At 36.7% G+C, this 136,309-nt stretch overlaps 1 protein-coding gene across 6 annotated transcripts; it reads left to right on the forward strand.

Annotated features, from left to right (window-relative positions):
- Nucleotides 1-5,328: 5,328 nt before the first annotated feature.
- Nucleotides 5,329-117,714, forward strand: AGO3 (argonaute RISC catalytic component 3). 6 transcript variants are annotated; one of them, XM_058553668.1, is made up of 20 exons: nucleotides 5,329-5,395; nucleotides 5,869-6,079; nucleotides 26,991-27,162; nucleotides 41,830-41,950; nucleotides 45,688-45,896; nucleotides 46,743-46,879; nucleotides 72,074-72,208; nucleotides 76,413-76,500; nucleotides 76,628-76,775; nucleotides 77,203-77,322; nucleotides 79,550-79,672; nucleotides 80,002-80,135; nucleotides 84,173-84,357; nucleotides 96,044-96,203; nucleotides 97,505-97,595; nucleotides 100,783-100,977; nucleotides 101,313-101,447; nucleotides 104,280-104,381; nucleotides 112,799-112,998; nucleotides 113,577-117,714. In XM_058553668.1, the coding sequence occupies exons 2-20, from the start codon at nucleotides 6,061-6,063 to the stop codon at nucleotides 113,683-113,685; spliced, it is 2,583 nt and encodes an 860-aa protein (XP_058409651.1). In that variant the 5' UTR covers nucleotides 5,329-5,395; nucleotides 5,869-6,060; the 3' UTR covers nucleotides 113,686-117,714. The 6 variants fall into 6 exon arrangements, with proteins under 6 accessions (XP_058409651.1, XP_058409653.1, XP_058409652.1 ...); XM_058553669.1 differs by lacking the exons at nucleotides 5,329-5,395; nucleotides 5,869-6,079 and adding an exon at nucleotides 35,308-35,372 and having other exon boundaries at nucleotides 27,097-27,162; XM_058553670.1 differs by lacking the exons at nucleotides 5,329-5,395; nucleotides 26,991-27,162 and having other exon boundaries at nucleotides 5,715-6,079.
- Nucleotides 117,715-136,309: the final 18,595 nt, after the last annotated feature.

Below are 136,309 nucleotides of genomic sequence, written 5' to 3' on the forward strand. Positions count from 1 at the left end.
CGGAGAAGCGGTGCATCGGTGCGCGCCCGGGATCCAAACCCAGGCTGCCAGTATCGGAGCGCGCGCTCTTAACCGCTAAGCAACGGGCCGGCCCAAGACCTTGTATATTTTTGACTGATTTAATAAGGTGGGAGAAGAATCGAGAGAGTGAAATAGGATCCAAGAAGGGCGTGATTAACAGCATGAACTGCAGCGAGAAGAAGGTATTTTTTTCTATTTAGTTTACCATCCTCCTCCCATCTTCTCTGGGATCTTATAACTATATGGTCATTCTCCAGTATTTCTTGAAAATAATCATTGGAAAAACCTAATTTAAATAAGGCTAGGACTAGGACTTCCATGTCGTTCACCACAATCACCACCACCACCTCCACCTCCCTCCTGTCCTCAGGAGATACTTGTAAAAGAATAAAATAAACAAACCTAATTTTGTTCCTAACTAGTGTCATAAATGGTGTTCCAGTGCACTCAATAGCACTTAGCAGCTTGCTCTATTTATTTTCATGACTTGTTTTCCCCAGAGCCTGTGAACTCCGAGGAGTGGAAACTACATTCTATTCATTTTTTTCATCTCAGGGCCATAGCATATATATCAAGGGGTCAATATTTGTGAATAGAATTGAAATGAGCTAGAAATATGTGGTTCATGAAAACAGAGTAGGGGGAATCAAGAAGTGATATTGAGTGCACAGGATGGACTCAGCATTCCTGAATCTTCAGGTAAGCAGAAATTTAACTAGATTACCATCATTTCTCACTCTCACTCCAACTTGGAGGCTCTGTGGTTTTGTCCCGTAAGCTGATGGTACAGTTGTCAAGCATGTAAGTTCTGGCATTCCTCCCTGGTACTGCTAGAGCTTGTTATTTCTGTGTACTGCTGAGGAGATGGCTCAGAGAAGGATTCTGGCGTAGAGCCCAGTGAGAAATTTTCAGTGGCAGCTAGTGTGTACATAAGTGCCTAGCATTCCTCTGGAGGCCAAGTGTTGTGACTTTTCAGATTGCAGAACTAACTTATGGCTACCACCTGCCAGATTCCCTTGGGAGCAAGCCAGCCAGACCCATGCTCCTTTTCAGCAGCAAGAGTTAATGAGGTTGGTTGAACTTGAAGAGCAAATTGGAACATGAAGGAGATTTTTCCCAGTCGAAATAAGACTTAAAATAAATTTATGACCCTTAATGAAGCAGAAATAAAGTATTTAGCAGAGGGAGTGGGAGGATGCTCATTATGGCGTATTTTTGCCATAAATTTTAGAAACTTTTTTTTTTTTTTTTTTGATACGGAAGATCAGCCCTGAGCTAACATCCATACCAATCCTCCTCTTTTTGCTGAGGAAGACTGGCCCTGGGCTAACATCCGTGCCCATCTTCTTCCACTTTATATGGGACGCCGCCACAGCATAGCCTGACAAGCGGTGCGTCAGTGCTTGCCCAGGATCCAAACCCCGGGCCGCCAGCAGCAGAGTGCGAGCACTTAACCACTATGCCACGGAGCCGGCACCTAGAAATTATTGATGTTAAAAGGTTTCAGGATTTGGCTGTTGGTTGCTACTCAAGAGAAAAAGATGGTGAGAGCCCAAGGCCTGATTTCTCTGGTCCTGGAGCTCAAGGTTTTGAGTTAAGGCTTGTCCTAGTACCCCTGGACATCCCTTTAGTATTGGTTGAGCAGCCTTCCCTTTGTCTTGTCAATTCGCAACATATACTGTAGCACATTCTTGTCTAGCAAGTGCCTTGGTGCAGAGAGAGGCTGGGTATTTGTTGGGTTATCTCTTGGCTTAGCAGACCCCAGAATCTCATGGCAGTTATGGTTTGGTGGCTCAAGGAAAGGGTTATAGTGCAAAGAGAAGACTGCTTTCAAGTTCTGAGCCTGGGCCACCCCCAAGCTGCTGTCTGTACTGCTGAATGGAGAGTAGCATTGAATTGGAAAATTAGCTCTCCCTTTTTGTTTCTGGCTTTCAGGACATTTATTCCTCTGGCTATAGGCTGAGGAAATCTGGCAAGCTTAGAAGATGCACAGAGCATGACAGAAGCATAGATGCTTTAAAGCATCCATGTCAAGAAGGAGGAGCTGGAAAAGTGGACTTGCTGGAGATGAGGTGCATTTAGAAGTTCTCCACTTAAGCACCACGACTGCTTTCCCCAGGACACGATATCAAGGTTTTTTAGGCCACTGTGGCTTACCCTGCAGGAACACACTGTCCTCTTGGCAGTGTTTTTTGGGGATAAAGAGGTCTTGAGGGACCTTTCTAGGGAGCCCTCCATACCTCTTCCCCTCCTTCTTAAGGCAAGGAACTTTCCTCTTAAAAGAGGCAATGGGAGCTCCCAGCCAAGTTTTTGGAAAAGGCCTGTGTGTTGTTAATGGAAGTGAACTGGAAAAGGAGGAGGAAGTTGGGTACTTTGAACTTTTGTACTACATGTTTTGTACAGTATCTATTATTTAATTGCATCTTCACAGCGTTCACGTGACGTAGTTTATCAGTTACCTTCAACTGTATATAACAAAACTCCAATTAAATTGGGTTAAATAAGGAAACTATCACTTGACAAGAAGTCCTGATTTAATATGGCTCCAAGGTTGGTTAAGTCACTGGCTCAATGATAATACCGACAAACCAGGTTGTTGCAGTCTTTCTGCTCTGCCATCCTCTGTGTTGGTTTATCTTCATGCTAGTTCACCTCAGGGTCCCAAGATGACTACTGTAATTCCAGGAAGGAAATGCTGACAGAAGGTGTCTAGCCGAAGAGGGACTAATTTTTCCCAGTGTCTCATTTTAAAGTGAGGAAATCCCTAGAAGCACCAGCAGATCTGGCCTCACGTCTCACTTGCTAGAAATGGATCATCTTTCCACTCCTATTCTGTCTTTGGCAAAGCAAATTAGATTGTCCATCATGCGTGGCTTAGATTAATTAGGAGTTACTCTGTGAGTCATGTGGATTAGAAAGACGAGTCATTTCTGCTAGGCAAGAAAGAAGGGGATAAGGGCTGTTGGCTAGGCATCCAGCAGTGTCTGCTCTGTGTAGGTACTCTGGTTTTTACAGATGAGGAATGTGAGGCTCAGAGAGAGTGACTTTCCTAGAATCACAGATGGTAGCAGAGGGCCTTCTGTCTGAGCTCTGTCCCTAGAGGCAGTATGTTTTATAATGTGTCTGCTGCAGTGCAAAGTAACTTTCTTTCTGCTGTGTAAAAACTGCTGGTCTAGAAGAGGTTTGAATTCGTGTCAAGTTGACTAACTTGAGCCCATGTGAGAGGAGAGGATTCTATCTAGAAGCTCTCCTCATCCAGTGATGATGTTTATCTAGCACAGGAAGCCTAGGAATGCCACTTTCAGAGGGCACTGATTTCCTTGTTCCTGAGATTTCTGTACTATTTCTGTAGGTCTCCCTTCTGAGAGCAACTAGTGCCACAAAGGATGAGGGTAGAGTTTTAGCCTGCTTCCTGAGCCCCGTTTTTGAAGCCCACTCATTTATTCATCCATCCATCTGTCCCACAAATATTTATTGAATGCTGCTATGTGCGGCACTGTTCTAGGCACTGGTGCTATGACAGTTAACAAGATACACAAAGACCCTGCTCTATGCCCCTTAAGAGCAGATTCATTTGGGAATGAGGTTATCGAAAAATACAGGAGTTTGTGTGGTCAGGGGAGAGCCTCATACAACTTCGCTTTTGGCAGAATTATTTAAACTTTTTTGCCTTTTCACTTTCTGATATTACAATTCATGAACCTTCCACATGGGCTAACTCTAAAGAGGCGGCGTCCCTGGGTTGCAGAAATAGATGGGAAGGCATCATTGACATTTATTAAATTGGCCCGAATTAGAGGGTCCAAATCCTGCTTCATCAATGTCAACAAAGAAGCCAGTGGCCTACCTCCAGGGTTTATCACCATCACCATTGGGAGAAGCCAAAGAAGCCTGCAATCATTTCGGGAACCAGTTTCAGATTCAGGGAGGGTTGACAGTGTGATAAACCCTTCACAAGAGTTGATATTTAACCTTGTCAGATGCTGCTACTGACTTGGATTGTGTACAGTCAGGGATTGAAAATAACTAAGATAGAGTGTTTCATCTGGTGACATTTAATTTCAAATATTAAAATTGGGGAGGGCAGTTTCATTCAAAGGGGTAGAGGTGGGAAGGAAAAAGGCAGAATCGGAGTCAGATGTGGGTTTGAATGCCATCCATTTATTAAGCTTTTACTGTATGGTAGGTGCATGTAAGAAGTGCTTTAAAATGGTAACTATAGTAAATACTTTTTTAATTCATTAACATTTAGGGGGGGTTTTCTCTGTGCTTAATGTATATTTCCTAACCTTGCAACAATTGTATAAGATATCTGTTATTCTCTCCGTTTTTCTGAGGAGGAAACTGAAGCCCACAGGTCAAGTGACTGATCCAAAGTCCCACAGAGATTGGGGGGAACCGAAGATGGGATGTTTTTTCTCCTTTTCCTCTTTGTCCCAAGCTTTAAAAAGAGAATCTATTTTGACTTTTCAGAAGTCTAAACAAAATTACTGATACTTAGGGGCATAGGGAAAATTCATGAATCATTCTTCTGCCTGAAAAAAGTAGTATCACCTTTCATTAAGGCAACAAATATTAAGGATTTACTATTTGCCAATTAGTATAATGGCCCTGGCAATCTTATAAAGCTTACATTCTAGTGGGGGAGGGGGCACACAAACTATTAAAACGAATTACAAATTGGGAAAAGGGTTATTAAGGAAATACTGTAATAGAATAAGGGGTGCCCCCACACCGTAGATGGGTGGCTGGGAAAAGGTCTCTCAGAGATAAGTCTGACGTTGGGGTATAAGAAGCGGCGGCGAAGGAAGGGGAGAAGGTGAGGGTAGAGAGAAAAGGAGAGGGTTACTGGCCAAGGGAACCAAAGGCAAGAGAGGCTCCAGGTCGGAAAGAGAAGCGCTTTGCCTGTTGGGGAAATTAAAAGCAGACCAGTATAGCTGTAGCATAGCGTTGAGGGAGTCTTGCTTGAGGAGAAAGGCTGGGGCCCCGTTGCGCCGTGTTTTGGCCCTGGAAAGGAGTTGTGGGTCTTCTCAGTGTGACGAGGCGCTATTCAGGACTTTTAAATATGGAAATTATTCGACCTGATATTTGTATAATGTTCTGTTCCTTCATCTTTACCCAAATTATATTGCACATTTTTTCCCTAAAAAAAAAAAAAGTCAGAGCGACCCTACGGACTTGGAGTGATCAACAGTGGCGGTCACTTGACCGCCTGCTGAGGAGGAGGCGCGTGGGACCGCCCAAACTGGGCGTGGCGGGAGGGGCTCGGGGAGGAGGGTGGCCCTGCCCAAGACGTGCTGGGCCTGGAGGCCCTCTCAGCTGCAGGTCTGGGTCCTGGACCTCAGCAGCCTCGCTCCAGCGGGCTCCTCCCCAGGTAAGCTATGCCGCCTTCTGCGACGTCGCCTCAGGCAGGCACTGCCGTGCACCAGGGTGGCGCGAGGGGTCCTGCCTCTTCGGGTTGTCTCCGGCCGGCACGGCCCAGCGGAGAACCGCTGGAGGGCCGGCCCTGCCCCGCTCCGCCCAGCTCCCCAGCCTCCGGCCGCGCGTGCCCCAGGCTCCGCCCAGGCTCGGCGCCGGCTCCCCGACACCTCCCCTGAGTCTCCGCTCCGGCCGCGCCCGCACCGACGTCGCGCCAGCCCGGCTTGGGGCGGAGACGCGAGGCTTAGATGTCGGGAAAGCCGGGGCAGCGGAACTGACGCCAGCGGACTTCCGGGGGCGGCCCCCGGGGAGGTCGGCGGCGGCGCCGCAGTCGTGGAGGGGCAGTGGGAGCGTAAGCGGCCCTGGGCGACGCAAGTTCCGCACGGGGCTCCCCTTCCTCGCCTCACGCGTCTCCTTCTTCTCGTATAGTCCTGTGCTGCTTCCCGACGGTGGCTCTTCCTGACGAGAGCCTTCGGAGTGCGGTTGCTGAGGAGAAGCCGTCGCTACCCCGCCTCGGGGTTGAGTGAGGGTGCCTGTCGCGCCGCGTCGCCCCCTGCGCCGCCTCCTTGCCCCCAGTGGCGGACGCCCTTCTCACTCGAAGCACTCCCCCCAGCTCCATGAATGGAAATCGGCTCCGCAGGTGAGTCAGAGCTGCTGGCCCGGTCGCTGGGGGTGTCCCCAGAGGCCCGTCGCTCCCTCCACCCTGGCCCAGGTGCGCGAGGTGAGCGCCGTCCGAGCGGCTTTCCCTCTCCGCCCCCGCCCGGCCCCGCCGCCGCCGCCCCGCAGCCCCGCCGCAGTTCCCCGGGGCCCCTGAGTAGGCGAAGCTGCGGGAGGGGACATTGCTTAAAGGATTGAAGTGTGGGGTTCTCTGGGGGGTATTAGCCTTTCGGGAGTCTAGAACGCTTTGCCATCGCTTTTGTTATTCCCGTTGAAGATGTAGCGGTGTGCGTGTCCTTTAACCGGGTTGTGTGTCCCATAGAGGCGCTGGGCGACCAGCCCTCTCCCTTGCCCCTTAAGCTAGTTGTGGAGATACGTTGAGATAACGGAGGAGACTTAAGTTTGAAATAGGTATTAGAGCAACGTCAAATGCAAGATGGCATTTCTTCCGTCCCCGAGTTCTCTCCTGATGTTTGTGGCAGCATGGTATATAGTTCCTGAGGATCTTGGAAATGTCATATCAGCCTGGATCACTGCTTGTGTGAGGAGGTGGATCTTAAAATTGCTGACAGTATATTTTTTTTCATTCCCTGTTCTCTAAAGAAGCAGTTGTCATGTTCCTGGAAATTAAGAAAATTGCTTTCTCTGCTTGGGAAAAACGGCAGTCTTGAGAAAAATTGCAACATGGGCAGTACTTACCTTAAAAAAAGAAAGAGCACTCTTTTATGGTTCTAAAGTAATTAATTGAGGGACGTAAAGTAAGTGTTACATAACGGTTTGCTTTCCAAATCGTCATGCTTTGTATGTTAAATTTGAAAGTATGCTTCATCTAGACAGTCACAAACTTATAAATTAATTTTCAGAATATTGGGGGGGGTGTCTTGTTACTAATGGTATCACAAGTCCCTGAATTTCACATCTGGTTTTGCCAATTTGGGAGGTACCTAAATATGAGATAAGAAAAACTTACATAAAAGAAACCAGTGACATAATGATGATAAAGAATTTGTTGATTGGGTTAAGGAGTATAATTGTTAAGTAGATACGGAAAGCACTCAGAAATTGTAGAGATGGGATGGGGAGAAGAGTTTATTACAAGTTTTATTATATGGAATTTTCTTTAATCAGTTTATACCATTTCTCTTTCGCATTCTCCATTTTTACCTTCATTTCTTTGTAGAAGAGAAAGCTTGTCTAGGTTGTGAAGAGTTTTAGATTCTCATTTTTTATCATTGATTTGTGTATTTCTGAAACTGTGTCCTGCCTTTGTTTTTCAATTTTCTACTATACTATTTAGGAAACGTGATGATTCGGGTCTATAGGTGATTTTTACATAACTGTCCTGTTGTCAAGCCCGGAAAACAAAACATGAAAGTTAAACACTTTATTAATCATCCTAAAACTTTTAAAGGTATTTCAAAAAAATTTTTTTAAGTTTTGTTTCTTTTTCTCCTTTGGGTTTTTCATATGAAATTATGCCCAGATATATGGACAGCATCTTAGAAAATACTTCTGAAGTCAAACCACCTAGCCAACTGGCCCACCTAGCCAAGTATGATTCAGTAAATGCTCCTGTGAGTTCTTGAGCTACAGATAAGTTTTATCTCTTCTTTTTGCATGTACCATTGCTGAAATATATACCCACTTAATTGTCTTCACATATGGGGAGGTATAGTTAGAGTTATCAACCATATGCTTGGGCATCTTGAAACGCAAAATTTATTCTTCAGTGCAGTTTATACATGATTGACTGTAATGTGATGATAAAGATAAGTATAATTTGGCTCAAGATCATCATCATCGAAAACAAAATTTCCATTCTACCTGATACTTACATGTAATTGTTATGCTGCACATGAAATTGAAGGCATAATTGGGAAAAATGTGCAACTAAGTTTTAAATCAAGAATTTGACAGATACATATTTTGGTTTAAAAAATTTTAGATGTAAATGGTCTCTAATAGTGTTGGATCTTACTCCTCCAATTCTGTTCTAAGTTTTTCTTTTCTGTGGAGATTCTTAAGAATCATCTTGTAACAGGGTATTTTAAATTCTAGTTGTTAGGTGGATACATAGAAAACAAATTTATTTACATTAGAAGACTTCGAATACAATTACTTTATAATTGTTTCTTGGTGAGTCATTCCTCACTAAAAATTAATATTTATTCTTTCCTTTTGCATGAAATATTTTAAGTGATTTTTAAGGGTGTCCTGTACAATCTACTGATTTAGTATTGTGTGAACTTTGATGTAACCAAAAAAGCTGGCACAATTGGTTTTTAAATAATAATAATCAGTAGTTTAGCATCTGTGCCTATGACTACTTAGGGGAACTTCTGATGAAACCCTATTTGTTAGCTGGACTAAGAGTATATGTTGTTTTAGTTCCAAAGAAAGTGGGAATAGAGAAAGCAGAAGTATTCATTGAGATATCACTTCTCCTGAGTAGCTGTTTTTTAGGATTGTACTATTCTAGTCTGTATTTTTGGGTAAAGTCAGACTACTGTTTAGGGCAAAACGAATTGTACTACTTACCAATGGAAGAAAAACATTTACTTTCACCTTAAATTAATGATATGCAAATTGATTTGACACGTTTGGTAGTTGTCTTATATAACCTTGCAAAAGTGAATAGACTGTTTCTTAGTTATACTCTTAAATTTGTGCTTGAATATAGTTATTTTAAGGCTCTGCATTTCTTTTTTTTTTTTTTTTGTGAGGAGATCAGCCTTGTGCTAACACCTGCCAATCCTCCTCTTTTTTTTTTTTTTTTTGGTGAGGAGATCAGCCCTGAGCTAACATCCACCAATCCTCCTCTTTTTTTTTGCTGAGGAAGACGGCCCTGGGCTAACATCCGTGCCCATCTTCCTCCACAATCCTCCTCTTTTTTTGCTGAGGAAGACTGGCCCTGGGCTAACATCCGTGCCCATCTTCCTCCACTTTGTATGGGACACCACCACTGCATGGCTTGCCAAGCGGTGTGTCAGTGCTCGCCCGGGATCCAAACCGGGGAACCCCGGGCCGCCGCAGCAGATCGAGAGCACTTAACCGCTTGCGCCACTGGGCTGGCCCTCTGCATTTCTTTAATAATAAAAATTAAGAGAAGTCATATAAGAACAAGTTCCAAAGAAACAAAAATTGCATGTATGGAAGGTCGATTTGAATGAAGTGTGGATAAAAGTGGGTTCAAAATACTAAAATATATAATGCCATTAGTTTCTCAGTTTAGTATTTAATTAATTAATTTTTTGTGTGTGAGGAAGATCAGCCCTGAGCTAACATCCATGCTAATCCTCCTCTTTTTGCTGAGGAAGACTGGCTCTTAGCTAACATCTATTGCCAATCCTCCTCCTTTTTTTTCCCCAAAGCCCCAGTAGATAGTTGTATGTCATAGTTGCACATCCTTCTTGTTGCTGTATGTGGGACACGGCCTCAGCATGGCCGGAGAAGCGGTGCGTAGGTGCACGCCCTGGATCCGAACCCGGGCCGCCAGTATCGGAGCTCGCATCGGAGCGCGCGCTCCTAACCGCTAAGCCATGGGGCCGGCCCACTCAGTTTAGTGTTTAAAATAAACAGTCTTCTTTAATCATTTTGAGAAGAGTTTTTATTTTTATGTAAATTTTCTCACTTGTAAATTTTTGTCTTGAAGAAAAATATGTCAAAATGCTGCTCTGTCTGGAGGGCATGAATTTTGAACATGGTTTTTCTACTTGGTTGTCACTTAAATTTTAGTTTGTGGTGCTCTGGAGTGGCCATTATAACTTTTTTCCTAGTATTTGCTACTTTTGACTGGCAGTGGGACTTATGAAAGTGTGCCAAGATTATTTTGATTTTTGTTTTAGAATTTAATTTCTCTGACGGTGATGGATCACTCTGAGGGAAAACTGAAAAGGAGGCAAGAAAACTTCTTTCTTCTAAACAAAGACTTTTTAAACCAAATTTCAAATTAATAAATCTATTAATTTAAAAAATTTTAGGGAATTAAGTAATTTAGGAAAGCAGTTATAATAAATGAAATGATTTCTAGATGCTACTTCCTTTTGCTCTTTTGGAGAATTTTATGTAGTAAGTTGGTAATTGAGGATTAATTTCTATTTCCCAATGAGAACATTGTATTTGTTTGGTTCTATAAGCCTGGTCTGATAGTAGTATGCAAAGAGGCCTGGGGCCCTGTAAAGGGGACATTTCCTGGAAGAGTTCTCTGTTGTATATGGAGAAACCCTAGCTCAGAGAAGAATTCTTGCCAAATTGTCATAAGCTATTGGAGTCTAGTTGAATACTATGTTGCTTTATATCACAACCATCTTTTTTCTCAGTAGTTTCCGTAGTCTTGAAATACTGGCGAGTCCACCTGAAAGATGAATTAAATATTTTGTTAGTCTAACAAAACATTTTCTCTTATGATACTTAAAACTAGGATCTTAAGTAATTTATGAGTTTTTTTCTTAATGGATAGGCAGGAAAAGGCAAGTGATAGTTCTGTTACCAGGAAGGTAAAACTAAAAAGATAATTTATTTAAAAATAGTATCCTTTCCAAACCTGTTTAGTTTCAGTTTGTTGAGATGAACAGCATTCACCAGACATTCCTACTTCTAATTCAGTTGTCTGGGATATTCAATAGACCCTCATTCTTGGCTCATTAACAAAACAGATGTGAGAAAGAATATTGTGTGGTTTTTCAACCATAATGGTTATGCTGTTAGGATACATGAACAGCCTTTTTATATTTGGAGTTTCTGTAGTTTTCTGCCATTATCTATGTTAATATTAATGACTTTCTTTGGCTAGCCACTGCTTAAAAAAAAAAGACTATTGACATTTAGCAAAACCTTGTCCCACAGCTGATGCTTTCTCTTATATCTTAAATGTGGGCTTTTTGTGGTTTGGTTACCATAAAAAATCGTATGCATTAGTCTTGAATGTCAGTTTAATGAAATAATCTGGAAGAATTCTTTGTTTTACTTCAGCCAGTTTTTTCCTACATTGTTTTTAAATTGTCAAATTTTTGGGAAATTAGAAGATATCTATAGAATATAGACATGGTATATTTTTATATTTTTCATTTGTGGAAGAAATTTTGCAAGAAAATGTTCTCAAGTGTAGGCTTACATAATACTATTTTTGAGTCATTACCAATACTTGATACTTTAACTGATTTCCAAATCTTCTAACAACAGAATTTCATTAGTGTATCTCTGAATTTTAAAAAAGGTTCAAGAATAGATTGCAAAAATGGGCTTATACCTTAGTAATGAAGTCTTTTTTTTTTTTTTTAGAAACTTCTGGCTTCTAAATTAGGACTCCATCTCTATCTGTATATTTAACATAAAAATGGCATTACTCAAAAATTTTCTAAAATTTTTACTTGGGTGCTCAGAGTTTTTCCAAAGCTATCCGACTTTTAATTGCAAAATAAATCTCAAGGCATTTCCATAGTGCAGGGGCTACTTGAGTAAAGTCTCCTTTTGTTTTCAAAGGGGAAAATGACTTTTAAAAAGTTGTTCCCCATGCTGCCTTCTGAGAAATTTAACCCTCAATAAGCTGAATGTTCTATAAAAATGATTATTTAGCTGTAGTGCATATAGTAAATGTAATATAATAATAAGTACAGTGTGTTTGTGCAGGTTCGTTGAATGAATAGATAGAATTAATAGGTGGGAGGTTATTAAAATCTCATGCTCATATTTACTAGCCTTGTGGGGTTGACTAGTAAACAGAGGCATTTTATTATGTTAAATTTTGAGGTCAACATAATATATATATTTTTTTCTGATTATAAAAATGCATGTTTATTATTTTAAGAAAGCAAACAATATAGGAAAATATAAAAAACAAAGTGAAAATAATATGATCCCATCCTCCAGATAAAACCATTGTTAGTTTTTTCTTGTATGTCTTCCCAGACATCCATCATCTGTCTGTTTATCCATCCCTCATCCATTAATTGTTTTTAACCTGCTTTTTCTATTCAGTAATGTATCATGGACTTTTTTTATATTAATACTTACATCTATATAGCAAGGTAGTACTTTTTACTGAGTACATAGCTTTTAATTTTATATATTAATTAATCAGTCTCATTGATGGTGGTTTAGATTTTTTCCATTTTTTTTTAAATTATGAATAAAACTTTGATAAGTATCCTAGTACATATGTCTTTGTATACTGGTCCAGTGATTGCCTTAAGATAAATTCCTATAAGTAGAATTGTTGAAACGAAGTATTCCATGAATATTCAAGAAAAAGTTCCCAGTGAAAATCCTTATGTGGTAATAAGCTGTAGTATACGCTGTAGTTGATTCTGATTTATTTACTGTTTATTTTTCATCAGTTACAAATGCCGTAGGCTGTTATTTAGCTTTGGACTCGCAACTAGTACATTAAATTATTAAGTCAGTGGGGGCCGGCCCGGTGGCGCAAGCGGTTAAGTGCGCGCGCTCCGCTGCGGCAGCCCGGGGTTCGCTGGTTCGGATCCCGGGCGTGCGCCGACGCACTGCTTGGTAAGCCATGCTGTGGCGGCGTCCCATATAAAGTGGAGGAAGATAGGCACAGATGTTAGCCCAGGGCCGTCTTCTTCAGCAAAAAAAGAGGAGGATTGGCGGATGTTAGCTCAGGGCTGATCTCCTCACAAAAAAAAAAAATTATTAACTCAGTGAACAGTAGGCACACACATATGCTTTGAAAATATATGGTTTTATGTCTGAAGTATAATGTGGTTAGTTGATATTAGCCAGTACTTACTATATTACCAAAAGAAAAGTTTGAGATGGAGAGAAATTCTAGATAGTGCCTTGTATTTCTATGTAATTAAGTTTTCCATTCTAATGGGTAATATATGTATTTGTTAAATAACTAAAATATGCTTCACTGGAAGTATAATTTGTTATATTGACAGAATTGTTTCTTCCATTAATTTCCATTAAAATATTTTTTGGATACTTAAACTTGATGATGATGATTTTGTAGTTAATAATGGTAGAGTTCTGTTCCATTGCTTATTTATGAAACAGAATCTTGAGTTTTGCCAGTTTGTATAAAAAGCACCAAGCAAAATAATGATAATGGAGGAAAAAATGGCAGTGTGATGTAGTGTAAAAAGCATGGGTTTTGGAGACAAATCCTGGCTCTCCAATTAACCGTGACTTGATAATGATGTCATTGTAGGTTCATCAATTGTGACAAGTGTACCACTCTGGTATAGGGATGTTGATAGTGGGAGAGGCTGTGTATATGATAATAGGCAGGAGGCATATGGGTAATCTCTACCTTCTCAGTTTTGCCCTGAACCTAAAACTGCTCTAAAAAATAAAGTCTATTAAAAAAAATTAACTGTCATTTTGGGCAGTGCATTTAATCTTTCTTAACCTTAATTTCCTTATCTGTGCAATGAGATGATAAAAAGAGATTAAGTATGCAAAGGAAATGGTACTTCCTCTCTTCCTATTTTTTTAAGGCATTTTATTATGGAGAATTGAGGATGTACACAGGTAGAAAGAATTGTATAATAAGGTCCCTGTACCCATCACCCAAACCCAACAATTATCAGCGTATGTCCAATTGTGTCCCTTCTACTTTCGCTTCCCCTGTATTTTTTGAAGCATATTCTAGACATAATACTATTTCATTCATAAATATCTACTAAGTATCTATAAAAGACATGGACTATTTAAATAAGCCGCGGTAACATTATCACACCCTTTTTTGGTTGTCGTGTCTCAGAATAAAATCCAAAGGCCTCATCATGGCTTACAAATCCTGTATGATCTGATCTCCCATTATCTCTCTGACCTCATCTCCTATGATTCTCTCTGTTGCTTATTCTGTTGCAGGCATAGCAGTCTCTTTGCTATTCATCAAACACCAAGCAAACTTCTGCTTTTTCCTTTATACTTCATTTTTCCTCTGCCTGGAATTCTCTTCCAGATAGCCACATGACTTGTTCTCTCACTTCCTTCTGTTTTCTGCCTACTTGTCAGCCTTTCAGAGAGGCTTTCTTTAACCAATCTATCTAAAATGGGTAACTACCTACTGTTTCTCCTCTCCCCAACACACACACTTTCTATCCCCTTAACCTATTTTATTTTTCTTTATAGCACATATTATTACCTGACTGGCAAAAAAAGAAATACAACATAATCTGCCCCCTCCACCCCATAAAAGCTTCATGAGGACCAGGTCTTTATTATTATTATTAAATTATTGTTCACCTGAGCCTGAACAGTGCTTGGCACTTAGAGACCGTCAATAAATATTTGTTGAACAAATTAAGAAATCAATGAATAAATGACTTAATGAACGATAGACATTCATCAGTTGTTAGTTTGTTGTATAGTGTACTGGTTAAAAATGCAGGCTCTGAAATCAGAGCGCCTATTTGCAAATCCTTGCTTTGCCACTTTCTAGCAGTGAACATGTTTTTTAATCTCCCTGTGCTTCAGTTTCCTCAGCATAATATAGTACCTGCCTCAAAAGTAATGTTGTAAGAAATCATCTAATGTATATCAGATATTTAATACTCATTACGTGTTAGCTATTATTGTTGTTAATGTTACTTTCCTGAAATATTAAGATGGGATATTGCCCAACGTATTATGAACTACTTAAGCAAGATAACTGTGACTTACTAATTAATCTATGTATCTATAAAAACTTGAACATAATAATTGTTCAGTAAATAGAGTAGATAAATGACATTTTATGTTTTTGATTTTTTAAAAATTGTCTATGGGGGCAATGAGTTTCATAAGAAAATAGGGGATATAGAGCATAAAATATTCGGTTTTTTTGTTTTGGGGGCTTTTTTTTGGTGAGGAAGATTAGCCCTGAGCTAACATCTGTTGCCAATCCTCCTCTTTTTGCTGAGGAAGTTTGGCCCTGGGCTAACATCCGTGTCCATCTTCCTCTACTTTATACGTGGGACCCCTGCCTCAGCGTGGTTTGATAAGCAGTGCATAGGACCTTGCCCGGGATCTGAACCCACAAACCCCGGGCCGCCGAAGCGGAGCGCATGAAGCCAACCACTATGACACCACCAGGCTGGCCCCCGTAAAATATTGTTTTTAAGCCAATCGTGATAGTATTCACATGAAAATAAAACAGCAGGCGGTCATTTTTTAACACATAAAAGGTTTTTTTAAATTGTAATGCCTAATACTAGAGAGGGTAGGAGAGAGAAATCTGGTGATAGTAAAGTGTTCACATGCCAGGTTGGCAATAAGTATCAGAAGTCAGAAACTGGGCCGGCTCTGTGGCTTAGCGGTTAAGTGCGCGAACTCTGCTGCTGGCGGCCCGGGTTCGGATCCCGGGCGCGCACCGACGCACTGCTTCTACGGCCATGCTGAGGCCGCGTCCCACATACAGCAACTAGAAGGATGTGCAACTATGACATACAACTATCTACTGGGGGGGCCTCTGGGGGAAAAAAAAAAGGAGGAGGATTGGCAATGGATGTTAGCTCAGGGCCGGTCTTCCTCAGCAAAAAGAGGAGGATTAGCAAGGATGGTAGCTCAGGGCTGATCTTCCTCACAAAAAAAAAAAAAAAAAGTCAGAAACATGTTTCTGTTCCTACCCTTTGACCTGGCAGGTCTACTTCTGAAATTTGTCTGAAGGGAAAAATTCTGTATGCCAGTTTCCCTCTCTGCCTCCCCCAAATAGAACAGTAGGTGCTTGATGCAGGGAGATGCACTTAACATGCGCTTATTGTGTGACATGTTATAGATGCTTATTAATATTTATTGAACAGTTACCTTTTTTTATGACTTATGTGTCAGGCATATCTAGAATGTATAGGTGGTTTTAATCTCATTTTTAAAATAAGATAACTGAACCAACCTCACCTTAATAAAGGTCATATATGACAAGCCCACAGCTAATATCATACTCAGTAGTGAAAAGCTGAAAGCTTTTCCTCTAAGGTCAGGAACAAGATAAGGGTGCCACCTCTTGCCACCTTTATTCAACATAGTACTTGAAGTCCTAGCCAGAGCAGTTAGGCAAGAAAAAGAAATAAAAGGCATACAAATCAGAAAGGAAGAAGTAAAACTGTCACTATTTGCAAATGACATGGTATTATATATAGAAAACCCTAAAGACTCTACCAAAAAACTGTTGAAACTAATAAATTCAGTCAAGTTGCAGGATACAAAATCAATATACAAAAATCTGTTGCGTTTCTGTTCACTAACAATGAACTATCAGAAAGAGAAGAAAATAATCCCATTTATGATAGCATCAAAAACAGTAAAGTACTTAGGAATAAATTTAACCAAGGAGGTGAAAGATCTATACATTGAAAACTAGACAACGTTGATGAAAGAAATTGAGGAAGACACAAATAAATGGAAAGATATTCCGTGCTCATGGATTGGAAGAGTGAATGTTGTTAAAATGTCCATACTACCCAAAGTGATCTACAGATTCAACGCAATCCCTATCAAAATTCCGATGGCATTTTTCACAGAAATAGAAGAGCTTTGTAATACAGTTTGAAATCAGGGAGCGTGATGCCTCCAGCTTTGCTCTTGCTCAAGATTACGTTGGCTGTTCTGGGTGTTTTGGGGTTCCATACCAATTTTAGGATTGTTCTATTTCTGTGCTTGTTATGATTTCAGTCTTCTTAAATTTATTAAGACTTGTTTTGTGGCCTAACATATGATTTATTCTGGAGAATGTTCCATGTGTACTTGAAAAGAATGTGTATTCTGTTGCCTTTGGGTGGAATAGTCTGTATATATCTGTTAAGTCCATCTGATCTAACATGTCTTTTAAGGCTGATGTTTCCGTACTGATTTTCTGTCTGGATGATCTATCCATTGATGAAAATGGGGTATTAAAGTCCCTACTATTATTGTATTGGTGTCTGTTTCTCCCTTTAGATCTGTTAACATTTGCTTTATATATCTAGGTGCTCCTATATTGGGTGCATAAGTATTTACAAATGTTATATCTTCTTGTTGGATTCGCCTCTTTATCATTATGTAATGCCCTTCTTTTGTCTCTTATTACAGTCTTTGTTTTAAAGTCTATTTTGTCTGATATAAGTATAGCTACCCTAGCTTTCTTTTGGTTTTCATTTGTATGGAATATCTTTTTCCAACTCTTCACTTGCAGTCTGCGTGTGTCCTTATCACTGAAGTGAGTCTCTTGTAGGCAGCATGTAGATGGGTCTTGTTTTTTAATCTATTCAGCCACTCTCTGTCTTTTGATTAGAGAAATTAGTCCATTTATGTTGAAAATTATCGTTGATATGTATGTACTTATTGCCATTTGGTTAACTGTTTTCTGGCTGTTTTGTAGTTCCTCTGTTCCTTTTTTCTTCTCCTGCTCTCTTCCTTTGTGATTTGATGATTTTCTTCAGCGGTATGCTTAGATTCCTTTCTCTTTCTCTTTTGTGTATGTACTATAGTTTTTTGCTTTGTGATTACCATGAGGCTTCATGACCTTCTCTTTAACACCAGCAGCACATCCCCTGGTTGACACTCAGCAGGCTTTAAAACACTTGTGTATTTCATTTCTGATATTCTATCAATTGCGTTGGAGTGTAACTTGAAACTTTTCTCCACACATTGTCTTGCTTTTTTTTTTTAAAAAAAAGTGCTAGTTGAGTTTTGGGGACATAGTGTAAATGTTTGCTATATAAAAATAATTTGAGAAACATTATATTGAGAGATATTTTAACATATTCTAAGAGGTTTAGATCTTAAAAATCAAGATGTATTTTACAGGGAAAAATTAGGTTCTGTGGGGTATGCCTGTAATTATCAGGCCAAAATGGAAGGGAAATGAAAACCCAAAGACGTAAAGAACATAGAAGCCAATTTTTCCCTGAAGACATTTGCTGATCCTGGAAACTTTAAATTTTGATGCCTGGAGATAAGGGGAACAGAAATCAAAGTCAGGGACTACACATGCTGGAGAGTGTATAGGAGACCTTCCCTGCCATTAACTGGGACCCTGAAATGCTATACTCAAGGTGAGAGTAATCTTGAAGTGGATAACCCTCACAGGAAGCCTAAAATCTTAAATTTGTTTTAAGTTGCACTGGACTGGTAGTACTCCTAGGCACCTGACAAAAACAAATGCAGATCTTTCCTTGAGGAACATTTCTTTATCCTAGGTCTTAAATTATTTTCCAAGTATGATGACCACACAATCTCATAACCAGATATACATACTAACAAGATACCGTGAGCGAGAAAGAGAACAGACAGTAAAAACAAAATCACAGACTTCAGATATTGAAGATATCAGATGCAAACTATAAAACAAATATTTCTTGGGGCCAGCCCAGTGGCATAGCGGTTAAGTTCACGTGCTCCACTTTGGCAGCCTGGGGTTCAGGGATTCGGATCCTGGGCGCGGGCCTACGCACTGCTTATCAGACCATGCTGTGGCGGGCATCCTGCATATAAAGTGGAGGAAGGTGGGCACGGATGTTAGCCCAGGGCTGGTCTTCCTCAGCAAGAGGAGGAGGGTCGGCAACAGATGTTAGCTCAGGGCTGATCTTCGTCACCAAAAAAAACCAAACAAGCCCAAACATTTATTAAGAAGTGTATTTAAAGGGCTCTAGTAGTAACTGGACTGGATATAAAATCCATGTATACAACCTATTGAGGGCAAATTTTAGAGGTCTTTGAAAAAGAAAAAATAAATAAATAACAGAAGAAGCCTCCCTGAAATATTGATCTCAACTGAAAATTGAACGTGTATTATATTCCAAGCAAACCTATTGAAAAGAGAACCACACAAGGACATATTTATGGATTCTCAAGTCTCAAATATATAAAGAATGCATACAGAAAAAGTAATGCACATATACCAAATGCTAGAAGACAGTGTCTATGGAAATTTGAAGATAAAACTGTTGAATATATGGGTTCAGTGTCAATCCACGTTGTGTATGAAGGGTGACAGACATTCTTAAACGTATAAGGACTTAGAAAATATATCCCCCAGCTGCCTTTCTGTATAACACTACTTAAAGACATGCATTAGAGTAATGAAACATGAATTTGAAACCTCAAGAAGAGAGACTTTCAGAGTTGGAAAGCATGGGTGGTGAGCAAAGAAACCATATAAACTTAAATACATTAATTTGTTATCCAGTTGCTTTTCCTATAAAGAGATGATATCTTCTCTAAAATTTTCTAAATGATGAATGTTTTGGTTATCTGTTACTGCATTAGTGGATTAAAACAACAGCAGCAGTTTATCATTTCTCTAGATTTGGTGGCTGGAAGCTCAGCTGGTATTATCAGCTGAAGGTGGGAGGGAGGAGGGAAGAGAAGCTCTGGGGAGTCTGGGCTCTTCTCCACTTGGGCCTTTCCATGTCGTAGGTTGGGCTTCCTCACAGCGTGGAGGCTGGGTTCCAAGAAGTAGCATTCCAAAAGGCAAAGGCAGAAGCTTCAGATCTCTTAAAGCCCAGTCTCAGAAGGTATACAGCATAGCTTCCTCTGCATTCTGTTGAAACCCCAGGTCAGCCCACATGCAAGGGGAGAGGAAAAACTCCACCTCTTGATGGAAGGAGTAGTCAAGATATATAGCTGTCTTTCATCACCACATGAGATATTCAGCTACTGATTAAGATCTCTTTCCAAGAATGTAGCGTGGAAAGGGATGGTAGAATGGGCTGAATAAAACTCTTATGTTCCATTAAGTAGATACCTTGTTCCATTAACAAGGTAAACTTTATCTTGAATTTTTAAAAAATAGGTTATAACAGCATATGATTCAAAATTCAAAAAGATATAAAGAGATTCACAGGTGTTTCTGCTATAATGTGATATGTGCAATCCTGACAAGCCTGAATTACTAGGGGCGGAGGGATACAGTCGAAACCTACCAGTCAAAACCTACTCAACTTTGTAACTAGAGTATAATAAAAACAGTAAAAATTTTAATAAAAATATCAGCACGGTTAAATAGACATGTTAAATTCATAATGATTGGAAAACAGTCTGGCAGTTCCTCAAAAGGGTAAACATGACCCAGCAATTCCATTCCTAGGAATCTACTCAAGAGAAAAGAAAACTTATGTCCACACAAGGGCATGATGTGAGTGTTCATAGCAGCATTATTTATAATAGCCGAAAAGTAGAAACAACCTAAATGTCCATCAAATGGTGAATGGATAAATAAACTGTGGATTCAACCAGCTGTGGGTCAGAAGGCCTATCATAGTTGCATCTGTACTGAACATGTACATACTTGTTTTTTCTTGTCATTATTCCCTAAACAATACAATATAACAAGTATTTACATAGCATTTACATTGTATTAGGTATTATAAGTAATCTAGAGATGATTTAAACTATACAGGAAGATGTACATAAGTTACATGCAAATACTACGCCATTTTATATAAGGGACTTGAACATCCACGGATTTTGATGTCCTTGGGCGGTCTTGGAACCAATCCCCCATGGATACAGAGGGACGACTGTATGTTCAAACAATGGAATATTGTTGGGGAATAAAAAGGAATGGAGTACTGATACATGCTACAACATGAGTGAACCTTATAAACATTATGTTAAGTGAAAGAAGTTAGTTATAAAAGGACTGCATATCGTATGATTCAATTTATATGAAATGTCCAGAATAGGCAAATCTGTAGAGATAGAAAGTAGATTAGTGGTAGCCATTGGCTGGGGATGATGGGGGAATGAGGAGTTGATGGTTGAGGGGTCCAAGATTTCTTTTTGGGGTGATGAAGATGTTCTAAAATTGATTGTGATGGTGGTTGCACAATTCTGTGAATATAATAAAAGCCATTGAATTGTATACTTTAAATGGGTGAATTATATGGTGTGAATAATACCTCAAGAAAGCTGTCAAATGGGCCAGCCCCTGTGGCCTAGTGGTTAAATTCGGTGTGCTCTGCTTCGGCAGCCTGGGTTTGGTTCCCGGGCGCAGACCTACACCACTCGTCTGTCAGTGGCCATGCTGTGGCAGTGGCTCACATACAAAAAGAGGAAGATTGGCAGTGGATGTTAGCTCAGGGCGAATCTTCCTCAGCAAAAAAAAAAAAAAAAAGCTATTAAAAAAATACATTGCTGCTGCCAGCCCGGTGGCATAGTGGTTAAGTTCACACACTCCTCTTCAGCAGCCCAGGGTTCACGGGTTCAGATTTCAGGCACGGACCTACGCACTGCTCATCAAGCCATGCTGTGGCAGCATCCCATATACAAAATAGAGGAAGATGGGCACAGATGTTAGCTCAGGGCTAATCTTTCTCAGCGAAAAGGAGGATTGGCCATGGATGTTAGCTCAGAGCCAGTCTTCCTCACACACACACACACACACAAAATTGCTAAAAGAAAAAAAAAAGTCCTAATAAATAAGGACTACTATAAGCTTAGGACTTTACATTAAAATGTTTTGAAAAGATGATAGTAGCCTGATAAAATGGGATGTAAGGAAGGTTTGAGACTGCTAAATTACTGAGATAAAGGCAAAAAATACCAAGTGTGGAGGAAATCACACAAAAGCTATTTTAAGTCAGAGCATGTGGCCAAACTGAGCCAAAGAGAAGACGATAGAGGTGAATGGGTATCATGGACAATACTGTATTCCTCTGCAGATTGTTGCATTCAGTTGTGTTCGTATACTTTGTATTCAACTGCTGTTACTTGGTGAGGCAAAGCATTCATAGGTTGAAGAAAATCACATGTGGGGCCCGGCCCCGTAGCTTAGCGGTCAAGTGTGCATGCTCCGCTGCTGGCGGCTGGGGTTGGGATCACCGGCGCGCGTTGACGCACCGCTTCTCTCGCCATGCTGAGGCCCCTTCCCACATACAGCAACTAGAAGGATGTGCAGCTATGACATACAACTATCTACTGGGGCTTTGAGGGGAAAATAAATAAATAAAATCTTTAAAAAAAAAAAAGAAAATCACAAGTGGACCAAAGTAACCTCTCTGTTAAACTGACATAATTTCCCTATTACAATTGCATATGAGGTTATTTGTATTACAGAAACACATATTGTATCACAATAAACTATACAGGGAGAAAAATCAATCTTTCCTTCTTTGTTAGGCCCCCAGCCATCTAGTTCCCCTCTGTGAAGGCAATCATTGCTCCCACTGTATTGGTGTCCTACAAGATATTCTAATAATGTATGTATGTATAATATGAATGTATATTCTATTTCTTCCTACAAATGAACACATTGTATAATGTATACAGTATCCTGTACTGTTTTTTTCATATGACCTATATATTGATACTAAAGAGCTTCTTTATTCTTTTTAATTTTAATACATATTATTTCATTGTATGGTTGTAACGTTAATTCTCATTGGGCATTGATTTATTGTGCATTACTGTTCTGGACACTATAGATCAGCGAAGAAAGCAGACAAAACTCCCAGCCCTCATTGAGCTTTCATTCCATTTTCTTTTATTACTCCCAACAATGCTGCACAAATGTGCAAATGTCATTTTACACATGTGGAAGAATTTGTGTAGATAAATCCTTAGAAATGGAATTACTAGGTCTAAGTACAAATGCGTTTTTAAAAATTAATAGGTTTTTTTTTTTTTAGTAATTTTTGAGTTTATAGAAAAATTAAGTGGAAAGTACAGAGAGTTCCCATATACTTCCTTACTCCCCTTCCCCCTTAGTTTCCCCTATTATTGCATTAGTGTGGTATGTTTTATTACAATGAATGAGTCAATATTGGTACATTATTATAAACTAAAGTCCATGGTTTACATTAGGGTTAACTCTTTTTTTTTTTTTTTTTTTTTTTTTACATTCTGTGGGTTTTGAAAAATGTGTAGTGACATGTATCCACCATCACAGTATCATACAGAATAGAATTAAAATCTTCTGTGCTCTGCCTATTCATCCCTCCCTCCTTTCCACCCTCTGAACTCCTGGAAACCATGGATGTCTTTACTGTCTCCTTAGTTCTGTCTTTTCTCCCAAATTGTCAGATAGTTGGAATCATACAGTATGTAGCCTTTTCAGATTGGCTTATTTTACTTAGCAGTATGTATTTAAGGTTCTCCATATTTTTTCATGCTTGATAGTTCATTTCTTTTTAGAGATGAGTAATATTCTGTTGTCTGGATGTACCACAGTTTATTTATCCATTCACCTACAGAAGGACATCTTGTTTGCTTCCAAGTTTTGGCAATTATGAATAAAGCTACTATAAACATTCATGTGCAGATTTTTGTGTGGACGTAAGTTTTTGATTCACTTGAGTAAACATCCAGGAGCTTAATTTCTGGATTGTATGGTAAGAGTGTGTTTAGTTTTATAAAGAAACCACTAAACTGTCTTCCTAAGTGGCTGTACCACTTTGCAGTCCCACTAGCAATGAATGAGAGTTCCTATTTCTTCATATACTTGTCAGCATTTGTTGTTGTCATTGTTTTCGATTTTAGCGTTCTAATACGTGTGGGGAGGTATCTCATTGTTTTAGTTTGCAATGCCCCAATGACATATGATGTTGAGCATCTTGTACGCTTATTTGCCTTCTGTATATCTTCTTTACTGAGATAGCTGTTTAGATCATTTGTCTATTTTTAATTGTTGAGTTTTAAGAGATCTTTGTATATTTTAGATACTAGTCCTTTATCAGATATGTGTTTTGCAAATATTTTCTCTCAGTCTGTGTAGCTTGTATTTTCATTCTCTTTTGCAGAATAGAGTTTTTAATTTTAACGAAAACTTACCAATATTTTATCTCATGGATTGTGCTTTTGGTGTCTTATCTAAGAAGTCAGTGCCAAACTCAAGGTCACGAAATTTTCAACTATGTTATCTTCTCGGAGTTTTATAGTTTTGCATTTTACAATTAGGTTTATGAGCCATTTTGAGTTAATTTTTGAAAAAGGTATAAAGTCTGTCTAGATTTCTTTTTTTTTTTAATGTGGATATCCACTTGTTTTGAAAAGACTGTCCTTTTTGCATTTAATTGCCTTGCTCCTTTGTCAAATATCAGTTGACTGTGTTTGTGTGGGTCAATTTTGAGGCTACCTATTCTGTTGTGTTGATCTATTTGTTTATTTGACCACTACCACACTGTCTTGATTATTGTAGCCTTATAATAAGTCTTGAATTATAGACCAACAATGAACAATTAGAATTTGAAATTAAAAGCACAATACCATTTAGATTAGCACGAAGCAAACAAATCCAATTTAGTTATATATCTAACAAAATATATACAAGAACTATATGAGGAAAACTACAAAACTCTGATGAAAGAAATCAAAGAAAATCTAAATAAATGTAAAGGTATTTCATGTACATGTATAGAGAGACTCAGTATTGTCAAGATGATGTCAGTTCTTTCCAACTTGATTTATATATTTATTTAGCACAATCCCAATCAACATCCCAGCAAGTTATTTTGTGGATATTGACAAACTGATCCTAAAGTTTATATGGAAAAACAGAATACCCAGAATAGCTACACAATATTGAAGAAAAAAAAAGTCAGGACTGACGCTGTCTGCAAGACTTCCTATAAAACTATAATAATCAAGGCAGTGTGTTTTTGGCAAAAGCATAGACAAATATATAGATGGAACAAATTAGAGAGCCCGGGAGGGCGGGTTCCAATCCTAGTTCTGCTACTTACTAGCTATGACATTTTAGTCAAATCATTTCAGTTTTCCTCATCTATAAAATCATTATAAGGTTTGTATGAAGAATTAGTGAGATAGTGCATGTGAAGCATTTGTTAGCACATTGCCCAGGACATGATAAGAGCTTCATAAATTTTAGCTATTGTACATTTTCTAATTTGATCCTGACAAGATTCGTAAGAAAGAGGCAGATCAGGTATTATTCCCATTTTATAGATTAGGAAATAGAGTTTCAGGGCTATTAATATTTGACAAAGGTCAAATGGTTAGATAAATGGCAGCACCAGAACTATGATCTAGTTTAGAATTTCTCAATATTACTTATCTCAGTCTCGGATAGCAGGAAAAATTATGCCCTCAGAATAGATTTTTAAAGTGGCTGACAACAAAATTTAAAAATAAATGATGCAGGCAGTATTTATGAGCGTACTTGCATCCACGGTGAAAAAAAAAGTTGTTGTTAACCCAACTTTTAATTCCTGATATAAACTCATCTTCATCATTACACATTGTCCTTTTAATATATTGCCAGATATAATTTGTTAACATTTTGTTTAGGACTTTTACATGTATGTTCATGAATGATTTTGTCCTATGATTTTCCTTTTTCCTAATGTTCTTGGCAGGTTTTAGAATCAGTTTTTCTGGCATCATAAGTTGAATTGGGGTATGTTTACTTTTTTCATATTCTCTGGAAGAGTTTGTATAAGATTGGGTTTTTTTTCCTTTAAATGTTTGGTATAATTCTTTAGTGAAGCCATCTGGATCTGGAATCATTTAGTGTGTGTGGAAATATTTTAAACTGTGGATTTAATTTTTTCAAGGAGTTACTGGACTTTTCAGATATTTTAAATGTAAGTTCATTAGATACTAGTTATTAATTTATTAACTGAATTTATTGTTTGAACTTTAACAAAGCTACAACATTTTGAGCTTTAAAAACTTAATGCTAGAAGATATCACTTGGGGGTTTTTTTTTTAACTGTGATACAATATACATAACATTAAATTTACCATCTTAGTAATTTTTAATTTACCATCTTAGTAATTTTTAAGTGTACTGTTTGGTAGTAGTAAAGTACATTCACATTGCTATGCAACTAATCTCCTAAACTGTTTTCATCTTGCAAACTAAAACTATACGCATTAAGCAAAAATTCCCCCTTCTCTTCCTCTAGACCTTGGCAACCACCCTTCTACTTTGTCGCTATGCGTTTGACTACTCTAGGTGTTAATAAGTGGAATCATACAGTGTCTTTTTGTGACTAGTCAGTTTCACTTAGCATAACGTCCACAAGATGCATCTATGTTGTAGCATATGTCAGAATTTCCTTCCTTTTTGATATTCCATTTTATGTAAGTACCACATTTTGTTTATACATTCATCCATCAGTAGATGCTTAGGTTCCTTCCAGATGCTTAGGTTCCTTCCACCTTTTGGCTGTTGTAAATAATGCTGCTCTGAGCATAGGTGTACAATTCTCTCTTCAACACCTGCTTTCAGTTCTTTTGGGTATGTACCCAGAAGTAGAATTGCTGGATCCTACGGTAATTCTATTTTTAATGTTTTGAGGAACCACAATACTGTTTTCCAAAGCGGCTGCACCATTTTACATTTCTACCAACAGAGGACTTTATAAATTTTATATATTTTTATGTGTCAGTAAGCTGTATTTCTCTAGAAATTTGTCTGTTTCGTCGAACTTTCAAATTTATTGATACAGTGTTTGTAATGTCTTCAGTATCCGTAGTGATATCATTTTTTTCACTAATATTGGTTGTTTAAGCCTTTTTTCTCCTGTTTTAAAAATCGATGTTGCCTGGAGTTTATCGATTTTAATTATCTTTTCAAATAATTGATTTTGTGCTTTGTTGCTCCTTTTCATTGTATATTGTTTTTTATTTTGTTATTTGCTGTTATCCTTATTATCTCCTATTTTCTTTAAGTTTACTTTGCTGTTGGTCTCACACTCTTTATCTCTGTGTGTGCTTGCTCATGCTCACCTGGGTTTATGTGATTGTTTTCCCTGCTTTCTACTCCTTCCAAAACAATTTTCCAGAAGTACTCAGTTTTTTTTGTTTGTGTGTGCATTTGTTTTAATGAGGAGAGTAAGTTGGGATGAAAGAAGTTGAATTGTTAGAAATGATGTCATCTTTCAGCACTAGGCTTCAACTGTTATCAGCTGTACTTAAAATTCTAACATACTCTGGTTGACAAGGTTATCAAATGCAGCTTGTAACAGTGTTACTCTTTTTTTTTTTTTTTTTTTTCTCCTCCCTGGCAGGACCCGTTGGGGCCCAGCCCCTACTAATGGTGCCCAGAAGACCTGGCTATGGCACCATGGGCAAACCTATTAAATTGCTGGCTAACTGTTTTCAAGTTGAAATCCCAAAGATTGATGTCTACCTCTATGAGGTAGATATTAAACCAGACAAGTGTCCTAGGAGAGTGAACAGGTAAGAATTGTGCAGTCGTGGAGATCTTTTCCTGTTGGTATTTGCCTTTGCTTTAGTAATTATGTTTATCTTGTATATCTGAATAACAATGATAATGTCTAACAGTTCCACCAAGAACACATGGTAATTTGTTTTGAAATTGTACTCCAGAGGTGTGATGGTGGGAAAAATCTACAAACAATCTTGAAACTTTTCCATTATAACATGAGTTCATGTTTTCTCTGTGCTAATAGAAAAGGTCCAAATCATTTTTATATGCTCTTGAAATGAGACTGAGCATCTTTTCCCTTGCTGTTACGTATTATATCTGTGCTGTATATCTATATATATATTTATATTGCTACTGCCTTGGTTTCAGACCCTTATTTGTTATCTAGACTATTGTGATGATCTTCTAATTGGTCTCCCCTAACATCTTTCTCTCTCTCCATTCTAGTTAATTATTCACACTTCTGACATAGTTAGCCTTTTAAATAAAAAAAATATGATTACATCACTCCCCTACTTTAAAATTTACTCAGCTCCCTGTTGCTTACAGAATAACATCCCAAATTTAGTGCAGCATACCCTTCTTAGTTTGGCTCTAACCTATATCCTTTTCCATATTCTGCAGCTCTTACCTGGAATGCCCTCTCTGCCCTTGTCTATTTGGCAAACTTCTATTATTTTTCAAGACAAACCTTTTGAACTCCATAGTCAGATGGTAGTTCATTCTTCTATGACCTTGTAATACTTGGTGTACGCTTTTGTTGTAGTATTTTTAGTGCATTGTAATTATTTGTTACTCCCGTCTTCTCTCAGTATAACCTCTTCATGAAAAGGAATATTCTTTATCATCTTTGTAGCCTTGATCTTAGCTCAATGATTGGCACATAATAAGTACTCAGTAGAGTGAATGAAGTGCTTATAAAAGTAAAATGGGGTGAGTGTGATAGTGGGGGACAGGTGAGAGAACTAGACATTGTAGAGAGCTTTGTATGCCTAGATGTGGATTTTCAGTGCCCTACCCTTCTCTGCCAGGATCTGTAGAGTAGTCTTTGTCTTAGTCTCCTTCGTTTCTCTTTTGTCTGTCTTTCTGTTAGCCACCATCCTCTTACAGGGACATAACTCTCTCAGGCTGCACTCTTAATTTCTTTTTTTCTTGGTTCTTAAAACTGGGGTGTAGTAAATTTGAGTAAAGGATAATCCTGACCCTTCTGGTAGATGTTTATATTTTAAAAAGGCATTTATTAATCTAAGTAAATCTCTTAACTGATAGAATGTCTAAAGCAGATATTACTGAGCTGAATTCCTTACTACTGCCTTTCCACCTTGCCCTGCCTAAGATTCTCACCCCTAACTTTAGCAGTATGTAGCTGAGGATTGTTATAGGTTATTTATTGAATAGGAGAATTATATGACTAAAATGTTGGGAAAACAAAAATCACTTGAAGATAAAATAAGTTGAAATTGAGGGTGTGGTGTGAGATGGAGGCTTGGGGCTTAGAGGAATGTCAATTGAGGATTTTTTTAGTATTTCAGATGAGATATGAGGAACTGGGGCAGTGGCAGTAATATTAGGTAAAAAAGAACAAAATTGTTTATTAGATTTGTTTCCTCGCCCACCTAACTTTTGTGTTGGTAGGGGGTAAGGGAGTAATTGTGTATTATATGTGTGTATATGAAGTTGTGTAGCATAGAGGTTCACATGTAGGTGCTCAACATGTTGGTGAAGTTTAAGAGGAAAATATATGTAATAAATTAGTGTGGTACATTCTGATTTTAACTTATGATCCTGTTGACATCTCTAATTATATTTCATCTTTAGGTTGTTTTGTCTTATTATATTATTTGCCACTAGGAGTAAAGGATCTGTAATTTAGATGTTTCCAAATGGAAATTTTTTATCATGTACCTTTTATTTGAGTTTTGATAGGAGCTAAAGGACTTCTTTAGGACTCTGAAAATGGCATAAGTCAACTTTATACTTTGTTAATAATATTGACTTGATTTTATGTCAACATCGGCAAAACTTATTCCCTTTATTTTCCTCAAAAGACTAGCTTTTGTCTTCACATTTTGCAATATTTCTACATAACTAGTCAGTTAAAAATTGTTGGGGCTTCTGAAGTTGGTTCAGTTCCTACATTTCAACAACTGGAATTCTAAAAGTTAGAAGAAACTAGATAGAACTTTCTAATTCCTTTTCAGTATTAGCTAAACAGTTATGGGCCAAAATGCAGCAGTATTTAAATCAACACATATGAAGTTTCTCTTGTCCATATGCCACGTGCTCAAATATTTGGCACTATGGTATTAATCATAATAGTAAAATGATGTATCATGCCAAGCAAGTTTCCACTTGAGTCAGAGGAGTTTTCCTGGACAAAATATCCAGGAAATGCTTGGGAATCATTTTGTGAGTCAACTTCTCTACTTCAGACCTGCTGTCCGTTTTTTTTTTTTTTTTTTTTGTCCTTTTGTTATTCTTTTGGGGTGTATGTGTGTATTTTTTTCCTATTTAATGATTTTGATTGAAAATGATCATTTGGTAAAAGAGCAAGTTTGTTAAGCAGATTTCATTTATTTATTTATTGTGAGGAAGATCAGCCCTGAGCTAACATCCATGCTAATCCTCCTCTTTTTGCTGAGGAAGACCGGCTCTGAGCTAACGTCTATTGCCAATCCTTCTCCTTTTTTTCCCCCAAAGCCCCAGTACATAGTTGTATGTCATAGTTGCACATCCTTCTAGTTGCTGTATGTGGGACACAGCCTCAGCGTGGCCGGAGAAGCGGTGCGTCGGTGCGTACCCAGGATCCGAACCCGGGCCACCAGTAGTGGAGCACACGCACTTAACTGCTAAGCCATGGGGCCAGCCCTGTTAAGCAGATTTCAAATGTTTCTAGTTTTGTTTTGTTTTTTTACAAATGAATGGTCTCAAAATCAAATATTTTTAGAAATATTATGATGTAAGTATAAATTCTGTAATTTGAAATTTTATGCTAGTTTGCCTAACTGCTAAATATATGTGGGGATAAACCTTGAGTAGACTATTATATATTTATTAAAAATCATTAAATAGTGAAATAGATGGGAAAAAATTGTATATACAGCATGCCTGTAACTGCAAGATCTATTTTAAACATGAATAAAGATTTGAGGGAATCTTGAAGTAGTTGGTAGTAGATTGTGGTTGAATTTTTTTTTAGTTCAATTTTCTTTTATAAATTAAACATCTTATAATCATTTACTACTATGATTACTATTACTATTCTAATATGATTGATAGCATAGTGCCAATATTTGCATATTGCATATGGATATAATGTAATTCTGATGATTGAATTTTAGAAGGAAAAAATAAATTTATATTGATACCATTTTGGCTTTTAAATGGAAATCTTAGACCAGAGTGTTTGAAGGAACTCCCTTTCTGCTGTTATTAGGAATATTGTTGGCATAGTGTTATAATTGGGTAGTCCACCAGGAGAGGAACATACTTTTTTTAAATAACAACTTTATTGATGTAAAATTCACATTCTATACAATTTACTCCTTTAAAGTGTACAATTCAGTGTTATTCAGTATGTTCACAGAGATGGTGTATAGCCATCACCACAATCTAATTTTAGAACGTTTCGTCTTCCCAAAAAGAAATCCCATACTCAGTAGCAGTCATTCCCCATTGCTTCCCTCTCCACAGCCCCTAACCATGAATCTACTTTCTGTCTCTGTAGATTTGCCTTTTCTCGATGTTTCATATAAATTGAATTATACAACATGTGGCCTTTCAAGTGATCGACCTCTTTCACTTCACATAATGTTTTCAAGATTCATCCATGTTGTAACATGTCTCGGTACTTCATTCCTTTTTATTACTGAATAATATTCCATTGTCTGGATATTTTGTTTATCTAGTCATCAGTTGATGGATATGTGAGTTATTTGCACTTTTTGGCTCTTATGAATAATACCACTGTGAACATTCGTGTACCGGGTTTTGTGTGGACGTGTGTTTCCATTTCTCTTGGGTGCATACCTAAGAGTGGAATCATGTGGTAACTCTGTGTTTATCCTTTTGAAGAACTGCCAGACTCTTCCAAGGTGGCTGCATCATTTCACATTCCCACGAGCAGTGTACGGTGATTCCAGTTTCTCCACATCCTCACCAACATTTGTTATCTGTCTTTTATTATAGCCATCCTAGTGTGTTAAGTAGTATCTCATTTTAATTTGCATTTCCCTGACAGCTGATGATGTTGAGCATCTTTTTGTGTACTTGGCCATTTGTATATTTTTGGACAAATGTCTATTGAGGTCCTTTGGCCATTTTTAAATTGGGTCATTTGTCTTTTCATTATTGAGTTGTAGGAGTTCTTTATAGCTTCTAGCTAAAAGTCCCTTATCAGAGGACTTGATCAGATATAATGATTTGCAAAGATTTTCTGCATGTTACCTTCTCACTTTCTTGATGGTGTCCTTTGAAGCACAAACATTTTTTATTTTGATGAAGTCCATTTAATTTTTTCTTTTACTATTTGTTCTTTTGGTGTCATATCTATAGAGGGGTATACTTCTGATTAAAATGATTTAGAGGACATACTCCAGAAAATACTACTGGTGAAAATCAAATGGTATAGTTTTGAGAGTTTAGCTATCTTGGGGAAACTGTACCATACAAAATATGTCAGTTAATAAGCAAGTTTTATTTTCCTTGTTAGTTAATCATTTGGAAGCTAGGACAGCCAGCAGATGGTGATTATTTCAAATCTCAAAATTCTTTTAAAGTAGCAGCTAAATAAATTGCTCAGTAGAAATCAGTCATCTGGCTAATATTCCCACAATATGTTTGAAATTCAAAGTTACTTTTATAAATAAATCTATAGCTAAACATCAGGGACTAGTAGGTAGGATTTATTCCTAACATCTATCCATTTGTGTAGATTTAAATTATAATAACAACTGTATAGTATTTCATTGTATGGATGTGCCTTGATTTTTTTACTTTTAGTTTGCTCTAGTTTCTTTCTTAGACTGAGTTAAATCAATTTAAACCAATTATCTGAGTTTACCATATGGTTGTACCAAGGTAGAATGCTGTTGGTACTAGTTTAAAGATATATGGACCCTGACTGGAATTATAATTCTAAATTCTGGAGAAACTTTTAAAACTTAAAGATCATTTTCGGATCTTCTCTGTTTTCATTAACTATTTAATTTATTGTGTCTCTGTTTTGTGTCAGGCACTGTGTAGGTTCTGGAGATACTAAGATAAGAAAGACATGATCCGTGCCAAGGATTTCATAGTCTGTATGGAGTGACAAATTCTGTGAGATGTTCATTACATGCTGTGATGAAAGAGTAATGATTCCTGCTTTGGGTAGAGAGGAAGATGCGGGGTCCATGACATGGTATCTGAGCTGAATGGTTGCACAGTGGACCGGGGGAAAGAATAATCCGTATAGAGAGAGCATGAGCAAAGGTATAACATGTTTGTGTAACAGAAGTACACCACTATCAATAGAGTAGCTAGAGTCTGAAAAGTTAGCCAAGGGGTAGATTATGAAGGATCTTAAATCCATGCTAAGGCTTTTCGTGAATTCAGAAACAGTAGAGAGCCATTGGAGGCTTTTGAGCAGTGAGGAACATCTGTATTTAAAAGTGTAACTAATGGCAGTGTGGAGAATGAATTAGAAAAGAGAAAGATGAGAGTCCTGGAGAACATTTTGAAGGCTGTTGCTGTAGTCTTGATCACTGGCCTTCAAACTTTTGGTCACACATTCCCATTAGTTAAAATATATTTGACCATGCACTCCACAATAAATAGATAAATATATATATATGTACTCACATTTAAAATTTTTTAATTTATAGACATGTACTACTATTCTAACATATTGCGTAACTATAGAAAAATTAAAGGTGGGAAACAATATTTTGAAATAAACTTTTTAAGAATATATTTAATAATTTGAAATTTTGAGATTAATGTGCCAAAAACTTGATCGAATGTGTGTCACACGCTTGAACTGAAATAAGTTGCAACATGCTGAAATGAATGAATCACAGTTCCACTGTTAACTCATATATGTTACAGAACTCTCATTATTCTCTTAGGATTCATGGTATACCATGTGTTACACCTGACCATCTGACATGGATTAAGTGAGGGCACCAGTGTCAATCAATATTCATGAATATTAGTAAATCCTAATTTTTAATTGTTAGGTGAAAATTAAATATAAATACTTTTTTTCTCATATACCAACATACCCCCTAGTACCTCTGGTACCTACTTTTCTAGATTAGAGGTAATGTGTTCTAAGACTTAAGTAACAGCAGTGGCAGAAGTGATGAACGGAGGGCTTAGATAGAAGATTTAGAAGAAAAATGAACAATTTAGGTGTGTAGGGAAAGAGAAGAGATAATAATGGCTTCATAGTTTCTAGCTTGTGTAATGGTGATGGCTTTAACAGAAATAACAGATGGGGAAAGGACCAAGTTTTTTATTTTCTGTTTTGGATATTTGCAAGTTGAATTGTATAAGAAACGTCAAAATGGAGTTCAATAGATTATTGGAAATAAGTGCCTAGAGCTCAGGAAATAAGTCAAGATGGAGATTGAGATTTGAGATATGTCAGCATATAGGTGACAGTTAAAAGCTAGAGAAAGTGTGTAGAGTCAAGACAAGAGGACTGAAGATACATCTTGGGGGATACTATTGTTTCAGGGGTGTTGGTGAAGAGGCTTAGAGATTAGAAAGGTAGGAGAACCAGGACAAAGTAGAAGCTGTTTCAGAGAAGGTAAGGCAAGGATTATGGTTTCCTTAATCACGGGATCACAGTAGCAAATGCTAAAAGAAGCCGGGAGTGTAAAGGCTGAAAAGAGACCATGTCTCTTAAGAAGTCAGTGGTGGCGGGCTGCCCCAGTGGCGCAAGCGGTTAAGTGTGTTCGCTCCGCTATGGCGGCCCCGGGGGTCGCCGGTTCAGATCCCGGGTGTGCACCGATGCACCGTTTGGCAAGCCATGCTGTGGCAGCGTCCCATATAAAGTGGAGGAAGATGGGCACGGATGTTAGCACAGGGCTTATCGTCCTCATAAAAAAACAAAACAAAAGTCAGTGGTGGCCTGAGGGAGAAGTGTTGTAGAGGAGAGTTCTTAGCGTAAGCCAGATTGAGTTAAAAATTCATTTCTTTGGGCCAGCCCGGTGATGTAGCAGTTAAGTTCGTGCACTCTGCTTTGGTGGCCTGGAGTTCACAGGTTCGGACCCTGGGCACAGACCTGCGCACGGCTTATCAATCCATGCTGTGGCGGCGTCCTATATAAAGTAGCGAAAGATGGGCACAGACGTTAGCCCAGGGCCGATCTTCCTCAGCAAAAAAAGAGGAGGATTGGCAACAGATGTCAGCTCAGGGCTAATCTTCCTCAAAAAAAAAAAAATTCACTTCTCAATCTAAAGTAATCTATCACTTATTTGTGAATTCTAGAAATATTTACTCCACTAGATTAGCTGGTGTGGTTATATAAAATTATGGAAAAATTCATACCCATGTGAAATGACTGTGAAGATAGTTTATAGTAAAATGCTCTGGTGTACTACAGATTTTATATTACAAAGTATTAAAAATTTGATCTAAAGTATAACCCTTTTCTTCCCTGCTCTGTGTCTTTTAAACTTTATTTTCATGCAAAAGTATTCATTGGTTACCTTCTCTGCTACTTACTACAGAGTTATGAAGATAAATTAGAAGTTGGAAGAATACAAGCTGTTTTAGTTGTGTTTTATAAACTTCTTGGTGATTTTAGCATCTTGTTATACCTTAGCAATCTTCCTTCTTTCTGTTTGTACTATAGTGACAGATGAATTTATTTTAGCTGTGAATAGTAAACTGATATGAAAAGTCACTTTTTGGGGAAAATATTATTTCATTTCTTCTCCTATAGACTAGAATAATATTTCCCATTCTACCTTTTGGGAGCAGAGAGTTAAGAGGTACCTAAAAATGAGATGAAGATGGGTCTCTGTGAGCTTTATAGTAACAATTGACAGAAAAATAATTTCTCCTCCTTTTTACATTAAAGTTTCCCTCTCCTACCATTTTTCTGCTATATGAGTCAGATGGTAAAGTGGAACTTACTGAAACCAATATTAAATTTTACTTTACAGTCTGTGCACCAGAGCATGATGGAGTCAAAAGACTTGGTACCAGAATGTAGAAAGTGGTGGTTGAGGTAAGAGTGGGAAGGTAGGCTGTAGCCCTTTGTAAGACCTAATGTACTCAAATAGGTCCCATTTTTGTAGTAATCGCCAGATATTCTGAAGAATTTTTAACTTCTATCCTGAGGTTCTACAAAAGTGCATCATATTATACTCTACAAGAATTCTTCCCTCCTCAGACTACAGTTATTAGTAAAAGGAAGGCACTAAAGATTGGTTAGAAGTTCTTATCCCTATTTACTCAAATTTTCTTTCCCAAATTGCTTTCCTAAGTACTGCTTTAGAAGTTAAAATATTTTATGTATTTTGGTTGTCATGGTTTTACCCTGTATCATAAGCTAAGAAGCTGGCTTAACAGTATACACTTAAATATTTTGCTAAAATTTCTATATTTGAACAAAAGATCAAAGGATCCCTCCCACTGTTATCATAAAAGGCTAGTGCAGCACAACTACAATACAGAGAAAATTCAGTTCACAGTTTCTATTAATTACCAGAATTCATTCTTTGTGTTAATTTATTATATTTGATGCCACTGCATCGTGATGTATCTGTTTGTTGTTTGGAAGACTACAATACTTCAATATAATTCTTGAAGTATATTTTTGAGATAATTATGCTTAAATTTTTATATAAAAATAGTATCATACATATTTATTTTTTTCCCCCAAAGTACTTTCACTGATATACCATTTGGTCCCTGTAACAGCCCTGAGATTTTTATCCCATTGTTATTGATAAAAGAACTAAAGTCAGAGAGGCCAAGTAACTTTCATAACAACTTAGTGGCAAAATAGGACTAAAAACTCATCTACTGATTTCTTCTCCAATACTTATGTTTCAACATATTTTAAAGGTTTTGCAAATTGGCAGTTTCCCAACCAAACCTTCTTCCTAATACAGTGAGCACCATTGCTGCTATAGCTGACTAGATAAATTACTATTTTGGAGAGTTTTTTCTCTTATTTCCACATGCCTGCCTGATGAACATTCTAATAAACTGCCCTTTGCCACAGTATCTTTTGAGATAAGAAATGAAAATTTGCAGTTCCTGGATTTGTCATTTTGTTAACTTGGCATACTAAAGTTTCATTAAAATTCTCAATATATCAATTAATTGCATCATATTAGTGAGAGGTTAAAGTGAAGAGAGATGATAATAAATGATAGTCCTCAGAAAAGCTGATTCCCTTTGAAGCATAGGTTTTAGCAGTTATGAACTTAAAAGTAGTTTAATGTTGGGGCCAGCCCAGTGGCGTATTGATTAAGTTAGCACGCTCTGCTTCGGTGGCCCGGGGTTGTGGGTTCAAATCCCAGGTGTGGACCTACACACCGCTCATCAAGCCATGCTGTGGTGGCATCCCACATAAAAAGTAGAGGAGGATTGGCACAGATGGTAGCTCAGGACCAATCATCCTCACCAAAAAAAAAAAGTAGTTTAATGTTAAAATTGCCCGCTGTATATAAAATTCTAACCCCATTCTGTTAAGGCTCTGAAGCCTTAAGTTCAAATCAATGTTTAAGGTAATTATTCATAAAGGAGTTTTTATATCTGATGCCATGATAAAATCTGCAGTGTTTCATTATTTGGTATTCTCTTCATTAGATTTTACTGATAGAGGGGATTGCAGAGATTATTCGTATCAGTCTTTTGGTTGGTATCTTCCCTGACGTAACTGCTCTTTCAACTAGCAAGGATGAATTTAGGTACTTTGCAAGATAGTGTAATCTACTTGCGAATAACTCTGGTGGTTAGAAAATGTGGGATATTTTTGTTTCAGAATCTAGCTCCTTTATATTTTTCCATCTATTTGTCCTAGTTCTATCCTCCCATGCAAGATAGATTTTCTACTCAGTTTTTCGCTTGATGGTCCATCAGAATAGGCAAAGACTTCTATAATTTCCTTTGAGTCTTTCCTATTCCAGACTAAAGGTCGTTATTGTGATTTATCTTTACACATATTACATGAGTTTCTATCAGGATTACCTTCTACTGATTATGTTTCATTTTTAGGGTCTTAAATTTTTCCAGGTTGAAAGAGTACTCCAGAATGTGAAATGACCTGTGTAATATATGACAGGATGGTTACCTGCCTTATAATGGGTACTTAGATATATGCAACCTGAGTTCTTTAATTTTGAGGAAGCTACATCACACTTTTATTATTTTATTTATTTATGTTTTTTTGTGAGGAAGATTAGCCCTAAGCTAACATCTGATGCCAATCCTCCTCTTTTTGCTGAAGAAGATTGGCCCTGGGCTAACATCCGTGCCCATCTTCCTCTACTTTATATGGGATGCCGCCAAGCATGGCTTGACAAGAGGTGCGTCAGTGTGCGCCCAGGATGCGAACCCGCGAACCCCTGGCTGCCACAGTGGACCGCTTGCACTTAACCGCTACGCCACCGGGCCGGCCCCTGCTACATCCCACTTTTAGCTCATTCTGGACTTACAGTCACCTTAAAGCCCCTTTCCACAAGAGCAGTGGGTCAATTCAGATTCTCTAATTTGTTTTTATTGCAGCTGAACTTTTCAAACATAAGCGTTTAGATTTATTGCCCTTATTATGTTTTATCTTCCTTGAGTTCATTGTTGTAGTTTGTCAGCTTTTAACACACTAATTTGTTTTTAGCATACTAGCCATGTCTCCCAAGTATGTATTATTTGAGGATTTCTTAACCAACAGATATTTTTTGATTAGTTACTATATGTAATATGTAGGGCACTAGATATGTTTCTTTTGCTTATGGTAGTGATAGGTTTTTTTTGGAGGGGGAAGGACTTGAAAAGTTTTTTCTGAATAAAAATTTCCATGAATGTCCAAGTTAACTTAGAAAAAGAAAAGGAACTCGCCCTGCCCCACATTACAACATAATATAACACTCTAGGGGCTGGCCTGGTGGTGTAGTGGTTAAGTTCATGTGCTCCGCTTTGGCAGCCCGGGGTTCCCAGGTTCAGATTCTGGGCATGGACATAGCACCACTTATCAAGCCATGCTGTGGCAGGCATCCCACATATAAAGTAGAGGAACATGGGCACGGATGTTAGCCCAGGGCCAATCTTCCTCAGCAAAAAGAGGAGGATTGGCAACGGATGTGAGCTCGGGGCTGATCTTCCTCACCGGAAAAAAAAAAAAAAAACACTCTAGTAATCATGAAAACATATGATACTGGTCTAAGAACAGACAAATAGACCACTGAGACAATATAGAGAACTCAGAGCCAGATCCATTTGTATGTGAGAACTTAATAAGATAAAAATAGCATTATAAATTGGTTGGTTAAGTATAGACTATTTAGTAGATGGTGTGGGAAAACTGGCTCACTATATGGAGAAGAGTAAAATCGAGTCCCTACATAGCACTGTTTATAAAGAAGGACCTCAGAGGGATTAATGACCAAAATAATATGTAAAATAAATATAGGTAATAATAATTAATAATAATAAAGATAAGTAAATAATAATATATAATAAATAGAATAATATAGAAAAAACTATGAAGTTAATAAAACATAATACATCTTTGTGACTTAGTATTAGGAAAGTATTTCTTAAAACCTCAAAAGCATGAAACCGTAGGTGAAAAATGATTGATTTGATGATACAATATTAAAGATTTCAGTTCAGCAAATAAATGGACATTGTTTACAGGCAGATAACATTTTGGGGGAAGATATTTGCAATAATTAAACCTGTTAATGAATTAGTATCTAGAATATCAAAGAAACTCCTTCAATTCAATAAGAAGACTGGGACCCCAATAGAAAAATGAGCAAAAGAAGCAGGGAATTCACAAAAGAAGAAACACAGACACATGAAGGGGTACTCAAATTCGTTAGTAATAAGAGAAATCTAAATTAAAACAAGCTTTTAGTTTTACCCACTAGGCTAGCAAAAATTAGAAAGTGAAGCTAGATAATGCCAAATCTTGTCTGGGGTGTAGGGAAATAGGAACCTCTGGGAGTGTAGATTAGTGCAGCCATTCTGGAGAGCAATTTGGCAGTTCTTTGTCATTTAGTTGATAAAATTCACTAGGACTTAACAGTTCTCTTCCTGGATATATAACCAGAAATTAATTCTCACATAGGTTTATAAGGGAACATAGAAGGAGATATTGCATTGCAGCATTGTTTTGGGTGGCTGGCAGTTAAAGATATTCTGAGTCTGTGTTGCTGAGGGAGTGGATAGACAACATGTAGAGTACTTTGCATCAGGAACAGTGAACTAAGTGTTCCACAGCAACGTGAATAGATGTTAAAAACCTAGTACAGAGGGTAAAGGTAGGAATATATACAAACAGAAGGATGCTCATCAAACACATTAGAAGAAATAACTTATTGGTAAGGGGAATGGGGATAGAAAATGAATATGAAAGGAAAGAAATCAACTAGTTAGAAGAGGGGTCTTATACAGATGAATGATGATAATGTGCCATGAGCCTGAGGAGTGTGATTAACTTAACCTTTTGTACCTGGGAAATAAAAGTGGGGTCTGGGGACTCATTTGGCAATCATACTCATTTGGTATGTAAGTTGAGTTGGAGAAGAAAAAATTAAAGGCATAAAGAACAAGAAACTTAAAATAATCCAGGTAGTAAGACATGAAGTTTTAATTTAGAATGGTGGTAATTGGGAATGGAAAGTAAGGGACTGATATAAGAAATACTGCAGAGAGGTGAAGTCAACAACTAATTGGATGAAGAGATGAGCCAGGTTTTGAATCTGGGTAAATGGGAAGATGGAGGCTCCAATAATTCAAGAGGAGTAGTAAACAGGAGGATAACCAGATTTGACCTGGGGGAAATATGTTGAATTCAGCTTTAGATATATTCCACTGGAGGTTCTGGCAGTTCATTGAGGTAGATTATCCACTGTTCGAACATTGATTAAGAATATACTGTGTGCTAGCCATCAAAGCAGAACATTTTTTATCCCTAAGATGTTTTGGCCCTACTATTTTAATCTCCTCCACCATTTTGATCCTTAGGGTGGTTTGATTGGGTTACCAGGATGTAGTAAGCTTAAAATTACCCCAATCTGCTATTGAGAAAAAAGTGACAAAATACTCAAAACATCCTGACAAATGAGATCTGAGAAACTGGAATTGATGATAATGGTCACAAAAGAAAACTTAAAATGGCAGAAAATCTTTGAAATTTGTTTGGTACCCAAAAACTGATCAGTGAATCAAATCTTTGTTGTAAAATTTACTCTAGGAAAGACTTGATCTTGATTTAAATAGTTTCAGCAAAATAAAATTGAAAAGGGGGAACAATAGAAACTTTGAGCATGTAGAAAATTGCTCTGGGTATCAAGTCAGCTTAATTATTTTGTTCCAGAAAAAGCTTTTTTTCTCTCCTTTCCCTCCCATCTACCCTCTTGACTGGGCAAGAATTGAATCTTTTTTTTTTTCATTCTTTTAAATGTATTGTCAGTTATTTCAGTACTGTGTGAGTATACCCTCATCATAGTATCTTTCCACTGCTTTTACGAATAATGTATATACAAAAATAAATATTTATTTGTGGATATTTGGTATTATTTTCTCTATAGACTGTATTTTTTTTTTTTTTTTTTTGGTGAGGAGGACCAGCCCTAAGCTAACATCCGATGCCAATCCTCCTCTTTTTTTTTTTTTTTTTTTTGCTGAGGAAGACTGGCCCTGGGCTAACATCCATGCCCATCTTCCTCTACTTTATATGGGACACCGCCACAGCATGGCTCAACAAGCGGTGCGTCGATGCGCACCCAGGATCTGAACCGGAGAACCCTGGGCCGCCGCAGTGGAGCACGCGCACTTAACCACCTGCGCCACTGGGCCGGCCCCTGTAGACTGTAATTTTTAAAAATGTATAAGTCCTGAGTATCTTTCCATGTAAGTATATAGGATAAAAATGTTTGCTGGGTAAAAATGAACGTTTCAAAATATCCTTACTGGCTAGATACTGTTGTAAAGATAGGGTGAGGAGGTAGAAGGATGGTGGAGTACAAGGTATAGGTGTGTTTATTGCTCTCAAGAATCTCAGAATCTAGTAGAAGTGAAGTATGTAATAATTACAATGGAGTAAGTATTCTAATAGATAAATGTACTAGGTGCTGTTTGAGCATAGAGGAAAGAGCATCAAACTCGGATAAAGAGAGGCAAATGTGTCAGATGGTACTTAGAGATGGTGAATGGGATTTTGGATTAGTTTCTAAGGATAATATTTTGCAGGTCAACTGTGGTCGAGAATGATTAAGTAATTCACTGGATTCATTCTTCTCTGTCCTTTGTGAAATTCGTATCATCCTTTGCCAGAAATCAGTCTTTCTGGTATCCTAAGCCATGGTTCTGAAAGCAAAATCTTTATCATGTATGATTGTCTTACAGAATTTTGACAGCTTCAAATAGTGTAAGAAATTACTTTAGTTAAAATTTTTGTATTTCATCATGCAGAGGATTATGTGAATGTATTTTTTTCCCTTTTTTAGGGAAGTTGTTGACTCAATGGTTCAGCATTTTAAAGTAACTATATTTGGGGACCGAAGACCAGTTTATGATGGAAAAAGAAGTCTTTACACAGCCAATCCACTTCCTGTGGCAACTACTGGGGTAAGATATGTATTCCTTTATTGGAAAGCTATACGTTTGCAATGTCTCCTTTTAAATGAATTTATTACCATTTTATTTTATTACAGTTCATATTATATGTAAGTGTGCATTATTTATCTTTTTAAACTTTTTATTTTGAAATAACTTCCAATGTAGAGAAAAGTTGTAAAAGTCATGCAGAGAACTCACGTATACCCTTTACCTAGATTCACCAGCAGTCTTAACATTTGCCACATAGGTTTTATCATTCTCTTTCTTTCTCTCTTTATATCTCTAGATACAGATGTATATAGTGATACACATGCTTATTTTTTCTTGAACCATTCGGGAGCAGGTTGCATACATAATGTCCTTTAATGTGTATTTTCTAAGAAGGACAAAAACCATAGTACAGTCATCAACTTCACTAAATTTTACATTGATATAATACTTTTGTCTCATCAACAACCCATATTCCAATTTTGTCATTTGTTCCAGTAATGTCCTTTAGCATTTTTCCCCATTAGTACAGAATTCAGTCCAGGTTTGTGATCATATTTAGATATGATGTCTTTTTAGTCTTCTTTGTTTTGGAACAATTCTCCAGCCTTTTTTTTTTTTTTTCCTTTTATGACATTAACATGGTTGAAGATTACAGACAAGTTATTTTGTAGAATGTCCCTCAGTCTGGGTTTGTCTGGTACTTCCTCTTAATTAGATTCTGATTAAGCATTTTTGGCAGGAATATTACAGAAGTGTTCTTTCCTTATCAGTACATCATATCAGGAGGCACATAATATGTGTTTGTTCCGTTAATGGTGATGTTAACTTTGATCACTTGGTTAAGTTGGTATCTGCCAGGTTTCTCTTGTCAAGTTATTCTTTTTCTCTTGGATCTTATAGAGAGAGAATTTTTTTTTTAATTGTGGTAAAATACACATAAGATAAAATCTACCATCTGAGTCATTTTTCAGGTGCAGTTCAGTTGCATGAGATGCAGTCACAACCATCACCACCATCAATCTGTAATTTTTTTCATCTTGTAAGCTGAAACTCTATACCCATTAAACACTAATTCCCCCTTCTCCCCTCCCCTCAAACCCTGGCAACCACCATTCTATTTTCTGTCTTTATGAATTTGGCTACTCTCAGTACCTCTTATAAGTGGAATCATACAGTATTTGTCTTTTTGTGACTGGCTTATTTCACTTAGCATAATGTCCTCCAGGTTCATCCATGTTGTCAGGTATCAGACTTTCTTCCCTTTTTAAAGCTGAATAATATTCCATTGTGTGTGTATACCACATTTTGTTTATCCATTCATTTGTTGATGGATGCCTTTTGGCTATTGCAAATAATGCTGCCATGAACATGGGTGTACAAATATCTGTTCTCATCCCTGTTTTCAATTCTTTTGTGTATATACCCAGAAGTGGAGTTGCTGGATCATATAAATGGTAATTCTATTTTTAATGTTTTGAGAAACTACCATACTGTTTTCCACAGCGACTGTACTGTTTTACATTCCCACCAACAGTGCACAAGGGTTCCAATGTCTCCAGACCCTCACCTACACTTGTTGTTTTCTGGGTTTGTTGATAGTAGCCATCCTAATCTGTGTGAGGTGATATCTCATTGTGGTTTTGATATGTATTTCCCTAATGATTAATAATGTTGAGCATCTTTTCGTGTGCTTATGGGCCATTTGTATATCTTCTTTGAAGAAATGTGTATTCAAGTCCTTTGCCCATTTTTTAAATTGGGTTTTTGGGTTTTCTTGTTGAGTTTTAGAAATTCTTTATATATTCTTATCAGATATATGATCTGTGAATATTTTCTCACATTCTGTAGGTTGCGTTTTCACTCTGTTGATTGTATCCTTTGATGTACAGAAGTTTTAATTTTTGATATAGGAGATACTTTTAAGGATCCTGTTTCTCATTAGACCATTTTTAGTAATTGACAATTCGTGCTTGGAAGGATTATTACTATGTAGTAGTGGTGATTTTCTAATTCTGTCATTCCTTCTACATTTATTAGTTGGTATTCTAGTGTAAGGGAGAGCATTTTCTTCTGCCCTATTTATCTGTCTTTATTTATTTGACTGCCCAAATTGTCCTAGATTTGGCCAGTGGGAGCCCCTTTAAGCTGATTCCTGTGTCCTTTAGACATGACACACTTCTTTTTTGGGGGATGGAGCGCTTCCTTACTTTCTGGCACAAGATATTCATCTTATATTTTCTCTGCTGCAGTCCTGCAACTGGCCATTTCTCAAAGGGGCACTGGTTTCTTTTAGTTGGGGAATGCAATTTAGAAACCAAAATTTGGGTACTGGATGTGCTCATTGCTACTGGGGTTATATGTACTTCTAAGCCTTTTCTTTCTTTTTTTTTTTTTTTAATTAATTAATTTATTTATTTTTTCCCCCAAAGCCCCAGCAGATAGTTGTATGTCATAGTTGCACATCCTTCCAGCTGCTGCATGTGGGACGCGGCCTCAGCATGGCCAGAGAAGCGGTACGTCGGTGCGCACCCGGGATCTGAACCCCCGGCCGCCAGTAGCGGAGCGCGTGCACTTAACCGCTAAGCCACCGGGCCGGCCACTTCTAAGCCTTTTCAGTGGATGGAGTTAGGAAGGATAAATAAGTAAATAAAGAAACAAAACACAATAAATAATAAATATTACATGTCATATAGTAAACCTAACATATGTATCCTGCCAGTACCACTAACTGTATGCAATATACAATATGTGTATTGGAAATCATGAGTTCAGATTGATTCTTCCAGGTCCAATCTGTCCCCACAGGATTCTTCCTTTACTCCCTACTTTGCACATTTGTATCTTCCTTCTTTAAATGCCTGGCTCACCAAAACATCACCCACTTTTACTCATTTTTTTCAGTCCTACAGTACATATAAAATAGTTTCTGAATTACTACACCATACCACTATAGAAAACAAACCTACTAATAAGAGTTTAAGGTTTTATTTTGTAAGCAGTTCTTCCCCATCCACCCCTCCTCCACACTCCAACTGAGAATGTAGTCAGCATACTGTGTTAGAGTTACTTGCATTAGTGTTTTCTTTCTTTTTTCCTTCTGTCAGTGTGGTTATGTTATTTATTGGAAATGCGTTTGATTTCATTTGATTTTGTTTATATTCAGTTTTAGTTTTTCCCTCCATCCTTGTTGTTTTTGATTTTTTAATATATAGAACTTTATTTAACATGCTTCCAAAAGTCAAAACTATACTGAAAAATATACTCAGAATTGTTAATCCCCCCTTTATTTCTTTCAATCCGTTCTTTTCCATCCTTTGAAAATAACCACTTTCTTTGTTTCTAGTTCATGCTTCCTGTGTTTCTTTTTGTAAAAAGCAAATATATGAATATTTTCCCATTTTCTCCTTGTTTCTCACACAAAAGATGGTATACTATTTGTAATCTTCTGTACTTTGCTTTTTTCACTTAACAGTATAGCTTGGAAATTATTCCATTGCAGTTCCAAGAGATTTTCCACATTCTTTTTTTATAGCTGCCTAAATGTTTGGGCATTTAGGTAGTTTCCAGTATATTGCAATGACAAATAATGCTGGCATAAATAACTGTTATTTAAATTTTAGTCTATTGATTTGACGTTGAGATTGGTTTTTTTATACTTGCCTTGTGTTTTCTTAAATATTTTTATAAGTAAAACTTAAAAATAATTGTATTTATCTTTTTCAACTTTTATTAGTTGACTCTTCTCCCATCAACAGGTAGATTTAGATGTTACTTTACCTGGGGAAGGTGGAAAAGATCGGCCTTTCAAGGTGTCAATCAAATTTGTGTCTCGGGTGAGTTGGCACCTACTACATGAAGTACTGACAGGACGGACCTTGCCTGAGCCACTGGAATTAGACAAGCCAATCAGCACTAATCCTGTCCATGCCGTTGATGTGGTGCTACGACATCTGCCCTCCATGAAGTGGGTACTTCTGGCTTTTTTCCCTCTTTATATTTTAAGTGTGAAGGCTTTCCTCCCAAGAGTGAGTTGTGCAGGCCTCCTTTGGTTAGCCTTCAGATGTACATTTTGATTATTTCAGTTGAAGAATAGCATACATACAAGTTCATTGATAGAAGTAAGTTACAGAAAATTCTCTAACTTTTGAAAGTAAATGCACATCATTAGCTTAGCTATTTTAATGTATATTTTTTAGAAAAATGTCTAACCCTTTCTCTTAGGGGCTATCAATCTTGAGTAATGATATATTTTCAGATATATTCCTGTAGTTAAATCACCTTGTTTAAAGGTAATTTCATTGTTTATACAATAGTATCAAATTGTGTTGAAATTGATACTCTTTTAATCACACTAGCACCTCACATATGTATGTGTGTATCTGTGGTATATCTGTGTGTATATATATAGGATTGGTGTGTTTTAATATTATGTCTTGCAAACACATTTATAGAAACTGTGTTTTGATCAATAATTATTTACTCTTTAGCATTTTCTAGGGTTGAAACTGTTAACTTTTTAAAATCCTTTTGAGAAAGTATTTTAAATAAAATTTATTTTTATTCAAACTAACATTAGTTTTAAGAATAGAGAATTTCATTGAGTGATGCAGATGTTTTTGGGGTTTTTTTTTCCCCATTCAGAATGACTGCTTTTGGCTTTCACAAATTTAGAAAATGTGTAGTTTCGTATATTCATGATGATAACCATCATTATAATAAATTAAGTTTATGTTCTAGAGTCACCTGTTCTGCAAATTTAAATGCTTACATGGGAAGGAAAGGATTGAACATGCCGTTTTAATTTTTGTAGATATACGCCTGTGGGGCGTTCGTTTTTCTCAGCTCCAGAAGGATATGACCACCCTCTGGGAGGGGGCAGGGAAGTATGGTTTGGATTCCATCAATCGGTTCGGCCTGCCATGTGGAAAATGATGCTTAATATTGATGGTAAGGGAACTAAAACCATATTCTGTATTGGTTAGTTGATTTCTATATGGCCTGTGTGTGTGTGTATAAATATATACATATGTACATTTTATATATAATAGTATGTGCTGGTGTCTTGAAGTAATATTTGGACATACATTAAGACAACTGGAAAAATCTTTATGTTTTTATTATATTTCATTTTGAAAGCCTTTACACAGAACTTGCCCTGGAATGCTATTAAACGTGAAGTGAGCACATGCAAGCAGATATAAAAGCCTTGACATGATCATCTGAGCAGTCTTCTGTTATAACTCACTTTTGTTCTTTTAACTCTAAGTCAGTATTTCATTATGAAATACATGTTTGAAAGGAAGAGAAGTCTGTTGATCGTGGTGACCCCAGGCATTATGCCTACTGCTGATGCTTAATGTGGTGCTAATTGCATTCTCAATTTTAGGTGTTTTCTTATGGATATTTTTGAGCATATATAAAAGTAGAGAGAATAACATGATAAATTGCCACAGCCGTTATCCAAATTGTGAGGATTTTTCTACCTTTGCTTAAACTATCTACATTTCTTTCTCTACTATAGTATTTTTAGACCAAATCGCAGACAGCGTGTTATTTTTTCCCTACTACTTCAGTATATACCTCTAAAAATACAGATGTTTTCTTACACAGTCACAGTGCCATTATCATATGCAAGAAAATTTAAAATAGTCATTTATTTGTAGCCTCTATCCGTAATCAGATTTCCCTGATTGTCTCAAATATGTCTTTTTATAGTTAGTTGATTCTCATCAGGATCTAAACAAGATCCACACATCACATTTGGCTATTATGCCTTTTTTAAATGTAGTAGTCCCATTTCCTTCCCTCTTGTTTTGTTTTTTCCTGTTTTTATGCCATTGATTTGTTGCAGAAACTCTGTCACTTGTCCTGTAGAATATCCAAAAATCTGGATTTGTCTTTTGTTTTCTTGTGATGTCATTACCTTATTCTTCTATCCCCTGTATTTCCTGAAAATGAAAATTGGCCCTAGAAGCTTGTCTCAATTCTGGTTTAAAATACTTCATAAGTGCTTCATATTGTGTCATATTAGGAGGCATACAGTATCTAGTGGCCTCAATTTTAGTGATACTAAGATTGATCAATAGGTTCAGAGATCAATAGGCCTGATCTCTCCATTGTAAATTTTGCAATCCACCTTTCAAGTACTAATATCCCATTCATTGATCATTGTTACCTGAATCATTATTTCACTAGGGATTACTAACTGGTATTTTTTTCTAATTCTGTTATTCCTTTTGCATTAGATAGAATTCTTATGTTGAAAAACTACAATGTCCTGTTGATAATTCATTAGTCTTTGATAGTTTTCTTGCATTCTGGCACAGCAGGATGTTCCAGGCTTATCTTCTGTTTCCTACCCTGTACCTGGAATCAGCCTTCCTCCAAGGATCCTTGGATCTTTCCTGATCAATACATAGTTTCCTCATTATTTTCAGCTGCATGTACCATTGTGAGGATATGTCATTGAGGGGATATATTTCAATAGTCCCCTTTAGATATATACTAGGGCTGTTTTTAATTATTTGCCATTTCAGAACATCATTTCATATGTATGTAGACGTATCTTTAAGATAGATTCCAGGAGGTGAGAATGATGGGTCAAGGGCAAATGTATTTGTAATTTTGATCGATATTGCCCAGTTGCCCTCCATAGAGGTTGTAAACATTTTGCATCAGTGAATGAGACTACTTGTTTCCTTATACCTTTGCCTCTAGAGGTATCAAACTCTAGGTTTTTGTCCATAGAATTTGTAAGAAATAGTTCCCTTATGCACTTTTATTTTGCATTTGACTGTCTTTTCACGTATGTAAGGGCCACCTTATTTCTTTTCTTAGTAACTGTTAATGTCCTTTGCCCTTTTTTTTTCTGTTAGATTTTTGGTTTTCTCTTTTACTGAGAGAGCTTTCTTTCTTTTTTTTTTTTTTTTTTGTGAGGAAGACCAGCCCTGAGCTAACATCCATGCTAATCCTCCTCTTTTTGCTGAGGAAGACCAGCTCTGAGCTAACATCTATTGCCAATCCTCCTCCTTTTTTTTTCCCCCCCAGAGCCCCAGTAGATAGTTGTATGTCATAGTTGCACATCCTTCTAGTTGCTGTATGTGGGACATGGCCTCAGCATGGCCGGAGAAGCGGTGCGTCGGTGTGCGCCCAGGATCTGAACCCGGGCCGCCAGTAGCGGAGCACGTGCACTTAACCACTAAGCCATGGGGCCAGCCCGAGAACTTTCTAAATTAAAGAGATGAGTCCTTTGTCTGTGATATGAATTGCAGATATTGTCCCTAGGTTGTTGTCTTTTGATGTTTGGTATGGTCTTGGGTTTTTTTTTTTTTGTTTTTTGCGTCTGTGTATGAGGAAGATCAGCCCTGAGCTAACATCTGATGCCAATCCTCCTCTTTTTTTGCTGAGGAAGATTGGCCCTGGGCTAACATCTGTGCCCATCTTCGTCTACTTTATATGGGATGCCGCCACAGCATGGCTTGACAAGCAGTGCCTCGGTGCACGCCCAACATCTGAACCTGCAAACCCTGGCCCGCAGAAGTGGAGTACGTGCACTTAACCGCTGGGGCACCAGGCCAGCCACTTGTTTTTGTTTTTGTTTTTTGCCATGTAGAAGTTTTTCTCTTTGTTGGTGTGTGTGTGTGTGTGTAGATACACATACATGACGAACACTTATATGTATTGGTCAGTCGTTTCTTTTATGGCTTTTAATATCTAATTGGGGCTAGTCTCATTTTTCTCTTCAGGATTATCTAGGCCATTCTCATTTATTTTACCATAAAGCCTTTAGAAACACCGTCTCTAGATCTGCTGGGCGGTGGGGGGGGGGGGTGCGGGGCAGGAGAATGGGCTGTTATTGAGATCTCATTATGTTTTTTTTTTTTAATAATTTTATTTATTTATTCCCCCAAAGCCCCAGTAGATAGTTGTATGTCATAGTTGCACATTCTTCTAGTTGCTGCATGTGGGATGCAGCCCCAGCATGGCGGGAGAAGCAGTGCGTTGGTGCGCGCCCGGGATCCGAACCCCGGCCGCCAGCAGCAGAGCACGCGCACTTAACCGCTAAGCCACGGGGCCGGCCCTAGATCTCATTATGTTTATAAATTAAGTTAGGACAAATTGGCATCTTAACGATATTGAGGGGCCGGCCCCGTGGCATAGCGGTCAAGTGCTCACGCTCCGCTGCTGGTGGCCACCGTTCGGATCCCGGGCACGCACCGATGCACCACATGTCAGGCCGTGTTGTGGCGGCATCCCATATAAAGTGCAGGAAGATGGGCACAGATGTTAGCCCAGGGCCAGTCTTCCTCAGCAAAAAAAAGAGGAGGATTGGCGTCGGATGTTAGCTCGGAGCTGGTGTTCCTCACACACACACAAAAAAGATATTGAGTCTTTCTGTCCCAGAAAAGACTTCCCATTTGTGCAAGACTACTTTTATTTCCTTCAGGAGTGTTGTAGAGTTTTCCTTGATAAAATTTACACATTTCTGTTGTTATTCCTGGATATTTTCTCTCTTTTTTTTGATATTAAATAGGTTTATAGATTCTAATTGGTTATTGTTTATGCACATGAAGGCTTTTGATTTCTGTATACTTACTTTTTTCTCTCTGACTTTTTGAATTCCATTTTTGTTTATAATAGTTTTTCAAGTGATTTTCTGGGAGTTTCTAGGTTATAATCGTTTCATCTACAGGTAGTGATAGCTTTATCCTTTGAATTTTTATACTCTAATTTTTTTCTTATCCGATTATATTGACTAACTAAACAGGACAGTGTTAAACATTAGTGATTAGTGGGCATCTTCTTTTTATTCTTTACTTCAGAAGGAATGCTTCCAGTGTTTCTGCATTAAATATGGTGCATACATATACGTATGTATATGTATAAGAGCATCTGTTGATTCCTGTTTTAGTAAGTACTTTTAATCAAGAATGGATGTGAATTTTGTAAGATGTCTTTTTAGCATCTATGGAGCTGATAATGTGATATTTCTCTTCTTTTTAACAAACATTGGACCAGACTTGTATTTCTGGATTCTTTTAACGTGATACTGGATTCTGGATTCTATTAATACTTTACCTTTTTAATCAAAATTCAAAAGTAACACTGATCTGATCTATGGTTTTCTCTTTTCTGGGGCAGTCGTTTTCAAGTTTTGGTATTAATATACTTCATAAAGAATTTGGAAGTTTTCCATTTTCTAAAATGGACAACAGTTTTTAAATAATATTGAAATTATCAGTTCTTTTAAAATTTGGTAGAATTCTCCCATAAAATCTTGTAACCTGGTGTGTTTTGGTGGGTAACTCTTTTAAGACTTCTTCCATTTATTTTGTGAAAATTGGTCTGTTTAGGCTTTCTGAGTTCAGTTTTGGTAGGTTATATCTTACTAGAAAATCATTTATTTTATCTATGTTTAATTTATTTGTCTAGAGTTTTACAAAATAGTTTCTTATTTTTGAAATTTTGTCTATTCTCTGGTTTACTTCCATTTCTTATTTTGTGTATTTGTGCTTTGTCCTTTTTACTCTTGATTAGGAGAGGTAGTAGTTTAATCAACTGATTTTTTTTCTCAGCAAAAGAGCTTTTGAAATTTTTTTTAGTTCTCTGGCTTTCTGTTTTCTAACTCCTTAGTTTCTGCTTTTAGCTGTATAAGTTTTTTCCTCTACTTCAGTTAATTTCATTGTTTTTCTGACTTTTGGAGCTATATTAGTAACTCATTTACTTTCATTTTTTATTATTGATGAAGGTATTTAAAACAATGAATTTTCGGGCCGGCCCTGTGGCTTAGCGGTTGGGTGCTCGCGCTCCGCTGCTGGCGGCCCGGGTTCGGATCCCGGGCATGCACCGACGCACCGCTTCTCCAGCCATGCTGAGGCCGCGACCCACATACAGCAACTAGAAGGATGTGCATCTATGACATACAACTATCTCCTGGGGCTTTGGGGGAAAAATAAATAAATAAATAAAATTATAAAAAAAAAAAAATGAATTTTCTTCTGATCACTGTTTTAGCTATATTCCAAAGCTTCTCATATGTAATATTTTTATTATATTATTTTCTAGAAACACCACAAATTTCATTTGTATTTCTCCTATTATCCAAATGTTGTTTGAGAGACTTTAAGTTTTCAGAGTGAAGACCTTTTTATGTTCTGATTTTGTTACAAATTTCTAGTTTTAATGTGTTCTTAGAGAATGTGGCTTGTATTTCTACTTGTAGAATTTGTTAAGGTATTTTTTTGTAGCCTAATATACAGTTAGTTTTTGTGAAAGTTCAATAGCTATTTGAAAATAAGGTATATTGAGTTATTAAGGTAGAGTTAAATGAATATCCATTAGGACTACCATTTTGATTATGTTGTTTAGATCATTTATTTTCTTGTTTACTTTTGTTTACTTGTTCTCTCAGACTGGGAAAAATAAATTTAAATTTCCTATTATTATTGTGTTTCTATTTCTCCTTATATCTCCTATAAGTTCTGCTTTCTTAATGTTCCTGCTATGTTATTGGGAGTGTATATATATAGATACACACCTCTCCATTTTCTTCATTGTGAACTGTACCCTTTACAATGATAAACTGACTTTCTTTTTATACTTTTGGGCCAAAAGTCTACATTGTCTAATAAAAGGATTACAATCCATGTTTTTGTGAACTTTATCCTATCCATTAATTTTTCCTTTCCTTTAAATATTTTTATACTTTCTGAATCACATTTACATCTCAGCAACAGCATAGAATGGTCTTGCTTTGTGGGTCAGTCAAAAGCTTTTTTTTTTTGTCAGTGGATGAGTTGGGCCAGATAGATAGGAAGGACATACATGTTTGGTCTTAGTGGTGTCAAATTATGTTATCTTTTCTGATTATATATGTTTTTGAAACTTAAATGGTCTGTTTTCTGTGCTTTTTAAATGATGGTTCTGGTAATAGGAGGGTTTTTTTCCCCACTAGTGGTTACCTTTATACTTAGACGTTCATATAATACTCGTCTTTATCTCTTTTTTATAGCAGTGTTTTTTATTTTTCTTAATGAGTAACAATAGTATTAGCTTTATTCTCTATCTTCCCCTCTTTCATCCCTCTCCTTTACTAATTTTAGCCAATATAGCATTATTTTATTGTTCTTTATAATTTTGCTTAAAGTTTTACTACTTACCTTTCAACTTTGACTCCAGTCTGTTACTGTAAGGTGCAATCAGTGAGCTTATTCTATTCTTTGTTTACTATGCCTATCATTCATTTATTTATATGTATTATTATTCCTACATTGTTAGAGCATGTCACAGTTACACTCCATTCTGTCACCTCTAGGTCCATTTGTCTTAATCTTAAATCTACAATTAAATGTGTTGGTGCTAATTACCAGTCTTTTTGCTGAAATTTTTCCTGTTATCTCCTGGTTGCAGTTTCTCCTCAAGTTGTTTCTTCAAGAAGGTCTCATAAGAATAAAAGCTGAGTTTTTGCATATTGAAAACCATTGTCTGTAGCCTTATTCCTGAAGGACTGTTGGGCTAGACAAAATTATCAACTCCAGTTTTCTTGAGTATCTTATAGATATTTTTTCACTGTCTTCTGACATTGAATGTTCAGTAGAGAAGTATGATAGAAGCTTGATTTCCTTTTCCCTGGAAGGCACCTGCTTTTTTTTGTCTGATTGCAGAAAGTATTTTTTACAATTATTTTTACTAGATTTTTTTCTCAGTGTTGAACATTTTGGGTCAGTTTTATGTAAAACATGAGATTTCCTTTGAAAGTGTAGCTTTGAGTCTTTTTTTAAAATCTATCATTTAAATTTCTTTAAAAATTTTTCTATCCTGTTTGCTTCTTACTGTGCCTTTTGTGGTGTAATTTTTACCATGTGCTCATTGTAGTTTAGTCTTCGTTTTTTGAATTTTTAAAAATCTTTTTCTTCCATTTCTTTCATGAGTTCTGCCATGCTTGTTTTACTTTCTCCTGTTGACTGGCTGTCTCTTCCTGGAGTTCTTAAATTTCTGCTCTGAGATCTTTCTTCATAGCTGCATTAAGAGTTTTTCAATTTGTGTTAAAAAGTAGTGTTATGATTTTCATCTGCTTTATGATGATATTTTCTTTTGAGTTTTCTTTGTCAGGAATGTTGTGCTACTTTTTTACATTGTTTAATGGTATCTTTTTATGGATACGTATCACTTTTTTGTTATTCATATTTAAATGAGGTGAGATGAGTTTTCCCAAATTAGAAGAGGTGGGATAGGACATTAGAAGCAAGGTAGTTTTCCAGATTTCTCTCCTCAAGGCCTCTGCCCTCTGTTGTTCTGATGGATTCTTTCTTTCTTCAGAATGTAGCCACGTCTCCTTTGCCTTTCAGTAACTTACATGTTTAAGGGGTGTGAACTAGCAGCCCTGAGTTCCACCAGGTCCTAACTAGTTTCTGCTACTAAGAGATATAGCTGCTGCCTTTTAAAGTGCCTACTCAAATGTTAACAATTAGAGAATTTGTATAAAGGGTATATAGGAGTTCTTTGTACTATTCTTTTAACTTTTCTGTAAGTTTGAAATTATCGAAGAAAAGTGCATGCCTTAGTTTTAGAAAGGTAGTCCTACCTGAGATCTATCACTTCTAGACCACCTTCCGCTCACTCTCATGACACTTTCTACACCTCCTTTCTCTAATTCCTTCTGAGATTCCCCCATTCAATCTCAGTTCTAACATTGCAGTTCCCACTTAGGATAGGACCCTCTCTTTCTGGGAGTGAAAGTTTGCTATTCCCCCGCTAGTCTCCTTTCCTACTTCATGTCCTTCTCCCTTGTATAGGTTCTACTACTACCAAGTACTTTGGGCCATATTTACGTATAATTTGGCACTTTCAGGTTTTTATTATCTCCTAGGTTCACTTAAGATGTAGGGTTTTTTTTCTTTTCCTTTTTAAATATTCTCTTTGTTGCTCTGTATTGAGTTCTAGGAGGAAAGTAGGAAAATTCAGAAATAAATTGCTACTATTTTCCTACTGGAACTTAACGTCCAGTTTTGGATGTTATTAAGAAATAATTTCTAAATAACCCATTGGTCAAAGAAATCACAAAGAAAATTTTAAATATTTTGAACTGAAGAGTAATGAAAATAGTACATATCAGAACTGGTGTGATTAGCTAAAGCAATGCTTATAGAGAATTTTAAACCTTAAATACCTATTAGAAAAGAAGAACAGCATCAGTGACCTACACATTCATCTCAACAAATTAGAAAAATAACATAAAATTAAATACAAAGAAAAATAGAAAGAAATAAGAGTTAAAAACAGAAACTAATGAAATAGAAAAAAATTTACCTCTATCATGTAGATAGGAAGACTTCAAAGGTTTTTAAGAAGGATAGTGACATGATCATATTTGTTTTCCAGAAAGAGACCTCTGGCAGCAGTGTGGAGAATAGATAGAGGAGAAAAAACTAATCTGAGAAACCAGTTAGGAGGCTTTTTCAATCACTAGTTCAGGTAAGAGATGGTATGGTCTAATGTGGGATGGAGAGGAAAGGAACATATTATGAAGATTAAGTTGAAAAAATAGGTTTAAAAACCATGTCCAGAAAAAATTTTGGGTATAGTTTCTGGCACATGGAACTGATTGGAAACAAATAGACCAGAAGGTTTACTAGGTGTTTGAAGGAATTGTTTTTGGAAATAAACTACAAACCTGGTGTATTAGGTTCAACCAGGGAAGCAGAACCAGCAGGAGATAGATAAAGAGAGAGATTTGACTTACCCAGTTTGTAGGGGCTAGTGAGACAAATCTCAAATCCTTAGGATAGGCTGTCAGGAAGGGCAGGCTAGAACTCATGGGCAGTAGCTAAAGCTACTGTCCATAGGTAGAATTTCTTCTCTCTTTATCCTGGGGAAGCCTCAGCCCTGCTTTTAAGGCCTTTCAACTGACTGAATGAGGCCCACCCAGATTATCCAGGGTAATCTCCTTTACTTAAAGTCAATTGATTATAGACTTTAATTATATCTATAAAATACCTTCACAGCAACACACAGATTAGTGTTTGAATAACTGGGAACTAGTTGCCTAGCCAAGTTGACACATTAAAAACAAAAACAAAAACAGAACCCCATACCTGTCCTACACAATTCTCTGATTATTCAGTCTTTGAAACAACGTTCAGCTTAATTGACTGTGCTATATTATAAAAAACTAGCTTCCAAGAGGAGCATACTCGCCAACATACATTCATAATAGTGACTCATTCATGCCAAGTATGAATGGTAATGCTGTCAACTGAATATGGGAGGTAGATCTGCTGTTGCTGATTAGTTGGCAGTATACACCATGTATAAATAGATCAAATGTTAATGTGTCTGAAGCTTGGGGATTCTATGGAACGTGTGGATAGAGACATCCAGTATGTAGTTGGAAATAACAGGTATGAAAATCTGTAGTGGTTGGAGCTAAAAGCAAAAGTTTTGGGACTCCTCAGTATGTAAATCCATGTTGAAACTGTAGAAATGGAAAAACTTCTTTTGGACTAGTATTTAGATTGAAAACAGGAGTGAGAAGGATAAAGCCATGGGAAATACTAGCATTTAAGGAAGCATACTAACATTAAGGAAGAAGAACCAGTGAGCAATTAATGATTATCACAAGGAGTATGAGCCAAAAAATGGTGTCAAGGAAACCAAGGGAGGAAACATATTCAAAGAGTAGATGATTTCACAGTTAAGCAGTGGGAGCTTTACTCTGCTATGTAGTCACTTGTGTTTGCTAACTTCTGTTCTTCTTACAGGTTTCAGTCTACATGTTACTCCCTTGAGAAGCAGTATTTGACACCCTTCTCCCCCCAAATCCAGCCATCCCCCAAGTCCGAGTTAGATATTTCTCTTATGTATTCCCAAAGCACAGTGTACTTCCCCTGTAATCGCATGTGTCACCCTGAATTATAAGTGTTTATTGTTCTATGTCTCCTATTAGAATGAAAGCTCCATGAAGCTAAGGACTGTCCATCTTATTCACCAGTGTAAATATCCTCCATGCCTAGCACAACTGTTGATCATATAAAGCAAAGAATTAATAAATAAAACCGAGAGCATAGAGATGGAGCATCCAAATGAGCCTGGAAAGTTAGAAAAATATTTGTAGAAGTAAGTGATGTCTTAGTTGAGCTTTAACAACTATGACGAGATCAAGAGTTTGAATTGAAAAGGAAGTACACAAGGAATAAAAGATTTCTGAGAGATCTCTAAAATATAAAGCTTTATTGAAAAACCTAAGAGAAAAATCTAAATCAATGAAATATATTAAGCTCATTTAGAAGACTCGATTTGATAAGATGTCAGTTCTTCCAAAATTCATATGTAAATGCAATTTTAAGTAAAATCCCAATGGGATATATCATGAAACTTGATAAGTCAAGATTTATATGGAAAAATAAATGACCAAGAAAAACCAATATAATTTTAGAGAAGAATAAAGAAGGAGGAATTTCCCTCCTTATTTTAAAGCTATAACAATTATACCACATTGCTTTAAGTGCAGCACAAGACACAGTAATGAAGCAAAATACAGAGCCTAGAAGTAAGCCGTGTGTGTATATGGAACCTTTGTAAATGTCAAGGTAGCATTTCAGATAACCAAGGAAAGAATAGAGTATTTAATAAGTGGTGTTTATACAGTTGTTAACTATATGAAAAAATAATTAGACTCATCTTACATCATACCCAAAATTTATTTCTAGGTGGATTATAGTCGTAAATTTAAAGAGCAAAGTTTTGAAATTTTTAGAAAAAAATAAGAGAATAATATTTCTACTGTTGAACAAAATATAAAATGTATAAATCATAAAAGCAAATACTGATAAATTTGGCTACATCAAACTTTAAAATTTGTGTATTATAAAAGACACCATAAGCAAAGTTAAAATGCTAGGAGAATATTTGCAGCACATATAACCAAGAAATTTACAAAATATAAAGACAGATCAATAAAAAAACAGGTAACTCACAAAAGAGGAAACCCAAATGGCCAGTAAACACATGAAAATCCCAGTCTCAAATTTATTAGTAATCAAGAAAAGGCAAGTGAGGGGCCGGCCTGGTGGCATAGAGGCTAAGTTCCTGCACTCCGCTTTGGCCGCCCGGGGTTCTCAGGTTCAGATCCCGGGCACAGACTGACACACCGCTTGTCAAGCCATGCAGTGGCAGCATCCCATATAAAGTAGAGGAAGATGGGCACGGGTGTTATCCCAGGGCCAGTCTTCCTCAGCAAAAAGAGGAGGATTGGCATTGGATGTTAGTTCAGGGACAGTCTTCCTCAGGCAAAAAGGGGAAGATTGGTACAGATGTTAGCTCAGGGTCAATCTTCCTCACCAAAAAGAAGAAAAACAAGGAAAAAAACAGAAGAAGGTGATATCAAATGTTGGTGAGGATAAACTAAAAGGAACTGACACGCACTGTTGGCAGAAGTATGATTTGATACAACTACTTTGGAGAGCAGTTTTCAATATCTAGAAAAGATGAAGTAAAGATGAAATTGCACATATCTTAAAACTCATAATGGACCATAGAGATAACTTGCATATGAGCCTGAGGCATTATTTGTAATAGCGGAAAGTTGGAAACAGCCTAATTCCTATCAATAGCAGAATGAATATAACATTCTGAATGAGTACATAAATTGTTATATAATACTGCAGTGTACTATGTAACAGTTAAATGGATGAACCAGATCTACATGTATCAACATGGATTATTATTGAAAGCAGTGTTGGGGGAAGGGGAAATCAAATAGCAAAAGAATATGTTATTATTTATGTTAAAACAGAATAAGAATATATACTAGATACATACAGATGCAGTAAAATTATCAAAACATATGGGCCAAATACACACCAATTTCAGGATAGTGGTTCCGTTTAGGAAGAAAGAAGGAAGAGGAATGGAATAGGTTGGTTGGGGTAGGCAGAAGAGATAAGAGCTAAAAGGCTGCATGTTTCAAGAAAAATATGAGAGTATGTTTATTTGTGTGAACAAAGTGTAGAGATAACTTATGATGCCGTTGTGAAGCAAAGAAATCAGAAGATTAATAGGATATTTTTTAAAAAGGTCTGTGGTATCTTAATGAAATGAAAATAAAGCCTAAAAGTTTTTATGGGTTTATTTTTAAATTGTCAATAATATGTAATGCTGCTGTGAAAAATGAGTGAAAATATTGCACTGACCACCTTACTTTTATTTTGTTTTTTGTTTCTGTGTGATTTTGATTTTGCAACCCTTGCACTTGGTATATTGCACTGAACAAAACAGCCCTTATTGAACTTGAAATCTACTGGAGAAGACTGGTATTGAGTAATATAATGAGTACTACAAAGTACTGAGTGCAATGGGGGCATATAATAGAGGGATCTGTTGTAGTCTCATGTTTGAGGAACATTTCTTTGAGGACGTGACAGATGGGAGTCAGGTGAAATTGGTGGTGGAGATAAACATGGAAGACTACTCTTAAGAAAGAAAGCAATTGAATTCTAATTGTGTGACTTAATCTTGTCTTCAAAATGATTGTTTTCATGGTATTTAATATCCTAACTTGCAACTATGTAATTAAATTTACTGAATTTTACCAATCTAAGACTTAAAAAAATTTTTTTCACATTCCATCGTCTCTGAAATTGGGAGATGTCTTAGAGTTGATGGTTTGTCATAGTTTAATTGGCAAGTTTCTTTTTTTAGGATACATAAAATATTGATATACCTTACCATCATTGGCATCTTAGATTCAATGAAATGTAGAATATTTATTTTTTTAATATAGCCTGCTTTAGGCTAAACTCATTTGCAATTTGCATTTTATTATTGTAATTCATGCGTTTTAAGAGCATCACAGTGAATCTAGTGTTTTATTAGTTGTATCTCCCTTAAGATATTTTTATTTACCACTTATATACCGGGTAGAATGCTAAAAGTTTTACGTTAATATCTCATATAGACGCCACCACAGTTATATGAGTTAGGTGTTGTCCCCAACTGAAGTTTAGAGAGAGAAAATCTCTTTAAAGTGACTTGCTATCTCTAAAGGTCACATCGTTTATATTTTATATTTAAGGCTCAAGGTGACATAGTTTATATTTAAATGATAGACGTCAACTGTTCTGACTACAAAGCTTATGCGCTTATTATTCAATAGCTTTATAGTGTATCCCTTAAGCAAGATTTCTGGCAGACAAATCTCAGACCCAGGACATCTGAGTTGAGAAATGTTGTTTTATTTTTATTTACTTCCTTGTGCTTTTCTGTAAAAAGTAGTTAAAAAAAAAGTACAAAAGTAGCGTTCTATAAAACATTCATTATCTGTTTTGTTCCTAGAAGAAGGTAATCAGAATATATAAATGGTTGTAGAATTTAGTAATTGTAATTTATTCTGCTTAAGAGTCAAAAGTTCACACTGAATATGCTTCCTTTGCAAGGAAAACAAATTTCTAGTAAGTAATTTATTAATCACAGTCTTAGTGTTGCTTGCTTCCTATGTTTGTCTTGAGTTCAGGTATAAGATCTCTAGGGTTAAGAAATAATTTGATTTTTATAATATTCCAATTAGTCATCTCAGACGTGGATCAAAGCAGAACATTTCTTTAGGGTGAAATGAGAGTCTGATTTTAGGCAGCAGGGCAGGAACTTTATCAACACGTGGTCAAGCCAGGCCAAGTAAAGATTTCTGTAATAGGCTTACAGTCTATCCTCACATTAGAAAAACAGTATAATGGCAACAGGAATCTCAATGACAGTCTTCATCAAATCTGTTTTTTTTTTTTTTTTTTTTTTTTTTCCTCCAAAGCCCCAGTAGATAGTTGTATGTCATAGCTGCACATCCTTCTAGTTGCTGTATGTGGGACGCAGCCTCAGCATGGCTGGACAAGCAGTGCGTCAGTGCGCCCCCAGGATCCGAACCCGGGCCGCCAGCAGCGAAGCGCATGCACTTAACCACTAAGCCACGGGTCCGGCCCATCAAATCTGTCTCTTAATTCACACTGTTTCAGTCTTATTGAATATGCCCTTCATATTTGCTGCACAGCTGTCCTCTTGGGATCACACTTCACTATCTCTCTGGGGAATTTTGTCTTTCTCCTATATTGATCTCCTGTTTCCTGTATTCCACCCCCCTCTTTTTTTCATGTTCAGAAGTTTCATGAGAAAAGGGTACAACAAGAGGCAAAATTTTTTGATAGCTTACACATTGGAAAATGTATCAGCAAACCTAAATGATAGTTTAGCTGGGTTTCTATGTTGGAAAAAATTTTTCTTCTTAAATTTGAGAGCAGTGCTCCATTTTTTAAATAGACCTAGTGAGGTTTAATTTACATACCGTGAAATTCACCCATTTTAAGTATATATTCGTTGTCTTTTTATCTCCCTTGCTTTGCTTTACTTTCTGGAAAATTTCTTCAACAACTTCTTTCAACACTCGAGTCACTTTTTCATTTCTGCTGTTACATTTTTTATTTCCTGAATGTTATTTTATTACAACATACTATTCCTGTTTCACAGATAAGTATCCTCTCTTAGCTCACTGAGAATAATTTATTTTGGAGTTTTCTTTTTCGTGCACATGCTCGTGCTTCTTCCAAATTCCTTTTTGTTTGTTTTGATCTGTCTTCCATTTTGGAGGCTTTGCTCAAATATATAGTATTCTTGATTATTTACTCATGATTCAGTGGGAGTCTAAAACACTGACTAAAAGCTTTGAATGCATTAGTGGGGCCTGTTGACTTTGAGCTTCATTATATGGTGATTTCAATGGGCTGATGTTGGGGAACCTACAATGTTAGTATCCTTACATCTCTCCTCTTGGCTAGTCAGGTTACCCAAAGATGAGTCTTCCAAACTGCCTGAAGGGTAACAGTCCGATTGCCTACATTCTGGAAGCCAAGTTGGGGATTCTGGCTTGCGGAATGTCTGCATTCAGCATTTAAAATTTATAGTCATTTAATCTCTTGTTTTTGGTGTAGTCCTGTGCCCTCCTCAACTGTGGCTGACTTCCTCCCTAATTAAGAGCAACAGCTTTCCTCATTATTTTTCTGCACCACTCCCATCCGATCACCAGTTTTAGAGGTACCTAGCACTGGTGCTTCTCGTGCTTTTTGAGGATTCCGTAGTGTAATGTGGTTGATTCTTATCTTTCCCAACATAGCTGGCTTGAGATTTCATTTTCTTGAATCTACTATGTCAGTTACAACTTGTCCAGTTGCTTTTCATCTTCTAAAATGATGCATTTCCTGTTTTCTGTTCTCCCCTCCTAGGTTTATGTCGTTGTTTTTTTTTTTTTTTAATTCCTCACTGTAGTTATCATGGAGTTTGGGGATGGAATATGAAATGAGCTGCTTGTGGTTAATCTGCCATCTTAACCCGGGATCTGTTCTTAAAAGGCAGCGGCTTTGTCTGGTTCATCTCTAAATTCCAATCCATAAAGGAGTCCTGATTTAGTAGGTACTTAATAAATGTTTAAATGGATGATTAAGTCTTTTTACCTCTGTAAAACTCAATTGGTAACAAGTTTGTGCTGGAGGCCTAGTTTCTTGCCACATGGACCTCTCAATGGAGCTAGTTAAGTGTCCTCACGACATTGTGGCTGGCTTCCTCTGGAGCAGGTAATCCATGACCGAGCAAGGCAAAAGCTGTAATGACATTAGGGCCTAGCATTGAAAGTTACCCCACGTCTGCCATTTTCATAATATCCTATTACTTACACAGATCAGATATATTCAGTGTAGGAGAGATTTACACAAAGGTGTGAATCCCAGGAGGAAGACTTATTAGGGACCATCTTGGAGGCTGGCTACCACACGAAGTTTCTGTCTTAAGCTAGACAAAGAACAAATTAAACACCAAGTAAGTAGAAGGTAAGAAATAATAAAGATCACAGCAAAAACTAATTGAATAGAAAGCAGTACAGAAAATGAATGAAGCCAAAAGTTGGTTCTTTTTAAAAGATTAATAAAATTAATAAACTCCTAGCAAGACTAATCAAGAAAAATAGAAAAAACAGATTACTAGCACCAAGAATAAAAGGGGATATCACTAAAGATCCTTCAGAATTGAAAGATTAAGAAGGGAATGTTATGAAAACTCGATACCGATTAATTTGATAACTTAAATGAAACACAGCTTTACAAAAATTGACTCAGAGAAATCTGAATAGCATTGTGTCTGTTAAGGAAATTGAATTCATAATCTTTTCTAACAAAAATAACTCCAGTCCCAAATGATTTCACTGGTGAATTTTATCTAACATTTAAGGAAAAAATAAGACCAATCTTTCACAAATTCAGAAAACATAAGAGGAGGAAAGGCTTTTCACCTCAGTTTCTTGAGGCTAGTCTATATCTGATACTGTCACCTGACAAAAGCAATATAATCCTCTCAGCAGACAGAGGAATCATTTAACACGTTTTAACATTCTCATGATTAAAAATTAAACCAGTAAAAGGAAACTTCTTCAGCCTGATCAAAGCATCTAGAAAAACCTACAGGCATCACCGTACCAAATGGTGAGAAGACTGAATGTTTTTGCCCTAAGATCAAGAAAAAGGCAAGGGTACTTGCTCTCACTGTTTCCGTTCAACATTGTGCTGGAGGTCCAAGCCAGTGCAGTGAGGCAAGAAAAATAAAGGCATAATATTGTAAAGGAAGAAATAAAACTATCTTTCTTTGCAGAGGACATAGTTGTCTATATAAGAAAATCCTAAGGAATCTACCCAAAAATCCTACCAGAATTAATAGATAAATTTAGCAAGGTCCTAAGAGACTAGTTGCATATACAAAAATCAATACTGGCAATATAACAAGAAATAACACCAGCATTCAACAATTGGAAAAATAGTATGTACTATTTATAATATCAAAAAATGTAATATTTAGGAATAGATTTAAAGAGAGATGTGCAAGGCCTCTACACTGAAAGCTACAAAGCATTCCTGAGAAAGATAAGGAAGATATAAATAAGTGGAGAGAGACCATGATCACGGACCAGAAAACTCAAATTGTTAAGATGTCCATTCTCCCCAAATTGATCTGTAGATTCAACACAATCCCAAAATTTCATCAGGCTTTTTGAAAAATATATCTTGACAATTTATTCTAAGTATGATTTATTTATTAAATTTATTCTAACATGATTCTAAGTTTATATTGAAATGCAAAGAACCTAGAATAGCCAAAACCATTTTGAAGAACAACAGAGTTAGGAGATTTATACTACCTGATTTCAAGATGTGCTATATAAAGCCACAGTAATCAAAACAGTTTGATATTGGGATAAAGATGGACATGTAAATCAAGTTATAGAATAGCTACAGATATTACACTTGATCTTAGCCAAAAGTCTGAGACTCTTGTAGACTAGCTACAAAAATAGACGCACTCAAGTGGTGGATTGATTTTCGACAAAGGGGCCAACGTAAGTCAATGGGGAAAGGACAGTCTTCTCAATAAATTACGCTAGAACAAGTGGATATTTGTATGAAAAAATTAAGCATTAACCTCTCTTTCACAACATACTCAAAAATTAATTCAAAGTGTGTTAACAGGCCGAAACATAAAAGATAAAACTGGAAAATTTCCAAGAAAACAGGAAAAGTATTCATGTCCGTGGAATAGGCAAAAATTTCTTAATATATTGGAAACCTCATCTAAATGAAAAGGCAAGCTACTGCTGGGAGAAAATATTTGCAAAACATAGTATCTGAGCAAAAGACTTGTGTCCAGAATATATGGAAAATTTGCACAACTCAGACAATTTTAAAAAGTGGTCAAAAGCAGACACTTCACAGAAGAAGATATGTGAATGGCCAATAAGGTAAACATCATTGGTCCTTCAGGAAATGCGAATAAGAACCACAATGAGATAGTGCTTCACACCCACTAGATTGGCTAAGTTAAAAAACTGGCAATACCAACAGTTGACAAGAATGTGGAGCAACTGGAAATGGTAGAAGTGTAAAATTGTACAACCACTTTGAAAAATATTTTGGCAGATTCTTTTAAAGTTAAACATTCTCTTGCCATATAACCCACCAATTTTATTCCTAAGTATTTTCCCAAGAGAAATGAAAAAATAGGTCCATACAAACATGTTCATAATAACTAGAAACTGGAAACAACCCAAATGTCCAACAGCAGGTAAATGGAGAAATAAATTGTGATCTAATCATAGAAAGAAATACTACTCAGGAACTAAAAAGAACTAACTACTAATTTATACAGTGGTATGGATGAATCTCAACTAAGATGTGCAAAAGAAGCCAGACACAAAATGGTATATACAGTATAATTCCTTCTATATGAAATTCTAGAACCAGTTAATCTATTATGAAAGGAATCAGATAAGTGGTTGCCTGGGGCAGATGTGGGAGGAACTGATTATATAAGGTTAGGAAAGTACTTTCTAAGGTGATGGAAATGTTCTATCTTAATTGGAGTGGTAATAGCATAGATGTATACATTTGTCAAAATCATTGAACTTCGTATTTTAAATGTATTTTATTATATGTAAGTTATACCTCAAAATTTTTTTTTTTAATGAGATAACTACTACACACCCACCAGAAAGGCTAAAATTCAAGTCTGACAATGCTAACAGTTGGTGAGAATTTGGCACAACAGTGACTCATACACTACTTGTAAGAGGGTCAGTTGCCACTTTGGAAGAGTTTGGCATTATCTAGGAGAGTTAAAGATACACATCCTTCATGACTCAGCGGTTCTGCTCCTAGATAGATAGCCTTTTTTACTAGAGAAATTTATATTTGTATATGCATCAAAAAGACAATCCATAAGAATGTTCATAACATTATTATGTTAACCAAAGAAAAGTACCAACAGAAATGTCCACCAATGTTAGAGTGAATAAATTGTATATTCAGCAGAGTATTAGGCTGGGCAATAAAAATGAAGAAACTAGTTAGATTTAATTAATATAGATGAGTTAGAAGCAATCTTGAGCAAAAGTCTCAAAAATATTACATAGTATTTAGGGATCTGTACTTAGGTTTTAAATCTATAAAGAAAAGGAAGTTATTACCATAAAATCCAAGATTTTGGTTACCTTTAGAGGAGAGAGGAAGTTAGGATTGGGAAGGGGCTCGGGAAAAAGTTTCTAGGGTACTGACAGTATTTAGTTCTGTCTGGATGCTGGTTATGTGGATATTCACTTGATAATAATTTGCCAAGTTCACTTTATAATAATTGGCTAAGTGGCACATTTATGTTTTATACACTTTAGTAATATGTGGTATTTTACATTAAAAGTAGAAAAAATACGGGCCAGCCCCAGTGGCCTAGTGGTTCAGTTTGGCATGCTCTGCTTCGGGGGCCTGGGTTTAGTTCCTGGGCACAGACCTACACCACTCACCTGTCAATGACCATGCTGTCGCAGTGGTTCACATACGAAAAGAGGAAGATTGACAGCGGCTGTTAGCTCAGGGCAGATCTTCCTCAGCAAAAAAAAAAAAGAAAACAAAATACAATAATCATTTAGTCTATCAATATCTCCTGAGTACTATGTTAATATTTTGCTAGGTGATAATAGGAGATGCAAAGATGTTTAACATGGCCTCTAAAGTACTCACTAATTATTACCATAAAAAGGCATTGTGTAAGTGGTCTTAGTTTCTGTTCTTACACCTTCAGAGCCATGGAAGTAAACCTATAAACTTGAGGCAGATAACAGCCATACCATGTAACCTCTCAGGAGGTAGAATGTACAACATTAAGTATAATTGTGGTTATGTTTTTACCAGGAGCTAAGATTATTTAGTGCTTTGTTTTATACTGTTCTTTTGGACCTGGACTCATTTGGTACATGTAGCCCTAGTTATTTTAAATATGGCAAATATTTATTATTTTCTTCTTTCACATCTGTTATTTTAGCTGTGTCCTAACAGAAATTTTTAGTTCTGACACAGTGGAAAGCAAATTTAAGAATCCTAATCTCTTCTTCATGGAACATTTCTCCCGTACAACCTCTTCAAGGAGTTAGTTTACATCGACAAAACCGTTTTGCCTAGAATTAAGACCTTGGTAAATCAGCAAGCAAGGACATGAGTAGACACTTCTGCAAAAATGAGAAAAAGATTTCTGTTGAGCTCCTATCGTGTTCCAGGCACAAGTAGGTACCTTGCATTGAATCTCCACCCTAATGCTATGAGAAGTAGGTATTTTCCTAATTTTACAGATGAACAAATAGAGATTCAGAGAAATCATAATTAGTAAGTACCAGACCTAGGATTAAAATCTAAGTCTCTCTTACTTCCAAACCTGTCCTTTTTTCATTATTCTAACACTGCTACCTAGGAAAAGAAAAAAATAAACCTAGTTAAAAACTGTTAAGTGACAAAAAATTAAAGCATATATTTCCAACAGCAACAAAAATTTTTATCAATAATTTATTAATAAATCTATTAAAAGATGCATGTTATAGAGTATATTACAAAATCTTAATGAAATTTAAATTATCTTAATAAATTCAGAGATATACTATGTTCACGAATTGAAAGACTATCCCACTGGTATTCTAGACATCTAGTCTTTTGGTAAAGTGTTTTTTCCTTAGTTGTATATTATACATATCTAAATACTGGCAATCTAGGTAGTTGATAATGCCTCTTTTGTGTGTGTGTGTGTGTGTGAGGAAGACTAGCCCTGAGCTAACATCCGATGCCAATCCTCCTCTTTTTTTTGCTGAGGAAGATTGGCCCTGGGCTAATAACATCCATGCCTGTCTTCCTCTACTTTATATGGGACGCCACCACAGCACGGCTTGACAAGCGGTTCATCGGTGCGCACCCAGGATCTGAACCTGCGAGCCCCGGGCTGCCGCAACGGAGCACACACACTTAACCGCTGCACCACCGGGCCGGCCCGATAATACCTCATTTTTCACCAAACTCTTCTCAAGTAATATCTGTACTTTGTTTCTCAATTTTATTTATCTGAATTCTAGTACTTGCCCATTAATTTCAACTGTATGAATATACTACAAATTTACCCATTTGATTGATGGATATTTGGCTTGTTTCCATTTGTTTTACTATTAAAAACAATGCTACAATAAGCATGCTTATTCATGTTTCCTTTTGCAGATGTGAAATTTCTCTAGAATATATATTCCAATATAGTGGAATAGCTGGGTAGAAAATTATGCACGTCTTCAAATTTACTACATATTGCCATTTGCTCTCCTAACTGCTTGTATCAATGTGTAATTCTACAATCTGTATGAGAGCTTTCATTCTTCCGTTGGCTTATTGTCAGTTTGAGTTACTGGTCTTGAAATTTTTTGCCCATCTTGATTGGTGTAAAATGATAGCTTAAATTGTTTTTATATATATTTCCTTAATTACAAATAAGATTATTAGTGAAGGAGGCTGGCCCGGTGGCATAGCTGTTAAGTGCGCGCGCTCAGCTTCGGTGGCCCACGGGCTTGCAAGTTCAGATCCCAGGCGCGCACTGACACACCGCTTGCCAAGCCATGCTGTGGCGGTGCCCCATATAAAGTAGAGGAAGATGGGCACAGATGTTAGCCCAGGGCCAATCTTCCTTGGCGAGAAAGAGGAGGATTGGCATCAGATGTTAGCTCAGGGCTGATCTTCCTCACAACAAAAAAAGATTATTAGTGAAAATTTGTTTTTTGACATTTAGATTTTTCTCTTCTGTGAAATGCCTGTTCATATCTTTTGCCACTTTTATTGTTTTATCTTGATTTGTAGGAACTCATTACATATTCTAGGTACTAATCGTTTGTTATATATTATACATATCCTCTTTGTTTTGTTTTTAGCTTTCTTTATGGTATCCTTTTTCTCATAGTTTTACTGGTTTGTAGTTTTGTATCTTGTTTAAGAAACTCTTCCTTACCTCAAGATCATAAGGATATTCTGTATTTTCCTCTAAATGTTTGTTTTTCTTTTCATATTTAGTTCTCTGAATAGGAATTTGTTTTTGTATATAGTATGAGATAGGCTTTCAAGTCTATTCTGCTGGTCTGTGTGTCTATCCTCACAGTCTCTTGACTTGAATAGGATTATGACAAATCTTGATGAATGTTAGGGCAGACCTTATTCTTAAAAATTGTCTTGGCTATTCTTGTTTCATTGCTCTTTCATGTTAATTTTAGTATTACCTCTTTAAGTTCCCGAGGTCGAGGGAGTTATAGCCTGTTGGTATTTTGATTGAAATTGCTTTGAATTTGCAAATTAACTTGGGGATAATTTACATGAATAGGGTATATTACTCCATTTATTTAGCTCTTCTGTAATATCATCAATAGTAAAGATACCTATTATTTCTATAGGTCTTATCTTTTGTTTAGATTTCATCCCAAGTGCCTTATGTTTTTTGTTGTGATTTTAAGTGGTATCTTTTTTAAATTACATTTTAAATCAGTTGCTAGTATATAAGAATGTGATTTATTTTCATGTGTTTATCTTAAATGTACAACCTTGTTGAACTCTCTTATTAATTTTATAATTTATAGATTATTGGGTTTTCTATGTAGACAATCCTATTGTGAAGAATAATAATTTTGTTTCTCTCTTTCTAATCTTTTTACCTTTTATTTCTCTTAACTTGCATTACTGAGCTAGCTAGGAATTCCTATTAAATGAAGTTGAATTTACCATAGATTTTTAGTAGATAGCTTTTATCAAATTGAGGAGGTTCCCTTCTAGTCCTGATACAGTGAGAGTTTTAGCTATGGTGCTGAATTTTATCATATGCTTTTTTTTGGGCCATCATCTATGGAAATGACTGTATGCTTATTTCCTTTAATATGTTAATGCGGTATATTTCATTAATAGATTTTTAAAATATTAAACGTAAATATTAGTTTTTCAGTTAAAATTAGCTAATTCCTGAAAGGGGAAGAAGGAATAAAATGCATGTATATGTAGGTTTATAAAATGTTAAGAATTCAACCAATGGTAAAGAAGCAGATCTTTGCTCATTGAAATTCACACCTAATTCAGCGGTACTCATTGATTTCACCCCATCTTTTGTAAGAGCTTTTTTTCACTAATTTTCACTTCAAATGCCCACTTTCCTATAGAGAAGATGGTAAACAGTAAAATGATTAGAAGCACAGTGGGATAAAAGGGGAAAAATAATAGAAGAATGTTAAACAGAATAAATTGTTTAGTAGGATCAACTCTATGATATGACACATTCGTTGTGAATCCTAGTATTACAGTAATCCAGTGAAGAAAATTTACCTGTAGGATTAAAGGAAAGGCAAAATAAGCATGTTACTCATCATATATTTATTTTCCTTTATGTGTTTACTTTTTAAAAATTAACCCAGAAGCAATGTGTGCTTATTTAGTTATGTATCCTGCCAGCCTTTTTTTAATGCACAATATTCTCACATTTTTTAATAGAGGAATATAATGTATACATTGTTTACACTATTGTGGATTTGAATAAGGTATTCAGAATGCTGTCTTATCAGTCTCTTTTTTTAATTAATTAGAAATTGTGGAGGTGTTTATAAAGTTTATTTGGATGGAAGTTTAGCAGTGAGTATTGATTCCTCTTAAATCTTTCCTACAGAGGTAGTGATGGATGTATCCATATGCACACATACATACAAATATATGTATAAGGATGTTCACTGGAATGTTTTTTGTAATAGTAAAAAAACAAAACCAGCTTAACTATCCATCATTAGGGACATGAAGTACATCCATGTAATGAGATATCCTACAGCTATGAAAAAGAATGAGATATAGTTCCATATTAGCACGTATAGATTTATCTCTAAGATATATAATGAGAAAAAACAAGTCAAAGCCCAGAATAGTGTTTCTAATGTTTTAGCACTTGTGCTCTTTTTTATTAAGAGGGGAAGGGGGTATATATTTGCTTAATTATCATGCAGCCATGCTGTGGAATAATATGAAGCCATTAAAAAGAATGTACTGACATGGAAAGATCTCTAAGACATATTGTTAAGTTTTAAAATAATAAATCATAGAACATTTATTATCTGATCTCATGAAAAAAAAGTTGTACATTTTTATCTCTGTAAGTGCATATTAAAAGAACAGGATATACACGTATTTAACTACTAACGATGGTTACTTCTTAAAGATACTTGGAGACCAGAGGAATTCGTTACTGTGTATCTATATTGATGAGACTTCGTTCATATATTATTTCTGTAGTAAAGGAAAAAGTAATATGTGCTCACTATTTAAAAAATTAAGATTTAAAGATAAAATGAAAAAGAAGAAAATAAAAAATATCCACAGTAGCCTTACCACCCACACACATCCTGAGATAACTGCTGTTAAAGCCTTGATAAATATCCTTCCAGAGGTAAGGGACATTTTGTGAAGGACATTTAATCCTAAACCCAGGAGAGGGAGATAAAGAGCACCACGTAAAAAGTTTACACTTAGCTTAGCAGATAGTGGGCATGTTTTTTTAAGCAGAAAAATATCATGATAGCATGTAGCTTATTGTCTGTTTTGGTTTTACTTTTCATTATATCACAGCCTTTATAGGACATAATAGCAGTCAGTAAGTATGTGTTTAAGAAATGAGTGATGGTAATCTACTAACCATTGGTGAAGCTCTTCCAGTTCCAAAACCCAAGATTAAGAAATCATGCTGGTTGACTTTCAGAAAACTGCAAACTTTAGCTAGATAACAGTGGGCAGGTACCCCTTGGCATTACTAGCTATAGTTTGGATTAACAGTCACAACATTTAATACCACTGTCTTCTCAAATCTGTGCAAAATAGAGAAAGCTCTCACTAGAATAGATAAACAGTCTGGGGTGGCATAGAAAGCTTTGTTTAAGAAACTGTACTTAGCCTTTTCATCTGCTAAGGGACTCTGGCCTTCTTTGCCCTCTCACAGGCCTTGTCTCATAACCCAGAACACTTTCTGTATGTATAGTAGAGAATGGAATGATTCAGGTACCTTGTTCTTGTGCCTGTCTTCCAGTCAAAGAGAGGTCAAATTGAAACTGCTTAATTTTGGAAATATTTTTGTATGTACATAAGTATACATGAAGGATAATTTTAACTGTATAATTAGTTAATTATCATGGAGCCTGAGATCAAGTTTCTGAATTTTTTTTAAGGAAACATTAATTTTTACTATTTGTGTTTTTCTTTTTAGTTTCTGCCACTGCCTTCTACAAAGCACAACCTGTAATTCAATTCATGTGTGAAGTTCTTGACATTCATAATATTGATGAGCAACCAAGACCTCTGACTGATTCTCATCGGGTAAAATTCACCAAAGAGATAAAAGGTGAATTAATTAGCATTTGGAGCAACTTAACTATAAAATGCATGGATATAACAAACTATTATTGAAAATTTTTAAATTAAAATCTATTCATGTAATATCACCAGGAAAAAGTATAGATCAGATTCTAAAATGTTACATTAAATTCATTACCATGACATCTTAGGTAGTGTTTCAATGGAAGAAATGCCAAGTAATGGAATTAATATCAATACCAGCTAATTTTTTGTTAATACTTTCCCTTACTAGCTGAAGGGATAAGAGTATCCCGTGGGAAAATGCTTCTATAATACTGTTAAAAGTAGGAAGCTTATTCTAAAAACATTGTTATTTCAGAACTGGAGTCATTCTTTGAACATTTTCTAATATAATGACTTCCTTATTTTTCTGAAATGATAGCAGAGTATTTTATTCCTTTGAAAATTTATGGATATGGGGCTAGCCTGTTTCCTGTGTTGTTCTAGAGTTGGAATTCAGTTATTTCATGTACATTAAATAGCCAACCATTGATCTTGCCTATTTTAGTTAGTAGCTAAAATTTGTACAGTGGTGTTGCATCATATGCATATTTTACTAATATAAATTCATCTCTACATAGTCTTCCAAAGAGAAAAAAAGTTGTGTTCTGAAATTTATATTTTATATGTATTTACTCTTTATATATATTTCTATATACATTTAAATATACATAAGCAGTTTTATATGCAAACCCACATACACTGTCCTTTATCGCAATTTGAGAGATTTTTCAAGATTAATTTTGATTATGTAAAATTCTTGCCTTATTCATTATTTTAGAACCTAATCCTCATGTAAGGTGTGACTCCACTGTATTTAGTTCTTTATTATTTAGACATGAAGAGAAATTAGATATTCTCTAATTAGAATGAGTAGTATAAGTTCTATGTATATTAAGGGTTAGATCTTAAATAGTCAGAAATAACTATGTTGTTTTATTTCAAGGTTTTACCTAGGTGTTGTAGATAATTTTCAGCCTGTGGTTTGAATGAAGCATTGAAGTTTGTTCGCTGAACATCTTTCAGTTCCCCCAAATCAGAGTAGCTAAATACATCCTGCTTGCTCCAGTAATCATTCATTCTTTGTCACTTAGTAACCGGGAGAGAGAGTCATTGTAATAAAACATTAAAAGGAAAATCCTTCCTGCTTTGAAAATAAGCATCCATTTCTCTCAAGTTATTTAAGTGCCAAAATAAAAAAGTGTTATATTTTACTGTATTGCAACCATACCATTGTCCTTTCATAATCTGTATTAACTGAACAGTTAACATTGTTGGGAGGTAGTGCATTAGCCACCATTAATATGTGATCATCTAAATGCCGTGCTTTCCAGTGGAGTTGCTGCTTAGTTACCACCTCTGATATCATGAAGTCACTTACATTATTTTGCGGTAACTATGCAATCAACTCATATCACCACTCTATCACAGAAAATACAAGATGTACAGAACAAGGATTCAACTGCTGCCCGAAGAGCATGGACTCGATCTTAACTTCAACTGCTCAGGGGCCCAAAGAAATGACTGAAAAAAATGACTAGAAAGCATTATAAAGTTGATGTTATAGTGAAGGTAAAGCCAAGTTTATAGGTTAAATATTTGATTTATTAAAGCCAAAATTTTGTTTTGGTTGGATGGAGGGTTTGGGGAGGGACCTGGGCAGGGTATTATCTAGTCCATTTTTTTAAGTGTCAGCTTTTTGCTAACCCGTGGATTTGGGTCTAATCCTTAGGCACCTGTGACCCTAGATTTGGGGTAGAAAAATCTGAGTTGGATCTAATTGACAAACTGATGATTTTTTCCTCCATTCAAAGTCAAGACGGCTTTCTTTTTTTTTTTTTTTAAGAAGGCTCTTAAAGTACATCATATATTCCTACTACAGTAACTCCAGAGAATCAAAGTTGTGTGTTCTGTTCTGTATATTTGGGTTTAGTTTTTAGCTGGCATGAGGAATTTGGTGATAACTGTTAAATAGTGATACGAAGTGTGCTATAATGAATAGATTTCCATAGTATATTCGTTTGGTTCCAGTTGAACTTTTTCCTGAATATTTAATAATAACTTTTGGGTGGTTTCTTTGTGCAATAATTCATCATAGTTAAACAGCAGAAATATTGAGGGAAATTTATGGTTAAATTATCATATGTATATAAGAGTACCAGTTTATTTTTGGTAAAAGCTTTAGTAGGCTTGTAGAACCTTACTAATATTTTTTTTAATTCAAAGGGAAGACTTGAAAACAAATTGCTATGTAGTGTGGATAACAGAAATTTGTTTTAAATTTTTCTATTGTGTTTTTCCCCTAAACATAATATTTTTACAGCTTGCTTACTTTATATTGTTGGTATTTCCTTCTTTAAATACCAATACTACTACTTTAAAATACTATCAAGGACTTTCCTTGGAAAAGGAAATACTAATACTAATACTTGGAAAAGGAAAGTCCTTGAGAGTATTTTATTTTCTAGTCTCCTTTATAACATAGAGGCATAGTAAATTCTCTAATTGATCTGAAATTTTAGTTTTATAAAGGTAGTTACTAATAAAAACTATTTCTCACTGATTCAATTAGGAGTACTTCTCAAGAAAAACCCATACCAGTCTGGTTCAGTCACACTGTGTCCGTTTAACATCTTAATTTGTGCTGATATATCAGAAGAAAATATTACTAGAAGTGAACTTTGTGTTTGGTACTACAGTTAGTAATTAGATAGGAAAAGAAGTTATACTATAGCAGGGCTTCTCACCCTTGGCACTATTGATATTTTGAGGTGAATAATTCTTTGTTGTGGTCGGGGGTGGGAGGTAGTGCTGTCCTGTGCATTGTAGGATATTTAGCAGCATCCCTAAATCTAGCATCTACTAGATGCCAATAGCACCCCCAGCTGTGACAATCAAAAATGTCTCCAGACATTACCAAATAGTCCCTGAAGGACAAAATCACCTCTGATTGAGAACCACTGCACTATAGGAATCACAGATGTAAAAGGGAAATAATACAAAAATAATAACCATAAATACTATCAGAGAACTAAAAGTTGTCCTCCATCTACCCTTTTTTAAGTTTTCCTCCTTTGGAGTATAGACCATAGAAATAGAGTTGCTTATCTGTGACCAGTAGCCACCACATCTGTTTGTTAACTCTTCTCTAAAGAGTTCCAGGACTGCACTGGCCAATACAGTAGCCACTAGCCATGTGTAGCTATTTAAATTTAAATTAAATTTTCAGTTTCTTAGTCACACTAGCCACAATTCATGTGCTCAGTAACGCATATTGCTAGTGATTTTAGTGCAGATGTGAAACATTCCATCATCTCAGAAAATTCTATGGACAGCTCTGCTTAAGAAAATTCATCCCGAAGAATTTCAGCCAATGGTTTAAAAGCCCATTGCTTTACATTCTAAAGCAGGCCTGGGATCTTCAAACCCCTAGGGTCTACAGATGGACTGCAAGGATCCAGGAACATCTCAAGTCATGTGCTAAATTATGTGTATGTGTGTTTTTCTGCGAGTTTATTGCTTTCATGAGATTTGCAAAGGGGTCAGTGATTTCATAAGAAGGTAGGGATCACCTGCTCTAGGAAGTATTTTGGTTGCATTTGATTTCTAATATTTAGTAGTAAAAGAGTTGTGTCACTATATTATAATTCTACTAAATTGTCTCACCACTGTTGTCACAAGGGCCTGGGATTTTTTTTTCTTCCTGCTTTAGAAATCTTTGAAGGACTTCCTTCTTGAGCTTTATGAAATTCTGATCTTCAGTCAGTATGTGATGACTGGGTTGTTCAAATAACACGTATTTTGAAGATTATAGAATATCTTGAGAATTATTGCAACTCTTCTTTCATTCCTCTTTCCCTCTCCCAGCATAAATACCTGAATTTATTATAAACAAGGTTTTTTATTAATGGATAACTTTGTCCCGTATTCTACAGGCTTTTCAAATCTTATGATACTATTTTTTAGTGTGTAGAACTGGGTAGGATAGGGGAAAGGTTTGGAGCTAGGTCTATGATGATTGTAACCATTATTATCAATGTTATGTATAAAATCCTGTGTTACTATCACATTGCCTTTATCACAGATTTTCTGTTTAGAGTTTGAGTTTTTATAGTAATGAACAGGTTTTATATCTATAAATATTTTATATGTGACAGTTCTGTAACTTCAGTTTTTCTTGTTGGGAACAGGTCTGAAGGTTGAAGTGACTCATTGTGGCACAATGAGGCGGAAATATCGTGTTTGTAACGTAACAAGAAGGCCTGCCAGTCATCAAACGTAAGAAAAGCTAATGTTTGTCAGAGCAGAGATGATTGAAGCAGCTTGCTCTAGTTAGTGGATTGGGTGTTTTGCCAGCTCATTAATGAGATAAGAGTTGTTAATGTATACTTTTTTTTTTTTCCAGCTTTCCTTTACAGTTAGAAAATGGCCAAACTGTGGAGAGAACAGTTGCGCAGTATTTCAGAGAAAAGTATACTCTTCAGCTGAAGTACCCACACCTTCCCTGTCTGCAAGTGGGGCAGGAGCAGAAACATACCTATCTGCCGCTAGAAGTAATGTGTTTAGGCTGCTTATTAATATACTCTTATTCATCATTCTGTTGGGGTCTTGTATTGCCTATAACTTACTTCATACTCTCACATTTATTTTGGAGATTGAGCTGTTTTTAAATTTTATTTTATTCCAAATTTTTTGGTAGTGAAATAATATGAAAAAACACTCATCCACAGTCCTACCACTCTAAATATTACCACTGGTAGCATTTTGGTACACTTCTTTTCAGCCTTTTTATCCAGTGTACGTTTTAGCTAATAATAATCATACTGTAAAACAGTATTGTTTACTACTTTTTTACTTAACATGATATTAAAAAGAAGCAGTTTGATGAAGTAAATTTTAAAATTTAATTTCACATGTAATTGACACTGAGAGTTTAAAAAATGATATATACATCTAGTATAAATTTTTTTCCATTTGTAGGTCTGTAATATTGTGGCAGGGCAACGATGTATCAAGAAGTTAACGGACAATCAGACTTCTACTATGATCAAAGCAACAGCAAGATCTGCGCCAGATAGACAAGAGGAAATTAGCAGATTGGTTAGTACTTAACCCTAGAAATAGGAATTAAAAGCATATTAGAGTGAGCTACTAAAGAACCATGTCCTTATAAGCTTATACGTTATTACCATTCCATGGACTATCAGAATTAAAACGGATCATGGAAGTAATCTAGAGGTGTTCTAGGAGGAAACCTTAGTGAGTTCTATGAGAAGGGTTAGATCCTTCTAATTTAACCCCAAACTCTTTAATTAGTTCCAGAGTAGATTCTCTCAGAACTAATGTTTCAGTTTGGTGAACTGCCACTTTATTACCTCCCACCTAAAAGAGGAGAGAGAAAGGAGGGAAAGTCAAGGTATTATGACTAGCTATAGTGAGAGTCTTAACACTCAGAGTAGGATTGCTTGAAATTCAAGACAGCTTCAACCATATAGGGTCTCTAAGCTATCTCCTTGTTCTAAATGGGGAGGAAGGAAGAGTTATCAATACCACTTTATAAAACTGATAGAATAAGGCAAAATGAAAAGTAAAAGGCACCTGGTGGATCTTACCTTACTCTCTTCTTGAATACCATTTAAATTATCCAAGTGAAGAAGAAGTCTGGAAATATGAATATTACCCAAAAGAACTTAATGACACTTTCAAAAGTAATTTTAAAGATTGTTAAAAAAGGATTACAGAACTTTCATTTTATAGGCTAATTACATAAAAAAAGACCTTTTTTTCTTATAGTTTTGTAAAGAGGGAATAAAAGTTATTACATGATATTTTACTGGGAAAATACAGGCTGGTTCTCATCATGGATTTTTCTCTGATCTACTATGACCAGATTTTAAAACCTTTAAGAGACTAGAACTTCTCACTATCTCTATAAAATCTCAATAACTAGTTCTAACCCATTTATTACAACTTTTCTGTTCAGAGAGACAATATTGTACAGTATTGCCTGTTCAGAGAGACAATATTGTAGTGGTTAAAAGAGGCTTTGGAATCTTACAGCTCTGGGTTCAAAGTCTGGCTTGTCCACTTGCTTACTGTTACTATTACTGTATTATTCTAGTTATAGTATCTGGAAGGCTAGTGCAGTGATTGAGACTAGGAACTCTAGAATCAGAACATACATGGTTTCTATGTCATTTGCTTAGCTATATGGTTTTAGGCCAGTCATTTAACTTTACTAAGCTGTAGTTTTATCCTCTGTAAAATAAAGATTATAAAAGACCTTCTTTTATAGTCATAAGGTTATTGTGAAAATTAATTATAAAACGTTTAGCATCAAGCACGTCACTCAGCAAGTCTTTGTAAATGATAATTGTTGTTATTCTTTGTAACCTTACTACGGAGGTACACTAAAACACACCAGAAATGAATGGCATTTAAGCTTGAAGAAAAGATGCATTAGTGCCTAATTTCGAAAACAACTTTCTGTGCTTATTATGGGGAGATTCTTTTTACCTATTTAGATTATATAGTGTTTTTTTTAATGGATTGTTACTCAAAGACTTGAACACTGCCTTCTTTTTGTCATCTCGTTTGACATTTACCCTGAGACCAAGTAAATATGTTTTGAAAAACACAGTTACTATAGCATACTGTGAGCATGAATTACCTCTGAGATCCAAGTTTACACTGAAACTAAAGTCTTTATCTTTGTATGTATGGATATATTATGTAAAAATTATAATCTGTATCTTATACTGGCTTTCTTATCTGTCTCAAGTGCATCCCACTAAGTGTTATAATATGGCACTTTTTCTCTAAAAATACACAAGTAAATTTTATATAAATTGTAAATCAAATACTTAGAAAAAAAGAGTTAGGGTTATCAATATTTGTTATCAAACTCGACGTAAGATAAATTTTAATAGTATATGTCTGGATCCTCTAATTAGGTGTTCTTAACCTTTTTTAGGTCAAGTATTTCTTTCTCTTGAAATCTCTGGACCACCCCCCCCAAAATATGCTAGGTTTAATTATATAAAATTACCATTTCATGAGTCATAAATAGTTGAAGTTTCTTATTATTAACCTAATACATTTAAATTTTGTATAAATTGTTGGAAGGTTCACAGGCTTCCTGCAGTCCATTTGTGGTCTGTGGTCCCCAGGTTAAGATTCTCTGCTCTATCATTAGGGCACCATTAACTAGACCTATTGTTAAATATTGTTGACATAGCGCAGAAAAAAAAAAATAGAGGTTTCTAATGAGTACAGCAGGGAATTTGGGGGAATTTTGAAAGTAACTACAAACTTTTTCTGTTGTTAGGTAAGAAGTGCAAATTATGAAACAGATCCATTTGTTCAGGAATTTCAATTTAAAGTTCGAGATGAAATGGCCCATGTAACCGGACGAGTACTTCCAGCACCTATGCTCCAATATGGAGGACGGGTAAAACCTCTTGATAGTTTTTTAATTATCAACATATAGTTTCTGTGTATGGAGAGGAGGGCATCCTAGCTAAGTGTGGAATGTAGAAAATGTTTTATTGTTCCAGCAATATTTTTTTGTTTCAAAATGAGTATCTTTGCTTGAATTTAGTAGAACTTTTGTTTTTCTCTGGTAAAAATATAAATTATAATGATTTAAACAGCCTATTCCATGTAGAATGTCAGATACATATCAATTCAGCAATTTGAAATGCTTATTTCAGCTCGTTAAAATAAATTGTATGTTAAGCATTTTTTGCCTTATTATTTCTCTTTGTCCTTTTTCTGTAGAATCGGACAGTAGCAACACCAAGCCACGGAGTATGGGACATGCGAGGGAAACAATTCCACACAGGAGTTGAAATCAAAATGTGGGCTATAGCTTGTTTTGCCACACAGAGGCAGTGCAGAGAAGAAATATTAAAGTAAGTCTTGTCATTAGTTTGGCTTTGGGACCTTTTTGTGTTTAAGTTTTGTGTTTCAGTTTTAAATTACTCAGCTAATGTTCTAATCAATGTTGCCTCAAAATGGAGCATATTTAATTACTGAACCTTTAAAAATGTTTCTTCTCAATAGTTTGATGAAGATTCCTCAATTGGTTAGTCATAGTCAGTCACTGATTCATTCTTCTAGGCGTCCTAGTAGACTAGCTTCTGTGTTATAGCAGGACCATCACTGGCTTTTTTTTTTGTGAGGAGATCAGCCCTGTGCTAACATCCGCCAATTCTCTTCTTTTTTTTTTTTTGCTGAGGAAGACGGCCCTGGGCTAACATCTGTGCCCGTCTTCCTCCACTTTATATGGGATGCTGCCACAGCATGGCTTGCCAAGCAGTGCGTCGGTGCGCGCCCGGGATCCGAACCAGCGAACCCCGGGCCGCCGCAGCGGAGCGCGCACACTTAACCGCTTGCGCCACCGGGCCTGCCCCTCATCACTGGCTTTTGATAGCAAATAGGTTACGTTTAATTCTCAGCTTTGCTACTTGCTAGCTTTATTACAATGGATAATTTTATTTAATCTTGTTATGCTTCAGTTTTCACCTTTTTAAAATAGAGACAATAATACTTATCTAGTGGATGAGGATTAAATAAAATCCTTATTTATCAATTGAGTCCTTTGAAAGAGTGGTTTAACTCCTCTTTCACTTCCTTGCTTTTCAAAATTTGGCCGCCATCTCCACCACTTCGCCTCTTTCCCAGATTCTTTCCCTCAATATGTAAGTGTTCAACAGTCTTCTGTTTAAATTTAAAACAAACAAAATCTTCACTGTTCAATTTACCTCACTTATTCTCTCAGGCTTCCAGACTTACCTTCTCTCTCCTTCCTTGAAATCTTAGTGCTCTGCTGAAACTAGTTCCTGGAAGATCTCTGATATCTTAGTGCTTATCAATTCTAATGGTCTCTTCTCAGCCATTATTTTCTCAAAATTTGTGCAGCATTAGATACAGTTGAATACCTTCTTGACATTCTCTCCATTCTTGCCTTCCTGGTTCCTTTTTATCACGTTGGCTTCTTTTCTTTTTTATCTCCTCTCCTTTGGAACTCTCAAGTCTTTGGGGCTTTGGTAATCTCAAGGGCTTCTGCTATCATTCTTGAAGAGCTGTGCTGTCGTGAAAGATTACCAGCTCCACTTGTGGCTCCCCCGACTCCAAAACTTTTAGGCTTCTCTTTGACAAAGAGTAACGTTAAATTGTTAAATAAAAGAATAACATTAAAATCACATAACATAACATAAATAACATAAAAATCAGTATAACATTTAAATCTTTCACCTGCCTAAGTCCTTTCTCCATTTTCACATATTCTGAACAAAGAAATTGAAGCAGTGTATTCCCTCTATCTCTCTGGCATTTTTTTCTGTTTCTACTTATGCTGCTCTTTACTGAAAATGCCTCCTTCCTGTCTCTACTCATCTAAATAATATCCAGTCTTCTGTGATTTGTGATGCTGGAAATAATCTCTCTTAACTCTAAATATAGTAGCTTATCAATATCCTCTCTATTTGTACTTGTCACTTTCTGTGTAAAATAGAATTGTATTCTAATTATTTGTGTAAATTTCTTTTTTTTTTTTTTTGTGGGGAAGATCAGCCCTGAGCTAACATCCATGCTAATCCTCTGCTTTTTGCTGAGAAAGACCAGCTCTGAGCTAACATCTATTGCCAATCCTCCGCCTTTTTTTTTTTTTCCCCAAAGCCCCAACAGATAGTTGTATGTCATAGTTGCACATCCTTCTAGTTGCTATATGTGGGACGCGGCCTCAGCATGGCCGGACAAGCGGTGCATCAGTGCACACCCAGGATCCAAACCCGGGCCACCAGTAGCGGAGCGTGCACACTTAACCACTAAGCCACGGGGCCGGCCCTGTTGTGTTAATTTCTTATCTCCCCTCTAGAATCTAATTTTCTTTCTTTTCTTTTCTTTCTTTCTTTCTTTTTTTTTTTTTTTGAGCTGAGGAAGATTCGCCCTGAGCTAACATCTGTTGCCAATCTTCCTCTTTTTGCTTGAGGAAGATTCTCCCCAATCTAAGATCTGTGCCAATCTTCCTCTATTTTGTATGTGGGTTGCCACCACAACATGGCCACTGACAAGTGGTGTAGGTCTGCGCCTGGGAACCAATCCTGGGCTGCTGAAATGGAGCTCTGGAACTTAACCACTAGGCCACAGGGCCGGCCCCTAGAATCTAATTTTCTCAAGAAAAGGATTAATGTCTGATTCAAATATCCACTAATAGCTCCTATAAGGTATTCACATAATGAATAGTTCTTGAGTGATATAGAGACCAGTTTTCCCCAGGTCAATTCAGAATTTGCCTTGCCTCCTTCATGTGAGAAGTAAAATTTCCAGGGGCTGGCCCCGTGGCTTAGCAGTTAAGTGCACGCGCTCTGATACTGGCGGCCTGGGTTCGGATCCTGGGCGCACACCAACGCACCGCTTCTCCGGCCATGCAGAGGCCACGTCCCACATACAGCAACTAGAAGGATGTGCAGCTATGACATACAACTATCTACTGGGGCTTTGGGGGGCTGGAAAAGGAGAAAGATTGGCAATAGATGCTAGCTCAGAGCCAGTCTTCCTCAGCAAAAAGAGGAGGATTAGCATGAATGTTAGCTCAGGGCTGATCTTCCTCACAAAAAATAAAAAAAAGAAGTAAAATTTCTTCTGTTTAATTCTTCTGTTCACTCCTTTTTATTAGCTCCAGATCTCTAATTGTATGTCTTAAAGTTCACTTAATATGTTTTTTTCTCCAAAGTTTTTATCCCCCTGCTTTCAAGTAAAATATCATAAGGACAGTTTACTACAATGCTACGACTATCTTACTTGGCCTCCAGAGACCAAAGAAAACACCTCCAGTCATTTTTCAAGCCTAGGGTCATTCTTTTCATTTTGCATTTGTTATTCATGGCTTGATAGAAGTCTTATGATCAGGGACTTATGGCTCTTATTCAATGAAAATATTCAACGTCATACTTCTTGAATTAAACACTAATAATGAAAAGGAGAAGAAGGGAATTCATACAAACTTCATCTCTGTCCTGAGGGAATTGAAGTGTTTTTGAGCAAAGATAACTCAGATCCTTGACTTAGGAGCTTATTTGTTTTAAAACAAGTAAAGTGATTGTTAAACCTCAACATCATTACTCTATCCTAGGCTAAATGCAGAATTTTGTTTAAATATGAAATTATTAATCTTTTATTTTTTTCAGTGTGGATGAAAGTACATTAAAGTGCTGCCTGCCTCATTTGTTTTTAAATGTTGTGTTCATATTTTCTTAATCTTTTCTGAGGACGCAATCTTTCCTGCTATCCTAATTTGAGACAGGTAATATGGAAAGAAACTCTGGATTAGGTCATAGTTCTGACTCTGCTATTTATCTAACCATTTGACCTTGACCAAATACTTAATGTCCCAGAAACAATTTCCTGATCTATAAAATGGGAATAATACCTGACCTACCACTTTCTTAGGAATCGTGTCAAGATTGAATTAGAAAATGTACAACAGCTTAAATTTATCAAGCTCTTAGCATGTCTTGGGCTAAGGGCTAAGTGCTTTACATGTATTATCTCATTTAATCATCACACCAGCCTTAGAATGGAAGTAATCACATTGTAGATGAGAGAAACTGAAAAAATTTGCCTAAAATTTCATAACTAATAAGTAACAGAATTAGAATTGGAACATGTCTTGCTAACTTGAGAGCTAAGCTCTTAACTAGCACGCTCTATTACTAATGGCCTTTGTAAACTACAAAACGCCACATAACTGTATAGTAGTGTTAGTTTGCAAAATAGATTACTGACCCGCTATTGCCCTTAACATCAGTAATCTGGTGATCTCTTCATATATGGAGCACACATATCTTTGCTTCATTCTGCATTCTCTTCCCAAACTTTCCAGTTACTACTTTGTAGGTGTTTATGACTAGAGAAAGTTTTTATTTTTATTAATTTCTCCTTCCAGGGGTTTCACGGACCAACTGCGTAAGATTTCTAAAGATGCAGGAATGCCCATCCAGGGCCAGCCTTGCTTCTGCAAATATGCGCAGGGGGCAGACAGCGTGGAGCCCATGTTCCGGCATCTCAAGAACACCTACTCTGGCCTCCAGCTCATTATCGTCATCTTGCCGGGGAAGACACCGGTATATGGTAAGGATAACTTCAGATTGCGTTTTTCCTCAAGTACTTGATATTCCTTTTAGAATTATGCTAAAACATATCCTAAAACTTCCAAACATTAAAACATATTTTATAGCTACAGTATTGAAAATTGTTAACTTTAAAAAGACAAGTCAGTAGATCGATTTAAATAGTCAAGAAGAGACCCTGTGAAAAGAATTTCAGTAGTTAAAGGAGGCATTTGAAAACAATGGTGGAGGAAAGAATTATTTCTTAAAAATGGCATTGAGATAACTTGAGTATCAGTATAATGTAGTGGTTAAAAAGCACAGGCTCTGGAGTCAAATTATGCTGCTTAATACTCAGCTACTGCCAGGTGTACTGCCTGTGAGATCTAGCTGAATTACTTAACCACACTCAGCCTTAATTTCCTCATCTATGAAATTAGGATACTAAAACTACCTAACCCATATAAGGTAGTTGTAAGGATTAAATAAATTTACATATGTAAACAGGGACTAGAATAGCACCTGTCATATAGTGAACACTCAGTAAATGTCAGCTATTATTATTGTAAACAAATTAAAGTTTTATGAGATCAATAAATATAAATCATTGTGGGGGCCGGCCCCGTGGCTTAGTGGTTAAGTGCTCGAGCTCTGCTACTGGCAGCCCGGGTTCAGATCCCGGGTGCACACCGACACACTGCTTGTCCGGCCGTGCTGAGGCTGCGCCCACATACAGCAACTAGGAGGATGTGCAACTATGACATGCAACTATCTGCTGGGGCTTTGCGGAGGAAAAAGAAGGAGGATTGGCAATAGATGTTAGCTCAGAGCCGGTCTTCCTCAGCAAAAGGAAGAGAATTAGCATGGATGTTAGCTCAGGGCTGATCTTCCACACACACACAAAAAAAAAATCATTGAATCATGGAAAAACACACAGAAAGTACCGTTTTCAACCTCCTGAATGGAGTATAATCATTTAAGCTTAGAAATGACAGAAGAATTTGCAAAGGAAAATTGTTAGATTTGACTGCCTAAAAATTAAATTTTCTGTATGTCACAAAAGTATAACTAAAATTAAAAGCAAACCAAGAATGTGAAAAATATTTACAACAAAGGGAGACAACGAAGGGCTAGTTTGTTATTAGTTAAAATATTCACATAGGGCCGGCCCCGTGGCTTAGCGGTTAAGTGCTCGCGCTCCGCTACTGGCGGCCCCGCATTCGGATCCCAGGCACTCACTGACGCACCGCTTGTCAGACCATGCTGAGGCTGCGTCCCACATACAGCAACTAGAAGGATGTGCACCTATGACATACAACTATCTACTGGGGCTTTGGGCCGGGGGGGACAAAAGGAGGAGGATTGGCAATAGATGTTAGCTCAGAGCCGGTCTTCCTCAGCAAAAGGAGAAGGATTAGCACGGATGTTAGCTCAGGGCTGATCTTCCACACACACAAAAAAAAAAATCATTGAATCATGGAAAAACACACAGAAAGTACCGTTTTCAACCTCCTGAATGGGGTATAATCATTTAAGCTTAGAAATGACAGAAGAATTTGCAAAGGAAAATTGTTAGATTTGACTGCCTAAAAATTAAATTTTCTGTATGTCACAAAAGTATAACTAAAATTAAAAGCAAACCAAGAATGTGAAAAATATTTACAACAAATGGAGACAACGAAGGGCTAGTTTGTTATTAGTTAAAATATTCACATAGGGCCGGCCCCGTGGCTTAGCGGTTAAGTGCTCGCGCTCCGCTACTGGCGGCCCCGCATTCGGATCCCAGGCACTCACTGACGCACCGCTTGTCAGGCCATGCTGAGGCTGCGTCCCACATACAGCAACTAGAAGGATGTGCACCTATGACATACAACTATCTACTGGGGCTTTGGGCCGGGGGGGACAAAAGGAGGAGGATTGGCAATAGATGTTAGCTCAGAGCCGGTCTTCCTCAGCAAAAGGAGAAGGATTAGCACGGATGTTAGCTCAGGGCTGATCTTCCTCACCAAAAAAAAAAAAAAATTCATATAGATCTATTATGTGTTCAAAGGAAAAAATTCTTACATTCTTTTAGATTAATGAGAAAGAATATAAACTAAAATTTCTCAAGAAAAAACAAGTAAATATATGAGAAAATGTGGGTTTTCACCAATAGTTTAAGAAAAGTAGAGTAATAAAAGGAAAAATTTTATGCTACTAAATTAGCAAATATACTTAAATATTATAATACCTAGTGCTTGTGAGTATGCAGTGAATCTAGTATTTTATGGCAGTGCAAATTGGTATCTTTTCCATCGAAAGTAGAAAAATGTGTTTTTCGTCTGCAATTTATATTTCCAATTCCAAAAATGTGTTCAAAGAATTCATAATGTAGAAAACTTTTTTTTTTTTTGAGGGAGATTGGCCCTGTGCTAACATCTGTTACCCAGTCTTCCTCTTTTTTCCTTTTTCTCCCCAAAGCCCCAGTACATAGTTGTGTATTCATAGTTGTAGAGTTGTAGCTCTTCTGTCTAGGACGCCACCTCAGCATGGCTTGACGATCGGTGAGTGGGTCCTTGCCCAGGATCCGAACTGGTGAACCCCAGGCCACAGAAGTGAAACTCTCGAACTTAACTGCTCTGCTGCCGGGTCGGCCCCTAGAAAAATCTTTATGCACAAATAATGATGTCTGTGATGTTAAAAAATAAGAACTGGCTTTAAACAATGAGTAAGTTAATAGTATGTTGATGAAATAGTCTGCAGTGATTAAAAATGATGGTTATAAAATTCAAAAGATATTTTTTATGTTGTGATAAAATGCAGAAGGTTTTAAACTCAAAAAATTTGTAAATCAGTAAGGAAATGACAAACAACTCAACTGAAAAATAGACCAAGGACGTAAAACAGAAAAACAAATGGTCAGTTATTTTATGAGATCATGCTTAGCCTCATTTGTCATTAAAGAAATATGGACTAGAATAAGTTATTTTTCACCAACAGTGAGAATACCCGTTTTTGGCAAAAATGTGAATAATTAATTATACACTCTCGTACCCTGTTGATGGGAGGGGAAGTTGTTATTACCGTAGCCTCCAAACTGGTGTTCTTCTCTGCATTGCTTCTAGTTCCCTTTTAGTCCATTGTCGACACTGCTGCCAGAGTGATTTTTTTTTTAATTAATAGACTTTATTTTGTAGAACAGTTTTAGATTTATAGAAACATTGAGCAAATAGTAGAGTTCCTATATGCTTCCCCTCCCCTGCACATAGTTTTCCCTATTATTAACATCTTGTATTAGTGTGGTACATTTAATGAACCAATATTGGTAAATTATTATTAATATATTGTCCACAGTTTATATTAAAGTTCACTCTTTGTGTTGTACAGGTCTATGGGTTTTGACAAATGCATAACATCATGTATCTACTATTACAGTATCATAAAGAATAGTTTCCCTGCTCTAGGCCGCCCCGTGGCTTAGCGGTTAAGTGCGCGTGCTCCGCTGCTGGCGGCCCGGGGTCAGATCCCGGGCGCGCACTGACGCACCGCTTCTCCGGCCATGCTGAGGCCGTGTCCCACATACAGCAACTAGAAGGATGTGCAGCTATGACATACAACTATCTACTGGGGCTTTGGGGGGAAAAAATAAATAAATAAAATCTTTAAAAAAAAATAAAAAAATAAAGAATAGTTTCCCTGCTCTAAAAATCATCTGTGTTCCACCTATTCATCCCTCCTGCCCTCTTCTCAAACCCCTGACAACCACTGGTCTTTTTATGTCTCTATAGTTTTGCCTTTTCTAAAACGTCATATAGTTGGAGTTATATGGTATGTACCGTTTTCTGATTGGCTTCTTTCACTTAGCAGTGTGCGTTTAAGATTCCTCCATGTCTTTTCATGGCTTGACAAGTCATTTCTTTTTACTGCTGAATAATATTCCATTGTATGAATGTACTATAGTCTGTTATCTGTTTACCTATTCAAGGACATCTTATTGCTTCCCATTTTTATCAATTATGAATAATGCTGTTATAAATATTCACGTGCAAGTTCTTGTGTGGACATAAGTTTCCAGCTCAGTTGGGTAAATAACTAGGAAAATAATTAGTGTATTGAATAGTAAGACTACCAAATTATCTTCTAAAGTGGCTGTGCCGTTTTGTATGTACACCAGCAATGAATGAGAGTTCTTATTCCTCTGCATCCTCTCCAGCATTTGGTATTGTCGATTTTAGGATTCTAATAGGTGTATAGTGGTATCTTGTTGTTTTAATTTGCAATTCCTTAATGACACATAATGTTGAGTGTTTTTTCATATGCTTCTTTTCCTTTTGTATGTCTTTTTTGATGAAGTGTCTGTTCCAATCTTTTGCACATTTTTTAATTAGGGTGTTTGTTTTCTTATTGTTCAGCTTTAAGAGTTCTTTGTATATTTTAGATACAAGTTTTTTATCAGATATGTGTTTTGCAAATATTTTCTCCCAGTCTGTGACTTGTCTTTTCATTCTCTTAACAGTGTCTTTCATAGAGTACAAGTTTTTAATTTTAATAAAGTCTAACTCATCAATTTTTTCTTTCACAGGTCATGTTTTTGGTGTTACATTTAAAACTCATTGCCAAACCCAAGGTCACCAAAGTTTTCACCAAAGTTATCTTCTAGTGGTTTTATAGTTTTACTTTCTACGTATAGGTTTATAACACATTTTGAGTTAATTTTTGTGAGAGATAAAACGTCTTTGTCTAAGATTCACTTTTTTGCATGTGGCTCTCCAGTTCTTCCAGCACTATTTGTTGGAAAGACTGTCTTTCTATTAAATTGCCTCTGCTACTTTGTCAAAGATTGACTGACTATATTTGTATGTCTGTTTTCTGGACCCTTTATTTTGTTCCACTGGTCTGTATGTCTATTCATTTGCTAATATGACACTGTCTTGATCAATATAGCTTTATAGTAAGTCTTGAAGTCACATAGTGTCAGTTCTCTGACTTTGTTCTTTTTCTTCACTATTATGTTAGCTATTCTGAGTCTTTTGCCTCTGTATATAAATGTTAGAGTCAATTTGTCGTTAGCCACAAAATGACTTGCTGAGGTTTTTATTTGGATTACATTGAATCTATAGATCAAGCTGGAAAGAATTGACATCTTAACAATATTAAGTCTTTTTGTGTTTGAATATGGAATATCTCTCTGTTTAGAGCTTCTTTGATTTCATCAGAGTTTTATAGTTTTCCTCATATAGATCCTGCACACATTTTATTAGATTTGTTTTTTTTTCTTTTGATGCTAATGTAAATGTATTGTGTTTTTAATTTTATTTATTTTATCTTATTTTTTTACTTTCTTTTTCTTTTTCTTTTTCTTTTTGTGAGGAAGATCAGCCCTGAGCTAATATCCGTGCCAATCTTCCTCTTTTTGCTGAGGAAGACTGGCCCTGGGCTAACATCTGCCCATCTTCCTCCACTTTATATGGGACACCGCCACAGCATGGCCTGACAAGTGGTGCATTGGTGCACGCCCAGGATCCAAACCTGGGCTGCCAGCAGCGGAGTGCACGCACTTAACCGCTACGCCACAGGGCCGGCCCCTGTGTTTTTAATTTTAAATTCCAGTTGTTCATTTTTTGTATATAGGAAAGCGATTAATTTTTGTATATTTACTTTGTATCCTGCAACTTTGCTATAATCACTTATTAGTTCCAGGAGGCTTTTTGTCAATTCTTTGGGATTTTCTACGTAGACAATCATGTCCTCTCCTAACAAAGACAGTTTTATTTCTTCCTTCCCAGTCTGTATACTTTCATATCCTTTTCCTTTCATTTGCTAGGACTTCTAGTACAATGTTGAAGAGGAGTAGTGAGAGAAGACATCTTTGCATTGTTCCTGATGTTAGAGGGAAATCATCTAGTTTCTCAGCAGTAAGCATAATGTTAGCTATAGGTTTTTTGTAGTTGTTCTTTATCAAGTTGAGGAAATTCCCCTCTAATCCTAGTTTGCTGAGAATTTTTATCATGAATGCATGATGGAGTTTGCCAAATGCTTTTGCTTTATGTATTGATGTGATCATATGATTTTTCTTCTTTAGTCTCTTAATGTGATCAGTTGCATTAATTGATTTTTAAATGTCAAGCCCAGCCTTGCATACCTGGGATAAGTCCCACTTGGTCATGGTATATAATTCTAATACATTGTTGGATTCAATTTGCTAATAGTTTGAAGATTTTTGCATCTGTATTTATGAAAGATAATGATCTTTGGTTTTCCTTTCTTGTAAAGTCTTTATGTGGATTTGATATTAAGTATTGTTGGCCTCATAAAATAAGTTAGGAAGTATTCTCTCTGCTTCTGTTTTCTGGAAGATATTGTAGAGAATTGGTATCATTTCTTCCTTAAATGTTTGGTAGAATTTACCAGTGAAACCATCTGGGCCTGGTACTTTATTTTTTGGAAGATTATTAATGATTCAGTTTCTTTAATAGATACAGGCTGATTCAGATTATTTATTTCTTCTTTGTGAGTTTTGATAGTGTCATTCAAGGAATTGGTCCACTTCATGTAAGTTATCAAATTTGTGGGCCTAGAGTTGTTCATAATATTCTTTTTTTTTATATATAATTTTGTTTATTCCCCCCCCCCCCAAAGCCCCAGTAGATAGTTGTATGTCATAGTTGCACATCCTTCTAGTTGCTGTATGTGGGATGCGGCCTCAGCATGGCCGGAGAAGCAGTGCGTTGGTGCACTCCGGGGATCCGAACCCGGGCCGCCAGCAGCGGAGCGCACGCACTTAACCGCTAAGCCATGGGGCCGACCCCATAATATTCTTTTATTAGCCTTTAAATGTCCACAGAACCAATAGTGATGACGCTTTTTTCATGTCTGTTATTAGTAATTTGTGTCTTCTCTTTCTTTTCCTTAGTCTGGCTAGAGGTTTATCAATTTCATTGATCTTTTCAGAGAACCATCTTTTGGTTTTGTTGATTTTTCTCTATTGATTTCTTATTTTCAATTTCATTGATTTCTACTCTAATTAATATTTCTTTCCCTCTACTTGTTTTAAGTCTATATTGTTCTTCATTCTCTATTTTTCTAAGGTGGAGACATAGATTATTGATTTTAGATCTTCTTTTCTAATATATGCATTCAGTGCCATAAATTTCCCTCTAAGCACTGCTTTCACTGCATCCCACAAATTTTGACAAGTTGTATTTCATTTTCATTTAGTTCAAAATATTTTTAAGTTTCTCAAGACTTCTTCTTTGGTCCATGTGTTACATAGAATTATGTTGTTTAATATACCAATATTTTGGGATTTCCCAGCTATCTTTCCGTTATTGATTTCTAGTTGAATCCCATTGTGGTCTGAGACCATACTTTGTATTTCTGTTCTTTTAAATTTGTTAAGATATGTTTTTGGACCAGAATGTGGTCTGTCTTGGTATATGTTCCATGTGAGCTTGACAAGAATGTGTATTCTGCTGTTATTGGATGAAGTATTCTATAAATGTCTCTTAGATTCAGTTGATTGATGGTGCTGTTGAAGTCAGCTATATCCTTACTGATCTTCTGCATACTGGATCTGTCAATTACTGATAAAAGTGTGTTGCAGTCTCCACTATAATAGTGGATTTGTCTGTTTCTCCTTGCAGTTTTATCAATTTTTGCCTCACTTATTTTGGCATTCTTTTGTTAGATGCATGCATGTTCAAGATAGTTATGTCACCTTGGAGAATTGACCCTTTTATCATTATGTAATGCCCTTCTTTATCCCTAATAATTTTCCTGGTTCTGAAATTTGCTTTATGTGAAATTAATATAGCTACTCCAGTTTTTTTTTTTTCCTTGATGTTAGCATGGTGTATCTTTCTGTATCACTTTGTTTTTAATCTGTGTCTCTATATTTAAAGTTGATTTCTTGTAGACAACGTGTAGTTGGGTCTTATTTTTATCTTTCCCTCTTTTTCTGCCTTTTCTGGTTTTAATTGGGCACTTTATATTATTCCATTTTCTCTCCTTTGTTAGTATATCAATTATAATTGTTTTAAAAATTTTTTAGTGGTTGCTTTAGAGTTTGCAATATACATTTACAGTTAATCTAAGTCCACTTTCAGAGAATTCTGTACCATACTTTACAGGTAGCATAGTGACCTTATAACAAAGTATTCCCAATTCCTCCCTCCTGTCCCTTATAACATTGCTGTCATTCATTTCGCTTATCCATAAGCTATAACCACCCAACACATTGTAACAGCTATCTATTAGTTCAATTAAGAATAAGAAATTAAAAGATTTTATTTTACTTTTATTTATTCCCTCTCTGACCTTCCTTTCTTTATATACATCTGAATTTCTGACCTATATTATTTTCCTTCTCTGAAAAACTTCTTTTATCATTTCTTCCAAAGCAAGTCTACTGTCAACAGATTCCCTTAGTTTTTATTTGTCTGAAGAAGTATTTCTCCTTCACTTTTTTTAAATAATTTAATTGTTTGGTGTTTAGTTATAAATCAGATTATCCATTCATATAGTTTCAAGTGTTAAATCATTCTGGAATTCTTATTTTAAAAAACAGCTGCTTTACTGCCTTTACCCCATTTGTTTTTCTCATAGAAAAACTCTTTCATCATTTGCCACTTCTTTTTTACTTAATTTTTGTTTCCTGAGTGCTGCTACCTATATTTCAGCTCTTTCTGTAGTTGCCCTCTTTTGCCTGAACCCTGGGATCTCTTCATTTGTCTCATGTTAGTGGAGGTGTCAACAGATGGCTTCCTTAAGTCAGTCATTTAGTGTCAAATTTTGATTATAGTTTCATTCCTTCTGATGTACTGTTTTCATGGGAGTGTTCCCGGGTTAACTGTTTTTTAAACAAGTTTTTGTGTGTATGTGTGGTAAAATATACATAACAAAATTTACCGTTTTAACCATTTTTGAGTGCACAATTCATTGGTTTTAAATATATTCACATTGTTGTGCAACCATCACCACTATCCATTTTCAGAACCTTTTCATCATCCCTAACTGAAACTCTGTACCCATTAAACAGTAATTTCCCATTCCTCTCTCATCCCCAGCAGCCACCATTCTGCTTTGTCTCTATGAATTTAACTATTCTAGGTACCTCATATAAATGAATCATACATTTGTCCTTTTATGACTTATTTCTTTTAACATTATTTCCTGAAGGTTCATCCATGTTGTACATGTATCAGAATTTTCTTCCCTTTTAAGGCTGAATAATATTTCATCGTTATGTATATACCATATTTTGTTTATCTGTTCATCCATTGATGGAAACTTAGATTACTTCCGCCTTTGGGCTATTGTGAGTAATGCTGCTTTGAATATGGGCATGCAGCTGTTTGTTCCAGTCCCTCCTTTCACTTCTTTTGGATATATTCCCAGAAGTGAAATTGCTGGATCAGATAGTAATTCTGTATTTAATTTTTTGAGCAGTTGCCATACTGTTTTCCACAGCAGCTGCAGCATTTTCTATTCGTACCAGCAATGCACGAAGGTTCCAGTTTCTCCACATACTTGCCAACACTTGTTATTTTCAATTTTTTTGATAATAACCATCCTAATGGGTATAAAGTGGTATCTCGTTGTGGTTTTGATTTGCATTTCTCTAATGATTAGGATGTGGAGCATTCTTTCATGTGCTTATTGGCTATTTGTATATCTTCAGAGAAATGTCTAATCAAGTCCTTTGGCCATTTTTTAATTGGATTGTTTGGGTTTTTTCTTGTTGAGTTATAGTAGTTACTGTTTAATTGCTCCTCCCAGTTACTGGTTTCATCAGCTTCTACTTCTAATAAGCTGATCTTGGTTGTGATTCTTTGTATTCACCTGTTTTGGGGGTGGCAGTTCACTCTGTGACCTCAGCTCTCTAATGGATCTAAGAAAAGTTATTGATTTTCAGTTTACTCTGCTTTTTTCTTGTTGTGAGAATGGGAGTGATGACTTCCAAGCCTTCTACATGTTGGAGCTATAACCAACATCCAGGGTGGTCTTTTTAAAATACAAATCCTCTGTACCCCCTACCCCATCACCCCCACTTCAATAGTTTTTCATTATGCACTTGATAAAATTGATATTCAGTATGATCTTCCAAGGGTTTGCATGTTCAAATCGTGACTTCCTACCTCTTTGAGATTCATCTCACTTTATGGTCTTTTTCCCCACAGGAACTCTTTGTTCATCCTCTTCCTTCTACTTGTATTGCTTCTCATGACCCACCTTCCACCCTTCACCAAGTAAATGTGCATTCTTCTTTTGAATTTCTTCTTTTGAATTTTAGTTCGGACATCCCTTTGTTGGGAAAGCTTTCCTTACCTCCCTGACAAGGTCAAATTCTCTCACTTTTATTATCTTATAGCACCTTATACCTCTCCTTTCTGTTGCTTTCACAGTTGTAATGTTAAATTTGAGCAGTTATTTAATGCCTATTTCTCTGACTTCACTATAAGCTCTGTAAGGGCAGGAACAGTGTCTTTCTTGACTCACCATTGTATATCCAGAGCTTCACACAGTATTAGCGTGTATTAGGTGCACGTTATATATTTGTAGAATGAATAAATAAACCTTTTTGGAGAGCAATTTGTCACTATCTATAAAAATGTTAAATATATTTACCTCTGACCCCTGAAGTCTATTTATAGAAATTTATCCTGAAGCTATAGTTACACAAATGAAGAAAAATAAATATACAAGGATATTATTCATAGGATTGTTTGAAATAATGAAAACCTGGAACAAGCTAAAAATATATCAGTGTATGGCTAGTTAGATAACATATGGCATATAAAAACAGAATAACTGAGGTGTTATAAATATAAGGGCGATGTATATATTGAGATGCAGAACATACTATATCATTAAGTGAAAATGACAAGTTGCAGAATAGAATGTATAGTACAGTCTCAATTTTTATTTTAAAATGTTTTCCATGTGTTTTATATATAAGTTATGTACACTGAAGTTTTTATGGTAGTTACAATGGCAGAGAAGGGGAACGGAAAAGGGCCTTTTATTCTTTACACTGTAATACCTCTGTATTTTTAAATTAAAGGTTGGAGAATAGGATTGAAAGCTGTAAGTATACTGTGATTATAACTGCATTAAAATAATATAAATGAGAAAATTACTGGAAGAGAGTACAGTAAAATGCTAACAAGGTATTATGTATGATATTCTTTATGGTTTTTCAGTTATTGTAATTATACTATTTTTATGATAATCAAGATGTGCTTTCTTATACAAAGAAGAAAACAATTGGAAAAATTATCACTAAATGCTTAAGCTAGGGGCTGAGCTGGGCTGGTAGCGCAAGCAGTTAAGTGCGCGCGCTCCACTGCGGCGGCCCGGGGTTTGCCGGTTCGGATCCCGGGCGCGCACGACACAATGCTTGGCAAGCCATGCTCTGGCGGCGTCCCATATAAAGTGGAGGAGGATGGGCACAGATGTTAGCCCAGGGCCAGTCTTCCTCAGCAAAAAAAAAAGGAGGATTGGCAGATGTTAGCACAGGGCTGATCTCCTCACAAAAAAAAAAAAAATACTTAAGCTAATCTTCAAGGCAGTATACTTTAAATTTTAACAGCATTGTTTTAATATTGGTGTAATTTTTGGTATCCTGTAATACAATGATGTATTTCAAGGGGGGATACATAGTAGTAGCTTATTTTTCAGTAAAGTTTGACCTTTTATCTAACTAGAGGTTATTTGCATTTGTTCCATAGCGGAGGTGAAACGTGTAGGAGATACGCTTTTGGGTATGGCTACACAGTGTGTTCAAGTCAAGAATGTAATAAAAACATCCCCTCAAACTCTCTCAAACCTGTGCCTAAAGATAAATGTTAAACTTGGAGGGATCAATAATATTCTTGTACCTCATCAAAGGTAAGATAAGCTAATTGCATGATAAAATATTCGTTATTTTTCTATATATTGCCATATGTAAGATATGGTAAGAAATAGCTTTGATGATTTCTGCGTGGGAAATAAGTAGACATTTTAGCAACAAATTAAAAGAATTTGGATTGGCCAGATTAAGAGATTCCCATGTAAAAATCCCCTCCCACCTCCATGTTCATTTAGTATGCAAAGTACCTCTTGCCTGGCTAGAAAGTATTGACATCTTTATTTATTTCTCACTGGAGAGCCCAGCTTGAAGAGTTTTCTCATTTTTTGATAGTCATCTTCAACCTGGTGTCATGAAGCTACTCACCCACGTAGAAAGTGAGGGAAGAAAGGAGGGTCTTGGAGGGGACATTCAATTAAGTAAATCAGTTAAGCAAGCCATATCAACCCCTGCTGCAGTCAGGGGGACAACAGATGTTACTGTTAGATTGCCATCATATCCAAGAGCTCAGTGACCTAGAAACAGTTGCTGAGGAAGAGGCTGTTATTTGGAGAAGTGAATAACAGTTTTCCTTTTAATAGTTGAAGCAACTAGGGCTTTAATAAGTTAATATCTTGACTACTATGCACCACAAATAAGCATTAGAAGGATGGAACCATGTGTGTTTGATGCAAAAGCTCTTTTTTTTCCTGTTTTTCCATGCTGCCTCTACTTCCTATCCCTATTAAATATAAGACAAGATTCATAACTGAGGTGAATATAGAATTTTATCAACAAGTCCAAGAACTAAGAGACAGTCATTTGAATCTTAAAGGATATACTTTTAAAAATAAAATGAACTACTAGCTGCTTTATGGCTATTAAATATATGTTACTCAAATTTGTACTTTTGGCCAGGGGAGGAGGAGTAATACACTCCCATAATCCTTTCCAGTGTAAAGTTTAGTGATTCTTTTTCTTTCAGAGATTACATAAACTTAAAATGTAAATAGATTAAACAAAGATTGATACAAATTAGTGGCTTAATGTGAGGAAGTTTATCATTTTATGCCTATTATGAAGAACACTAACAGCAGATACCCTTTGCACCCCCAGCACCACTGCTTAAGGCGAAAAACTGCTCTGAATAAGACATTGAGACCCATTGTGACAGCTTTTGCTTCATTGACTAGGGCTTCGTGAATTAAGAGAATAAAGCTCTCAGTAGTTCAGGCCTGTGAAGGACAGGATCTCTTCTGTGCTGTGTCAGCAACTTGCAGTTGTGTTACGGTGTTATGAAACAGAAAAATGGATAATGAAAAAAATGACTTATCTAACTCTTTTAAAAAATGTGTTTAAGACCTTCTGTGTTCCAGCAACCAGTGATCTTTTTGGGAGCAGATGTCACTCATCCACCAGCTGGTGATGGGAAGAAGCCTTCTATTGCTGCTGTGAGTGTCATTAGTCAGGTTTATCTAAAGTTTATACAAAGATCAACATTTTGGTTTCGACTTTTTTAATTTTAATGATATTTTATTTGAAACCAACTTTTATAAATATATATATCTAGAGCCAGCTTTCAGATGTTCCTTGTGTTTTTGAAAGAATGATCATTCTACGGTCGGGGACTACAAATTCCGTATATATCTATTAAATCAAGTTTATTAATTATATTACTCAAATCTTCTGTTTTCCTACTTTGTCTGTTTCTCTCCATGATTGTATATTTTCAGTTACTTTTTATAATTCAAAGAGTTTATTTATTTCACTAGTGTCTTTGTTACAGAAAGATACATTACATATAAGCTTGGTGGATTGCATTTTTTTCAATATGAAATATCTCCCACCTTCATCCAGTTTAGTAGTTTGCACCTGAATTGTTTATTTGTTTAATACTGCCACTCCTACTTTTAATATCTGCCTATTATATCTTTGCCCACCTCTATATTTGTACCCTTTCTATGTCATTTCTTTTAAGTATATTTCTTATAAACTTCAGAAAGCTAGATAATATTTTACCCAACTTTAAAATTGTTTGATCTTAACAAAGGCCACCGTTTTGAAAATGTCAACATATTTTAGGCATACTTGATAAATTTCAGAAATTAAACTGTAAGACTTTTTATATTTTTCTACCATCCATTTTATAATCTTTATATAAATTTTAAGTTTTAACAATCTGATAAATCTTATTTATCCTTGAAAATGGTAGTAATATTAAAATTTTCACTTAGGATTCCAAAGCTATTTCATTAATAAAGAAAATTAATTTTATTAATAAATTATATTGCTTTGTATTCTTATAGTTATGCATACATTGTTTATATTTCAAATGTTCTAGAGGTAGTATTGAGCCATCTGTGGTATTCATTAACATATTCTTATAGAAGATAAAACGGTAAGGAAAGAAATTCAAAAGACTCACTTTAGATTTGCTGTTTTCGGGTCATTTTCCAAGACAGTTTAAGCATATTTGAATTCTTTTGGAGTTCCAGGTAGTCACTGTCCTTTTCTACTAGATCCATTTCTACCAAATACCTGCTTTCTTTTATGATTATCACAGGTCTTGTAAATAGAATTTATTGATTGATTCTTTTTGCTATATGGCTTCTATTCCCAAGAACTTAAAGACTAGTGTAAGAAACAAATGTAAGTAATAAATGCCACATATTATAAAAGATACTACCTTGATAGTGATGTAAATTAAAATTTAGATTGCAAAAACTTGATGTGTTTGGAGAACGTTGAGAGATGCAGGGAATTAGAATGTAATATAGCAGGCTGTGAGGCTGGTAAGTTTTTGTGATGTTTTTTGTACCATCAGAAGGGATATGGATTTATTTTTTAGTAGTGAGAGAGCATTCAAGGGAAAGAAATGGTCAGTTCTTTTTTTTTTTTCTTTGTTTTACATATAGAAGATTAAAAAAAAGCAGATACAACCCATGTAAATGAATAAGTAGACAAATTCTAGCTTATTTTTTTAAAAACTCTTGGTTATTTTCTAATCTGACCTACAGAAGAGAAACGTAAGAATTTTCCATATTTGGGTTTCAAGTAAGTAAGACATTTAAAGTACGGACAGGAAGTTAGACACTCTTTGGAAGTACTGTTTTTATTTATTTTTAATTGAGGTATAATTAGGTATAACATTATATTAGTTTCAGGTGTACAAAATAATGATTCAATATTTGTATTATTGTGAAATGACCACCACAATAAGTCTAGTTAACATCTGTCACCATACATAGTTACAAACAGTTTTTTTCTTATGATGAGAACTTTTAAGATTTACTCTCTTAGCAACTTTCAAATATGCAATACAGTATTATTAACTATAGTCGCCATGCTGTAAAGTACATCCCCAGGACTTATTTATTTTATAACTGGAAGTTTGTACCTTTTGACACCCTTTACCATTTCACTTATCACCCACCCACAACCTCTGGCAAATACCCATCTGTTCTCTGTATCTATGAGGTTGGTGTGTTTTGTTTTGTTTTGTTTTGTTTTGTTAGAGTCCACATATAAGTGAGATCATACAGTATTTGTCTTTCTCTGTCTGACTTATTTCACTTAGCATAATGCACTCAAGGTCTATCCAGGTTGTCACAAATGGCAAGATTTCATTCTTTTTTCATGACCGAATAATACTCCATTGTATGTATATGCCACGTTTTCTTTATTCATTCATCCTTCGATGGATGCTTAGGTTGTTTCCATGTCTTGGCTACTGTAAATAATGCAGCAATGAACAGGGGAGTGAAGAGTTCCATTTTTGAAGCATGGCTTGTTATAAATAGTACCCTAGAAGAAAGAGAAGCTAGAGGCAGTGACCAGCTGTTTCTCAGCCTAGGCTCTGATCAGAATGATGTGTAGACATTTTTAAAATATTCGGGTTCCAGAGATCATGCCTCAGTGGGTCTGTGAGTGACTATAGTCAAGGTGAACTTATAAGTTCATGCTTCAAACTTCCCTCTGCTCCAGGCACATAACAATATTAAAAAAGACACAGAAAGAGAAAATTAAGAGCTATTCCCAAAACCAAGATTAACTTTTCTGAGGAGCAGATAGAGAACACAAATTTAAGACAGTAAGACTGACTATAGATTCAAGCTTTCTGGTCTAGGACATTGCAATAAAAAGAGAAAAGTCCTTTTAAAAGTTATGAAGCATAACAGTTCAAAGATGATGTCAAAGTCTTAAGTATGGCTTCTGGGGGTGGTTTGCTAAAGTATAAGAGATATATAGAGAAATCAAGGGTTTGACAGGGTCCTCTTTTTTACTTATCTCCTTTCTCTTCTTCTCTTCATGTATATCTTTTTGTCTCTTTCCTTACTAATCTTTAGATTTATCAGCAACATCTATAAATTAGAATCTAATTATTAACTGTAAAGTACAGCCTACTTATAGGAAAATAGTTTTTGACCCTATACGAGGTCTTTTATTCCGTTCTTCAGTGGGAATTATCTGTTTGTGATTACTCAAAATGAACAGGGATAAATAGGAAGGTTATAATAAAATACAAATTTAAATGAAATCCATGTTCCTTTTTTCAATTTTTTTTTATTGTGGTAAAATTCATATTCTTATAGTTTTGATTATCTTAATTTCTGTTTTTCTTTACTTTTTCCAACCTAGGTTGTAGGTAGTATGGATGCCCACCCAAGCAGATACTGCGCTACAGTAAGAGTTCAGAGACCCCGACAGGAGATCATCCAGGACTTAGCCTCCATGGTCCGAGAACTTCTCATTCAGTTTTATAAGTCAACTCGGTTCAAACCTACTCGTATCATCTTTTATCGGGATGGTGTTTCAGAGGGACAGTTTAGGCAGGTTGGTTGCCGGGGATCTCATCATACTATGCTTAAATCAGATACTGTGTTTATATTGTGGTGTCTAGTTCTGAAATTAGAAGACTTAATTAAGTTGAGAGTTCCTAAAGTCAAAATATGATGCTTCCTTAGATTTTCCCTTGTAACATGTTTACTATGGATGTATAAGCCTTGATTGCTAAGACCATGCTCTGATAATAAAGATGGAAAAGAGAAGTATATTTAGCTGTGAAGTGGTGAGATTTAGAAATCCTGAGACTAAATCGTTATTTTTCGTTTAAGTATGTATAAGAGAACAGCTGGCTATATCAAATCTTTCTATTTCATCTTCTCTAGGTATTATATTATGAGCTACTAGCAATTCGAGAAGCCTGCATCAGTTTGGAGAAAGACTATCAACCTGGAATAACCTATATTGTAGTTCAGAAGAGACATCACACGCGATTATTTTGTGCTGATAGGACAGAAAGGGTAATCTTACATCTGTTGTAATACTGTTATAAGCCAGTCTTATCTAACGTAGTTCTTAGAGCACTTAACAAAGGCTTCTTGCCAACAGCAAAATTTCTAATACATAGTACCAGATTTCAGCAAAGCAGATTATGAATATAAAAGTATCAAAGTAGGTTCTTACTTTGTGTGTGTGTGTATATGTGTGTGTGTGTGTGTGTGTGTGTGTGTGTGTGTGAGGAAGATTAACCCTGAGCTAACATCCATTGCCAGTCCTCCTCTTTTTTGCTGAGCAAGATTGGCCCTGGGCTAACGTCCATGCCCATCTTCCTCTACTTTATATGGGACACCACAGCATGGCTTGACAAGCAGTGCGTCGGTCTGCTCCCAGGATCCAAACCTGCAAACCCCTGGCCTCTGCAGCTGAGCGCGCGAACTTAACTGCCACGCCACCTGGCTGGCCTTGGTTGTTACTTTTTAACTTTCTGGAACTTCTAGTAATACTCTAGATGTTCAAAATCCCATTAATACTTTTTTGTTTTTGTGAAGAAACTCATAGTTTTAAAATTGTTCTTTCTACTCATATTTTTCTTAAATGTTCAGAAGAAAAAAGGTACATTCTCTTTTTAAAATATCTTGTAAAAATTAGTTTTTTTAAAAGCTAGGGACTTTTAGAATGATTAGTGGAAATTCAGCAAACTAACTTGTAAACAATGCCTCCTTTAAAATGCACAGAATTATTTTCTGTATTTTATAATGTGAATATGTATTTTTATATTTAGGAAGGGAAAGGATATAAATACCTAGGGAAATCTGTCTTCTTGTCTGTGTGCAACATAGGCAAGTAGCAGTCTTGCTATCATTTCCAGTGCTCTGCCCGCATCCTGCAAACCTTGGAGCAGAGAAATCTGAGGATTCCAAGTGTCAGTGTTCCCTGGGAAAGGGGTTCAATGGAAAAGGCGGAGAGAGAGGAGTGGTCTTGTCTTTGGTATATATTTGGTCTTTGGTTACACTGACTGTGTAACTTTGGGCAAGTAGCTTAACATTTCTGTGCTTGTTTCTTTCTCAGCAAGGTTTGGATAAAATTATTTACCTTATTTGAATTGTTGAGAAGATTAAATACATTATAATATGTAATGCACTTAGAATGGTGCTTCGCACTTACTAAGCACTCAATAAAGGTTAGCTAGTTGTAGATTGGTGGTGATAGTAGTAGTAATAGAGAAAAAGAAATAATAATAGCAGACATTGTTCTAGATATTGTTTATAAATTTAACTCATTTAATCCTCACAAACAATACATTAAGAGACTTACTATTATTATCTCCATTTTCCACAGGAGGAAACTGTGGCACGTGGAGGTTAAGTAATCTCCCAATGTTACAAAGCTAGTAATTGGTAAAGCTAAGGCTCAAATCAGGCAGTTTGGCTCCAGAGGGCTCTTAATCACTGTCTGTACTATCTCTCTAATAGCAGCAGTGATAGTTTTATTATGGCCTCCAGGTTGTTAAAGGCCATTGACCCCAAATTACTAGGTACATTTCTGTACCTAGAAAACCAAAGATTTCTTCAAAAGTAGAATTAGGAAAACTTAAGTTAGATTTAATGATTACTAGCATCTAGTGTTTAGTTGTGCCAATCCATCATTTGTTTGCTTCTCTTTCACCTTTGCTCTAAATACTACTACTAATTATAGATGAGAGATCATTGTAAATGAGGAAACAGATGCACACTGAGGTAAAATACCATGCCCTAGACCGCACAACTAGAAATTGGTGGAGCTGTGATATGAACCTAGGCATTTTACTGCCTCTCTGAATAGAGTAAAACTTTTTATATATATTAATTAGAAGGTTTATGTGTTAAGAATAGGCATGATTTAGTAGATTATGAACTGTTTTCTTTGTTTTGTGCTTGGTGAAGCCTAGCTGGTTGGTCCACACAGCTGTAACTCAAGGCACTACCTGATAGCAGTCCCTCACATGGCAGAAATAATGTCTGAGTCAGTAAAATAGGCTCTGATTTGCTAGCCTTGTAAACCTAGACTTATAGTTAATGATTTTAAATATGTTAGGGATAAGGAGGTGGAGGTGAGTATACATATGTATTTTAAAGTGTTTTATTAGGAGCCTTTCATTATGAGGAATTTCAAACTATTTCATTTACAACATATCTACTCAGAGCAAATCATGGTGTGTTTCCTTATGGGATCTTGAATCTGCTAGTATGAAATCAAAGGAATAGGGCCTTTGCAGTCGTTTCTGTGTTTGATTACCAGTTCTGCTCTTTATTGTATGCTATTGGGCAAATTAGTTTATATCCTCAGCCTTAGTTTCCCCATACAAATGGGAATAATACTTAACTAGCAGGGTTATCAGGATTAGAAATAAATGTATGTAAAGTACCTGACACACAAATGGTTAACAAATGGTGACTTTTGTTGATGATGTTGTCAGCATTCTTTCTCTCTAAAAATAGTCTTCTCCAAGGAAAATGCTGATTTTCCTGAGTTACACATTCAGAAGTACCTGCTGTGCACAGGCACCATAAATTGGAGCACTTAAAGTAACTTTAAAAAAATTTTTTTAAGTCTTCCACCCCTACTGGGATCAACTACCAGCTAAACCTCAGTAGAGACTAATAACTCGTTGTTTGTCAGCTCTTTCTTTCAGCAACATTTAAGAATAGGAACCAGGACTAGAATAAAGTCTGCTCTTAATGCTTGCTTAAGTAATATATCAACCTGAAAGAGGTGAAACATGGGATCAGCCTATATACTTATACGTGTTTTAAAGTGCTGTCAGACACACCCTTTACCTTTGTCTTGTTTAAACTTTGACCAAACAAATCTAGGTCGGAAGAAGTGGCAACATCCCAGCTGGAACAACAGTTGATACAGACATTACACACCCATATGAGTTCGATTTTTACCTCTGTAGCCATGCTGGAATACAGGTAAGCCTACACTTCGGGTGAAATGTAATTCAGGAACTTGCGTTCTTATGTATATTTTTTTTAATTTCAAAAAAAGAGAGAAAGAAATACTCTTCTCTGCACTCCATATTATTTCCACATGAAATTAAGTGAAACTTTGAGTAAATAAATTTTTTCCCCTTTCTTACCTTGAGAGGGGCTTATTTCTATGAAAATACCAGAATATAAGTAGTTTAATAGAATGAATCTCCCTAAACTGGGTCCTTAGTTTAACCTAATACTTCAAAAAAATTTTAAATACCTGATTGTTCCTTTGATATATGCTTCTTTTTGATAATAATACTTCATAGAAAACTTTGACATTTACTGGCAGATATTGAGCATGTGAAAGAGTTTAATTGTAGAATTACAGCTTTAAGTTTCAGTTATATAATTTTGAGTCTTATTCTCTTCAGAAAATCTTTTTGTTAATTTGTTAGCTATACTTAGTAGAACATAAGCTTTAATTCAGTGCTTCTCAAACTTTTCAGCAGCAGAAAGTGAATCCACATTCTTCGGATGTCTGAGAGAATGTAGCCCAAAACTGTTTTAGGTTACTTGCCATTGATTAAAATAGAAATTTCAGGAAGATGTACATTACTGTACAGCTGTACCTTAAAGCTTTATGTGTCACACATACACTAAGTCCAGTTTCACTCTTACAGCTTTAAAATTGTTGTCCCACTCATTTATCTATATTCTTATATCTGCTGCTCTTTACAGTCAGTGTTGTACATTTTCATCGTGGGTGATAACAATCACTTAGCAAAACAAAGTTAAAAGTACCTTCTAGGGGCTGGCCCAGTGGCATAGTGGTTAATGTCGTGCGCTCCACTTGAGCGGCCCGGAGTTCAAGGGTTTGGATCCCAGGCATGGACCTACACACCATTTGTCAAGCCATGCTGTGGCAGTGTCCCACATGCAAAATAGAGAAAGATTGGCACAGATGTTGGCTCAGGGACAATCTTCCTCAAGCAAAAAGGGGAAGATTGGCAGTGGATGTTAGCTCAGGGCCAATCTTCCCCACCAAAAAAAAAAAAAGTACCTTCTAGAGATAAAATCTACATCATTGGAATACGTATTTTAACCTAGTGTTTCCCTCCATGTATCCCAAGGAACACTACTGCTATGACTTTTTAAATTTTTTTATTTTTTTTTATTTTTCCCCCAAAGCCCCAGTAGATAGTTGTTTGGCATAGTTGCACATCCTTCTAGTTGCTGTATGTGGGACACGGCCTCAGCATGGCCAGAGAAGCAGTGCGTCGGTGCATGCCCAGGATCCGAACCCCGGGCCGCCAGCAGCAGAGCGCACACACTTCACCACTAAGCCATGGGGCCGGCCCATTGCTATGACTTTTTAATAAATATCACAGAGGAGAAAAAAAGATTCTCTGTTCAAATAAATTTTGGAAATGCTTGTTAAACAGATTTTTTTAATCTAGAACTTTTGGATATCATTGATATGCAAACAGTTGTTATAAATCTTCAAGATAGGAATATTTCCCCCATGTATTTAACCAGAGACTTTAGGGATCAATTTTCCTTTGGAACACCGAGTTGAAACTTTGCTCTAGTCAGCAAATAATCAGGAATATTTCACAGGGGCTAAAGATGATTCTTTAAACATCTTAGCTTTATTAGAATTTTCAAACTTCTCTGAGATCAAAAAAAGGAGTTTTGTTTTTTACCAGCTAAAATTAAAAACCCAATCATTTCTAACCAGTATAAGAGATTATTTTTTCATATCACTACTTTTAACTTTACCAGTGAGTAATAGATCCTTTAACGACATTTTGGCCAAATTCCATAACTTCTTGACACTTTTATTGGTCTTGTTGGTGTTTACAGCTTAGCCCCATTTCCTTCCCTCCCCTTTTTATTTTGCAGTAAAATTCCCATTCATTTTTTAAACTTAAATTTACAAATCAAGTCAAAGCTTGGCTCCTCCCTTCTACCCTCCATCTGACCAGGACAGGCTAGGGCTTTGGTCCCAATAGCTTTGAGTAGAAGAGGGGACCATGGCCTGCCTCTGAGATACCTCCGTCCTCTCCTCCTTCTAGAATTCTAACTCATCTGGTATCACTGACTGCCAGCATGTCAGTAGTGGGGAGGTGACACGAGCCTTTCAATAGTCCATTCTGATTCTTTCTGATGCGTTAGTCTCCGTGAAGCTGAGGACCCTTGAAGGGCAGCAGTGTCTTCCTTTGGCCTCATCATCAATATAGACCCCAGCTCCTTTAGGGTGGAGATCCCATTGCATGGCTTCATGGCTCCTGTGCCTCTGCTCACATTCCTTCTTTTGGCTCCTAAAACTGCTTCCAAGAACTAACCATTCTAGCTCTATGGAGTTGACAGAGTGGGCCTATGGACTCTGAGTTCAGAAAGTATCCAGTTGGGGAATGAGATGATAGTCTCCCTTTCTAGAAGGCCCTCATCTTTATAACTGATTTTCTTGGAGTCCCTCTTACTTGACTTCAGGGGAGAGAGTGTGCCTTTCCTCATAACTAAAATTCCATATTTCAGGGGGCCGGCCCAGTGGTGCACGCAGTTAAGTACACGCGCTCTGCTTCGGTGGCCCGGAGTTCACGGGTTCAGATCCTGGGCACGCACGGACGCACCGCTTGTCACACCACGCTGTGGCGGCGTCCCATATAAAGTGGAGGAAGATGGGCATGGAAGTTAGTTCAGGGCCAGTCTTCCTTGGCAAAAAAAGAGAGGAGGATCGGCATTGGATGTTAGCTCAGGGCTGATCTCTCTCACAAAAAAAATAATAAAATAAAATAAAATTCCATATTTTCACAAAACCTTCAGTCACTCTCTTCCTATATTGAGAGGATGGAGAGAAGATGAGAAGAGGCCAGAGCCAGGGAATTGATGATAAGATCTATCCTGAACTGGCTCCTCACAGTGAGCCCTTGAAGGAAGGTGACTGGCTTCAAAAGTTGGTAGCGCTTTAGAATGTAAGATGCTTAGTACCTTTAGTCCTCTGCTTTGGGCCACAGTTGAAATTCCGGGATAGCAGGGAAAATAAATCCCACTTGACATACTGTTACAAACATGTGAACTGCGTGGAGCATGTGACCCCCCCCGACCCACCAAAGGGAATTCTCCTGAAGAGAGAAATGCTCTCTGTTGAGGAATCAGAGCAGGCAGTGCCCTAAATTATAACTTCCTGATATGATCACCAAAACTTCAAAGATATTCTTCACTATTGTTTAACAATCCTTTGACTCCTCTTTCATTAGCTCTTACCATTTTCCGAGGGTCCCTAACCTTGGTCTATTGCCCCAACACTCAGCACGTGACCTCTTCCTTTTACCTCACTAAGAAATTATATTGTCAGTCACACCTACTTTCTTCCCTCCTCTCACAGGAGAAAGGGTCAGCCTGTAGTATTGTTCTCACTTGCTCTTGCCTGCCTTAAGTTGGCCTTAGTTCACCAGTTATCCTTTCTTATATCTTCAATCTCTTCTAAGCTTCTGATTCCATTCCCTTGGCTTGTAGATACCCCCATCCTAAAATACAATTCCTTGATCTTGCTGTTCTCTTTTAAGTTATTGCCCCATATCTTTTCTTCCATTTGTCACCAAACTATTCTTCAAAGAATAGCCTAAACACACCCATCAGAATGGCTGAAATTTAAAAAAAAGACAAGCGGGGCTGGCCCCGTGGCATAGTGGTTAAGTGTGCGCGCTCTGGTGCTGGTGGCCCAGGTTCAATCCTGGGCACGCGTCGATGTACCGCTTGTCAGGCCATGCTGTGGCGGCGTCCCATATAAAGTGGAGGAAGATGGGCACAGATGTTAGCCCAGGGCCAGTCTTATTCAGCAAAAAGAGGAGGATTGGCGCGGATGTTAGCTCAGGGCCGATCTTCCTAAGACACACACACACACACACACACACACACACACAAAAGACAAGTATTAAGGATATAGAGCAACTGGAACTCATATACTGTGCTGTTGGGAGTATAAATTAATATGAACATTTTTGAAAACTGTCTGGCATTATCTAGTAAATTTAAATATATGTGTATTCTATGACCCAGGATTTCCACTACAAGATAGCTAACAGAAATGCATATCTGTGTTCACCAAGGCATAATGTGTTAATGTTCATAGTAGCACTGGTCATAATAGTCAAAAACTACAAACAACTCAAATGCCCGTAATCAGTAGATTGGATAAATAACCATCAATATATATTTATACAACAGACTATTGTACAGTAATGAGAATGATGCAATAATGTCTGTGAATTTCACAAACACAATGTCAAACCAAAGAAGCTAGACTCAAAGGGTACATACTTATAATACCATTTATTATAAGGTTCAAAAACAGGCAAAACTAATCTATGATGTTACACGTGAGGTTACCAGGAGCAGGGTAGATAGGGTAGTAACCAGGAGAGGGCACAAAGGGGCTTTATGGTTGCAGTTAATGTTCAATTTCTTGATTTGGGTGCTGGTTTCATGGGTATGTTCACTTTGAAAATTCATCAGTGTGTACACTTATGGTCCATGTATTTTTCTCTCTATATTTATATTTCTGTCGAATGTTTACGTTAAGAATAAAAGACTATTTTATAGTCTTTTATTGCTATAGGAATATATGCTATTTCCTGTTCAACTTAAGCAGCCTGCCTTCTACGCCACCACTATTGCTCCTTGATCTCTGCAACATCTGACTCTATTATCACTCATTCATCGAAACCATCTACCATTTGGCTTCCACTACATATTTTTCTTCTACCTGTCATTTTGCCTTTCTGTTTTTTCTTGATTTCGTGGTTGTTCTTCCATCCACCCTTTAACATTTTAAATTCAAATAATATTTATGCCTTTTAAATCTCTTTTTACACACACAACTTTTCTCCTAATTTCCAGACCTTGAAGTTGTTTTTGACTGCACTCGGTCACCTAACCACCTTCATCTAATGAATCCCTCAACCCTGTAGAATCTACCTTCTCACTCTCAGGCCTATCCGTGTTTCTTATCCTCACCTCTCCTGCTTAGTTCCAATTCTCATTATTACTTTCCTATACAATTGCAAAATGATCCTAAGTGCCCTCATTTAGTCTGTTCTCCATCAGATTAACTAAAACATAAATAAGACCTTATCATTCATCTGCTTAGTGGTATCTTAGGACAACATATTGATTCAATTCCCAATATCCCCTATCCTACTTCCTTCACTTCTGCTGCGCCCTCAGTCTGTCTGTCTCTCACTCTTTTCTCCCATTCTTCCCTCCTCCTCCTCTCTTTTTTTCACCTCTTCTCTGTTTCCTCTCCTTCACATACACAAACACACAAAGCTGCAGCCATTCTAAACTATCTTCAGGTAGTTCTCATAACTCAATCCTGCCCATGCTGCTTCCTTACCTTAAATATTCCTTCTTTGACTTATTCTTGCTCATCCTTTAAGACTCATCTCAGACATCAACTCCTCCCGGATCCTCCTCCCAACTCCTTTCTTGTATGTTTCCCCAAGACAAATGCCTCTCCTCCACACTGCCTGAGCATTCTATGCATACCTCTTTCTTAAACTTATTAGACAGCGTTGTAACATTCTTTTGTTTCTCTCCGCCTTCCACTAGTCTATAAGGTCCCAAAAGGCAGAGGCTACTCATTCATTCAATCAACAGATATTTATTGTGTACCTCTTAGGAGATAGGTATTGATACTAGGTATATAGAGTGAACAAATAAATAGAATCCCTTACTCTTTTAGTTTATTGGGAGAGAGATGTTAAGTAAGTAATCTCACATATATATTTATAAACTGGCATGAGTGCAATAAAGAAAAAGTAAAGATAGGAAGAGAGATTTTAGTCGGGACCTGATTTAGATTGAGAGACCACAAAAAGCTTCCCTGAGAAGTGACATTTAAGGTAAGATCTTAAGGAATGAGTAGGAGTTAACCAAGCCAAAATGGGAAAGAGAATTCCTGCTGGAGGCACATGTACAAGCCCTTTTGGTGGAAAAATTTTTATCCATTGAAGGAATCAAATAGAGACTGCTACTGCAGCATGAGAGTAGGTTAGAGAGGTAGCCTGGGCTGGATTATGTAGGCCTTGTTGGGCGAAGATAAGAACTTGGATTTTAGTCTTAAGTGCTTTGGAAAGCCATTAAAAAAGGCTTTAAGCTGGACACTGACATAACTAGGGGGGTGTGTGTGTGTGTTTAATTCACTTCAATTAAGTACAGATTGCTGGGATTAAAAGTGGTATTACAGACATCAATTAGGAGTCTGTTAACATAGTCCAGGCGAAAGATGATGGTGGTTGGGACTAGAATGATGATGAGAGAGAAGTGAATGAATTGTGTGTAGTTAGGACTTTTGCCCTCTCTCTTCCCTGTGCCTGAAATGCTCTTCCCTCTGATCTCACAAGCCCTCCTTATCATTCAGAGCTCACTTCCATGTCTCCTCCTCAGAGAGATAGGCCCTCCCTGACAGCCCACTTTAAAGAAGGCACAGACATACTCAGTCTTCCATGCTATCCTACATTTTAATTCTCTTGATAGCCTAATTTCTGTTGGTTTTATTTATGTATTATCTGTCTCATTACTGGAACGTGCGTCTTATTCATTACTGTGTGCCCGGCACCTGATACAGGACATGGCATATAGTGAGTGTTCAGTAAATATTGAATATGTGAATGTATAGTATATTATATATCCATTATAAACATATAATCTGGGAGAGGTAGGATTTGGTAATAATTTGAATTTTATCCCCCAAATCTTACACAGTCTGACAAATGATACTCAAACAAATATTTGTTAAAGTATGAGCTTATCTTTCTCCTTTTCTCCTTTGCCACTGCCATTCCTTAGTTCATACCTTCATCATCTCGTACCAGACTAATGCAACAGCCTCCTAACTGCTTCTCTTGCTTTCAGTCTCTCCAGATGTCTAATCCATCCTCCATATTATTGCTGATGTTACTTTTATAAAACCCCAATCTCATCACACCTAAAAATTCTCCTGTTAAAAAAAACTGTGAAGTGCTTTCCCTGCTGCCTACTGGTGGAAGTCCAAATTCCTAAGCATGTCATCACTCTGATTTCAAACTTTCTATTCAGCTTCATCTTTTTCCCTTTGTGCACCATACTTTGTTCATACTAGTCTTTTAGCTATTCCCCAAATACGCCACGAAATGTTATGTCTCCTGTGCTTTTGTTGAGGCTGTTCATTCTCTCTAGTGTCTCTTCACCCCTACCTGGCCAAAAAAGGCCAAATCTCCCTCATTCCCCCCTTGGTGAAGAACCCCCAGGCTTATCTTCCAATTACTTCCTTTGGTATTCTTGTATAGGACTAAGTGCCAGTAGTGCTATTGCCATTTAATAGTTGCTTTCGGGCCAGCCTCATGGCTTAGTGGTTAAGTGCGCGCGCTCCGCTGCTGGTGGCCTGGGTTCGGATCCCGGGCGCGCACCCACGCACCGCTTCTTCGGCCATGCTGAGGCCGCGTCCCACATACAGCAACTAGAAGGATGTGCAACTGTGCCATACAACTATGTACTGGGGCTCTGGGGTAAAAAATAAATAAAATTGTAAAAAAAAATAATAATAGTTGCTTTATAATTGTAGATGCTTGATCTCCTCTATTCCTCTACTAAATTATGTTTTCCAAAAGACAGGAAACCTTTGACTTTGGTTTTCTTTGACTACATAGTACCTAACATAGTAACTAATACAGAAGAGCTCAACTAAATGTTCTGGTTTTTTTATTTTGGTAAAATATACATAACATACAATTCACCATTTTAACCATTTTTAAGTGTACAGTTCTGTCACGTTAAGTCCATTCACGATGTTGTGCAGCCATACCACCATCTGTGTCTGGAACTTATCTTCCCTGACACTCTTTACTCATCAAACACTCCACCTTCCTCCCTGCCCCCCAGCCCCTGGTGACCACCATTCTGCTTTCTGTCTATGCATGTGGCTATTCCAGGTACCTCATATAAATGAATCATGCATTATTTGTCTCTTTGTTAACTGCTTTATTTCATTTAGCATAATGTCATCAAAGTTCATCTATGTTGTCATATGTGTCAGAATTTTATTACTTTTTAACGACTGAATAATATTTCATTATATGTATATACCATATTTTGTTTATCCATTCATCCATCAATGGATACTTGGTAACTTCCACCTTTGGCTATTGTGAATAAGGCTGCTTTGAACTCGGGTGTGCAAATATCTGTTCAAGTCTCTGCTTTCACTTCTTTTGGACATATACTCAGAATCAACTGGATGTTTTTTAATTGATTATTAGATTAGAATATGTTTTACTAATATACAAAGCTGGTTTTTAATATAACTTAGTCTGTACTGAATATTTATTTAAAAGTTTAGAAATCAACAGACTATGCCATTGCCTTCTCTATAGGGTACCAGCCGTCCTTCACACTATCATGTTTTGTGGGATGATAACTGCTTTACTGCAGATGAACTTCAGCTGCTAACTTACCAGCTCTGCCACACTTATGTGCGCTGTACACGATCTGTTTCTATACCTGCACCAGCGTATTATGCTCACCTGGTGGCATTTAGAGCCAGATATCATCTCGTGGACAAAGAACATGACAGGTAATATAAAAACTAAACAAATACAGATTCTCACCCAAATCTAAGTATGGTCTGCATGTTAGAACTTTCTTGGGAAATTTCTTTAAGTGTTTCCATGTAAGTGCCTCTCTGTTTGCCATAAAGTACTGCCATTTAGTATTAAAGTTCCACAAGCTTTTAGAGGAATCTGTGATCCATATTGAAAAGCAATAATAGTCAGAACTGACTGCCCCAAGATAAGGGTTCCCATTAAAATGTGCAGTCTAGGCTTATTAGTAATAGAATGATATAGTGATTTAGTTGCTTTACCAAATTAATTCAAGGGAGAGATAATTGATAATAAAAGTGATACATATGGACAAAATGATGGGATGTCTAGAATTTGTTTCTAAATAATCCTAGGGAGGTAAGAAAAGTAAAACAAAATTGGCCTTGAGTTAATAATTATTGAAGCTGGGTGATAGACATGTAGGAGTTCATTATAATAGCACCTCTGTTTTCTTTAACATTTTTGAAATTTTCTACAACAAACAATATTTTTCAGAATTATTACATCAGCATAGAGTTTGTTTTTGTGTTCATTGCCACTTCTCTTACAGTGCTGAAGGAAGTCACGTTTCAGGACAGAGCAATGGGCGAGATCCACAAGCTCTTGCCAAGGCTGTACAGATTCACCAAGATACCTTACGCACAATGTACTTTGCTTAAAAAGGCCAAGAATATTCTCTGAGAGGAAGAACTGAAAGATGAATCGACATACAACGTATGTTTCCAGTGGAGTAATTGAGTGGGGATGCCTCCAGCTATACAGAAACCAACACTGTGTGGGGGCCAGGGTCTGATCTTTATGTTGATACAAGGAAGATTGTTTACTTCATCAAGGAACACAGCACCATTATGCAATATGAAACCAGCCAACTGCTTTTTTTTGTGCGGTCTCCTGTAGGAAGTATCGCAGTTGTTTTGTTTTCACTTTCTTGTAGTCTAACCCTTTTAATGCCTTTACCTCAAGTTGCTTGGCAGCACAATTATCTTTGCAAAAAAAGTAAAGAAAAAGAAAATGATGGTTTAAAAAAATACACCTACATGAATAATCAAAGTGATTGTTCACAATTATGTGTGCAAAAAAAATGTGCATTCATCTATTCTTGTAAAAGGTATCTGTGTATATTTTAAATATATACATGCATACTTCATATGCATATATATCTGGATCTACATTGATAATAGATATATATGTGTCTCTGTATATATTTTATAGTTCATTCCATTGGGGAACTTTCCTTCCCTCTTATTATCCCCACACCACCACTTTTATTTCTCTCTCTACCTCCCTTGCCTTCATCACCTACATTTTTTTTCCTAATGCTACCAGTGACATTCAAATGTTCATGTATCTGGTTCATTTGAATATGAAGCATGACAAACTAGATTTTAATTTTTATTTTGCACACCCTACTCCTGTGTCTTGTCTCATACACAATTCTGAATCCTCAACTCTTGATAGTGCTTTCTTAAGAAACAGAATTATTTTATATATACATTTGTTTTTGTGAGAGTATGTGTCTGCCCCCTCCTGCTCTGAACTTACATTTGCCATTTGTGCAATGTGTACATAAGCAGTAGCAACCTAAACTATTCTTTTTCTTTAGTGAGTTTGTTAAAGCTGCTGTAAGTATAAAACCTTGTCAGAAGTTGTAACTCTTTCTCTCTATAAGTGATATGTATTCTAAAGCCTTCTGTTTCTATGGATTATACATGGAAATCCCTTAAAGCTTTTATAAAGGATAAATATTTTGAATGATTGGAACTCTGTAGGGTTGAAGCCTCTGAAATTGGATGGAGGGGGAGTTGTTGAAGTTTTTAAAAAAATTTTTTTTGCTAGTTTACTTGCTGCCTCCCATACCTTAATGTGATTTTCATATATATATTTTTATATATATGTGTGTGTATATATAAACATATATGTATGTGTTTTGAAGTACAGCTTCCTTTTCTTTTATATTTATTAGAATAGTGCTTTAATAATTATAGAACCATATTGGCAACATCTTTTATAGAAATATAATCATGTTTATTTTAAGAACTGACAACTTGTTTTTGCTATCTTTTAGTGCAATAAGCAGTTTTAATGGAAAGCTGTGTCTGACATCTTTACCACAGATAGTGGGAGAAACAGGCACCTCCATAATTTTAAAAGGGCAAAGTAATACAGCCTTAATTTCAGAAGGAAAGTTTTGTAATTTTCAAGTTTAAAGCATGTCTTTTAAAAATCATAATGAAAATGAAGGAAGTTAAATTTCCTCAATGAGTCTGACCTTTAATGTTAGAAATAAAGTTGAACTTTGATTTAAAAAGTGACAGTGAATAGCTTAAGATTTAGAAGATATTTAAATTCTTTGAAAATAGATCATGTTTATTGAAGAATCATACTGGTTAGGTGTCCATTTTCATGTACTAAAATCAATCAGGAAAATGTAAAATGATATTTTAAAAATATTTTTGCTAACATCACCAGTGTAACTTTCCTTTTAAAATTAGGGTTATGGTGACAAAGGAAGTTAGGACTTTGATCATTTTAAATGAGTTAAATCACTGAAATATGGGAAAAAGTTTTACAAAACTTTTGTTTTATTGACTTCACATTAAGATACTAAAAAGTATTATAAAGCTGTCAAAACTGAGCTCATCAGTAACATTGGATTCAGGGGAGCTTTGCACTTTGTAACTCATGAAAATTGCATTTTAATTTTTTATTTTTTGCACTGGTTCAGAGTATAGATATTACAGATTGTTTCCAGTGGGCATTGTTGTTAACCTTTCAGAATTCCATCTGCATGTGAAAACGAATGGATTAGCTCTTTATTTTCTCTCTTACCTATAATCCACTCTTATTGCCAATTTACTGTATTTTGAGCCTAAAATCTGAGCCCGTGTCCTCCAACAGGTATGAAATCTTTTGTCCCTCTGCCAGAAAACTAGGAAAGTACTGTATTTTGTATGTCTATTATACTGAAGTGTCTGAAATGCAATTTACAACACTGTTTCAAAGCTCTTTACATGAGATAGTATTGTATAGTATATACATTTTTTCTCCCAACACTCCCCTCCTCCAAAATATTCCTATAAAGCACGTATTTTTTTTTTAATTGAAATGTCATTGAATATAGTCAGGAACATGGGCAAGAGGAGAAAATAGTATATCCTAGATGGTAAAAACTTGATTGCTCTGTGCTTGCTTGGTATGAGTACAACATCTTCCTTTATGGTTGAGAGGAAGAGTTGCACAAATTCACACAGGAAACTTTAGGGCCTGGGAAGAACTGTAGATAACCCTTGCCCTATTTACTGCTTTACCTAATTTTCAGTTACCTGGTTTCACATACGCTAGAGTGAAGCTCATAATTTAAATCTATTTGGAAAAAAAAAAAAAGATTTTTTGAATATAAAGCTTTACCTTTGAAGTGAGTTCTTTTTTAGGGTTTCTTTCTTACGGTTTCAACATTGCTAGTTTAAGGTTGGTTAACTTGAAAGAGTATATATAGCATATTTCTATTTTGCTTACTAACAAGTTGGTGTATCAAACTTAATTATGCGAAATCTTGTGCTTAGAATTTTACGATAAAAGTCTAAGTGGCAAATACTTTTTGAAATTTGTTTTAATTATTATTGCACTTCTGGTGTCAAATTCTTGATCATTTTATTTAAAAAAAAAAAGTTTGTTTTGAATTTAATAGTCATGAAACTCAACAGTGACCTTTTTGTTCCTGCCCTTGCTCATTAACTATATAATGAATGCTAAATTTTGGTTTGCTGTTTTCTGTGATGTATAAGTGACTTTAAAATGTCAGTCTCAGCAACTGGTATAATTGATTTTCATGTGAAGAAGAGTTGGGAGTTAAATGTATATTCTGGACGGCAAATGTGTCTGTGTAAAGTGCTGATACATGTTATTATCTTACAGTATCAAGTTACTGGCATTGAGGACCATACGTTTATAATACTGTAGCTGCTATATTTATTTAATTAAGTAGAGTCTGACAGTTACTGCACTAAACAATAAGGAGATGAGCAGGATTCAAGGCTAGTGTTGTAGATCCCCTTTTTTTGTTCCTAAATAAGATTAAGAACGTGAACTATCAAGGTAACAATGGGTGCTGCCATTTTAGTTTCAGTTTAATATCAGGATACTCTTTTTTTTGTTTTGTTTTATAAATGTGGATTTTGACTTTAGCAGTTTTGAAAAAGGGTACCTCAACCTCCTCAGTACTGATTTTTGGCATATTTTCACAGAAGTACAGATGCCCTTTATTTTTTCTTAATATTTGCCTTTTAACAAGTTTCTCAGAAAAAATATTCTTCTATGGAAATCTTCCTGTTTATAACCTATTAATTTATTTTTCTTCCTAGAAGAGAGTCTAGAAGGGATTCTAGTAGGAATGTACTGGGTGTTTTGGAAGGCAATTGATAAAGATTCATCTCCACCTTCTAGCATAGGGACTCCTAGCCTTCTAAAGACCTATACTAGTATTCCAAACTAGATTCTCTGATGACCCACCACTGCCTAATGTTTACTTGTATATTCTCTAGTGGATTTTAGTATGGCGGGCTTAGTCATGACAGACTTAAGGAATGTCTAGGGAAATAAAAGGTGACTTGCCATTCAGTAGAAATGGCTGGCAAGAGGATCTCAGTGTTTAAAGAAAAGGTGAACACTCAGAGTGCCAGTAATAGATCTGAAATAATTAGATGGATTATAGACCAGGAATTAAAAACCATTATTCAAGGAATTTGGTGGGTGTTTTCAGAGGCTAACATGAATTTGCCAAGGGTAGTGATTTTTATGAAATCCATGAAGCTAGCCACTTGGATTCAGCTAGAATATTTTGTAGTCTTGCTATTTCAAACTAGATAGTAATGTTTTTCCAAGGAGCTTAACTGACAACTCTGCATAATTTTTATTCAGTATCATTAAACCTTAGTTAAATATTTGCTTAACTTATCCTCTTAGATATTCTATTGAATACTTTTAAAGACAGGTTGCCCCTAACAGTAACTTGCTACTTAAATTACCTTTTATGAGTTATCAGTCAAACTGCAAAAAGACATCATTGGCCTGGCATCTTTATTTTGGCTTTTTTATCCATATGAAGTTTTAATCCTTTTCATTCTCTTTGAGAATTCATGGAGCTTCAATAATAATAGTTGGGAGACTTTGTCTCAAGTGAGGCCTTCTGAGTGGCCGTATAACCCTGACTCTAGAGTCTGTCTGTATTTTCCTATTTCCCTCCCATTTGACCATATAAAGCACTTTTGTGATCCTATAGGAGTCAAAAAATAAGCCAAGAATAGACGTGTAAAATCAATACAGAAATGTGAAAGTGAGAATATTCTCCAAAAAACTTTTTTAAAAAAAATCCCTGCTTATACTAAGAACATTCTTTATCAGTGGCAATGTTAGAAATGATACTGTGATTAGTGAAACAAACTGATTCCCTTGTGGAAAAAAAACACTCTCTTCTTTCCTCTTTTTCTCTCTCTCTTTCTCTCTCATATATATATATATCTCAAAGGGAGAAAATATTTTTGACTTTTTCCTACTTTTAAAAACGGTACATTTTAGTTTATGATTTTCCATATTGGTTAAAATAATTTTTCTTAACCAAGAGACAATAGTCAAGGCTTGTGCTAATATTATCTACTGCTAGTTGAGTTTTATTTTTCTTTACTCATCAAAGATAGTACTCTAGATTTTTACAATGTTGATTAAACCTCAAGAATCTTTTGCTCTTAAGGTATAGAAGTTAAAGATTCTAATTTGAGTTAAAGATGGAAAGATAATAAATTTAATATAGAGGGTTGAGATTTACCAGTGAGAAACCCTGTTGAAGTATCAAGTAACAAGCAGTGTGACAAAATTAAGATCCTATCAAATCATCTATCTAGCCATTGGTCTCCCTTTTTGAAATCAATGTCTGAGGTAACCAAAATCTAATGTATCTATGTTAGGGTCTCAGTAAAGCAAAGATGTTCTTCAGGGTAGGCGCTGAATTAAATTTTTAAATCATTTTTTAAAGTAAGGTGGTTCTTAGAAAGTGCCTTTTCAGAAGATGGTGCTGTAGATTTTTATTTTTCAAATAGACGAGGCTAAAAATTTAAAAGATAAATTATTTTAGAATTCCGAGAGTGTGACAGTTTCATATAAATAATGTTATTCGTTGTCCTGAATCCAGTCCAAGGGAACCAAGTAAAGCTTTTATTCAGTAAAGTATCTAGATAAATGCTCACCAAATGTATTTTCTAAGTTTGAAAACAAAATTTTTAACAGAATTTTCAGTTCTCAGCTGTGTTGAAGGTTATCTATAAGGCACATAAAACAGCAAATCTGCTTAACTTTTTAATAAGAGTATGGGTATAGTAGCAAGTGAGTGCCCAAAGGGAAAGGTAACTTGCCAGGAATTATAAGTCATAGGCTACCTTTCCTTTTTTTTTTTTTTTTTTGTTTCTTTTTTTAAGCATGGATCGACCCTTTTGTATCTTAAATATCTATTGGCAACCTTTTCTAATTAATCTTTATTAAAGAAAACTGCGTATAAAGGGAGAGTCAAATCATCACGGAAATCCGTTTAAGAGAAAAAATGATTATGTCTCTATCTATAGGGAAATTTTCTTTTCTGGCGCCAAAAAATATTTAAATGATTCCTACTTTTTTCTAGCATGGGGGAACTATGAAAAATGATGACAGTATATCTAAAAGGGTATGATCAGGTAATTAGAATTAGAACATGCAAAATTGAGCTTTGGAGGAAATAAGCAAAAGAAAGGATAATATCAGGACCATTCATGCTTATTAGAAATTTAGTATCTAGAAAGCAGTTTTCCCCTGGACTAAGAAGCAGTAAACAGCAGTTAAATGATCACCTAACCAGTTCTTGTTTGTAAATTTGGTGAGCATTCCTCCAGAAAAGAATAGACTAAAAACAAACAAAAAACACCACACCTCAGTAACCTTGTATGCTGCATTATGTAATAATGATAGTAAAATTATATTGTTTGGAGTGTACTGTGTCTGTTTGCAAATATACATGCACATTAAACTTTTTCATTTTTATAATGTCTTAATAGCAATTATGAGTTTATTTTTTATATTAATTTTTCTATTGTGATGTTTATATTTATTGGCAATTTGTGTGCAACTTTTATATTTTGCTTAGATGTTGGTTTTAAGGTATTTTATTTTTATAGATATTTCTAGTGTTTCCTCTTTCTTTGTAATATTAGCAAAGATTGAGATGGAATGTTAATATACCAACCAAACTACTAGTTCCATAAAGTCTAGAGTTTGGATTTTTACCAATAAACCATTAACACTATTTTCTAACTTAGAATATTTAATATTGTTTATATAGTGGGCATTAAAGACAGTCTTTAGACAGATTTCTAAATGTGGAGGGGAGGTGGGGCTTTTCTATAAGTTAGATTTCTTTCCCTTAAGTAGCAAACTAACACTAACAGATTGGATTTAATATACCTGATCTACATTTCTGGGGCAACTTGTCAAATAAATGATTGTTACATTTCTTTTTTTAACTTCAGCTACATTAGAAACTGCTTAAATGGTCACATCATTCAGCATTAGGATTATGATACCATTTTTATAGACCTGGAAAACAAATAGCAAATGATCCAGAAGTCACTGATACTTGACTTTGAAATAGGATTTTTTTTCCCCCATAATAATATTATATGGAAAATTTGCTACCCTGATCTTTTCTCCTGCATACTTTTAAAGTTGATTCAACCCTGAGCATCAGTAAAGAAACAGAGTTGAAGTGGCTAGATAAAGCCAGGGATAAAGACTGATTAATATAGTATTTCAGTTAATTAAACATTTAAATAATAATTTATGAATGTAAATCAATTGGAAGGCAGTGAAAAGTATGATTATAGAATATTCACTTCAAATATATATGGTCCCTCCAGTTTCCTAATGAATAGATCAGGATTATATTGGCACACTTTTTATAAAGGTATGTGGAAAAAGTGAATTCTTTTAAACAGGTAAAATATTTCTATTGTATTTTTACACTGTGAATTTGCTTGGTAAGCCATTTTCCTGTAAGAGATTAAAAGATAAACTGTATCCCATTCTCTGAGTTTTAAATTCTAAATTATCAAGGCTCGGTGTATGACATTTTGCTGTACTATAATCTGTTTTTCCACTGAGGGGGGGTAAATGAGAAAGTTTCAAGTAATTATAATTGGGAAAAAGTTATTTTTATATCCTGTAAAATTTTACAGCTTAAAGTGAATCAGCACATGATTTCCTATAGACATTGGCCATATCATTTCTTTGTGTATTTTTGTTAGTTACAGTAGTTTTTTTAAATAATATATTATTCTGAACTACTTCCTTCACCCCCACATCAAGTATTAATTGAAGATTGGTATTCTGATTATAGGAATTTGTTGCTACCAAATATGTTTCAAGCAGTCAGATATATTTTTGTTGCAAGCATATGCCCCCCTCTTAAGGATATTTATTGTGCTTATAACTTGATTAGTTTTATTCATTATGTTTCAACACTGTCCTAGGTTGACAGGCATATATTCTTGTAGACCAACATTTTTAAGGCAGCCTCGAGTAGAAATAGTCCTTTATTTCTTTTTTTCCTTCTGAAAGCTCATAGGAACCTGACACATAGAGCTTCTCTTGCTTTTATAACTGGCCCCGTAAATTAAGGTACCTGGCATCAGTACTGAATTACCACGATAAAGCACTTGGTGGCTTGTTCATGTTTATAGTCCACCTCTTAAGAAAGAAATATTTGTGCAGTAATAGTTCATCCCAAAAAAGAACTGTCATGAACAGTTCTTCTATGAGTAGAAAACAGATGGGAGTGTTGGTCATCAGAATTGTGCTTTTTTTTTTGGTTTTATTATTTCAAAAAAATTGACTGATGCACATCTATAATTTTATATTTGAAGTTTAAGAGGCTGTGCCAGAGACTAGAGAAGGAGATTACTCTGGTATTTAATACCTAAAACTTTCCATCTTTATTTACCTCATGGCTTTAGTTGGAAGGATTTGGCCTTTTAATAATATCTTTAGAACCAAAGAAGGAAAGACTCTACAAAAAATGTTGCAGATGTGACTCTATCTTTATTATAAGAATCTATGGAAACAGGAGGTCTTTGTAAAGAAACAGACTAGTGGGATTGTGAGGGTATGTAGTGACGGGGGAAATGAAGAGATTTCTCTGCTGGATCCTTGGACAGAAACCTTACTATTGTTTAATATTTGTCTAGTTCTCACAACCACATTGTAAAAGAGGGACTGTTACTGTTTGAACCTACAGAAGAGACCCAAGAAGAGTGCCTCTGTAACCTAACTTTACTATATGTTGTTGTCCCAGACCTAAAGCTGCATCTGTTCTCATTAAATTAGAGAAGTCTTGGAAGTTGCTTCCGAATTATAATAAAAAAATTAAATGAAGTATTTATCCTTAGAGCCATGGCATTGCCATCAACATGGCTTTTCCAGCTTTTCCCTTTACATAGAAAACACCAACCAGAGCCTTTCCAGACAAGGTAGTCTTTCCTGTAAAGAAAATGTTTTTGGTGAAAGATTTTGAAAAAACACTGGTAGATTGTAATGAAGGGGGAATTTTGCCTAACGTAGACAGTCCAGCCAGGTTAATGGATACAATTTGGTCCCAAGAGTTTAACAAGAGGAAGCTTTGGTTTTGGTAGCAACAAACTTGGATCTCTGATGGTAATTAACTCCAGAAAGCTCTCTGTTTCACAGAAAGGGAATGATCTCATAGTATTTATGATGACCCTGCAAATGTGCATATGCTCTTTTTCTAATTCAAAAACCAGAAACAGCAAGCACTGACTGAAATCTTCTAATAGTTTGGCCCTACAAGATTTTTAAAACGTTTTTCAGGAGCTTTCTCATTTCTTAGCCCAGGGTACAACCCCTTTCTCCTCTTTAAAAAAGAAGAGGAGGAAAAGAAAAAGGCAGTTTTTAGAGGCAGATTTAGAGGCAGTTTATATAGAATTCTACTATGAGTAAATAATAGTCTTTAAAATAGTTGGGGAAGGAGGATCACATGCCACAAGTTATAGCTTGATTGAGAGACTATTTGAGCACTTTTTTCATGTTTAGGTTCTAAGGTTTTTCCTTTGACATACCATTCTTTGATTTACTTGAGTGCCATCATTCTGTTTTGTGATATAATCAGTGTTTTATGCATTTATGAATCGTGCAGTTCTTCTCACCCCTACACACACACACACACACACAAACACACACACACACACACAGTTAAAAAGGGGGAGAGAGAAAGCAAAAAAGATACAATGAGAATCATTAGAATGTAACTTTAGTTAATATAGATGGAAAGAAATCCTAACCCGGTTAAATGAGAATTAAGATCGAAAGTGTTAATGCTGCAGGTATTATCTCTAGCCATAGAATTTTTTGCTAACTATAGAGTGATAATGTGAACAGAATATATATCTGAAATATGAAGTTATAGCAAAGTGAGAAAAGAAAATTACTCTTGAAAGTAATGTTTTAACCTCTGCAACAGAGATCCCCACGTTCTTAAGGAAAATTAGTACAGCTTCTGGCTTTAGTGAATCAGACTCTGATTTAAACTTTAAAAGGTTTGTGACTTTTATTCTGACACGTCTTAAATATAAAAATTATGCAGAATGAACACTTAAAGACTGTTCTTTCCTCTTAATTTACATATTGATTTATTCAGACTTGAGTTATATAGATCTCTCTCTCACATATGCCTCTTGGTGTGTACAAAATGCTATATAAAAAACATTTTTTTAACTCAACCCACTTCCTAGTCAAGCCTGAGCGGTAAAGGAGAAGGCATAGGTGTTTTCCAATGCAGGAACTTTTTAGAGGATCACAACTGGAAAAGACCGTTGAGAATTGTTGCCTTTGGAAGTAGAAAGAGCTCTAAAACAGGAGCCAGAGCCTTGCGATTCATTCAGAGCTCTACCACTAATTTGCTCTGCGTCCTTAGGCAATTTCCTTAATCTCTCCGTGCCTAGTTCTCCTTGTAAAATGGTAGTGATAATACCTGCCCTCACCTACCTCACACAGTTGTAAGAATAGGATAATGTTTGTGACAGTGCATGAGTTCTCCAAAAGAAAAGCTATCCAGAAGTTCAAGATAATAAAGTATTGTTGTATGAAGGGTTCATTTCCAGTTTGCCTCTATGAAAATATCTTTATCGTAGAGCATTTTATCAAACAGGTATAAGAGAAACTTAGGCCTTTTCATGGTATGGTGTTCACGTACAAATGGATCCTGTTCTGTTTCTCCCCTGTCAGATAGCCAGTGCACAGGCTGAACTTCTCTTTATAATAATCCTTGGAACTTCTCTTTATAATAATCCTTGGCAAAACTGTAACTTCAAAAACCAAACTCCTTTTAGCGGTGCTATGGCAGCTGCGATTGTATTTTGAGTTAGATTAACGTGGTGAAACCATCAGATAATCAGAAATTAACTTTGCCTTTAGCCTTCGGGTATTTTTGCTACATATTGGCATCAGAGGCTGTTGTGCAACCAGATAGTTAATCCCTTTGTTTCTTGGCAGATTTTTGGTATCTTTTTTTGGAGTAGGGGCTTAGGTTTTAAGAAAGAGTGCTCATTTCACTTATCACTTTGCAGAGTTGAGCCTTGCTTTCCAATAACCATGCACCTGTAAAAGTTAAAATATAGTAAAAGGTTTTTTTCATTTTAATTCAATTCTGAGCATGTACAGGTGATATCAGGAAGCCTGTTGGTGTCTGACCCAGTTATCTTTATGGATCATGGGCAGAACCTTACATTTTGACAAGCTGACCCATTTCTATGGGGGGAAGGCGCTCCCGTTTCTAGGAAATAGCAAAGGGCACATCACCACAGGTTGTGTAAGCGATGCATTGTTGCAGCAGACAAATTTGGTTTTTTGTTTTGGGGTTTTGTCTTTTTAAGAAAAAAGGATGTATTTTAGGTACACAGGGTGTGGATGCATTCAGCGTTCATTTTGCCTCTTTGTAGATGCTGAGCTCCCCTCGCTGCAGGCAGTTGGGTTTTCCACCTCATCACCAACATAGCGGTATCTGTCTTAGTTTTATAGGCTAAGGAGAATTGCAAATACTCAGTGAAAGTGAAAAGTTGGAGAGATTCATGCTTGGAAAATGAACAAAAAATCCACCTTGCTGAGTGAGATAGCTAAGAACATTGATATATCAGGAATACTTTTAAATAATTTTTGCTGTAATGTGTAGCTTTAATGTCTCTCTTGAGTTATGGACCCATAAAAGTATTACTGTATCTTGTGAATAAAGATCATTCTTGTGGACTAGTATATGGATGCATTCATAGGCTGTGGGAAGCAGTGGTGTGTGTGGGTGTGTGTGTATAAAGATTCTATGTTTCTAACACTGTGTGTATTACCCAAGTTGATACAGAAAAAAAAAATGTGTTTCTTTAGTGTTTTAGGGACTAAAATTGTAATATAGCCATTCCAGTGTAATCTGACCACTCACTCTAGAGAACATTTATATTACACCCAAATGCACACCCCTGAAGCGTTGCTAACTGCTCCCACTTTAGATAATTGCTGCTTTTTTTTTAACCCTAAGTAATGGAGGAGGAAACAGCACTCTTTTTAAAGGGGCTTTTCTGAACAGTAAAATGTAAATAGAGGACATGTGGGGAGGGTGGGGCCACCTGCAAATGTCTTGCAGATGGGCAAATAGCCTTTTAAATTTTACTTTTCGACCATCTTGACCGTGTGTGCCTATTTGTATTGCAGATGTGAACTATTTTTGGGGGTTAATATCAGTATGTTTTGAAACTGAATTATTACAAATAAAATCCGAGTAACCTCTTTCTCCATCCTCGTTTTCCACACCAACTATTCTTGCCAAATATTTCTACTGATACCAAGTTTCAGCGTGGTAAAATGATGGACTCTCAAACCTCCTTCCTCATCTTCCCTACCTTTCTTAAAACTGACCTGGCCTTATATTTTTTGTTGGCTTTTCATAAGTAAGAACCATTTACTGTAGTAATTTAAGGAGGACTGCAGAATTTCAAAATGTTTATCTATAAAAATATAAGCGTTCCTTTGTTAATGTTTGGTTACACAGTAACATCAGTTAAAACAATGGAATGAGTCTGAGTTTGTAATATGCCATAGGACCAGATAAGATCTTGAAGGACACTAAACTTGACTGCCACATTTTATTAAGAGGAAATTGGAACTTTATATGGTGGGGGTGGGAGCAAGTCTGTGATATATATGTAATCACTGTATAATTAGAAACACCAAATGCTGAATCCTATCACTGTGTACTTGGGGGCCAGGCTTTGGATTTGGTTGTCATTTTAATTCCTTGAAGATTATGTAATTATGATGAGCAGAGGCAAATAAAGTTTTTAAACAAAAGTGCTTTTTTTTGGTATTTAAAGTTTGGTAGTAAGTTTTCTACTTTCAGTTAAATTATCTTCCCCCCAAAAATTACTACAGAAAACTTAAGGTTGCGATTGAGATGCTTGAACAAGCCGCTTTTTAAGCAGTTCAATCACTTATAATATTTTATGTTAAAGAGGTCATAATTCTTTCTGAGCCAAACTGTCACTAAAATGTCTTGTGACAGAACCACTTTTTTCTGCCATTCTGCATATTGGAAGGGTTCTATGTTGTATTTGTTTTCAATCCTTGGTTTAAAGAAAAATAATGGTTTTAGTGTTGCTTAGCTTCAGTTTGAAGTGTTAACTTTCACTAATGACTGCAATAAAAAGAAAAGCTTTGCTCCAAACTTTCTGTTGTGTGGTCATCATTATAGCTCTGCAGGCTTAGGTAAAGGGAGCCAGTGTGATACAGTGGAAAGAAAGAATTTAGGCCTTAAGAGTCGTGAAGTCCTGGGTTCAAACCTGGACTGCATGACACTCTGGACAAGTTCCTGGATGCTTCTAAGTCTCAGGTTCCTCTGCTATAAGATGATAGTAGGGCTGTTGGGACATTAAATGAGATAATATGTGGAAAGTACCTAATAATGCTGGGCATGTGGATGGAGCTCAGGTTTTAAAGAGGTTCTTCCCCCCACCTACATTTTCCCTTAAATAAAAGACATTGGGTGGAGTGGAAAGAGGGGAAGGCAAGAAGCCAGGCTTAGAAACTCTGCTAGCCAGTGAAAGAATTGTAGAACAGGTAGGAAAAAAAGAAACTGAAATGAACTGGGGGAATCTTCACAGGCCCAGGAGTGCATACACAGCCCAGGTATGATAGACAAGAAAACACTGGACTAAAACTTTGGAAACCAGCTCTCAACTGGTTAACTGTCACAACTGTATAAATTCAGGTATATCACTTCTCTTCTGCTATAAAAATAGAAGTTTTTGGACTAAAATGAGAGGTCTCGAGTTGGCAAGCCAATTTCAGCCTGCGAATAATTTTTGGTGTTTAAAATAAGTTGCTGGGCCGGCCCCGTGGCTTAGAGGTTAAGTGCGCGCGCTCCGCTGCTGGCGGCCTGGGTTCGGATCCCGGCGCGCATCAACACACTGCTTCTCCGGCCATGCTGAGGCCGCGTCCCACATACAGCAACTAGAAGGATGTGCAACTATGACGTACAGCTATCTACTGGGGCTTTGGGGGGAAAAATAAATAAATAAAATCTTTAAAAAAAAAAAAGTTGCTAACATTTAAAAAAATCAGAAGATCTCCCATAAAAATCCAGACTTTTGTCTTCCCTTGAAAAGTGAGGAGATTCAGCAACTTCGTGGTATCCCTTTCAGTATTCCTTCACGGCTGCCATCAGGGGAAGCTCAGTGGTGGTCACCCCCTTTGAGCGGGACAGACTTTCGCCACAGCCCCCAGCACTCTTTGCCCAGCTTGTGCAGGCACTTGTTCTTTGCCATCGCTGGACTCAAAGGAACCCTAGTGTGAGGTGAGGCCTCCAACCAATACAGGAATTCCTTGGAGGACATGCTTCTTACCTGGGGGTAACTCACTGCTTTGAAGCAGTCCAGCCTAAATATTAAAAACATGTCCCTTCATAATTTCCATTTACCCTATTTATGTTCTCCAGAACATCATAGAATTAAGTCTAATCCCTTCTTGCTATTACATATACCCCATCCCAGTCTTCTCCCAGCTACATGTGCCCGGACCCTGTACAACCCCTAACAGTATAATTGGTGTTCTTCAAGGTTCTTGTTATGCTAAAGAAGTACTAGTTAGCTTATGAACAAATACTGATGGGTGGTTTTGTGTGTGTGTGAGGAAGATTGGCCTGAGCTAACCTGTTGCCAATCTTCTTCTTTTTGCTTGAGGAAGATTGTCCTTGAGCTAACATCTGGGCCAATCTTCCTCTATTTTGTATATGGGACACCGCTGCAGCATGGCTTGGGAGCAGTGTAGGTCCGTACCCGGGATCCAAACCCACGAACCCCAGGCAGCCGAAGCAGAGCATGCGAACTTAACCACTACACCACTAGGCTGGCCCCCATTGGTTTTTTTTTAGACTTATACAATATGTGTCAGTTGATAAATTTGACAAATTGACTCTAATGTCAGTCTGCCCAGTAACTACACTGGGATAGAAAAATTCAAAAAACATCAATAATTATACCCAAATTCATACCATTAAATGGGGGAAATATGTGTAACAGTGACACTAAGGCCATGCTCTGAAAAATCAGAGGCTGTAGGGCAGATAACTGTGGTACCAGAAAAGCACCAAGTTATCTAGGCAGACTAGTTAGCCTGTTGCTCTGATAATAAGACGTGCTAGACTGCACAGAACAAATTACCGATTATATTAGAGCTCAACTGCTTGAAATTTCCTTCAGAGAAAAGAGTGCTCAGAACACTACACTTAAGCATACAGAAATGAGGTGGCAGTCTAAGAAATTCCCAGGTGTTTTGTTTGTTTTGGAAGGGGGACATACATCTTGAAGTATAAGTTTTCATGGTTTCCATGTTTCAATGTCTGATCATTTGACAAATTCCTCTTGGCTGCTGAGACTTGCATACTTTGCAGATGCTTTTGGGAATTTAATTAGGTTAAGCTGCCAATGCCAGGAAAGGATGTGATCATTTTTACAATATTCAATGAAATGTTTTTATCATAAAGGAGACTGAAATCTTGAGTTTCATCTGTAGAAGTGAAAGCAGCAAACAGCCATTGATGATTAAACAGCTGGTAACTATGGGGGACTAGAATTTGTGAACTCAAAATATGTCTCTGCCTGAATGACATTTTGACCCCCACCCCCACTAACTGACCAAAGGAGTTTGGGATGGGAGGCCTGCCCCCAGAAAAGGCCATTACTATAGACATCTCCGGGTACCTGGGTGGGTCATGCTAAGCCCATTCTTAGTTCTAGTTACCCTTTATGAGAGACATTTACATTTATAAAGAAAATCTCCATTTGTAAAGATATCTTCTTCCCTGCACCAGGAAGAAGGGGGATGGCCTTACCTAGAAACTTATCAGAATGGAAGGCGAGGACTTAAATCTACATTATAAACTTACTCATTGTTAACTGTGCTGTTTGGACAACATGCTATCTGACTCCCACGAGGTTCCTATAGATGACATCTCCCTGGAGCCTGGGTCACCATGGTAATGGGTGTTTGAGCTCTTTTTTTCAGGAACTGAGCCCTTTGTCCACTTCAGGCCAGACTGAGACCACTAATCCATCAACTGGGCCCTTTTGACGGCAAGAGGTTGGAACTCCCCCCTCAGGGCATGCTAATGCCACCATTCTGTGAACAAGTGTCCTACGAAGAAGCACGAAGCCTGACTACGCTTGTGTAGATCATCAATTACCTCATCTCTCCTCACCTCCAGTCATTTCAGACCACCTTGCTCCCCTCCCCATAAATACCCCTGAGTCCCTATTTTCTGGGAGGCGGATTTGAGACTTGTTCTCCCGTTTTCCTCACTTGGTTGCCTTGTGATTAAACTCTCTCTCTCTGCAATCTCGTCGTCTCGGTGATTGGCTTTCTGGGCGGCGGGCAAAAATGGACCTGGTGCGGTAGCAGAAGAAAGATGATTCTTCTCCTGTCACTTTTGTTACCACTATAATTTCCACAGTCTATAAAAATCTTTGCAATGCCTTTATAGAGCAACACTTTTCTCATGCTTTTCTCTATTAAAATATTTTTTATAACTAATACTTGGGTTCAAAATTTATAATTATAAACAAAACAGACACATTAGTGACTTAGGATTATGAAGCCTAATATGATGTCTGATTCTCAGCTGAAACAAAACGTTAACAGACTTTTTTGCTAAGTGATTTTAGAAGTAGCCCAGGGCCGGCCCCATGACTTAGCGGTTAAGTGCGCACGCTCCGCTACTGGCGGCCCCGGTTCGGATCCTGGGCGCGCACCGACTCACCACTTCTCCGGCCATGCTGAGGCCGCATCCCACATACAGCAACTAGAAGGATGTGCAGCTATGACATACAACTATCTACTGGGGCTTTGGGGGAAAAAAGGAGGAGGATTGGCAATAGACGTTAGCTCAGAGCCGGTCTTCCTCAGCAAAAAGAGGAGGCTTAGCATGGATGTTAGCTCAGGGCTGATCTTCCTCACAAAAAAAAAAAAAAAAAAGAAGTAGCCCAATTCAAAAGTACTTGACACTGCTAAATGTACAACATTACTCTTTACTAGAACATATCTTGCTAAATGGAATTTACACATTATGTTACAAAAACCAAAACTGGAACATAGGAATAGTTTTGATGTTGCACAAGCAGGATTTCAGTCACCACCATCATTCAGATGGTTTTCACTTGTATTTTATATAAATGCAAAATTAAGGTTGTTTAACCCTCTTTTTATATTTTGTTTTGTGAGTTTAATTCTTCTAATTTATTTTTGTACTTTAACAAAGATTTTAGATTATAAAAGTTTGCCATCTGTGGTATCTCTTTGACTAGAAGGGGTTTTTTTTATTAAGAGGTGCTATCTAAACCTGTAATTAAAAAGTGCTACTATTGTCTACGTGAAGGCCCTTTAGATATTAATTTGAAAATCTGCACAAAAGTATCACACTTTGCTTTGAATGCAGAAAAGCTACTTTCCATTCATTTTAACTGAGAGACTTTTCCTTCTTATGCAAGATCAGTGGGCTTTGAAGATAAGAAGGGCAAATCAAGTTGGGAAAAAAATTGTTTCAGCCTCCTGTGCAGTTAAAGTGATCTGCCGCTGTGTAGTTAAAGCAGCAGTTACCTCTCCCTGACTAATGTGCCGTGCAAACTACTCAGCCTCCCCTAAGTCTCAGCCTCGAGGATCTCAACGTGAAGTTATCTGGCCTGAGAAAAGTGCAAGACCAGCAGAAAAGTAAGCCGGAAAAAAGGCCAGAGTTGAGCAGTTTCCTCTGGGGGAATGTACAAAAAATGTCTAAATTAAAGTGAGAGAGGTCAACTATTCCCAACCACTCCATGTTTAACAAGAAAATGTAATTTACTCTGGGGCAATTATACCCAACTCCCTTGGCAAAGGACTCTTATATGAAACCTCAAAATCTTCCACTATACCTTGGAGGACAGTTACTTGCCAAAGCCAGTCCCAACTGAAAGCAGAAATCTTCTAATGTGGCACTAAATTGTTGCTTGAAAAACATTGTCACAATCACGGTTCTCACATTTCTAAAATAGCAATTTCCAGAGGGAAGGCCAGAGTTTGATTTAATAGTAAACTGCAACTTAAATCTTTGCCAGGCATGTTCGTAAACTGTTTAGGATTTAACTTTGATTATCCACATGACAGAAAGAAGATAAAGGGAAAAAAAAATCTTCAAATCTATAGTTTGTTTTTTCACTTCAGAGGGAAGAAAGGCTGAAATTGAACAGCTTTTAAGATGTTCAGCTTTGCATTTCTTTACCTTGGAAATAATTTGATATTTTAGCATGCTCCTAAGCAGAAAAGGGTAAATGAAATTATCATTCATCTTCTGAGTTGTCTCTATATGATATCTCTTAGGTTTAAATTAAATAGAAAACAACCTCAAGTCAACACCAAAATAGGAACTCCTATTTTGTTAGAGATTGGCCACTTGAAAGAAAAATAAGGAAAGATAATTTATCTGAAATCTTTCCAGATAAAAGGTGGTTAACAGTCTTGGAGAAATTATAATCCAGTATTCAATTAGTTTGTAATACGCACAACAATCAAGAAACACAGTAGTGGGGCCGGCCCGGTGGCTTAGCGGTTAAGTGTGCGTGCTCCGCTACTGGCGGCCCGGGTTCGGATCCGGTCGCGCACCGACGCACCGCTTCTCCGGCCATGCTGAGGCCGCGTCCCACATACAGCAACTAGAAGGATGCGCAACTACGACATACAACTATCTACTGGGGCTTTGGGGAGAACAAAGGAGGAGGATTGGCAATAGATGTTAGCTCAGAGCCGGTCTTCCTCAGCAAAAAGAGGAGGATTAGCATGGATGTTAGCTCAGGGCTGATCTTCCTCACAAAAAAAAAAAAAGCCGCAGCAGCAGCACAGCAGTGTATTTCAGTAGGGCAGACTGGGGAGATGGAGTACTGAGTAGTACTATATTTGCCTCTAGGCATTGGAAGTGCAGTCTACAGAAAGATGCTTAGGCTTCAGAGGACAACACACAAAGCATGCTGTACAAATACAGACCTCCAGGAAAGGTAACACAGTCATCTTCAGTAGCTAAATGTGGGGATACCTCACCAAGATATTATTTTTCATAGGAGAATAAGATCAGCTGGCCAAGGATTAACTACTTTTTTTTTTTTTTATAATTTTATTTATTTATTTATTTTTCCCCCAAAGCCCCAGTAGATAGTTGTATGTCACAGTTGCACATCCTTCTAGTTGCTGTATGTGGGACGCGGCCTCAGCATGGCCAGAGAAGCAGTGCGTCGGTGCACGCCCGGGATCCGAACCCGGGCCGCCAGCAGCAGAGCACGCGCACTTAACCGCTAAGCCACGGGGCCGGCCCAGGATTAACTACTTTTAAACATTGTTCTAATTCGATAAAACTTGTACTCTCTGATGATTTTAATCATTGGAATTCATTAAATTAGGTAATCTATGACATTTACTGGAAGGAAAAAATTGAGAAGAACAGAGAACATACATACCATAAGACTTCACAGATTTTGAGAGAAAATGGCTTGTTATTGCCAAGGCACCTCACGTCTCCTTTGGCTAAATCTCAATCACCTAAAAAGTAATGAGTTCAACATTCTTCTGTTTCACATTTTTATTTCACATTTTTAACAATTTCTTGCTTCATTGTTGGTATCTCTAGGATTCTTTTGAATCCATGAGAATGCCGAAGGGATACTCACATTCTTTAACTCTGAAGAGGGAGCTCAGCCAACTGAAGAATATTACAACTAGACACGTGCCAGTCATGCCCATCATCTTCCTCTCTATAATGTTCACACGAGATGTGGCAGCTTTATCTAAGAGCATCATTCCCAAGAAAATGCACATATTAAACAGAGAAATGACATGCATTTCTGCTACAAACTGAGAGTAACTTACTCCATGGATATAATGTATACGTCCTGTGTGAGGATTCCTTTGAGCATATGGTGCTCTTTTTATACGAGTCCACATTTGACCAGATGTCATCATGATCACAAAACACAGAGCTAAAACTGCCCACAAATTTTTGTTAAAAATAAATTTCCTATTCCATTTCAGTAAATACACAAGTCTACCAATGACAGCCAAAAATATCCTCAACTTGAAGTGCTCATGATACTCTGTAGGCTGTCTGATTCTGTTGACCTTCCTTATCTCAGTTCTCTCAGCTACCCATTTGGCCATTTGCTCAGCTATGATACCCCTTTCTTCCAAATGATAAATGTCGTCTGATGTAAAATTCCTCTTAGCAGAAAAGTGGAGGAAACTTGGAACTGACATCAACTGGAGCGCTTGAAAGGCCTCAGGGCTTTTGTCATAATCCACCATAGCAAAAAATACCTTGTTGGTGAATGCACTAGAATGTTGCCAGGAATTTGCCAAGATCTGAAATTCTTCAGCAGCATGTTTGCATATTACACATGATCTAAACTTCTGGAAAGTAGTAAACATCACAATAATAGAGTAGTTTCTTGGTGTTTCTAGTACAAAATGATAGAATACGGCATCACTCATTCTTATCATTCTGTTTTTCTTGGTCCAATCCATCAGCTGTCTGACCTTTTCTGCTAATATCTTCTTCCCTAGGCCAGGATGTTCGGGAACCTCATGAGTCATGAACACCAAGGCCACCACCACAATCAGAGACATTCGCCAAAACCACCACCATTTGGCCATATTTGTTTACTTCTTTCTGTTATAAAATGTTTCCAAACACTTTACAGCCAAAATTTGATCATTTCTTCCAGCAATTAATTTGTCCAAGACCTTTTTTTGTCTTCTTTAATCCTAGTAAGAGCTATATCACAAATTCCCATGCATGTCTGGTTTACAAGCCATATATTAGAGTTTATAAAATATTCTGCGGGGAAAAAAATATATTCTGTGGTCAAGGAAGTTTGGGAAATGTTCTAGCCTCAGTCTTTCTGCAAAGCTCCAGAGTCGCATTTCTAACCAGCTACTGGACAGCACCTGGCTACACCTCCATCACTCAAACTTCTCAAAACCCAGCCTCATCCTCCCTTATCTACCAAGCCCTTGGTTCTCTGCCTCTCTTCCCTCTGTGAAGGATTATACCATTCCACCAATCACTGAGGTTTTAAAACTGAGGACTCTTTTTGGACTCCTCTCTTTCCCTCGACCATCAAACCCGAGCTTGGCCTCTGTGGCAGACCTCCTGGGTTTGGATCCAGCTGTAGAGCACTTAGTTATGCGACCCTGGGCTCGTTCCTCATGTCTCTGTGCCTCAGTTTCCTCGCCTGCAAGATGAACACGGTAATAGCACCCACGTCCTAGGACCCTTCTGCAGAAGACAACCAGGCGGGAGTGTTGGGGATAGCGTCCCTGCCTTCCTCTCGATTTCCAGCGCCACCACTAGAGGCAGTGTGGAGTCATAACGGAGAAAACGTGTATCTGGGACTCGGACACACCTGAGTTTCCAATCCTGCCTGTTAGCGACGTCGGTCTCTTTAGTTGCCTGCGAAAATGGGGATAATGCCTGCCTCACCTATTAATTATGAACATTAAATGTTAACATCTCCCAAGGCCTAGAATAGTACTGGCACGGTTGATTATTTTTCCTTCTCTTTTTTAAAGAAATGGTTGGATTTTTAGCATTGCTTCTCATACCCCAGTTACCTCTCGCACGGATGTGCCTTCTCCAAATACGATTATCATTTCTTCTATGCCGACAAGCAGATGGATGAATTTGTTGGGCAAGACAGGATCAAAAGAACGTGTGTAAATAAGGTTAAATATACATACAGTTCTGGAAGGATACCTGCTGAGGAGTGAGCCTGAGCGGGAGATGACTTTTTCTATGTACTGTACTATTTTTTACCACGTCGATGCATAACTTTTATCAAAATAAAAATGTTTAACTTGTAAATGAAGTGAACGCGGCATCCTGAGGCCCTCCTCCTCACGCCCCCTCCGCAGCCCCAGCCCCGCAGCTGCCTCTTTCCCACCCCGAAGGCCTCTCTGCCCGCCGCCGCCGCGCCGACCCGCGCGCGGTTGCCAAGCTAAACAAGACGGCGCCGGGTGCCTAGCAACCGGGGCGCTAACAGAGCAGCTGGCGAGGGGAGGCGGAAGTGCGAGCTGGGCAGGAGGTGAGAGGACGAGGGGAGCGGGGGCGCTGGGGGGCTCACACCCGGGGCCCAGCTCCTTCCCTCCCCCCCTCCCTCTCCCTTATCCGCGCCAGCGCTGGGGTATTATTTAAACCAAAGATGATTATCCTGGGGAAGGGAGGGGAGGAGTTCGGCTGGGAACTAGACGGACCCCAGCTCCTCCCAGTGGGCCGCTCACACACCCGCTCCTCCTCCTCCAACAGAAGGCGGAGGGAGAGAGTGTGACAGCCAGGCGGGGAAAGGGCCAGCGCCTCCACCCCCACTCCCTAGTGCAACCCGTACCCCCTGCAACACTAGTCCTATCTGGATGGGGAACAGGGAACAGGGCTCCTTCTCTTAGGCTCCCCACGGGTCCTGTCCCAAAGCTGGCGCAGAGAAAGAAAAGAACGCTCCACAAGATTTGGTTGCTGGAAGTAGGAGTGGAAACGAGATTAAAGGCTATTTTTCCTGCTAACTCCCCCTCCACCAGCCCCACTAAGCACTTGGCACTGCATATACACACACACACACACACACACACGCACACACACACACCCGCCAAGTGACT

This window comes from Diceros bicornis, chromosome 13, assembly GCF_020826845.1.
Source record: "Diceros bicornis minor isolate mBicDic1 chromosome 13, mDicBic1.mat.cur, whole genome shotgun sequence".
Classification (NCBI taxonomy): Eukaryota; Metazoa; Chordata; class Mammalia; order Perissodactyla; family Rhinocerotidae; genus Diceros; species Diceros bicornis.

Excerpts from the sequence above, each read along its gene's own strand:
- AGO3 (XM_058553668.1), top strand. Across the intron at positions 100,978-101,312 it reads CAGAGGGACAGTTTAGGCAG|GTATTATATTATGAGCTACT; the intron begins GTTGGTTGCCGG and ends CATCTTCTCTAG. Across the intron at positions 101,448-104,279 it reads GTGCTGATAGGACAGAAAGG|GTCGGAAGAAGTGGCAACAT; the intron begins GTAATCTTACAT and ends AAACAAATCTAG.